At 43.0% G+C, this 144,179-nt stretch overlaps 1 protein-coding gene and 1 pseudogene across 1 annotated transcript; one reads left to right on the top strand and one right to left on the bottom strand.

The window, feature by feature from the left end:
* Positions 1-11,656: 11,656 nt before the first annotated feature.
* Positions 11,657-12,293, bottom strand: LOC102141046 (chromobox protein homolog 1 pseudogene; annotated as a pseudogene).
* A 26,167-nt stretch (positions 12,294-38,460) lies between these two features.
* AP1S3 (adaptor related protein complex 1 subunit sigma 3) lies at positions 38,461-116,939 on the top strand. Its single transcript, XM_005574437.5, has 5 exons — positions 38,461-39,028; positions 97,384-97,562; positions 99,201-99,309; positions 109,175-109,312; positions 115,753-116,939. Exons 1-5 carry the CDS (start codon positions 38,771-38,773, stop codon positions 115,786-115,788), a joined length of 720 nt encoding a protein of 239 aa, XP_005574494.2. The 5' UTR covers positions 38,461-38,770; the 3' UTR covers positions 115,789-116,939.
* The last annotated feature ends 27,240 nt before the right edge of the window (positions 116,940-144,179 follow it).

The following is a 144,179-nucleotide window of genomic DNA, read 5'->3' as shown; positions in this document are numbered from 1 at the left end:
ACTCCCACTTATGAGTAAGAACATGCGGTGTTTAGTTTTCTGTTCCTGTGTTAGTTTGCTGAGAATGATGGTTTCCAGCTTCATCCATGTCCCTGTAAAGGACATGAGCTCATCCTTTTTTATGGCTGCATAGTATTCCATTGTGTAAATGTCCCACATTTTCTTTATTCAGTCTACCATTGATGAGCATTTTGGTTGGTTCCAAGTCTTTGCTATTGTGCACAGTGCTGCGATAAACATATGTGTGCATGTGGCTTAATTCTTTCTAGAAAGTACATTTTATTTTTTAATTTTTGAGATGAAGTCTGGCTCTGTCACCCACGCTGGAGAGCAGTGGCATGATCTCGGCTCACTTCAACTTCCGCCTCCTGGATTTAAGCGATTCTCTTGCCTCAGCCTCCTGAGTAGCTGGGACTATAGGCACATGCCACCATGCCTGGCTAATTTTTATATTTTTAGTAGAGACAAAGTTTCACCATGTTGGCCAGGCTGGTCTTGAACTCCTAACCTCAAGTAATCTGCCCGTCTTGGCCTCCCAAAGTGCTGGGATTACAGGCATGAGCCACTACCCCTGGCCTAATTTTTATCAAAAATAGATTAACATTAATGCACAGCAAAGAATGGAGGGGTGCCCCAAAATCGAGCTAATAAATTTGAAAGAACCTGGGACTCAGTCTTCTAGAGTACAGCTGTTAAACCTATGATGCTCTTAAAGGACTTTTACTTAAATCCTCCTTTGTAACAGGGATTATTATCTCTTCCTATAATATTGAGAATAGCCAATAGCTTTGCAGACTCTACTGTGAAAATCCAACACAACTAATAAAAGTTACAAAACAATCACATGATTTTAGTATTTCAAATTTCCAAGTATCATTCCTTTGTTAAATAAATGTGATATTGAGTTTTGGCAAGATAATAGTAAACAACCAGATTTTTTAATAGCTGTAGATTTCTTTGGTTAATTCTGTGATATCAAGATTGTAGGCTTGCATAATTTGTTGAATTCAAAATACCTTAACTCAACCGGGCGCAGTGCTTCACTCCAGTAATCCCAGCACTTTTTAAGGCCGAGGCGGGCAGATCACCTGAGGTCAGGAGTTCAAGCCCAGCCTGGCCAACATGTTGAAACCTCGTCTCTACAAAAATACAAAAATCAGCTGGGCGTGATGACGGGTGCCTGTAATCCCAGCTACTCAGAATGCTGAGGCGGGAGAATCACTTGAACCCAGGAGGTGGAGGTTGCAGTGAGCTGAGATTGTGCTACTGCACTCCAGCCTGGGCAACAGTACGAGACTTTGTCTCAAAACAAACAAAAAAACCTTAATTCAGAGAAAGGAAAATTGTTTTTGAACAATTTCACATTTATTTAAATGATTCTTCTAGATCCACCACATGCTTAAACTCTTGTTGTGAGACTCGACCCATGCATGATAATAGCCTGTAACCTGCCTTTCTACGCTAGCTTGGAAGCCTCTGGAAGACAGGGGCTGGTCTTTTTATCCTCAGTGTCCATCACACAAGACCTGCTCAGTCCCTGATCTTTAGACCTTTGATTTAGATCTTGTTTTCATTTATTCCAGTTTGGAGAGCAAAACTGGATACGTTTCTTCCCATGCTTTGAAAATGCCACATTAGGCTGAATGTGTGGAAACTTCTGTTGTGCAATTTTCCTCAAGCTGTTGGGGTTAGAGGAACTCATTAAAGAGCAACTTTTGTAATTAGGAACATCTGGTTGAATGAACACACTGTGGTGTTAGGAAGAAAGGGAGGAAAAAAAGGAAAACATACAGTCAGGCAGAAATTTTTTCATTTCTGGACTTACCTGTATAAAAACAGTTCTTTGCTCAGGTGATTTGAGGACTTCATTTCTAAGTTATTCATGTACTTTTTTTTTTTTTCTCGAGACAGAGTCTCACTCTTTTGCTCAGGCTGGAATGCAGTGGCGCAATCTCAGCTCACTGCCAACTCTGCCTCCTGGGGTCAAACGATTCTCCAGCCTCGGCCTCCCAAGTAGCTGGGATTACAGACATGTGCCACCACGCCTGGCTAGTTTTTATATTTTTAGTAGAGATGGGGTTTCACCATACTGGACAAGCTGGTCTTGAAATCTTGACCTCAAGTGATCCATCCACCTCGGCCTCCCAAAGTGCTAGGATTACAGGTGTGAGCCACCACGCCCGGCCTATTCATGTACTTTCATATTTCTTGTATTGTCAGGTATATATTATCTATTATCTGAGGGAGTCATATCAGCTGTTATCTGTCAAACAAATCTCAAGTTGAAACTGTGTGCCAACAACATAGGTGAGTTTGCAGACATAAACCTTGGCACAGGCCTAATGGCACTACCTTCCAATAGACCCCCCGAAACAGCCACTTCTCACCATTCTGCTGCTACTCCCATGGGGCAGCCCACACTCATCTATTCCAGTAGCCCCCTGGATTAGTCAGGGTTCTCTAGAGGGACAGGACTAATAGGATCGATAAATCTATGAAGGAGAGTTGACTCACACGATCGCAAGGTGAAGTCCCATCATGGGCCGCAATAGGTCTGCAAGCTGAGGAGCCAGGAAACCAGTCCAAGTCCCAAAACCTCAAAAGTAGGGAAGCCGACAGAGCAGCCTTCAGTCTGTTGCTGCAGGCCCGAGAGCCCCTGGCAAATCACTGGTGTAAGTCCAAGAGTTCAAAAGCTGAAGAATTTGGAGTCTGATGTTCGAGGGCAGGAGGCATCTGACACGGGAGAAAGACAGAGGCCAGAAGATTCAGGCAGTCTAGGCCTTTCATGTTCCTCTGCACGCTTTTATTCTAGCCTTGCTGGCAGCTGATTAGATGGTGCCCACCCAGACTGAGGGTGGGTCTGCCTCTCCCAGTCCACCAACTCAAAGTTACTCTCGTTTGGCAACACCCTCACACACACACACCCAGGAACAGTACTTTGCATCTTTTAATCAAGTTGACACTCAGTATTAACCATCAGCCGGGCGCGGTGGCTTATGCCTGTAATCCCAGCACTTTGGGAGGCTGAGGTGGGTGGATCACGAGGTCAGGAGTTTGAGACCGGCCAGGCCAACATGGTGAAACCTCGTCTCTACTAAAAATACAAAAATTAGCTGGGTGTGGTGGTATACACCTGTAATCCCAGCTACTTGGGAGGCTGAGGCAGGAGAATCGCTTGAACCTAGGAGGTGGAGGTTGCAGTGAGCCGAGACCGTGCCATTGCACTCTAGCCTGAGTGACAGAGCAAGACTCTGTCTAAAACAAACAAACAAAAAAATTAACCATCACACCCCCTAAACACTCTCCTTGTTCCTGCCCCTGTCACTATTGGCTTGTTCTCAATGCCGCTATCAAAACATGATTCAAATCATGCCATTCTTGTACCAAAAAAAAAACTTCACAGCTCCCCTCCCATTCATAGTAGAAGTTCCAGTTCTAAAATGTCCATCATTCTCTCCCTGGCATCTCCCACTAGTCTCCCTGCTGACTCCTGTCAAGTCACACAGTTCTCTGTGTTATCCTCCCTCTAACTTCTATAAGAACAGGGAATTTGTGCATACAACAACATGAGCACAGTGTCAGGCACGTAGTAGGCACTTAATACATAATGATGCTTGTATATGTATAATTTAGGTGCTCTATGCACAAATGAAAAGGAAATTATGTGGATTTGCTTAGGGAGTGAGCCTGTAGTGAAAGTTTTGAATGGCTGTTCCCCTACCGTGATCATTCCTACCCATCCCATTACACCTGCCAAGCTATCGTCACAATCTCCAAAGGCTGAAAGGAGCATTTAAAGGGAGGTTTAGGAGAGATTATAAAGGATAAATTCATGAGGGATGTGATGAGATTTTTTTTGTCTTTCTAAAACATCAAACTCCAGTTCCGGGGGGTCTGATCATCATTAAGCCTTCTTTAAGACAGCTCCACTTGGCAGCTTATGTTTGTATGTGTGGTGTGCTGGTTTTAAAATATTTCTGCAAATGTCTATTTTTTATTTTTTGAGACAGGGTTTTGCTCTGTCACACAAGCTGGAATGCAGTGGCATGATTATAGCTCACTGCAGCCTCAAATTCCTGGACTCAAGTGATCCTCCTGCATCAGCCTCCTGTTTAGTTGGGACTAGAGGGATATACCACCACACTCAGCTTTAAAAAAAAAAAATTTGTGGAGACAGGGTCTCACTGTGTTGATCAGGCTGGTGTCAAATGCCTGGCCTCAGCTATTCTACTGCCTCAGCCTCTGAAAGTGTTGGGATTACAGGCATGAGCCACCACACCCAGCTCTGCACATTTTCCTATTTATTTATTTATTTATTTTGAGACGGAGTCTGGCTCTGTTGCCCAGGCTGGAGTACAGTGGCCTGATCTTAGCTCACTGCAAGCTCCGCCTCCCGGGTTCACGCCATTCTCCTGCCTCAACCTCCCAGGTAGCTGGGATTACAGGTGCCCGCCACCACGCCTGGCTACTTTTTATTTTTTGTATTTTTGGTAGAGATGAGGTTTCACCGTGTTAGCTAGGATGGTCTCGATCTCCTGACCTTGTGATCCGCCTGCCTCAGCCTCCCAAGGTGCTGGGATTACAGGTGTGAGCCACTGTGCCCGGCCTAGCTCTGCACATTTTCAGACCTTCCTTCCACTTATTGAGTGGTGGGGTCTGTGTGTCCCTCCCCTTGAACTGGGGCTAATCACTAATAGAATCACTAACAGAATATGACAAAACTGACACTGTGCCATGTCTGAGGCTAGATGAGAGTATGTCATGCAGTTTATATCTGGCTCTCTGTGGGAAGCCAGCTGCCTGAGACTGCCAGGTGTTCTGGTTGACAGCTGAGCTGAGTTCCCAGCCGACCACCAGCAGCATCAACTACCAGCCATGTGAGTGTGCCATCTGGACATCCAGCCCCACTGAGCTTGCGGTGCAGTTGCAGATCCAGCCGGCAATGGTTGCAGATTTCATACAACAGCGTGAAAGGCCCCAGGTGACGATAGTCCAGCTGAGCTCTTGAATTCCTGACCCGTAAAATAGTGATCAAAATAAAATGGCTGTTTTAAATCACTAAGTTTTGGAGTGATTTGTTACACAGCGATACTAACCTGAACAATAGGCCCCTGGTCTCTTCATTCCTCGTCTCGGGGGCAGAAGGCAGAGCAGTTTTCCAAGCAGAAAAGGTGATGTGGTTAAGAGACCTGCCCAACCTCGTCAGTGTAGAGCCAGGATTCAATTCCAGCCCTTGTTGGCTCCCATGGGTGCTTATTCTTTCTGCTAGAGCACTCTAGAAACATTCTTTCTCAACTGGAAGCTTATGTGCTGGCATTCTTAGTGTTTGCTGGTTTTGTGTTTGTTTGTTTGAGTTGGTGCTTCCACTCTGTCACCCAGGCTGCAGTGCAATGGTGCAATAATGGCTCACTGCAGCCTCCAACTCCTGGTCTCAAGTGATCCTCCTGCCTCAGCCTCCCAAGTAGCTGGGACTACAGGCGTGTACCACATGCCCAGCTAATTTTTGTATTTTTTGTAGAGACGTGGCCTCCCTATGTTGCCCAGGCTGGTCCTGAGCTTCTAACTTCAAGTAATCTTCACACCTGGCCTCCCAAAATGCTGGGATTACAGGTGTGAGCCATGGTGCCCAGCCTGCTTCTTTCTCACATTTACTGCTGTCTCTATATAAGTCAGAATTAATTGTTGCTTAATGGATGTCACTGCTTTCTGAATTTCCCCTCTCCCATATCAATAGATATTTCAATATCTTTATATCTACAGTCCACTTAATTCATTTACCCATTCAATTTATTCTTGTTGTTTACTGTCTGGCATAGCTTGAACACATTGCTACTTAAAACTGTTAAAGCCAGGTTGCTTTTTGTGCTAACTATAATTTTTAAATTGTAGATAAATAATTTCTAACTGTAAGTATTTAAGTATCTATGGTTTCTAAGTATTGGTATGTAAATGACCAACCTGTAGTTTATCGTATTTTTGCTGTGTTGACTTCTGAACCATTATATTTAGTTTTTATATTGTTTACATTTTTACATTTATTTTTACACTAATAGCACCAGATGTTCTGTTAATCAGGAATGCCAGATAAAATATGTTTTTACATCTTGCTAGACTTCTGTTAATATTACATGGACATATTTAATAGAACCAAAGATATTGATGAAATGTGGAAATGTGAGCAGCTTAGGCCACATGAATAAATGCCTTTGCCTGCTAACATCTTCAGCCTTTAGCATGTGGGGTGTGGGGTGGGGGAACTAGTCTGAAATACTTGGTTAGATGCCTTTATTGTCTATTGAGAAGAGGAGGCTACAGACATTTCATTATCCCATTGCGGAAAGCCATACCAAATATTTCATTTTAGAAGGGGGAGTGTGGGCTGAGTGCCGTGGCTTGTGCTTATATGAGGCTGGGGAGGGAGGATGGCATGATTCCTGGAGGTCAAGGCTGCGTTGAGCCTAGATCACACCACTGCAGTCCAGCATGGATGACAGAGACCCTGTCTCAAAGAGAGAGAGAGAGAGAAAAGAAAGAAAGAAGGAAAAGAAAGAAGGAAAAAATAAATAGAAGAGTGACATTGTCCACTGAGAGCTCTGTGATGAAGACAGCCGGTAACTATAGTACTTCCTTTGGCATGTGGGCTACGTGCAAATTACAGCGGCTTCAGAACACCTCAAGGCTTTTCAACCTTGACTTTTTAGTTTCAATTACAACTTAAATTCAGTGGAATCCTGTTCACCTTCAATCACTCTCTGGTGTCATCCATTGGTGCAAAATTTAAGGAGGTTCTGCCTCTTAGAATCTTGCAAGAGCAGGATTGATACCCCTCAGTCTTGACTCCTTAAATTCTCCACCCTAATGGCCAGGCTTTCCTCACCTTAATCCCAACCCTGAGTCACATTACCCTGATTTGCTTAGTATTTATCACAGTCTGAAACTACCCTGTTCATTTATTTACTAATGTCAGTAAATTATTTGAGATGGCGTCTCCCTATGTTGCCTAGGCTGGTCTCCAACTCCTGGGCTCAAGGGATCCTCCCACCTTGGTCTCTCAAAGTGCTGGGATAACAGATGTGAGCCACCATGTTCAGCCCATAGTCTTTTATTTTATTTCATTTTGGGATAGAGTCTTGCTCTGTCACCCAGGCTGCAGTGCATTGCACAATCATGGCTTACTGTAGCCTCGACCTCCAGGGCTCAAGGCATCTCCCGAGCTCAGCCTCCCAAGGAGTTGGGACTATAGGCATGTGCCACCATGCTTGGTGATTTTCTAATTCTGGCATCCTTCTACATACATTAGCTGCTTTCTGCTGTAAGAAGAACTTTTTCTTTACCTCGTCTGTTTGCTTGTTTATTTATAAATAAATAAATCCATATTGACCTATGAGTTTTAATTTTGCTCAAAAGATTATAATGCTTAATTATTACTATTTATTTTGTTGCTCAAATTGTTCTAAAATTTGCCAGTGGGAGCCCTTTCAGGCTGGCTCCCTTGTCCTCTTGACCTGTCACTTTCATTCTTTGTGTACTTCCTTGCTTTCTAGCACAAGGAGACATTTCAGATTCTTTTGGTACTCTCCTTGTGTCAGCTGTGGTATCTGCCATTTCTTCAAAAAACTGTGGTTCCTTTCATGGTCATTAGAAACCAGATCCAGGTGCTGCATATGTTCACTGCTTCTGTGGTGTGCCTACTTCTAGGCCTTCTCAATGGAGAGAGCTTAGGAACTATTAATAGGTGTATATATCTACACACACACAGATAGACTTACACACACGTGTACCTACATACCTGCACACACAGATTTATATTTCTGTACCTCTATTCTGCAGTCTTCATGATAGCTTCAATTCCAATCCAACACTACAGGGCTCATATATCATCCTCCCTTTCTAGATTGATAACTCCCTTCCACGACTGTGAGAAACCTGTCTCCCATTATTCATAATAAATCTGTTTGTTGAATCCTAGAACATACAGAAAATAGCTTCAGATCTCCTAATGCATACCTCCAAGAAGAAGAGGAGGAGGAAGAGGAAGGAAGAGGTAGAGGAAGAGGAGGGGGAAAGACAAGAAGTTGTTTCCTAATTCAAGTTCAATATTTAAGAGTTATTCATGTTGGCCGGGTGCAGTGACTCACACCTGTAATCTCAGCACTTTGGGAGGCTGAGGCAGGTGGATCACCTGAGGTCAGGAGTTTGAGACCAGCCTGGCCAACATGGTGAAAGAAAAGGTGGAGGTTCCAGTGAGCAGAGATCGTGCCACTGCACTCCAGCCTGGGCGACAGAGTGAGACTCTGTCTCAAGAAAAGAAAAAGAAAAAAAAAAGAAATGTACATTTTAACATAGGGTTATTTCAAATCTTTTTTTTTTTTTTTTTTTTTTTTTGAGGCAGGGTCTCGCTCTGTAGCCCAAGCTGGAGTGCAGTGGCATGATCTCTTGGCTCACTGCAACCTCCACCTCCCAGGCTCAAGTGATCCTCCCACCTAAGCCTCCCGAGTAGCTAGGATTATAGGCATGTGCCACCACACCCAACTAATTCTTTGTATTTTTTGTAGAGATGGGGTTTCGCCATGTTGCCCAGGCTGGTCTTGAACTTCTGAGCTCAAGCAATCCACCTGTCTCTGCCTCCCAAAGTGTGCCACTGTGCTTGGTCCTTCTTATTTAATTCTGATTAAAAAAAAAAAAAACTAAGTCCTAATTATGCAGTGATGTAAAATGTGTGCCTGGTATCTGAGAATGTAAGGTATATATCATTCACATGACTCCTTACAAATTTTTTAGAAAAATTTTAAACATTGTTTTACAAAGACTGAGATTATACTTGTGTGAATTTGAACCATTTAAAACTTTGGTAATGTAATGGATGAAGAGTAAGAAGGAACTTTTGTATATTTTTTTTAGATTTCAAATCTTCAAAGGTAGTTTTTTAAAAAAATCTATCTTTTTTAAAAAAACAAATTTTTTTTAATCTAGTGTTTTATATGTTAAAATGTATTAACTAAGGATAGTACACAATTAAGTACCTAATTGTGTTGAAAATACAATTGCACATTTAGGAAAATTCTCCCTGGTTTGTGAAGTTGTTTCTGTGCTCTTATAATCATTTCAATTGCTCTTTAATCTCTCTGTTTAAACTGTGTGTCTACATCTTAATGAATCCAGTGGAAGCTTCTAATTAAGTGCATAGTGCTGGATTTATTTACACCAATTGCCTAAGTCTCAAAACCAAGTCACAGCAGGATCCAGGAAAGCAGTTACATCTCAGAGAATAAAACACCGTTACAGGATTTATTCCAGTGTTTACACTAGTGTCTAGAAGCCAAATACTGAAAAGAACATAAAAGGAAGTAGGTGTGCTTTGAGTAAGTCTTGAAGCCTACTTAACTTTTTTTTCCCCCCATCAAGGGCCTTATTAGAGTTAATTTAATGAACAACAAAAAAACATGATTCGGCTCGCACCTGTAATCCCAGCACTTTGGGAGGCTGAGGTGGGCGGATCATGAGGTCAGGAGATCGAGACCATCCTGGCTAATATGATGAAACCCCGTCTCTACAAAAAAATAAAAAATTAGCCAGGCGTGGTGGCACGCACCTGTAGTCCCAGTTACTCGAGAGGCTGAAGCAGGAGAATCACTTAAACCCAGGAGGTGGAGGTTGCAGTGAGCCAAGATCGCACCACTGCACTCCAGCCTGGGTGACAGAGCAAGACTCTGTCTCAAACAAAACAAAACAAAACAACAAAAAAACATGATTCAATATATTCTTCGATGCATCTCTGATGAAGCGAAGGAAATTGGTTATTACCCAAAGCCAATTGGTGATTTTAACAGAGTCAAGTTAAAAGACAGGGCATTGAAGATACAGATGGATCCCTGCCTCCTGGACATTACATTGCAATATAAAGAAATGAAACAGGGAAATGTAGCTGAAATTCTGGTGTCAAGTGACAATTGATAATCTATTTAAATCTTTTTTATATATATGTATAGTTTTATTAAGACAAAAACTGACAGTGTAGTATGAAGTTTACATTTAAACAAAGTTTACACAGAAATCTAACACATGCCTAAAAGGATTTTACAATGTAGCTCTAGATGCAAGTCTAGATAATATCAAGAACTGATAGATCTGGCCGGGCGCGGTGGCTCAAGCCTGTAATCCCAGCACTTTGGGAGGCCGAGACGGGCGGATCACGAGGTCAGGAAATCGAGACCATCCTGGCTAACATGGTGAAACCCCGTCTCTAAAAAAAATACAAAAAAACTAGCCGGGCGAGGTGGCGGGCGCCTGTAGTCCCAGCTACTCGGGAGGCTGAGGCAGGAGAATGGCGTGAACCCGGGAGGCGGAGCTTGCAGTGAGCTGAGATCCGGCCACTGCACTCCAGCCTGGGCGACAGAGCAAGACTCCGTCTCCAAAAAAAGAACTGATGGATCTCAGGACTCAAGACAGAGCATTTTGGGTATCAGTTACTTCTTAGGATTTCTTAAAAAAATTTTGTGTGTGCGTGTGTGTGTGTGTGTGTTTTAAAGTGAACCACTGCCCAATATGAAAGTTTAATCTTCTTCTGAGACCAAGGCTTTTGAAATCACTAAACTCTTGGATCAATTCAGTGAAACTTGTGCTGTCAGTGACTGAACCCTGCCAACAATGATTTCAGAGTTCAACGCTCAAAAAAGGGAATGACTCCAAGAGTTCTCCCCACTAAGAGCATGGGTCCTTGTCTTCCCTACTGTCTTATCTCCTCTACCACCCTCTTCCTCTTCCCTAACACCTCAGCCAGTGGCTTGGATGAACAAGCTGATATTTATAACTTCATTACTGGAAAAGAAAGGGTCTTCTAATTTCAGGAATTAGCACCTCTGAGACAGAATAATCTGCTTGTATACTCTCCAATAAAAGACCTTCCCTCCTCATCAATTTCCATCTCCAAAATGGCAACTTTGTTAACTTATAAACTGACTTAGTCCTTCGCAGGAACAGCAATAAGTTTAGGCAGGGAACACCTTGACTTATAGGTTTCAGACACTCACAGCTTTTAAACAGTCTCACAGTCCTTATTTATGGTACCAATGACATTTTTTTTTTTTAAGGTAAAATATTCTGGACATAGAAGCAAATCATTAGTTGTCTGTTCTTTTCCATTGCTTCACCATTTCCCTATCAGGCCCCAAATGTTAATCAAAATGATGCTACCCATCCCCCCCCTCCCCATCCCTCCCTCCCCCAAATAATACACCAGTAATAGCCAAAGACTGCACACATGCTATGCTGTAAAAAATGCAGAGTTACCACTATTGGGAAGAAGGCTGTGGGTTGTGGAGATGCTCTTTGAAGATCTACAGTATTTTTTTGCTCTCCCACACCCCCAATTCTGCAAGTTTTGTCCTTCATAGAAGGCCCTTTGCTTTTCTCAGCAAAGTGCAGAAAAGGTTGCCTTGAAACACTTATCCCCTTTCCCCTCCACTGGGATGGGTGTGTCAACTATACAGCTTGAAACGGCTTTAAAGCACTTGGGCTGCTGCAGGGCCCAGAAACTATACTGGCTCTTCAAAGGACATCTTCTCAAGCCACCTCTATGGTGTTGAGACAAGTAGAACCCCTTCCCTTCCCACTTGAAACCCACAGTCAGAGGTGACAGGGGTGGTACTCAGGAGTGTTAATTCTTGTCATCTTTTTTGTCATCATCCTCCGAGGGGTAGGAATGCCACGTCAGCCTTTCCTCATAGAAGGATGTGACAACCTGTGGGCACTTGACATTGGCTGCCTTGGCAGGGACCAGGAAGCCTCATCAGAGTTTTTCCATTTCATCAGGAACATGAGCTCTCCACTGGAGTCTGTAGCTCCAATAATCCCCTCCGGCTCCTCGAGCAAAGCCTCGTGGCTTTTCTGACTCTTCTTTCTTCTTCTTTGGTTTGCTCTCCTCTCCCTTATCTTCAGAATCAGAATCAGCTCTGCGTTTGCCTGCCTCTGATTTCTCTATCTCATGTGCTGTTTTCTGTAACTGCAGAAACACAGCAAGGAGGTCGGGGCAATCCAGGTTCTCTTCTGGCTCCCATGTGTTGTCCTCATCTGAGAAGCCCTACCACTTTAGGAGGTATTCCACTTTGCCCTTGACCACTCGACGGTCGAGAACTTCTTCCACCACGTATTCCTCTTCCTTCCTCTTCTAGCACCTCCTCCACTTTCTTCTCGCTTTGTTTTTTCCCCATAGTGCCCGCCAGCTTTCTGGTGTAAAGGGTGACGCTGCTCAGAGCAGCGCCCAGGAGCCCGAGAGGAATCGGTGCTGCGCTACTGGTGCGTCGCGTGGGGTCGGCTGGGGGAGTGGCGCCCAGGAAGGCAGCAAGCCGGGTGGCCGCAGTGCAGCCCCCCACTGAAGCCCCGCAGGCCCGGGCAACGGCCCTCCCCTTGGCCGAACGAAAGAGCCTGGCACGCTGCGCTGCCCACCGCCGGCAGATAATCTATTTAAATCTTAATAAAAATTCCAAAGTCTTTGAGGAATATACAGGATTTCATAAGAAGGAAAAGTCCATCTTCCTGGGAAACTTCAGTTAATTAGAGATGACTCCTTACTGAGGTTGAGTGGGGATTGCCAGTTGGTTAAAGACCAGTTAGATCGATGGGTGAAGAGGCTCGGGGGGTTGTGTCAGTCATTCCAAGATGTATTCAACAGGAACAAAAACAAAAACAAAATGGTGGAACAAGTCAACTGCTGAGGTAGGGTCCACATGGTTAGTACAGGAGGATAAAACGTTTGGAGGGAAAAAGAGAAGCCTTTCCCTGCTTCATCCTATTGACCTTTTGGCTAAAGAGACGTGATTGAAAAGGAAGTGGCTGATGCCCTAGGTGGAGAGGACAGTGAAAGCAGCTGGCTATGGTCTCACTTGGGTTGCATTGTCTGTGTCCTGGGTCCTTCCGTTTCCTTTTCTCTTTCCTTTTCTTTCTCCTTACTTTCCTCTTTCCTTTCTCTTTCTTTCCTTTCCTCTTTCCCTTCCCTTTCCTTCCCTCTTCTTTTCTTCCCTTCCTCTCCTCCTCCCCCCCCCTTTCCTTTCCTTTCTGTTCACGTCCTCATTTTGGTAGAACACCTCCGATAAACTTCTCCTTTTTTTGAGATGGAGTCTCACTCTGTTGCCAGCCTGGAGTGCAATGGTGTAATCTCGGCTCACTGCATCCTCTGCCTCCCGGGTTCAAGAGATTCTCCTGCCTCAGTCTCCCGAGTAGCTGGGACTACAGGCGTCTGCCACCACGCCTGGCTATTGTATTTTTAGTCGAGATGGGGTTTCACCATGTTGCCCAGAATGGCCTTGATCTCTTTTTTTTCTTTTTTCTTTTTTTTGAGACGGAGTCTCGCTCTGTCGCCCGGGCTGGAGTGCAGAGGCCGGATCTCGGCTCACTGCGAGCTCCGCCTCCCGAGTTCACGCCATTCTTCTGCCTCAGCCTCCCGAGTAGCTGGGATTACAGGCGGCCGACACGTCGCCCGGCTACTTTTTGTATTTTTTAGTAAAGACGGTGTTTCACCGTGTTAGCCAGTATGGTCTCGATCTCCTGACCTCGTGATCCGCCCATCTCGGCCTCCCAAAGTGCTGGGATTACAGGCTTGAGCCAGGTCTTGATCTCTTAACCTCGCGATCAGCCTGCCTTGGCCTCCCAAAGTGCTGGGATTACAGGCGTGAGCCATAGCGCCTGGCCTCCATAAACTTCTTAAGGAAGAATGCCTGGGAGATGATTACGTTTTTAGTCTGTGATATGGTTAAGCATTTTGTCCTCACCCAAATCTCATCTTGAATTATAATCCCCGTAATTCCCACATATCGAGGAAGAGACCAAGTGGAGGGAGGTAATTGGATCATGAAGGTGGTTTCCCCCATGCTGTTTTTGTGATAGTGAGTGAGTTCTCACGAGATCTGATGGCTTTATAAGGGGCCCTTTCTCCTTTGCTTGACGTTTCTCCTTCCTGCCACCTTGTGGAGAGAACCAGCTACAGGCAGTTCTTTATAACAGTATGAAAATGGACTAATAGTGGCCGGGCGCCGTGGCTCACGCCTGTAATCCCAGCACTTTGGGAGGCCGAGGAGGGTGGATCACTTGAGGTCAGGAGTTCGAGACCAGCCTGGCCAACATGGAGAAACCCTGTCTCTACTAAAAATACTAAATTAGTCAGGCATAGTGACGTGTGCCTGTAATCCCAGCTACTCGGGAGACTGAGGCAGGAGAATCTCTTGAACCTGGGAGGCAGAGGTTGCAGTGAGCCAAGATTGCACCATTGGCACTCCAGCCTGGGCAACAAGAGTGAAACTCCGTATATATGTATACGTATGCTATACATACACATATATACGTATATATGTGTATATATACTATATACATATATACTCTATATATACATATGTGTGTGTGTATATATATATATATATTTGCTGTCAGCCTATGATTTTAGGTTGTGTTCCTTTGAGGCCAAGCCTGTATGGATGCAAAGTTGGTCACCTTTCTTTACAACTAGGCTGCTCTCTCCTTTTCCAAATGGCCTGGCGTTACTGCTTTTATTGTGTGAGCACCTGGTCCAGAGAGGGCAGAGAAGGTAAAGGTGAAGGAGGGGGAGAAGAATTCCCAGTATGCATTGTTATTCTTTTCCAATCAAAGTACTAAATTCTTTACCTGGATTATTTTATGTAATCCTTTAAATAACTCCTTGAGGTAGGAATTTATTTTTATTCCCATTTTATAGGTGAAAAAATGGTCCTCAAATTCTGCTTTTTCCCTTTCCCAAACACATCCTTTTATTGCCTGCCCAGGGATTCTGGGCTCCCAGAGGTGGCCAAAAGGAGGGGCTAAGGAACACGTTCATGCCAGCCTAGGGTAGAAAGAGCTTAGACTTTGGACTCAGACTTATCTTGGTTTGAATTCCAGTGCTGCTACTCACTGGCTATGTTAACACTTGCAAGTTATGCAAACATTGTGGACATTCACAGGTTTTATTTTCTGTAAAATCAAAACCAGTGTGCAATAATATAATGTATGCAAAGATTAAGACATGTAAAGTAGCTAGCCCGGTATCCTCGGTGGATAATAAATATTGGTTTCTTTCTGCTTCCTTCTTTCAACTGGAGATGATGGAGATGAACTGGAGCTTGAAGCTGCCTTGTGGAAGGAGATGGAGGAGAAGGAGCCTTTGTGGGAAGTGACCGGGAAGGCAAAGCTCACCCTGCAGTGGCGAGTTGCCATGTCTATAGACTGGTTGTTGCATCCTGAGTTCCTGGTTCACGGCCTAAAAAGAATGTAGGGTGAGGCTGGGCACAGGGGCTCACACCAGTACTCCCAAACTTTGGGAAGCTGAGGTGGGAGGATTGCTTGAGTACAGGAGTTTGAGACCAGCATGAGCAACACAATGAGATGTCATCTCTACAAAAAATACAAAAATTAGCCCGGTGTGATGGTGCATGCCTATAGCTCCACCTTCTCAGGAAGCTGAGGCAGGAGGATCGCTTGAGCCTGGGAGACTAAGGCTGCAGTGAGCAAGATCATGCCACTGCACTCCAGCCTGGGTGATGAAGTGAGACCCTGTCCCAAAAAAGAAAAGAAAAAAAGACTGTAAGGTGTTTTTCCAAAAGGCTAGTACTGGGCAGTGCCAGTCAGTTCTCTGACCCAGCCCTTAGAATACTTGTTACCCCTAGTTTCCTGGAAGAGGGAACTATAAAGACTGAATGAGCAGGGTGGGAGGTGTGGGTGAGGCCCCACTCTCCAGGGGTGGCCAGGATGCCTCAGCATGGTGGACACCCTCCAATGGAGCTGCGGGGCTGAGAATCAAGGTCCAGAAAGGAAGAGTATCTGGAACCCAGGAACATTCCTCAGGGGGATCTTTTTTTTTTTTTTCTCTTTTTTTGAGATGGAGTCTCACTCTGTCGCCCAGGCTGGAGTACAGTGGTGTGATCTTGCCTCGCTTCACCCTCTGCCTCCCAGGTTTGAGCGATTTTCCTGCCTCAGCCTCCCGAGTAGCTGGGACTACAGGTATTTTGTATTTTTAGTAGAGGCGGGGCAGAGTGAGACTCTGTCTCAAAAAAAAAAAAAAAGAAAAAGAAATGTTTGGAAAGACATCAACAAAATATACTTACAGAATTAATGAATGAAGTTTCTAAGAACTTCATTCCTAACCCTGGTGCATAAAGACCATTTTCCCACATAATGCCTTCAATTTTCTCTAGGTCAGAAGATGGGGAAAAGCTCTTACTGGTAGCTATTACTCAAAATGAACACAGGAGGTCTCCACTGCCATGCCTTGGCCTAAAATGATCTTAGTTTTCCTTGGAAGTCATCTGCATCTGCCTCTCATAAGACTGTTAACTTAGTCCTTAAGGTTCAGAACAAAAATAGAAAATGTTTATGTGGGCTGGGCGCAGTGGCTCACACCTGTAATCCCAGCACTTTGGGAGGCTGAGGCGGGCGAATCACGTGAGGTCAGGAGTTTGAGACCAGCCTGACCAACATGGTGAAACCCCGTCTCTACTAAAAATAGAAAATCAGCGTGGTGGTGCTTGCCTGTAATCCCAGCTACTTGGGAGGCTGAGGCAGAAGAATTGCTTGAACCCGGGAGGCGGAGGTTGCAGTGAGCCAAGATTGCGCCATTGCACTCCAGCCTGGGCAACAAGAGTGAAACTCTGTCTCGGTGGGGGAAGCGGGGGGCGGAAAAAGAAAACATTTATGTGCTGCTCTGGTAGATTCATTTTGACCAGATATCCAACTCTGAGCATTCAGGCTCTGATTTTGCCTGAAAGTGTAAGTTTTATGCCAGAGAACCATCTAGGCAAATGTTCAGTGATGACTAAATGGGAGAGATGGAAAATGTAAGACATTCCCAGTCACCTCCCAAGGAAAACGATTTCCTGTGTTGCACAGGGAGGCTCAGGTAAGCAAGCACCCCACTGCTATGGCCTGGGGGAAGGGGGACACCATTTGAAAAAGGATTCAAAGAGAAAAAAATGAGACTGGGCGTGGCGGCTCATGCCTGTAATCCCGGCACTTAGAGAGGCCGAGGCAGGAAGATCACTTGAGCCCAGGAATTTGAGACCAGCCTGGGCAACATGGTGAGGCTCTGTCTTCACAAAAAATAGAAAACTTAGCTGGGCGTTGTGGTGTACGCCTGTGGTTTCAGCTACTTGGGGGGCTGAGTTGGGAGGACCCTTTCAGTGCAGGAAGTTGAGGCTGTGGTGAGATATATAATTGCACCATTCACTCCAGCCTGGGTGACAGAGAACCTGTCTCAAAAGAGAGAGACAGACAGACAGAGAGAGGGAGGCACAGGGCTGTGTTCACGAGTTCTTTACCGATGAGGACTGATGAGGTTTGGGTGCTATTCTGCTCAATAAGCTAAAAGAAACAGGATGTTTTCTAATAAAATTCCATCTCTGTATCAGAGCCCAGCAGGCCTGCCTCACCTGGATCTCCTCTCACCTGCTGCTGCCTCGATTCAGTCTCAGGCACTCTCTGTCTCTCCCATGCCCTTCACCTGGTTGGTCTCCTTTCAGGCTTCAGGGTAAATGTTTCTTCCTCAAAGAATCTCTCCCAGAATCCCCCCATCTCAGTAGATTTCCCCATTATTCTCTATCACTGGCCCCTGGTTTTATCCATCAAAGAACTTTCATTATTTTTATTTTATTTTATTTTTTGAGACAGAGTCTTGCTGTTGTCGCCCAGCCTGGAATGTAATGGCACAATCTCGGCTCACTGCAACCTCTACCTCCTGGGTTCAAGCAATTCTCCTGCCTCAGGCTCCCGAATAGTTGGGATTACAGGTGTGTGCCACCACGCCTGGTTAAGTTTTGTATAAACTCACCTAGGGCAGGGGTACCATCTGTTTCAGATGCATCCTGTTGAAAGGAAAACTTCAGCTGAATTAAATTTAAAGGAGTTTAATTGAGCAATGAATGCTTCGTGAATCGGGCAGCCCCCAGAATCACAGCCGATTCACGGAGACTCCAGGGTTGCCTTATGGTCAGAACGAATTTAGAGACAAAAAAAGGAAGCGATGAACAGACATGGGCAGTGAGGCACAGAAACAGCTGGATTGGTTACAGGTTGGCATTTGCCTTATTTGAACACGGTTTGAATACTCAGCAGTCTGTGAGTGGGTTGAAGTATGGCCACTGGGATTGACTCAGGTGTTGTTACCGGTGCATGCTCCCAAATGAGGTTTTCAATCTTGCCCGCCTATTAAGCCAGGTTGCAGTTTATCTACAAGGATTTAAATATAGAAGTACGGAGTCCTTCTCAGGCCATATTTAGTTTGCTTTAACAATGTGTACCTGGCACATAGTAGGTACTTAATGTAGAATGGCTGAATCGAGCTTAATAAGGAAATAACTAATGGTGGGTGAATGAGGTGCTTGTGAATAAGGAAAGTGGCACTAGGAGCCTGTAATCATTTAACGATTATTAATAAATTAATAGAAAATTAATGCAAGTTCCCCAGTCATTTATGTCCAAAAGTGAGGTATATTATCTGCCTTAAATCTGGTATTCTTTACCTAGATCAGCCTTCAGGGCTTCACTTGTGATGAGAGAACTGGGTATGAAGCAAGTGGGCTGAAGCGAACAGAAAAAGAATTCACTCTGAAACCTGTGGAACGTGTGTGTCATAGGCAGAGAGAGAGTCGGAACTCTAAAGCCTCTCCTGGTCATGGGGTAGATGCGGTCCAAGTAAGTTCTTTGCGTTTGCCTAGGACAGTGGTTCACAGATTTTGGTATCAACGAGAACAGTTAACTTCTATTTATTTATTTATAATAGATGGGCTATGCACCCTGAAGGAGGAAAGAGGAGATTGAAAGTTCAGGAACACAACAAGATGAAAACAACATTTTTGTTTTGAGACAGGGTCTCACAGCTGGGTGTGGCGGCTCACACCTGTCATCCCAGCACCTTGGGAGGCCGACACAGGTGGATCACAAGATCAGGAGATCGAGACCATCCTGGCTAACATGGTGAAATCCCATCTCTACTAAAATACGAAAAATTAGCCAGGCGTTGTGACAGGCACCTGTAGTCCCAGCTACTCAGGAGGCTGAGGCAGGGGAATTGCTTGAACCCAGGAGGTAGAGATTGCAGTGAGCCGAGACCATGCCACTGCACTCCAGCCTGGTGACAGAGTGAGACTTTGTCTCAAAAAAAATAAAAAATAAAAAAATAATAAAAATAAAAAAGAGAGAGAGAGAGACAGGGTCTCACTCACTCTGTTGCCCAGGCTGGAACACACTGGCCTTATCTTGGCTCACTGCAGCCTCAACCTCCTGGGTTCAAGTGATCCTCTCACCTCAGCCTCCTGAGTAGCTGGGACTGCAGGCATGTGCCACCATGCCGAGCTAATTTTTTTAAAGTTTTATTTTTAGTAGAGATGGGGTTTTGCCAGGTTGCGCAGGCTGGTCTTGAACTCTTGAGCTCAAGCTATCCACCCACCTCAGCTGTCCAAAGGGCTGGGATTACAGGCATGAGCCACCGCGCCTGGCTAGAACAGTTAACTTTTATCAAGCACTTGCTAGGTACCAGGCATCACGCTAAACACTTTTCAGGTAATTATTGTGGTTAATTCTCACAAGAAAACTGTAAGTTGGGTACTAATATTATTTCCATTTACCGATGAGGAAACTGAAGCATGGAGAGGTGCTGTAATTAGTCCAAGCTTGCTGTGGTTTTAGTGTGTTGCCTCAGTGACTCTGTGCACACCAAGCCTGGGGCCACTTCTCTGGAGGAAGGGTTTCCATGGCTTCCCTGAGGCCTCAGCAGAACTTGGCCCCTGGGTGTGTGAGTTCTCTCTTCGAATCCTTGGAACCTTGGCCCACATCCAGGGTGGCAACTCCACACCTCAGGCTGGACGAAGAGATGTGAATGTGGTGTGCAGGACAGGGGGCCCTCTTCAGAATTTTGCCCATAAACATCCACGGTTTGGGTAGAATAAGTACAGCTAAATGAGTGGAGAATGAAGGACAGGCATAGAGGAAAGCTCTAAGTCCAGATACAAACTGGAGGCTGCAAGGATAAGGGCAGTGGAAAGACCACGGGCTTGAGAGCCAAGATAACCCAAATTAGAGTGCCAGTGCTTTGCTAGTGAGATGATCTTAACAAGTTACTTAATCATTCGGAGTCTGTGTTCTTGCTGATAAAAGAGAGATAATAACCTACAGAGAAGACCTGGAACTATCTCAGTGCTTTCTAAAATATGTTAGGAAAGAGGAAACAAGTGTCAAGGAAAAGAATGTGGTTTAAGAAAATAGAGAAAAGGAGGATGAGTTTGCAGAGAAAACCTCCATGCTGAATGAATTCCTGGAAATTGGTTGCTTCACCCATGCCTAACATCTCTAGGTCAAAGGGGCAGAATGTTTGACTTAAAGATAAGATGGACAGCCAGGACCTATTACCAATTTAACACTGTTTTTAGACCCACATCAGAAAAAGCCAACATGAAACTACATTCTTAAGGTGGCATAATATCATAAAGACAGAAATTAGAAAGTAAAGTACTTGATTGCCTTATTTTTTTACTATTATTTTTTAAACAGGGATGGGGTCTTGCTATATTGACCAGGCTGCTCTTGAACTCCTGGTCTCAAGCAACCCTCCTGACTTGGCCTCCCAAAGTGTTGGAATTACAGGCATGAGCCACTGCAGTAGCCCTGATTGTTTTAAATAGAAGAAGGTAAAGTATTTTCTCACAAAAATTTCTGAATGTGGGAGGCAGCCTACTGACATTTTTTCACGTAACAATCTCCACTTTACAGATCCACCAAATACCAGTATGCTTTTATATTCCTTACCCTGCAGAATCCTATGCATGTGACCAAGCAAACCCTGCTTCTGTGTGTGATGACTGTTCTGCTTGTTTGTTGAGTTTCATGTGAAATTCGAGTGGGGCTTGCACTGCTGGTGATATCCCAAGGCATCTCATTCAGCTCTCATCATTGCTTTTATTTATTTATTTATTTATTTTTGAGACAGAGTCTTGCTCTCTCACCCAGGCTGGACTGCAGTGGTGCAGTCTTGGCTCATTGCAACCTCTACCTCCTGGATTCAAATGATACTCAAGCCTCAGCCTCTTGAGTACTGGGATTACAGGTGCCCACCACCACACCCAGCTAATTTATTTTTGTATTTTTAGTAGAGACAGGGTTTCACCATGTTGGCTAGGCTGGTCTCAAACTCCTGGCCTCAAGTGATCCGCCCACCTCGGCCTCCCAAGGTATTGGAATTACAGGCATGAGCCACCGTCCTCAACCCACCATGGCTTTTAAACATGCTTGTAAGACTTCACCATCTTCACATGCTTTGGAAAAAGGTATTTTGAGCAGTGAGTGTGCAAGGCAGGTTTTCCATGCTGAATTTTATAATTTTAATTAACAATAGTTAATATTTTCCACTAGTGTTACCAGAAAGGGGTCCCTATCCGGACCCCAAGAGAGGATTCTTGAACCTTACGTAGGAAAGAATTCAGGGCAAGTCTGTAGAGTAAAAGTGAAAGCAAGTTAATTAGAGAAGTAGAGAAAAAAAAGAATGGCTACTTCATAGACAGAGCAGCAGGATGGGCTGCTCAACTTAGTTATAATTATTTCTTGATTATGTGCTAAACAAGGGGTAGATTATTCATGAGTTTTCTGGGAAAAGGACAGAGATTTCCCAGAACTGAGGGAACAGGCTATATAGGGTAACTTCTATATAGGGTCTTTTAGAGTATATCGACTATAGTCTTTTAGACTGTCTAGGATAACTTCTATATAGGGTAACTTTACAAATGCCATGGTACTTGTAAACTGTCATGGCACTGGTGGGAGTGTCTTTTAGCACATTAGTGTAGTTGTGATATAATGAGCAGTAAGGACGACAAGAAGTCACTTTCATCACCATCTTGGTTTGGGTTGGTTTTGGCCAGCTTCCTTACCGCATCCTGTTTAATCGGCAGGGTCTTTGTGACCTGTGTCGCATGCTGACCTCCTATCTTATCCTGAGATTAAGAATGTCTAACCTTCTGGGAATGTGACCCAGGAGGTCTCAGCCTTATTTTCCAAGCCCCTATTCAAGATGGAGTCATTTGGGTTCAGACACCTCTGATGGATGGGTACGGTGGCTCACACCTGTAATCCCAGCATTTTGGGAGGCTGAGGCGGGTGGATCACCTGAGGTCAGGAGTTCAAGACCAGACTGGCCAACATGGCGAAACCCCGTCTCTACTAAAAGTACAAAAATTAGCAGAGTATGGTGGCACGTGCCTGTAATCCCAGCTACTCAGGAGGCTGAGGCAGGAGAATCACTTGAACTCAGGAGGTGGAGGTTGCAGTGAGCCAAGATTGTGCCACTGCACTCCAGCCTGGGCAACAGAGTGAGACTCTGTCTTAAAAAACAAACAAACAACAAAAACAACAACAAAAAAACACCTCTGATACTAGTAGTAATAATAGCTATACTTATTGAGTACTGACTAATCCTACCAGCATCTTTAGGAGGTATAGGAATTATTATATTCATTTTATAGATTAGGAAACTGAGGCACAATGAAGTGAAGTATCTTGCCCAAAGTCATTTGGCTGGTAGGAGAAGAAGCTGGACCAGTGCTCAAGGCTTCTAGCTGCAGATGCTTCTCTTCTGCTGTAAGACAATCCAGGGCTCAGCACAGGACTACAAATCCACAATACCCTGGGTAAGGCTTAGCTCTCAAACATTTCGCTTTCCAATTCACTTGAGGGCTAGGTGACTGATTGTTCTCCATCCTCCCCAACCCTCCAAGCCCCAACCATGCTATGGATTTTGAATCACCATCCTTGAGGTTTGTTTGGTCCCTTGCCCAATATATACATTTATCTAGTGACTGCACTTATGCTGAACCTACACATGGTCATAGGATTACACAGGGAGTTCACCTAAAAGCAACAAAACCAAGGATTACTCATCAGAAGCACCAGGGCTAACGATTCTCTGGCTGATGTTGAAATTTAACACCAACTATGGAGTTCAGTGTGTTGGATAGGGGGTTGGCAATGTGTGATACTATCAAGCTTCAGACCAAACCAAAGACCTTTCATGTATGAAGCTCTGTCCTACACAGCTCTGAACATGGCCCCAAACACCACTTAGTTGTACTGAGCAATTACCTACACCTTCTCCTGGAGTTCTAGGCCAGTGGATATGTCAAATAGCCATATGCACCTTTTTTCTTTTTCTTTTCTTTCCTTTCCTTTCCTTTTCTTTTCTTTTTATGAGATAGAATCTCACTCTGTCGCCGAGGCTAGAGCACAGTGGCACGATCTCGGCTCACTGCAACTTCCATCTCCTGAGTTCAAGCAATTCTCATGCCCCAGCCTCCTGAGTAGCTGGAACTACAGGTGCATGCCAACACTCCTGGCTATTTTGTATTTTTTTGTGAGACGGGGTTTCACCTTGTTGGGCTGGGAAGGCTGGTCTCAAACTCCTGACCTCAAGTGATCCACCTGCCTTGGCCTCCCAAAGTGCTGGGATTTCAGGTGTGAGCTGCTGGGGTTGGCCTAAGCACTTTTTATAGTGTGGCAATTATTTGAGCATTCAGATTTCCAAAGTAGGATGCATGTGGATGGTGAGTAAATGGTAGCAGAACTCAGATAAGAGTGGGATGCAGCAGTCAGGAATGACGCCCGTTCTTTTAAACCAAGACCCTGAGTGGGGAAGGCAAGTCAACCAACATTGACTGTAGGATCAACTCAAAAGCTGGTCTTTACATGGGAACACATTCTGGTTGCTCTAATGGCTTTAAGTCTTAGCATCCATTACTCCAACATATACCGTGTTTTTGACTGTGACTATAACTGCCAGCCCATATCTAAGGTGCATTTGGATGCCATACTTTTTCCTTTTTGATATAGCCGTGATAACCATCAGCATGCTTTGTTCAAGTACTTCATATTCAGTAGAACTTACCAGATAAGAAACTCAGGAGCTGCTCCTCTCTGAGCCAATGAGAAACTCAGTTGCTGCTCCTCCCACGGGCACTTATCTTTAGTTGAGTTAGCCTTTAATCAGATTGTCATTATGATTGGGCTCTGTTCTGAAAGAAAGACCTCATAAATCTTGTTTGATGATGCCAAGTAAGTCATGTCTATTTGCAGATTTCAAAGATTATTTCTAAGAATTCAGGCTATGTGTGGTGGCTCATGCCGGTAATCCCAGCACTTTGGGAGTCCAAGATGGACAAATTACTTGAGCTCAGGAATTGAGACCAGCCTGAGCAACATGGGTGAAGCACCATCTCTACAAAAAAAAAAAAAAAAAAAAAATGATAGGCATGGTGGTGGGTGCCTGGGGTACCAGCTACTCAGGAGGCTGAGGTCAGAGGTTTACCTGAGCCCAGGAGGTCGAGGCTGCAGTGAACCAAAATTGCATCACTGTACCCCAGCCTGGATGACAGAGTAAGACACTGTCTCAAAAAAGAAAAGAAAATAATTCAATAGCCATTAGGGCAGGCTTTGCATAATCACGTAGACAAAAATGTCCTCTTTTGCTGGGCATGGGGATTCACACCTGTAATCTCAACAATTTGGGAGGCCGAGGTGGGTGAATCACCTGATGTCAGGAGTTTGAGACCAGCCTGAGCAATGTGGTAAAACCCCATCTCTACTAAAAATACAAAAAAACTAGCAGGATGTGGTGAATCATGTGGTGTGTTCCCTGCTACTTAGGAGGCTGAGGCATGAGAATCACTTGAACCTGAGAGGCAGAGGCTGCAGTCAGCTGAGACTGCACCATTGTACTCCAGCCTGGGCAACAGAGCCAGACTCCATTCCACCCCCCTACCCCCCAAAAAAGTCCTGTTTTTCCTTTGAATATATACTTTTTTTTTTTTTTTGTAAAGACAATCTAGCATTTTATATTAGTCTGTTCTCATGCTGCTAATAAACACATACACAAGACTGGGTATTTTATAAAGGAAAGAGGTTTAATTGACTCACAGCTCCACATGGCTGGGGAGGCCTCACATTCATAGCGGAAGGCAAAGGAGGAGCAAAGTCACATCTTGTATGGCAGCAGGCAAGAGAGAATGAGAGTCAACTGAAAGGGGGGACCCCTTATAAAAGCAACAGATCTTGAGAGAGTTATTCACTATCACGTGAACAGTATGGGGGAACCTCCCCCATGATTCAATTATCTCCCACTGGGTCCCTCCCACAACACATGGTTATTATGGGAGCCACAATTCAAGATGAGATTTGGGTGGGGACACAGCCAAACCATATCATTCCACCCCAGCCCCTGCCAAATCTCATGTCTTTACATTTCAAAACCAATCATGCCTTCCCAATAGTCCCCCAAAGTCTTAATTCATTTCAGCATTAACTCAAAAGTCCACAGTCCGAAGTCTCATCTGAGATAAGGGAAGTTCCTTCCACCTATGAGCCTGTAAAATCAAAAGCAAGTTAGTTACTCCTAGATATAATGGGTGAACAGGTATTGAGTAAATACACCCATTCCAAATGGGAGAAATTGGCCAAAATGAAGAGGCTAAAGGTCCCATGCAAATCCAAAATGCAGCAGGGCACTCAAATCTTAAAGCTCCAAAATGATCTCCTTTGACTCCATGTCTCACATCCAGGTCACACTGATGCAAGAGGTGGGTTCCCATGGTCTTGGGCAGCTCCACCCCTGTGGCTTTGCAGGGTACAGCCTCCCTTACAGCTGCTTTCACGGGCTGGCATTGAGTGTCTGTTGCTTTTCCAGGCACACGGTGAAAGTTGTCAGTGGATCTTTCATTCTGGGGTCTGGAGGCTGGTGGCCCTCTTCTCACAGCTCCACTAGGCAGTGCCCCAGTGGAGACTTTTTGTCGGGGCTTCTACCCCATATTTTCCTCCTCACTGCTCTAACAGAGGTTCTCCATGAGGTCCCCACCCCTGCAGCAAACTTTTGCCTGGACATCCAGACATTTCCATGCATCCTCTGAAATCTAGGTGGACGTTCCCAAACCTCAATTCTTGATTTCTGTGCACCCACAGGTTCAACACCATGTGGAAGCTGCCAAGGCTTGGGGCTTGCACCCTCTGAAGCCGTGGCCTAAGCTGTATCTTGGCTCCTTTTAGCCATGGCTGAAGTGGCTGGGACACAGGGCACAAAGACCCTAGGCTGCACATAGCACGGGGGCCCTGGGCATGGCCAGGAAACCATTTTTTCCTTCTAGGCCTGAGGGCCTATGATGGGAGGGGCTGCCTCAAAGGTCTATGATATGCTCTGGAGGTATTTTCCCTATTATCTTGACAATTAACATTAAGCTCCTCGTTACTTATGCAAATTTCTGCAGCTGGCTTGAATTTCTCCTTGGAAAATTGGATTTTCTTTTCTATCACATGGCATCATCAGGCTGCAATTGTTCCAAAATTTTATGCTGTTTCCCTTTTAAAACTGAATGCTTTTAATAGCACCTAAGTCACCTGTTGAATGCTTTGCTGCTTAGAAATTTTTTTTCCGCCAGTACTCTAAATCATCTTCCTTAAGTTCAAAGTTCCACAGACCTCTAGGGCAGGGGCAAAATGCCACCAGTCTCTTTGCTGAAACATAGCAAGAGTCACCTTTACTCCAGTTTCCAACAAGTTCCTCATCTCCATTTGAGACCACCTCAGCCTGGACTTCATTGTCCATATCACTCTCAGCATTTTTGTCAAAGCCATTCAACAGTTCTCTGGAGAGTTCTAAACTTTCCCACATTTTCCTGTTTTCTTCTGAGCCCTCCAAACTCTTCCAACCTCTGCCTGTTACCCAGTTCCAAAGTCGCTTCCACATTTTTGGGTATCTTTATAGCAGCGCCCCATTCTATCAGTACCAATTTACTGTATTAGTTTGTTCTCATATTGCTAATAAAGACATATCTGAGACTGCATAATTTATAAGGAAAGAGGTTTAATTGACTCACAATTCCACGTGGCTGGTGAGGCCTCACAATCACGGTGGAAGGCAAAGGAGGAGCAAAGTCAAGTCTTGCATGGCAGCAGGCAAGGGAGAATGAGAGCCGAGTGAAAGAGGAAACCCCTTATGAAAACATCAGATCTCATGGACTTACTCACCACAAGGAGAACAGTATGGGGAAACCACCCCCACCATTCAATTATTTCCCACTGGGTCCTTTCTATGACACATGGGAATTATGGGAGTTACAATTCAAGATGAGATTTGGGTGGGGACACAGGCAAACCATATGATATTTATAGTGTGATAACATTTGAATAGTATTAATTAGTAGATATAGGTGATATGGTTTGGCTGTGTCCCCACCCAAATCTCATCTTGAATTGTAATTCCCACAATTCCCACATGCTGTGGGAGGAACCCAATGGGAGGTGATTGAATTATGGGGGCAGGTCTTTCCTGCGGTGTTCTCATGATAGTGAATGAGTCTCACAAGATCTGATGGCTTTAAAAGGGGCGTTTCCCTGGATAAGCTCTCTTCTCTTGTCTGCCTCCATGTGAAACATGGCTTTCACCTTCCACCATGATCGTGAGGCCTTCCCAGCTACATGGAACTGTAAGTCCATTAAACCTCTTTCTTTTGTAAATTGCCCAGTCTCGGGTATGTCTTTATCGGCAATGTGAAAATGGACTAATATGATAGGTCATCTGGATTAAGATGCCATTAAACCCCTAGTGCAGAAGATGAAAGTGACTCTAGGTATATTTGCCTCATTCTTTAATAATTTTACATTCTCACAGTTTCACATTATGCTACGTCTACACAAATCCTAAGGATGTCATGAACAAACAACAAGGCAGACCAACCCTTGGTGATATGTATGTAGCTATGTTTTGTTTAATGAATTCGTGGTCTTTAGAGATAATGGGCAAAAGTAATTTACGGATGGACCTGGAGCCTGGCAGTCCAAGCCTTTTCCTGAAGAGGGAGGGACCTACTCAAGGCATCCACTGCAGAGCACATCCCTGGTGACTATAAACCTGTGGCAACTGGCTTGCTGGCTTTTGCACTTTCCTTAGGGATCTGTCTGGCATCCACCATGGCTCTGGCTCTGGATTCGAACCCCTCTTTTCGTAAATCCTGACTGCATGGAAAGCATGTTGTAAACATGCTCAGGTAGAAATGGAAACAACTCGAGAATTTGTATACGGGCCTTCCCTGGTGATTAATTTCAATAGGCAATAAGAGCCACAACCTAAAGGAACTGAATGAGGAATTCAAAGAGTTGCTTCTATGGGGGCATGTGTGTGTGTACGTGTGCACATGTTTATGAATTAAGTTATACACAGACTTTTAATTTCATGGCCAGATGACCAGCTTCTTCTCAGATCTGGAAAAAAAAAATGCATTTAAAGTCTCACCCAATTGGGCTCGCAGCTGTTTGAACAGTTTCTTCCAGCATTATGTCCCTATGCCCTGCAGCCTAATACCTTCTCAAGTTCATCTCCCCCCAGGCACAGCCTTGTTCCAGCCACACAGTAACCCCTTGCCCTGTACTCTGCCCCCATCATCCTCATCCTGACTGAGAACTAAGCTCTGATTTTTTTTATCTTGCCCAAATTCCTAAGGGGTCTGGAGAGTCATGCCCTACAAACCATAAATTCTCATCAGATGGGTTTTATTTAGCCCTATATATCATGAGTTACTTTCCAACATGACTCTGGCATAACATTACAAGATAAGGAAGAAAATAAAAATATTTTACCCCAAAACATATTTCTTTGCCATATCTTGAAAGGCCCTGCAAAGTTGTCCTTTGTGGGAGAAGATTTGCATCTGCGAAGAATCTCCATTAACATAGCTAGATCTTTTTCTTCCAGGTCCCCCTGACCCCCCACCCCACAATGGTAAAGATATTAACTAAAAGTCTAGCACCTTTTAAAGATCTGAATAGGAAATATTTGTCATCGGTTGTCTCTAAGGGCAGCCACTGCAAAAAGAACCTTGTCCTCCACAATTTTTTATCTTAACCTGAACATTTCCTTTCTATCAATCCCAGGTCTTTAGACAAACTCAACCAATTGTCAACCAGAAAATGTTGGAAGTTCCCTCCTACCCCGCCCGCCTTTGAGTTGTCCTGCCTTTTGGGACCAAACCAATGTGTTTCTTAAATGTATTTGATTGATGTCTCATGCCTCTCTAAATGTATAAAAGCAACCCACCCCAACCACCTTGGGCACACCTCCTGAGGACTGGGTCCACAGGCCATGGTCACTCATATTTGGCTCAGAATAAATCTTTTAAAATATTTTACAGAGTTCGACTCTTTTCATCGACATGATTCAAAACCCTGTGATAAATCTTCCTTGTCTAAATTATTTGACTGGCATAAGTTGTCTTCAAAGTATGGGTCTCAACCTATACTAGCAGGTTTAAAATACCCACTTTCCTAACTTTCTCCATGTTCCAGCTAAACTAGGGGGTGAGTGTGAAGATGAGAGCTGTCCAAAGACTGAACTTGGGTATGACAACATGTAGAAGTTTGGAAGATGAGAGGGATTCAATAACAAAGGGACATGGCCAATGAAGTAGAAGGAGAGCCCAGAGAGGGGTGCTGTAGAGGCCAAGAGAGCAGTGTTTCTTCCTGGAGAGGGTCAGGAGCAGTGTGGTCAAAGGCTGCTGATGTGTGAAATGAGATGAAGTCTGAGTGTTGCCCATTGGATCAGACAGTGCAAGCTCATGGTGATCTCATCGGTAATCTTATAAAAGTATCTTGGTGGAGTGCGAGAGCAGAAGCCTAATGAGAGTGGATTGAAAGAATGTGGGATGAGATCATACCACACCCAGCAGGAATTTATTCCTAACTCAAGAATCACATGAGTTGTCATTACTGATAGGAACTGGTGAAACGGAGACTCTCATATACCAGTGGAAACCCAGTACAATCTTTCTTGATGAATAGATAGATACTGATGCAATAAGCCCTGATTGTGCGACTGCACTTCATCCTGGGCAACAAAGCAAGACCCTGTTAAAACAAAACAAAACAAAAACCCTAAACAACAACAACAAAAACACACACACAAAACCCTTTATGAATTTATCCTGATATAACCAGAAGCTTGGACACAAATTTTATGCACAGGACTTCTGTTGTAGTATTTGTAAAATAACAACTGGAAACATTCTCTGTATTTCGTTTTAAGAACATAGACTCCAGGAATTATATTACTTATCCAATTATAAGGAAATAGAGAATGAACAACCCGAAATGGTCTATTAAATGTCCTTTAAGTATCATGGATTTTTTTTTTTTCTTTTTTAAGTTAGAAATTGGCCGGTGTGGTGGCTCACACCTGTAATCCCAGCACTTTAGGAAATTAGGAAACTGAGGTGGGCGGATCACTTCAGGTCAGGAGTTCGAGACCAGCCTAGCCAACATAGCAAAACCCCCCATCTCTACTAAAAATACAAAAAATTAGCTGGACGTGGTGGCACGTGCCTGTAATCCTAGTGACTCGAGAGTCTGAGGCAGGAGAATCGCTTGAACCTGGGGAGACGGAGGTTCAGAGAGCCAAGATCATGCCACTGCACTCCAGCGTGGGTGACAGAGTGCAACAGTGTCTGGAGAAAAAAAAAAAAGCTAGAAATTGATATTGGGAGATTCTCATGTATAATAAGTGAAAAGTCCACTATGACTATCCTGGTTGAAGCCACCATATCATCTCTCACTTGAAATGTTATGCCTATTAACAAGTCTTTTATCCTCTCTCGTCTGCCATGGTTCTATTCTTGACACTGTAGCAAATAGGATTATGGAATTATTTATTATTATTATTATTTAGACAAAATCTCACTCTGTTGCCCAGGCTGGAGTGCAATGGCATGATCTTAGCTCACTGCAACCTCTGCCTCCTGGGTTCAAGCGATTATCCTGCCTCAGCCTCCTGAGTAGCTGGGATTATAGGCATGCGCCACCATGCCTGGCTAATTTTTATATTTTTAGTAGAGATGGGGTTTCACCATGTTGGCCAGGCTGGTCTTGAACTCCTGACCTCAAGTGATCCACCCGCCTTGGCCTCCCAAAATGCTGGGATTATAGGCATGAGCCACTGCATCCGGCCAGATTATGGAATTATTAATAAACATCTCTAAAGCGTGATCTTGCCACTTCACTGCTTGTGTAAGCCTTAAATGGTCTCCATTTCTTGGTCTCCCATTCTGAATCATTAATGAGACCTCCAAGGACCTGCATGATCCAACCGCTTCCTGAACTCTGGCTTTCTTGCTGCAATATTCTGTGGCCACTTCCACTCCAGGTCTCTTGCTCATGACACAGGCTGTCTCCTCTGCTTCAATTGCTCTTTGTGTTTCATTTCTGCTCCAGACCAGCTTAACTCTCGCTCATTCTTCAAGCCTAAGTTTATACTTCTGTTCCCTGACTCTTTTATGTCCTGAATCAACTTGGCCACAAGTGACAACCCAAATTGGTTCAGTTAACTGCAAAGTCCAGGGTTAGCATCAGGTTTGATGCAGGCCTCAAAAAGTGTCACTAGGATCTGTGTATCTCTCCTCCTCTTAGTCCAATCCTTGATGTGGGCTCCATAGAGAAGCTCAGCCTTCATGGTGCTAAACTGGCTGCAGCAGCTCCAGCTTCTTCCTTCGCATTCAAGCCTAACAGGAAGAGTGGATGCACTCTGAGAGGGTTCCACAAAATGTCCCAGAATGTACTCTGTTTTTTTTTTTTTTTTTTTTTTTTTCTGAGACAGAGTCTCACTCTGTCACTTAGGCTGAAGTGCAATGGCGCAATCTCGGCTCACTGCAACCTCTGTCTCCAAGGTTCAAGTGATTCTCCTGCCTCAGCCTCATGAGTAGTTGGGATTACAGGTGCGCACCACCACGCCCAGCTAATTTTTGTATTTTTAGTAGAGATGGGGTTTTGCCATATTGGTCAAGCTGTTCTTAAACTCCTGACCTCAGGTAATCCATCTACCTCGGCCTCCCAAAGTGCTGGGATGATAGACATGAGCCACCGCGCCCAGCCCAGAATTTAGTCTTATTGGCTTGAATTATTTGACTCTGGGAATATGCTTATTTTAGAACCAATCATTATTGCTGTGGGAAAGCAATATTCTGATTGGCCAGGAGAGCATCATGTGCAACTCCTAAAGTTAAGAGTTTATGTGTGGGTTGGGTCCCCAAGCCCAAACTGAAAATTACAGGAAGCAGGGGAATGGACCTGGGGAGGCAAACAGGAAATGTCCACCAGCAAATTCTTTGTTGCATGTTTGCTAACATCTTATCCTTTCCTTTCAGAGCATTCATGATAATTAAACATTTATGTATGCTATTATTTATTTCATATTTGTCTTCCCCCATAACACTGTACATTCACCCTGAGAGGGACCATGACTCCTCTCTTCACTGTTCTATGCCCAGTGCCAAGCACAGTTCTTATCACGAGAGTAGATGTTCAAACAATATTTGTTCCATAACTGTGCTACTACAAGAAACTCAGTAGGATGCAAAAGAGTACATACGATAGGTGTCTCAGTCCGTTCGTGCTGCTATAACAAAATGCCTGAGTCTGGATAATTTATAAGGAATAGAAATTGATTTATCACTGGGCATGGTGGCTCATGCCTGTAATCTTAGCACTTTGGGAGGCTGAGGCTGGCAGATCACGCGGTCAGGAGATTGAGACCATCCTGGCCAATGTGGTGAAACCCCGTCTCTACTAAAAAAAAATACAAAAATTAGGGCATGGTGGCACTCATTTGTAATCCCAGCTACTTGGGAGGCTGAGGCAGGGGAATCGCTTGAACCCGGGAGGCAGAGGTTGCAGTAAGCCAAGATTGCACCACTGCTCACCAGCCTGGTGACAGAGCGAGTCTCTTGCTCAAAAAAAAAAAAAAAAATAATAATAATAATAATAATTTCTCACAGTTCTGGAGGAGGCTGGAAGTCCAAGATCAAGGCATCAGCAGGCTCAATGTCTGGTGAGGGCTCAGTCTCTATTCTAAGATGGTGCCTTGTTGCTGCATCCTCCAGGGGGGCGAAAGTTGAGTCTTCATGTGGTGGAAGGGATGGAAGGCTAAAAAGGGACTAAGCTAGTTTCCTCCAGCCCTTTGGTAAGGTACTAATCCATTAATCCACTAATCATCACTTCTCCAAAGGCCCCACCTCTTAAAACTACCACAGTGGGGATTAAGTTTCAACATGAAGTTTAGAGGGGACTCTCATTCAAACCACAGCAGTAGAATTTCAATTTTGGTTTTAAAAACATTTCAGCTGGGCACAGTGGCTCACGCCTATAATCCCAGCACTTTGGGAGGCTGAGGCAGGTGGATTACTTGAGCTCAGGAGTTCGGCACCAACCTGGGCAACATGGCAAAACCCTGTTTCTAAGAAAAATACAAAAATTAGCCGAGTGTGGTGGTGCATGCCTGTAGTCCCAGCTACATGGGGGGCTGAGGCAGGAGGATCACTTGAACCAAGGAAGTCGAGGCTGCAGTGAGGTGAGATCATGCTATTGCACTCCAGCCTGGGCAACAAAGTGAGACCCTGTCCAAAAAATAAAATAAAATAAAAAAATCTTTCTATCCTTTTCTATCTCTGTAGAATACAAATATGCAAGGAAATACGCCAAATATAACAATGGTTATTTCTTGTTGGTAGAATTATTATTATTATTTTTGAGACAGAGTCTTGCTGTGTCACCCAGGCTGGAGTGTAGTGATGCAGTCTCGGCTCACTGCAACCTCCGCCTCCTGGGTTCAAGCAATTCTCTTGCTTCAGCCTCCTAAGTAGCTAGGATTACGTGCATATGCCACCACACCCAGCTAATTTTTGTATTTTTAGTAGAGACAGGGTTTCACCATATTGACCAGGCTGGTCTCGAACTCCTGACCTCAGGCAATCCACCCGCCTCAGCCTCCCAAAGTGCTGGGATTACAGGTGGGAGCCAGCTCACCTGGCCTCTTGTTGGTAGAATTAGAGGGAGGTTTTTATTTTATGTTTATTTTTTATTTTTTGAGATGGAGCTTTGTTCCTGTTGCCCAGGCTGGAGTGCAATGACGTGGTCTCGGCTCACTGCAACCCCCGCTTCCTGGGTTCAAGAGATTCTCTTGCCTCAGCCTCCCAAGTATCTGTGATTACAGGCATCTGCCATCATGCCCAGCTAATTTTTGTATTTTTAGTAGAGACGGAGTTTCACTATGTTGACCAGGCTAATCTCGACCTCCGAACCTCAGGTGATCCACCAGCCTCAGCCTCCCAAAGTGCTGGGATTAGAGAGGTGAGCCATTGCACCCAGCCTAAAGTGAGGTTTTGAAATAACACCTTCCGATGTTTTCCAAATCTGCAATGAACCTATATTATTTTATAATTAAAAATTTTCTGAAAATACTCTTTAGAAATATATTAAGTAGAGTTTTTCCATTTGGAATAATAGGCCCTCTTTTGAAAAGTAAAGGGTGTTTCTAAAGAGCAAAAGGCCTCATACTAAAAGTTTCACCCTGACAAGATGAATTCCTGAACGCTGCAGAAGGGATTATTGGTGATGTTGATTACTTAAGACATTAATAAGAGGGCAGTAAAGAACAGCAGGACCAGGCTTCAATTAATGCCTGTGAAGGCACTGCGTAAGCTGACTTTGAAGTTGGCCTCTCCTTTGCTTCTTTCAGTTTCTTAAACTCACAGCTTGATCTTTCACAGTTTCTCTGAAGTTAGTATTTTGGTAGATTATCATTATTTTACTTTATTATCTTGTCCCTAACTTGCTCTTCTCCCTTGCTGTGGACTTGATGGTGGCTTTTACTGCACTCTCTCTGCATCTTCTGCTAATATTTAAATATAGAATGATCTGAGAAGTGAAACTCCTAAATCAAGTTGACCAAATGCCAGGGCATTGTTTTATGAGTAAATATACACACACAGAGTCACATGCACCAGCTCATAAACAACCTAACCGGAACCACGTAATACACTGTACTGGTCTTCTATGACATTAGATTTTGAATCTAAAACCCTCTTCAGGATCTGACTAGGGAACTCCTCTTTAGAGTGGTACATCTTGAGTGATAGGGCCTCTGGGTCCTCCCTGGGGTTTTGCTATTGGTGGGCCTGATGTGGAGTCAGGAGTTTGAACAGGAGCATGATGGGATACAGAAGTCGAGACTAAGGCTGGGTGTGGTGGCCCATGCTTATAATCCCAGCACTTTGGGAGGCCAAGACAGGAGGAGCCGTTGAGGCCAGGGATTCTCAAGATCAACCTGGGCAACATAGTAAGATCCTAGCTCTATAGAATTTTTTTTTTTTTAAAGGAGAAGTCAAAGCTTAAAAATGCATGTTATTCTTCTGAGACAAATGAGTGACGACATAAATGCTGCTTAACTCGCACTGTTGTGTTCTGAGTAGGTCTGTCAGGAGTAGGGCTTTAGGGGGAACCAACTTGAATCTTAGTGCCTTGATTCTAGGCTTATCCCTGCCTCTTATTAGCTTCTTTTTATACTTATTTTTGTTATTATTATCTTTAAAATAGAGATGGGGTCTTCCCATGTTGCCCAGACTGATCTCAAACTCCTGACCTTAAGCAATCCTCCTGCCTCGGCCTCCCAAAGCGCTGGGATTACAAGCCTGAGCCACTGTGCCCAGCATGCCTCTTATTATTCCTTTTGAGCCTCTGAGCCTCAGGCTCTCACCTGTACCATGTCCACGATGCTCCCTTTCTTACACATTATTTTAGGGGCAGCTAAGATAACCCTGTGAAGTGTGAGGCTCACTGCAGGCTTCCCTCTTTGGTGATTTGGGGTATGGTGTGAGAATCTGGAGGGAAACACACTGGGTGGCAGAGGCCCCAGAGAGCATCCACTGCCCATCTCAGCCAGGCCAGGAGGAAAGGCAAAGGACACTAATACTTTTTAAGTTACCTGCCCCCCTCAACCTCCACGTCTTTAATTACACCCTCTCCGACCATGAGCCACACGGTAAGGGAACCTTCTCCTGCTTTATTTTTTTAATTTTAATTTTTTGAGATGGAGTTTAGCTCTTGTTGGCCAGGCTGGAGTGCAGTGGCACAATCTAGGCTCACTGCAACCTCCATCTCCCAGGTTCAAGCCATTCTCTTGTCTCAGACTCCCAAGTAGCTGGGACTACAGGCACGTGCCACAACGCCTGGCTAATTTTTTTGTGTTTAGTAGAGACAGGGTTTCACCATGTTAGTCAGGCTGGTCTCAAACTCCTGACCTCAGGCGATCCACCCACCTCAGCCTCCCAAAGTGCCGGGATTACAGGCGTGAGCCATCACTCCTGGCCTCTCCTGTTTTAATATTTGACTTAACTGTCATGGCAAGAGCACTGAGAAGATTTCTTCAGCTTTTTAAAAATTTTTTATTTTTTTGAGATAATCTCATAGTGTTGCCCAGGCTGGAGTGCAGTGGGGATCTCGGCTCACTGCAAACTCCGCCTTCGGGGTTCAAGCGATTCTCCTGCCTCAGTCTCCTGAGTAGCTGGGATTACAGGCACCCGCCACCACACCCGGCTAATTTTTGTATTAGGGGTTTCACCATGTTGGCCAGGCTGGTCTTGAACTCCTGATGTCAGGTGATCCACCCACCTCCGTCTCCCAAAGTCTTGAGATTACAGGCATGAGCCATGGTGCCTGGCCTGAGATTTCTTTAGCTTTGAAATTCACCTTTAGTAATTCTGCTTCTTTCCCACTAGCAAAGAAACCCTTACAACAGAAGGCTCTGGATGGTGACACAGAGATGGGCCCTGTCCTGAAGTTACCTAGAAAGGAGGAGAAGCACAAACATTAGATTCTATCTAGTTAGATAAAGCATGATGTCCTGAGTTAGGGAAGGAACAGGCCCTGCGGGGAGAACACAGGAGTTAAAAAGTAGCTCTCCTAGATTCACTTTTCTTTCAGGAAGTGAAATCACCCCACTGCCTGGGGTTTAACTGTTGTCAGACAGTCCTCTTCCAATGCCCCCGGCAGAATGTCACAAGTCCAGGTTTCAGAGCTTTGAGGCTGGAGGCTCTGGCTCTCCTGGGGGCTTGCAGTGATGCCCTAATGTAGAGAACACTCATTGCCTCTGGCCCCTGCCCACCTCTGGGCCTCCTGGCACTTAACTCACATAGAGGCCTTTTTTTGAAGTCTTTCCAGAAGGACTTTTTTTTCTTCTTCTTCTTCAGAGCACTGGCTTCTCACATCCAAGTCTCCTGTCACCTCCCCAGAGGGCACTTACTTGACCACTCAGCTAAATCAATGTAGCTTCCCTGTGCCCATCCCAGGAGCTCAAATATCTCCTTCTTAGCACTCATTTGAATTTCTTATATTTTATATTTTATTTACTTGTTTATTATGTGTTGTCCCACAAGAGACTGTAAGCTCCAGGAGACAGACCACCTGTTTGTTCCCAGCTGGGTCCCCCAGGCTCCTGTTGCAGGGCCTGGCCTAGTGATGAATATTTGAGTGTGAATGCAGGGGTGGATGGAGTTCCCCTTACTTTCAGTCACCTGGGTGGGCCTACATCCATAGGAAGGTACACAACAGATCCTGGGAAGGACTTTCACTGATTTGGGGTTCCAGGGATCACCCAGGAAATGGTGTTTTGTTTTGTTTTTTTTTCCCAGACTGAGTCTCACTTTGTTACCTAGGCTGGATGATCTCAGCTCACTGCAACCTCTGCCTCCCTGTTCAAGCGATTCTCTCCTGCCTCAGCCTCCCTAGTAGCTGGGACTACAGACGTGTGCCACCACGCTTAGCTAATTTTTGTATTTTTAGTAGTGATGCGATTTCACCATGTTGGCTAGGCTTGTCTCGAACTTCTGGTTTCAAGCGATCCTCCCACCTCGGCCTCCCAAAATGTTGGGATTACAGGCGTGAGCTACCAGGCCTGGCCCAGGAAATGATTCTTAACTTTTGCAGGGTGTAGGATCTCTTTAGCTATTTGATAAAACCAGTGGACTCCCTTTCTCAAAAAAACAGAAATATGCATTCAAAACTTTGTTTACATCTAGTCTGTCTATCTGGTAAATATAATTAAAAGAAAAAAGAAAAAACTCTGCTTACAGGTTGGGGGTTTAGAGACTCTCAACGCCCCAGGTAAAATCTCTAGACTTAAGAAAAGTCAAGGGGAGGAGAGAAATTGGAGAACCTACTCTCTACACCACAACGTCTTAGGAGAGACTTCTTAAAAGGAGGGCGTGCTGCCGGGAGCAGTGGCTCACGCCTGTCATCCCAGCAGTTTGGGAGGCCGAGGTGGGTGGATCACCCTGAATGCAGGAGGCGGAGGTTGCAGGGAGCCGAGATTGCCCCACTGCACTCTAGAGTGGGCGACAGAGCGAGACTCCGTCTCTAAATAAACAAACAAATAAATAAATAAAGTCCTGCTTAAAATGATCTTTGCCCTTAAACTTCAGAGTTTACTTTTTAAAAAGTGAAATGGGGGCAGAAGGGGATAAGAAATCGCTTCTAGTTCCTTCTCTGCCAACTGCTCCCTCCCTAGGAGGCTCGGGTATAAGACAGCCTCCGGCACTTTTCTGCGAGTATATCGGAAGTATCTTTGTCAGGTCTGATGAACGTTTGTAGAAGGAATACAGGACACAATCGTGCGGCAGAATCGCGAAAGGTCCCCAGAGTTCTCCGCGCAGGGAGTTCCTAGCGGGCCACGAGCTCTCGCCTGCCCACCTGCTCCGAGCTGCGGGCTGTCGGGGTAGAGGCGCGCGCGCGCGCAGGTGCATTCTCCCCAGGTGCGGCCGCGCTGGGCGGGAGCAACTGCGGCCAAGGCGGGGGCGGGGAGGGGGTACAGAGGAGAGGCAGAAAGGAGGAAGGAGGAGGAGGAGAAGGGAGGAGGAAGGAGAAGGGAAGAAAGAAGATGAGGAGAAGGGAGAAGGGGGGGGGAGCGGGGAGGTGTGCGCAGGGAGGAGGCAGCGGGGAGGAGCGCGCGGGGAGGAGGCAGCCGCGCTGGGAGGAGTCTGAAAACTTTCAGCGCGAGGGCATTGTGGGAAGCAGCCATGGTCTAAGCGGGGCGCCTCACCTGTCAGCCGCACCGGCTCTTGCGCTCGCCTCTCGCCTTCTCTTCTCCAGCGCTCCTTGCTCGCAAGGCGGGGGCGGCGGCCGCCCAGCCACCATGGTGAGTGCGGGGGAACCGCCGGCCCGGGTAGGCGATGGGGGCGCTCGCGCTCCGGGGAGGCACCTGGAGCGTCCGGGCCGGACGCGCGGCCGGGTCGGGGTGCGGGCCGAGTCCTGCCCGGTCCCCCGAACCGTGCGCCCGGGTGGACCCGCCGCCCGGGACGGTGCGGGCGCGCCAGGATCGCTTGCCCGGGATTCCGGAGGCAACGCGGCGCGGCGGCTCCATTCATTCATTCGATCCCGGTTGGCCGAGTACTTAGTCTGTGCCGGGCTCGGAGCTGGGCGCGGGGATGTCGCGGGGGACTAGGCGGAGCCCCTGCTCTCCAGGAAGCTTACCTTCTAGGAGGGGTATGCGGAGGGAGGGAAGCATGTAATATACAAGTAAAATGAAGAGAACTTCTATAGTAAGAAGCGCTCTGAAGTCTCAAATACAACCGGGTGGAGTGGCAACTTTTGATTTGGCAAAGCCTCTTCAAGGACATGACATTCTAGCTGCTGGAGGTCCTGGAGGGGCGCTACAGGTGGATTAGAGAGAGCAAAGCGGGGGGTCGGGGGAGAGAAGGCCTTGTTTGTGGCAGGAGAGGTGGGCATGTGCCAGGTGAAGCGGGTTCTTATAGGCCAAAATAAGGAGTTTGGTTTTGGTTCCAACTGAGTAGGGGAAACCTTGGGAACGTGTTAGCAAGAAAACTGACCTTACCCGTTGTGCACTTTTTTTTTTTTTTTTTTTTTTTTTGAGACGGATCTCGCTCTGTCACCCAGGCTGAAGTGCGGTGGTGTGATCTCGGCTAACTGCAACCTCTGCCTCCTGGGTTCAAGTGATTCTCCTGCCTCAGCCTCCCGAGTAACTGGGATTACAGGTGCGCACCACCACACGCGGCTAATTTTTGTATTTTTAGTAGAGACAGGGGTTTCACCATGTTGGCCAGGCTGGTCTCGAACTCCTGACCTCAGGTGATCCGCCTGCCTCGGCCTCCCAAAGTGCTGGGATTACAGGCGTGAGCCACTGCACCCGGCCTTGTGTGCACTTTTAAGAGATCCCTTTGGCTGTGGTTGGAGAATGGACTGGGGTGTGTAAGGGCAGGGGATAGGGGGTCAGGATGGAAGCTGAGGCCGGCTGCAGCCCTGCTGGTGAGCGATCTGGTGAACTGCACTTGGGTGGAAGCGATAGCTCAGGCTCCTCTTGCTCTCTTGCCTGCTGTTTAGGGACAGCCTTTTGAGAGTGTGGTGGTCTGAAAGTCACTAGTCCCACTTCCCCAAGTGTGTGATCACTTCCCAAATCCACAGAAGGGAAGTGACTTGCACCCTGTGGGCCCACCGGAGGCAGGAGTGGGTGGGCCACGTGGGCTAAGAAAGTTGATTAACAAGGAGAGCTGAGCACCTGGCCAGCAAGACCACAGATGCTGGTTCCTGCTAAAGGTTTGGCTGCACACACTGGCGGCGTCATTTTTGTCTGTTGAGGGTTCCTTGTAAATACAGCGTGATGCAAAAACAATGCTGTAAATGATGGAGCAGCTTTCTTGGCTTGCTCAAGTTTCCCAAGGAACAAGGTGACAGATGCCCAGTCCACCAGGGTCATTTGCCTAACGGAGGCTGGAATAAGGCCCTGCCTTTCTGAGTCATCAAAGGCTGCTTTTGTGCTGAGGAATGGGCCAAGGTCTTGTCTCTGAGGAAAAGCTCCTCCTCTGGAAAATACCTATGGTGGAGTTTTATTTTTTCTTGCTGGTGTCATATGTATGATGAGTTGATCAGAAATGTGGGAAGTTTCTTCAGCTTTTCTACAAGATTTTGCCGAATGGGAAGCATTATTGTTATTATTGTTTTCTTCGAGATGGAGTCTTGGTCTGTCACCCAGGCTGGAGTGCAGTGGCGTGATCTTGGCTCCCTGCAACCTCCATCTCCCAAATTCAAGCATTTCTCCTGCCTCTGCCTCCTAAGTAGCTGGTATTACAGGCACCTGCCACCATGCCCGGCTAATTTTTGTATTTTTAGTAGAGACGGGGTTTTGCCATGTTGACCAGGCTGGTCTCAAACTCCTGACCTCGTGATCCACCTGCGTCGGCCTCCCAAAGTGCTGGCATTACAGGCGTGAGCCACCACACCTGGTGGGGAAACATTAATATTATTGGGCATTTGTGATAAGCCAAGCAGGATGTCCTGGTCTTTATATTCATGATCTCATTCAATCCTTGCAACAAACAAACAAGGTTAAGTCTGTTATGCTCGTTGCATTTTATCTGCTCTGAGCTATTCTAGCAGTATGGCTTTGGACAATTCCTTGACCTCTCTGTCTCAGTTTGCCCATTTGAAAAATGGAGATAATATCTCCTAACTCATAAGGCATAGGTTCTGAAAGTATGGCCTGGGTACCCCCAGGAGTCCCCAAGACTTTTACTGGAGGTCTGCAAGGTCAAAACTATTTTCATAACAATACTAAGATATTCATTTTCCCATTTCATTCTCATCCTCAGAAGACTACAGTGAAAGTTTCTTGCAGCTACATAAGCTGAGATAGTATAACAGATTGAACACAGATGCAGATAGGAAAGTCCAACTGTCTTTGATAAGCCCAGATATTAAGGAGATTTGCAAAATTGTAAAACAATGCCATGCTTTTCACTATTTTTTTTTTTGTTGTGGAAAATATTGTTATTGGTCATAAATATGTTATTTATGTTTAATGTGTAATAGGTTTACTCTCTTTTTTTATTTTTATTTATTTGTTTTTGAGACAGGGTCTTTGTGTCACTCAAGCTGAGTGCAGTGGTATGATCACGGCTCACAGCAGCCTCAACTTCCTGGGCTCCAGCAACCCTCCTACCTCAGCTTCCTGAGTAGCTGGGACTATAGGCACATGCCACCATGCCCAGCTAATTTTTTATTTTTGAGACAAGGCTTGTTCTGTCACACAGAGTAGGGTGTAGTGGCATGAACATGGCTCACTGCAGCCTCAACCCACTGGTCTCAAGGCATCCTCCTACCTCAGCCTTCCATGTAACTGGGACCACAGGTGTGTGCCATCACACCCAGGTAGTTTTTTGATTTTTATATAAATTAGATCTTACTTTGTTGCCCGGGCTGGTCTTGAACTCCTGAACTCATGCAATCTTCCCATCTTGTCCTCCCAAAGTGCTGAGATTATAGGCATGAACAATTGGGTCCAGTGGAATTTTTTACTTTTTACAGAGAATGGAGCCTACCTATGTTGCCCAAGCTGTATTGTTTAAAAATATATTAATATCTATTTTTTTCATTTTAATTTCAAATACAATAAATATCAGTGGATATAACCTACATAAACAAAAAGGTCTTTGGGATTGGCAGGCAGATCACCTGAGGTTGGGAGTTTGAGACCAGCCTGACCAACATGGAGAAACCCTGTCTCTACTAAAAATACAAAATTAGCTGGGTGTGGTGGCTCATGCCTGTAATCCCAGCTACTTGGGAGGCTGAGGCAGGAGAATCGCCTGAACCTGGGAGGTGGAGGTTGCAGTAAGCCAAGATTGCACCATCACACTCCAGCCTGGGCAACAAGAGCAAAACTCTCAAAAAAAAAAAAAAAAAAAAAAAAAAAAGAAAAGAAAAAAAAAGGAGTGTAAAGGCATCCAAAAAGTTTCATAATCACTGTCCCAAAGTTTAACAGGTACCATGAGTGAATGGGTGTGAAGGTGCTTCAAGCAGCTTTGCCGTTGTAAGTGCTCAGTAACCATCACCTCTTCTCTGTTATTACCTTCAAGTCATAAGAAAGAATTGGCAGCCCTCGCCCAGCAGCTCTGAGATCTTCGTTGAGGCTCACTGTGTAACTCACTGTCTTTCCTGGTGCTTCATTCCTGACTTTTGCTGACTCTTATGCTAGGAAACTGGTAGATGCTTACTGGCAGATCTAGGCACCTAGTACTTTACACACAGAAAATGGTTCTTGATTCCACGGTGCCAGTGACCCTGGTTTCTGGCACAGAGATTTCATATCTGGTGTATTTTGGGACTGTATTTGTATCTGGATCACACTGTTTGAAGCAATTGTTTATTTCTCCATCTCACCTTTTAGAAATCTCTACCTTGGAAAACAGTGTTAGGGCTACCATGTTTCAGGAATCCCACGGGCTGAGCCCAGGGTGCTTAAAAAGGCTTATGAGGTGGAATGTGTGTTGAATGGTTGGCAATGTTAACAGATGAAGGAGGATTATGTTGTTTATGTATGTATTTATGTATTTATTTTGCCTTTAACAAAATAGGGGTGTATAGGGTACACTTGAAATGCTTTGGGGTACTTTTAACAAAACCACAAGTGCTGATGTATGTAGTCCATGTACTTCTGAAAAGTTGAGGTGATTCAAAACCATACTGTGAACAAAACAGTAGAGCCACCCATTGAAAGAAACTCAAATGGTGATCGCTTTGGGAACATGAATAACCATCTTTTTGTGCTGCAAATTCTGTTCTCATAATGTGTGTTATTTATGTAACGTAGGATAGACTTATGCTAAAAAAAAAATCAAGGTTTTTTTTTTGGGTGCACGATTTAAAATCTGACTTGAGAGAACTTACCAAACAGAACTGGAAAGCCATTTTTTATTCAGAATATATTTAAGTTTGAAATAGTAGGAGTACACCCTTCTCCCCCCGCCAAAAAAAAAAAAAAAAAAAAATTCCCTGTTCATTGTAGTCTCATGGAGCTGTGGAGGGTGAGGGTGACTTTTGCTGACTCCCAACTATGAACCTGTAGGTCCTGCCACACCCCCTTCCCCTTCTATATCAATTTTATTGTCTGAGGCTTCAATGAATTGTAATAAGCATGTAATGATTTTGGCAGTTTAAGTTCCAGTTTGAGGGTGAAGTGATCTGTTACACTAATGAGTGCTTTCCTCCTTGGAAATTTGATCTAAGCTGCTGGCCAGTAGTTAGTGTAAGGTCGAGGGCTTTGGGATCCGGGGAGAAATGACCTTTGTGGTGTTCAGTTGTCCCAAGAGGGCTCACCTCCACTGGCCCTTCCCACAGGTCTCCTAAAAACATCAGTGAGACTTGTATTTACTCCTTACCAGGATTGTTACTTCTGAGTTTCTATCACTCGTTTTTTTTTTTTTTTTTTTTGTGGTGAGTATTGTCAACTGCTGATAACTTTTGTGTGGCATTTTGCCAACAACAGCTGTAAGGAAGCAGCACGCTGTGTATTTGCTGAACTGTGTTGCCAATATCTCTGTCCTTTTGGGTCCCGTGAATTATTTCATTTTAAGACATAATGATAAAACCCTTTCCAACACACACACACACACGCGCACACACATACGTGCACACACACACACACGCACAAAACTCCTTAAATAATCCCCAGAACAAGTACCCTTTTTTTTTTTTTGAGACAGAGTTTCACTCTGCTCACTCTGTTGCCCAGGCTGGAGTGCAGCGGTGCCATCTCTGCTCACTGCAAGCTCCGCCTCCCAGGTTCACACCATTCTTCTGCCTTAGCCTTCTGAGTAGCTGGGACTACAGGCTCCTGCCACCGCACGCCCGGCTAATTTTTTTGTATTTTTAATAGAGACAGGGTTTCACCGTGTTAGCGAGGATGGTCTCGATCTCCTGACATGGTGATCCACCCGCCTCGGCCTCCCAAAGTACTGGAATTACAGGCATGAGCCACCGTGCCCGGCTGACAGAATAAGTTCTTGATGTCTTCATGAATTGTTCTTTTGATATTGTTTTGTTGTTACAATAGCGAGTGGTTCTCCCAGAGACCTGAAACTTCACTGTGGTTCTGTGGTTCATTTCTTCCCTGGGGCCTGCCTTTGTCTCTCTCAGTCTCCCTTTCTGGTATACCTTGTTTTCCCCGATACTTTCCCTGTTCAACCTTTAGTGTCCAGGAAAACTCCCTTTAAACCTATGATACGAAAGCTCCCCCATAACCTGTGATACGAAAGAATGTACACAAATGTCAGAGGCAAATGCCCCTAAATTCTCTCAGTGGCATATGAAACTATCCAGCCAGCACCCTAACTAAGGAAATGTATTGGGCACGGTGGCTCACGCCTGTCATCTTAACATTTTGGGAGGCCAAGGTGTGTGGATTGCTTGACTCTGGAAGTTTGAGACCAGCCCGGGCAGCATGGCAAAACTCCATCCCTGTGAAAAATACAAAAAGTATTAGCTGGGCATGGTAGTGCACCCATGTAGTCCCAGGGAGCCGTGATTGTGCCACTGTACTCCAGCCTGGGTGACAGAGTGAGATTCCAGGGTTAGAGGCTCATGCCAGCACTTTGGGAGACCGAGGAGGGAGGATTGCTTGAGCCCAGGAGTTTGAGACCAGTGAGACTCTGTCTCTATTAAAGCGAAAAAAAAAAATGTATTTCTTGTATCACTGCTAGTAATAAGGCAAGTTAAAAATTTTAACAGTGAAAAAGGGATACTGAAAATCATTCAAGTTAGAAATAGAATGCTATTGACCATCATGAGGAAACTGGCCTCTGCCAACACCCACTTCTAAAAACTTTCCTACAGGCATCACTGGGCTCTGAAAATCCTGCCTCTCAGTAGCTTCTGAAACTGCCTGGGGAAGAATATGATCCCTCATTAGTCTTTCAGTGTGATGGGGCATGAACCTAGTACATTCAGTTAAGAATAAGTGCACAAGAGATTCTGTATTTAATGTCCTTGTTGGATCTTCCCTAACAGGATTTTCTGGGCTGGTAAGAAATGATTGGTGTGGGTCGACACTGAAATGCTGCGGGAGACTTCCTTCTACACTAGGTATATCAAAGATGACGAATGAAGGCATGGTTTGCAAACTGGGATACCCATACCTTCTGTGTACTCATCCTTGTAGACAGGGGTTGTCAAGGGATAAACACGACTCATCCCTGGAGCATAGTTCAGAATGAGAATTTTTTTTTTTTTTTGAGAGGGAGTCCCACTCTGTCACCCAGGCTGGAGTGCAGTGGCCGGATCTCGGCTCACTGCAAGCTCCGCCTCCCGGGTTCAAGCGATTCTCCTGCCTCAGTCTCCTGAGTAGCTGGGACTACAGGTGCATGCCTACACGCCCGGCTAATTTTTGTATTTTTGGTAGAGACAGGGCTTCATCATGTTGGCCATGCTGGTCTCGAACTCCTGACCTCAAGTGATCTGCCTGCCTTGGCCTCCCAAAGTGCTGTGATTATAGGTATGATCCACAGTGCCCAGTCAAGAAAATATTTTTCTATTAATATATTAATATATTTGGCTCCCAGATGCAAAATTCACACACACAAACCCTAAGACATATATTGTTTATGGCTTGCTGCTTAGGCTACCCTCCTCATCTCATGAGGCCACCTGCCTTTCCTGCTGTTACAGTTATTTGGATAGAAAATTTGGAGAGAAAATTTACTAAAGCAGGGGACAGTGAACTTTCTCTGTAAAAGGCCAGATGGTAAATATTTTAGACTTTGTGGACCCTACAGTCTTTCAGTATTCCTCAACTCTTCTGTTGTAAAGGGTAAGTGCCACAGACAAGACACAAATGGATGGAGCTGTGTTTTTTTTGTTTTGTTTTGTTTTTTTGTTTTTTTTTTTTGAGATGGAGTCTCACTCTGTCACCCAGGCTGGAGTACAGTGGTGTGATCTCAGCTCACTGCAACCTCTGCCTCCTAGGTTCAAGTGATACTCCTGCCTCAGTCTCCCAAGTAGCTGGGATTACAGGTGCCCACCACCTCACCCGGCTAATTTTTAAATTTTTTTTTGAGACAGAGTTTTGCTTTTGTTGCCCAGGCTGGAGTGCAATGGCATGATCTCGGCTCATTACAACCTCCGCCTCCTGGGTTCAAGCGATTCTCCTGCCTCAGCTTCCCGAGTAGCTGGGATTACAGGAGTGCACCACCACGCCAGGCTAATTTTGTATTTTTAGTAGAGACGAGGTTTCTCCATGTTGGTCAGGCTGGTCTTGAACTCCCGACCTCAGGTGATCCTCCCGCCTTGGCCTTCCAAGCTAATTTTTGTAGTTTTAGTAGAGACAGGGTTTTGCCATGTTGGCCAGGCTGGTCTTGAACTCCTGACCTCAGGTGATCCTCCCGCCTTGGCCTCCCAAAGTGTTGGGATTACAGACATGAGCCACTGTGCTTGGCTGGAGCTGTGTTTTAATAAAACTTTATTTACAACAACATGCGGAAGGCCAGATTTGGTCTGTAAGTCATGGCTTATTGACCTGTTTTCTAAGGCAGCTTCCACTAATTCATTCATGGGTTTTGGACAAATAATTTGGATGCCTGCCCCATGACAGGCAGGACTGGCTATGTAATTTGCGGTGCCCAGAGCAAAATGAAAATGCAGGGTCCTGGCTGGACGCGGTGGCTCATGACTGTAATCCCAGCACTTTGGGAGGCCAAGGTGGGTGGATCACCAGGTCAGGAGTTCAAGATCAGCTTTGCCAAGATGGTGAAGCCCTGTCTCTACTAAAAATAAAAAAATGTAGCTGGGTGTAGTGGCAAACACCTGTAATCTCAGTTACAGGCTGAGGCAGGAGAAGAGTTTGAACCTAGGAGGTAGAGGTTGCAGTGAGATGATCATGCCACTGCCCTCCAGCCTGGGTGACAAAGTGAGACTCTGTCTCAAAACAAAACAAAATTATGGACTGCAGATACTGGGGAGGTGGGGGAAGATAAGGGTTACAGTAATATCACATTTTTTTTAAAAAACATGATTCAGAAGTCTGTGTAGAACTTTTTTCTTTTGTTGTGTAAACAAGTACTTACCTTCAGTTTCATTACTAAGAAGTCATGTCTTCAATGCTAAGCCCACTACATAAGAGAGTCCTGCCTTTCAAAGGCCATTCTGTCTCTGATAATCTAGTCTACATCAACCATTTTTGCAAAAACTATGGGGAGAGGGCAAGACTTGAATATACAATAAGGCAGGTTTGTCTCAGACGGATGCTTAAAGTTTGTTAGTGGTCAACTTTGAAAGGGTATGATGGATATACCGTTGCTCGCCTCTTACAAAATTTTGCTTGTAACAGAAGTCATCTTTGTCAAGGTATAAAAGGCCCTGGGGATGGATTTTTAATGAGTGTTGAGTAGGAAGAAAATGAAAGTTCTTAATAAGCATTAAGTGGTCATTACCATGCAGGGTGTTGAGTTTACCTTAGTAAGCATAGCCTCTTGAACAACGTTCAAAAAAAGCATCTCAAAATTAGCTGGGCGTGGTGGTGCTTGCCTGTATTCCCAGCTACTTGGGAGGCTGAGGTGGGAAGATTGCTCGAATCCAGAAGGCAGAGGTTGCAGTGAGCCGAGATTGTGCCCCTGCACTCCAGCCTGGGCAACAGAGTGAGACCCTGTCTTAAAACAAAACAAAAACAAAAAACTCTTTGAAATATGAATAGAGTCCTAAGTTATTAATTTTGTTTTGTTTTGTTTTGAGACGGAGTCTCTCTCTCTGTCACCCAGGCTGAAGTGCAGTGCTGCAATCTCTGCTCACTGCAACCGCTGCCTCCCAGGTTCAAGCGATTCTCATGCCTCAGCTTCTCAGTTAGCTGGAATTACGGGCGCACACCACTATCCTTGGCTACTTTTTGTCTTTTTAGTAGAGACGGGGTTTCACCATGTTGGCCAGGCTGGTCTCGAACTCCTGACCTCAAGTGATACACCCCCGCTTGGCCTCCCAAAGTGTTGGGATTACAGGCATAAGCCACCATGCCTGGCCCCAAGTTATTAATGTCTTATTCAACTTCAGAGTTGTACTGAAAATTTCCTGGAATTTCTGCCCCCTATTTCCAGTCTCTTTTTTCTCCTTGGATGACTTGAAACACAACACAGGACTAGTCTGCTTCTCAAAAGACTCCAGGAGAAATTCAATCAGCATATTTACTATAGGAAAAAATTAAACAACTGACAGGTGTTGTGGATATATTCAAAGTTGATTACTCTGTCAGGGAAAAATGATGAATGGAAAAATAATACTGTTTCAGGGTATTTCCCACCTGTTCATCTGTGTGTTCTTTTTTTTTTTTTACGAGATGGAGTCTCACTCTGACATCCAAGCTGGAGTGCAGTGGCACAATCTCGGCTCACTGCAACCTCTGGTCCTGGGTTCAAATTATTCTTCCACCTCAGCCTCCCTAGTAGCTGGGATTACAGGTGCCCGCCACCACGCCTGGCTAATTTTTGTATTTTGAGTAGAAATGGGGTATCACCATGTTGGCCAGGCTGGTCTCAAACTCCTGACCTCAGGTGATCCACCTGCCTCGGCCTCCCAAAGTGCTGGGATGACAGGCCTGAGCCACCGTGGCCAGCAATCTTTGTGTTCTTAACTGCAGCGGTTATTACTAATAGGAAAAAACCCCACAAGTATAAGATCTATTTCTTGATTACAAGATACTTGTCGTGTTGTTGGGCAAAATTTTTTACATGCATAGCAAATCTAGAGTGGAAAATTAAGCTCTGAAGTATGTCGTTAAATTATATAATTACTGCAGGAATTCAGTGGGGAGGAGATGGGAGACAGGCCTGGGGCTGAGCCTGGAAGGGCGGGATGACCCCGCCTTCAGTTTTCAGAAAACAGTGTGTGTATGAGTGTCTGGATATATGTGTGAGAGGGAAGGGATCAGTGAGCAGAATAAAGAAAGGGAATAATTATTAAGGAAATAGAAATGCTGGAGGAGAACTGGGTGAAGGTCGCCCATGAGCAACTGTTTTCTTTCTTTCTTTTTTTTAATTATTATTATTATACTTTAAGTTCTAGGGTACATGTGCATAACGTGCAGGTTTGTTACATATGTATACTTGTGCTATGTTGGCGTGCTGCACCCATCAACTCGTCAGCACCCATCAACTCGTCATTTACATCAGGTATAACTCCCAATGCAATCCTTCCCCCCTCCCCCTCCCTTGACACTCCCATCTCCACCCTTTCTCCCCAACTCTTCCCCTCCAGTTAACCCCACTAATGACTTATTTATCCAGTATTATTGGAGTGACATTTCCCACGTGTAAATTTTTCACATAACTAAAAAACAAACCTAAAAAAAAATTAGAGTTAAAAAATTATTAATAACTTCCTTTTAGGCCAGTTGCGGTGGCTTATGCCTGCAATCGCAGCACTTTGGGAGGCCGAGACAGGTGGATGATTTGAGGTCGAGTCGAGACCAGCCTGGCCAAATGGTGAAACCCTGTCTCTACTGAAAATATAGAAATTAGCCGCGCATGTGGCAAGCACCTGTAATCCCAGCCACTCGGGAGGCTGAGGCAGGAGAATCACTTGGACCTGGGAGGAGGAGGTTACAGTGAGCCGAGATCACGCCACTGCACTTCAGCCTGGGTGACAGAGCAAGATTCTAAAAAACAACAACAACAACAACAACAACAACAACAAAAAACCCACCTGCCATTTGAATTTGGGGAAATGAATCAAAAGTAGCTTGTGGCTTATCCAAAGTCAGGAGGTGCCTCAGCCACTCAACTGCATGGCTTAGGGGATGACCTTACCTTACCTTCCGCACAAGGTGTGATGTTGTTGAAACTGCAGGTCTATTTAGGAGTCTCTATGTATATCTTTTGTCTCTGAGTGGATTATCTCATGTATCTTTTTTGGATATTTTTGTGTATCTTTAAAAAACCATCTATAGCTGGGCCCGGTGGCTCACATCTGTAATCCCTGCACTTTGGGAGTTTGAGGCAGGCTGATTGCATGAGCCCAAAAGTTTGAGACCAGCCTGGGCAATATGGCAAAACCCCATCTTTACTGAAATCATACAAAAGTTAGCTGGGTGTCTGGGTGTGGTGGTGCATGCCTATAGTCCCAACTACTCAGGAGGCTGAGGTGGGAAGATCAATTGAGCCCTGGAAATTGAGGCTGCAGTGAGCCATGATCACACCACTGCACTCTAGTGCAAGATCCCATTTCAAAAAACAAACACACAAAAACAACGATAAACCATCTACCATCTCCCTCTACGCGCCTATGTGTCTGCTCCCAGGCTCTCTTCCTCTGCCACTTTAATGTGTACTTTGAGAAGGGAAGCTTATTTTTTAAACCTGTTTTTAAAAATGGACAAAAATTGAATACATTTACACTGTACAACAGGCTGTTTTGATATGCATACACATTGCAAAACGGTTAAATCAAGCTAATTAGCATATGTATGACTTCACCTATTTATAATTGTGTGTGTGATGAGAACACAGAAAATATACTCTTAGTCATTTTCAAGTATACAATACATTGTTATTAACTATAGTCACCGTGTTGTACTATAGACCTCTTGAATTTACTCCTGTTGTCTAACTGAAAGTTTGTATCCTTCAACCAATATCTCCCCAATTTCCTCTGTCCCCCCAGCCCCTGGTAACCACCGTTCTACTCTCTGCTTCTATGACTTCATCTTTCATTGATTTCACATTTAAGTGTGATCGTATGGTACTTTTTCTGTGCTTGGCTTATCTCACTTAACATAATGTCCTCCAGGATCATCCATGTTCTCACAAATGACAGGGTTTTCTTCTTTCTAAAGGCCAAATACTATTCCATTGTGAATATATACCACCATTTCTTTATCCATCCATTGATGGACATTTAGGTTGATTCTACATCTTGGGCCATTGTGAAGAGTGAGGCAATGAACCTGGGATTGCAGATATCTCTTCCAAATGCTGATTTCGTATCCCTTGGGTATATACTCAGTAGTGCGATTGCTAGATCATATGTGAGTTCTATTTTTAATTTTTTGGGGGGCCTTGATACTGTTTTCTATAATAGCTGTACTAATTTACATTCCCACCAACAGTGTACCAAGGTCTCTTCTCTCCAACCTTGCTAACACTTATTATCTTTCATCTTTTGATAGTAGCTTTTCTAACAGGTGTGAGGTGGCTTTTCACTGTGGCTCTTAATTTGCATTTCCAGATGATTAGTGATGCTGAGCATTTTTTTTCCCATATACTGGTTGGCCATCTGTAAATCTTTTTTTCAAGAACTGTCTATGTAGGTTCTTTGCCCTTTTTTTTTTTTTTTTCAGTTGGGTTTTTTTTTTTGTTTTTTTTTTTGTTTTTTTTTTTGCTATGGAGTTGTTTGAGTTCCTTATGTATTTTGGACATTAACCCCTTACTGGATTTATGGATTGCAAATATTTTCTCCCATTCCATAGGTTGTGTCTTCACTCTGTTGGTTGTTTTCTCTGCTGTGCAGAAGCTTTTTAGTTTGATGTAATAGAGGAGTTTATTTTATTTTATTTTACTTTTATATTTATGTATGTATGTGTGTATGTATATATGTATGTATTCATTTATTTTTGAGACGGAGTTTCGCTCTTATTGCCCAGGCTAGACTGCAATGGCACGATCTTGGCTCACTGCAACCTCTGCCTCCCAGGTTCAAGTGATTCTCCTGCCTCAGCCTCCCGAGTAGCTGGGATTACAGGCATGCACCACCATGCCTGGCTAATTTTCTATTTTTAGTGAAGACAGGTTTCTCCATGTTGGTCAGGTTGGCCTCTAACTCCTGACCTCAGGTGATCCACCTGCCTCGGCCTCCCAAAGTGCTGGGATTATAGACATTAGCCACTGCGCCCGGCCTATTTTTATTTTTTTAAAGACAGGATCTTGTTATGTCACTCAGACTGAAGTGCAGTGGAGTGATCATGGCTCACCACACCCTGGGCTCAGCGATCCTCTTGCCTCAGTCTCCCGAGTAGCTGGGACTACGGGTCGTGATACCATGCCAAGCTCATTTTTTCTATTTTTTGTGGCGACAAGGTCTCACTATATTGCCCAGGCTGGTCTCGAACGCCTAGACTCAAGCAGTCCTCCAATCTCGGCCTCCTAAAGTGCTGGGATTACAGGCATGAGCCACTGTGCCTGGCCAGGAGTTGATTTTGATAGCAGCTTAAGACAAACACCATTAGAAAGGCAGAATTGCATATTGCTTGGAAGGATTGCTGGACTGGACGATGAGGGGCTTCGTTTCTGTACTCAGCTGTGCCGATAACTGCGACCTCCCCGCAATGTCTAGCTTCTCTGGGGCCTGTCCTCGGTTGTCAAATGAGAACTTGGGCCTGAGATACAATCTTAAAAACCCTTTCTGGCTCTCAGTCTGTTTTCAGCTACAAGAAAATATTAATATGCCTCTATGAACATAATGTACATTATTTTCCGAGTATGTCAGAATCCAAAGCAAGGCTGGCCTAACGCTCAGTTGTTAAGCATATGTCCTTGTGTTGCTGTTGCCCAGGAGCCAGGCTCATCCAAGTGTGGCTGGAAGATGGGGGTTTTCATGTCCACAGCTGGCTGGAGGGGCCAACAGCCACGCACACAGGAGGCACGTGGCTGCATTGCTCACGAATCTTGCCTTGCTCGTGAATCTCTGTGTGTGTAGCTGCTATGGTAAGCGCAGTTTTGCCTTCAATCAGATCAAGTGAGAAGCAGCACAGCACTACTATTTTGCTTTAGGCATGTATTTATTGAATACCTACCAGAATTGGGACATTATTAAGACATAAAAAGTTAACAAAACTGGCTCGCTGTAGTGGCTCACGCCTGTAATCCCAGCGCTTTGGGAGGCCGAGGCAGGTGGATCACGAAGTCAGGAGTTCAAGACCAGCCTGGTCAACATAGTGAAACCCTGTCTCTACTAAAAATATAAAACATTAGCTGGGTGTGGTGGCGGACGCCTGTAATCCCAGCTATTCGGAAGGCTAAGGCAAGAAAATCGCTTGAATCCGGGAGGTGGAGGTTGTAGTGAGCTGAGATGGTGCCACTGCACACTCCAGCCTGGGTGGCAGTGAGAGATTCTGCCTCAAATAAATAAATAAATAGATAGATAAATCAATAAATAAACAACGTTAACAAAACTGATTATGCTTCTGCTCCAGGGAGGGAAGGCATGCATACCTAGAGCAGCTTGGATGTCGTTCTAAATAGAGGGTTTCTCTCAAGAGCGTGGAAGGTGAAGGTATGGTCGGGAGGCTCATGGTGCGTGGGGAACTATGTGCTTTGAGAGGGCCCTGAAAGTATGTTAGAGACTTGGGTTAGTGAGAAGCGTATTTCAGGCACGATGGGGAAGGAGGAGCTGGGGCAGTGAGACTGGTTCCAGCAAGGTGTGTTTCGGGTTTGCAAAGCAGATTGGTTTGGCTGCGCATGGGACTGAGTTTGGGAAACACACACATACCCCCAAAACGTCAGTCGTCTAGTCCTGGAGAAAAAGTGGAATCATTTGGTGGAGGATGTTGATTTGCAAAGGAAATTTTCTCCTTGTCATTTGTCTGGAGGGCAGTCCAGGAAGGTATGGCTTTTTTTTTTTTTTTTTTTTTTTTTCCCCTAGTTTGGAATCACTGAATCATCATTTCCTGGGGATATAGAATACAAGTAAAGTAATCGGTGCTGTTGGGACAAACACTTAGACTGAAATTCTTGCCTTTCTGTGACTTTTTTTGGATGATAGGGATAGGATGTACCCCTATAGATGTTACTGATTTAAAGTATTAAAGTGAAGTTTAAAGTTTTATGTTAATTTTCTGATATATAAGATGAGTTAAACAAGCACACCCCGTATCTCAGAAAAACTTGAACTCATCTTTGCCTTGGACATTTTGAAAAAAATATATTCAGGCAATAAATATTTATTGAACAGCTATATGTCAGTCGATGCATATTAAGTTCCAAACCATTAAGTATATTTAAGAATAAAACATTTAAAAATGTAATGGACCTAAATGCGAAAACTTCAACTCTGGTCCCTTGTGTGAATCACTGGGAAAAAGACCTTTTTCTTACATCGGTTGCAAACTAAATGTCTTTCAGTCTGAGAAAAAAACCTTTTAAAAGTGAGCTTCCTTGAAATAATAGACTTGTCTGATTTATTAGCAAAATTGACATCAAAGTGCCTTTAAATCATGATAGAAACAAATTCTGGAGCTATTAGTTTAGGAAACATTATGCCAATAAAATTTGCATTGTTGCAATCTCTTTTACACATAAATCAGTTTCAGGGTCAAAACACTGATATTTTAAAGGCCACACTAAATCTTTCTAGCAAGTGTTACATTAAGATTTTTTTTAACATAACTATCTTTTAAATCCCATTTTTCCTGAACTCATTTTTTATAACCAGTGAATATAATAGTATTTTATCAGTAAAAGTTCCAAAAGCAGAAAATTTAAGGTAACTAACTTAGCAATAATCACTGTGTTTTAAAGCAAATGTTTGTAACATGAGTGCTTCTATAATATACTACTAATTTAGAATTATATTCTGTACTAGAGTCTTGACTATGGAAACTAAGAATTTAGGACCTTGAGCAAAAATGGCCAAAAATGATGCAAAATTCTTTTTTTGGTTAACTGTGAAATTAGATAATCACAAAGATAGTAGGACTTTAATTTTTTTTTTTTTTTTACACAAAGCATCTTGAAGCAGTATTTTTTTTAACACCCTTGAAAGATATATAATTAAATGTCAGTTTTATTGCCAACTGCCAGTTATTTATGGATGCCAATGACTTTATAGTTTATTTCTGTAGCTACACATTGCTAAAATCGGGTTAGATTTCTGCATTTTAAAAGAACGAATTAAAATATTTGGCAAGTGGAAGAAGTGAGCAAACCGTGTGCTTTTTCTCTGATGAGCGATGTAAAGAAAAATTATTTCCAGCAAAAGAGACCTGAAAATATCTGTTGCATTCTCCCTCCAAAAAGCTTTATGCAATTCAGCTACTTGGCAGGTAGATTAAAAATAAACAAAAAGCCAGTGTTTAAAATTGAAGATGTTAAATCTCTCTGCATGTAACTGATCGCTATGACACCAAAACAGTCCAGGGCTGGGTGTGGTTCTGGCTTTCACTGTACTACTTACTACTTTCATGTAGGGAGATGGAAGCCACCAAGTAGAGGAGAAATGCCATATTCATTTCACTACTCACCCTCAGTCACATCACATGATGAGTGTAGCAAAAGGCCCTGAAAAAGTACGTAGTGGGATTTGAGCATGAAGCCTGGTTCACTATCAGGTAATTAGCCCTGCAGTTACTTTAATGGCAATTAAAATAGTATTAAATTATTTCCGCATGCCTGAAGCTTAAATCTATAATCATTAAGTGATGTCATCTTTAAAGCAGCCAGTGGTCCTTAAGGATTTCTGGTATAAGAACAACTTTGAAAATTTGGCCTGCTGCAGTGGCTCATGCCTGTAATCCCAGCACTTTGGGAGGCCAAGGCGGGCAGATCACTTGAGGTCAGGAGTTTGAGACCAGACTGGCCAACACGGTGAGACCCCATCTCTACTAAAAACACAAAAATTATCTGGGTGGGGTGGTGCATGCCTGTAATCCCAGCTAGTCAGGAGGCTGAGGCAGGAGAATAACTTGAACCCCAGGAGGTGGGGGTAGCAGTGAGTTGAGATTGCACCACTGCACTCCTGCCTGGGTGACAGAGCAAGATACCATCTCAAAAAAAAAAAGAAAGAAAAAGAAAATTTGCTAACGTTTCTGGGTCTTTTCCCAAGAGCACTGCTTATAATTCCAAAATTTTTCATATGCTTCTAGGATGCCTACAGACACTCCTTTTCCTTCCAGATTATCTTGGAACCTAGGACTTTTTTTTTTGTTTTTTGTTTTTTGTTTTGAGATGGAGTCTCATTCTTGCTCTGTTGCCCAGGCTGGAGTGCAGTGGCTCGATCTCGGCTCACTGCAACCTCTGCCTCCTGGATTAAAGCGATTCTCCTGCCTCAGCCTCCCAAGCAGCTGGGACTACAGGTACACACCATGATGCCCAGCTTATTTTTGTATTTTTTGGTAGAGACTGGATTTTGCTATGTTGCCCAGGCTGGTCTCAAACTCATAAGCTCAAGGGATCCACCTACTTTGGCTTCCAAAAGTGCTGGGATTACAGGAGTGAATGAATTGCGCCTAGCTGGACATTTTTTATAGAGGTATAGAATCCAAGCTGCATTTGATACCTACCCTGCCACTTATATTTTGACAATTCTGGGAAAGTCTTTCAACTGTCAACAACTTAATCTTTTTTGTCTTCAATATGACGCATTGCCTAGATTTGGGGATTAAACAATATAATGTACATAAAAGTGCCCAGCATCATGCCTGCCATGCAGTGGGTCATTTGTACTGATGAATGTAATTGTCATGTAGAATACCATGTTCTTGTTATTTGGTCAGCATATTTGTCTCTTTTTGGAAAAAGGTCTCCTGGGAAGTTAGATGATGATCAGAAAATTTCTTGGGAGAGCTTAGAATCAGAATAGTAAGAGTTAGTGGGCCAAATAGTCTCTGATGTTCTTCAACTCATAGCTGTTGTATCTATCTCCATTCCAGTTCAATAAATCAACAGTGGATACACAGAGAAGCCAGACACGGCATCTTTTCCCAGAGATATGGTCCCAAACTCTTCCAAATTGTTTTTTTTTTTTTTTTTTTTTGAGACAGAGTGTTGCTCTGTCACCTAGGTTGGAGTGAAATGGCGCAATCTCTGCTCACTGCAACCTCCACCTCCCGGGTTCAAGCAATTCTCCTGCCTCAGCCTCCCGCGTAGTTGGGATTACAGGCATGCACCACCATGCCTGGCTAATTTTGTAATTTTAGTAGAGACGGGATTTCTCTATGTTGGTCAGGCTTGTCTCGAACTCCCGACCTCAGGTGATCCGCCTGCCTCAGCCTCCCAAAGTGCTGGGATTACAGGCGTGAACCACCATGCCTGACCCCCAAATTGTTTTCTTTTTCCGGAACTCTAAGCAGACCATTGCTGTTAACACATCTTTCTTCAGGCAGACCCTGGAGCCAGGTTGACTTTTGGTTGTCATCCAGCCATGTCTTACTAACATTATGCTGTGGTCATGTTGAGTGGACCACCTCTCATACAGAGGGCTAATTTTATTGCCTACAGGCTATTTTATTTTATTTTATTTTATTGAGATGGAGTTGTCTCACTCTGTTGTTGAGGCTGGAGTTGCAGTGACAGAGCTCAGCTCACTGCAACCTCCATCTCCCAGGTTCAAGCGATTCTCCTGCCTCAGCCTCTCGCATAGCTGGGATTACAGGCGTGCGCCACCACGCCCAGCTAATGTTTGTATTTTTAGTAAAGACAGGGTTTCAACGTGGTAGCTAGGCTGGTGTTGAACTCCTGACCTCAAATGATCCACCCGCCTTGGCCTCCCAAAGTGCTGGGACTACAGGCGTGAGCCACTGCACCTAGACTGGGCTATTTTATTTTAATTGCCAAGTTATGGGGGATTGTCTGTCATCTTTTATGAGCAGTCTGTAATATGTTGACTCTGGTGTCATGGATCTATTTAACATAGACTCAAAAACCTCATATTGGTAAACAGCAGTCCCACTGACACTGCACATATGTGAAAACGGCATTGATTGCAGGGAGGGTTGAGGCGTGGATGCCAGGAAGACCTCAGGCTTCGGTGTCAGACTGATCTCGTTAGAATCTCTCTCTCTGCCACTTACTAGCCTTTGAGCTCAGTCATTGACATAGGTATTATGGGACCCTATCCATGGTCTCCTGTGAATACTTTCTGTTCCTTGCTGTTGGTTCTCGTGATTGTTATGGTTTGTGGCTACTCACATTTCATGCTTCTCTTAGCAAAGCTACGTGTTCATGGCTTGGAAACCTGGCTTTGCTTAAAAAGACCATTTGATCTCTTCATTTGTTTTTGACAAGTGGCCAGTTGAAGTAGTTTTTTCAGAAGCATGGAAAAGGAAGGAAGGAATAATTGCCCACTATCTGTCAGAGAGGTTTATCATCAAATAAATTATATTGCATTCCTCATTTAAACAATCAACCCAACTGGTGATAAAGTAGTACAGTAAGTCTTCACTTAACGCTGTTGATAGGTTCTTAGAAACTGTGTCTTTAAGCAAAATGATATGCTGTATGCCATAGGAACTTGGAAAAAAGTAACTTGATTCTCTTTTTTAAAGAGGTCTTCCTTTATTGCCCAGGCTGGAGTGCAGTGGCATGATCACGGCTCACTGCAGCCTCAGCCTCCCAGGCTCAAGTGATCCTCCCACTTCAGCCTCCTGAGTAGCTGGGACCACAAGCATATGCCACCATACCCAGCTAATTTTTGTAATTTTTGTACAGATGCGGTTTCACTGTGTTGCCCAGGCTGGTCTCGAACTCCTGGGCTCCAGCTGACTTCCTGCCTTGGTCTCCCATAGTGCTAGTATCAGAGGCCTGTGCCACTGCCTGTCCCTGACTCTTGTTTCTGTCAGTTAGCCTGTGGTAAAACTAGTTTTGTTACATAGTATGTTGTTTTGCTTAAAGTTTCAGTTTTCAAGAACCTATTGCTGAAGTTAAGTGAGGACTTAAAAACTGTATTATATTCTGTGGAATACAGAGTACTGTATGCATAAGAACAGTTTATATGCTCGGATTATTTGCTGTAGAATTAAAACGCTTTTGTATTTATTAGGAAACTAGGACCGATTACCTTAGTTTTTCAGGGTTCACAAGTTTGGTTGGCTTTACAAATCTATGCATGCATTCATTTTACATTGGTTAGTATCACAGTCCTCAGGAATTTGAAGGTGGCTTGTAAACTTGGGAGGGAAAGTGATTTTTGTTTTGAGACTTGGGTCAGACCCTAAAGAATCATTACTTAGGGCTGACTGGAATTAATTAACCGGATCTTTCTGCTTTCCTTGGATTGCATCCAAAATCAACCCTGGTTGGTTTCTGCCAGCATTAGCTCCTTCATACTCTGCATCTCAAAGATGTGTTATAGACTGTAGCCCATGACTAAAATTTACCAAGCAAGGAGAACTGATGACTATGTTCTTAGTTTGATACCAAAAAGTACTCAAAGATTTTCCAACATGGTTTATGGCACATTGACATTTATTTTCAGAATCAGTGATATTGTTTTGCTAACTCTGTCACCCCATTGGTAAAATGAATTGAAAGTCTAAGTGAAATACTAAATCACATTTATTTAAAATAAAGATTGGGGCCAGGTGCACTGGCTCATGCCTATAATCCCAACACTGAGAGGCCAAGGCAGGAAAATCGCTTGAGCCCTGGAGTTCAAGACTAGCCTGGCAACATAGTGGGACACCCCTCTCTACAGATAAAAGAATTAGCCCGGAGTGGTAGTGTGTACCTGTGGTCACAGCTACTTGGGAGGCTAAGGCAGGAGGATCTCCTGAGCCCAGGAGGTTCAGGCTGCAGTGAGCTGTGATCGTGCCACTGTACAGCAGCCTGGGTGACAGAGTAAGACCCTGTATCAAATTTTTAAAAAAAGTAAATAAAAATTGAGTCTTAGTTCTTATTGTTAGCCTGAAATCTCCTGTGTAGTTTGAGAACACCTGTCATATTTTTTAGTTTAATGTACAAACCTCATTTTGATTGAAGTGTAACTAAGAGTTCTATATTTGAAATGAGAATGTTTTGCAAATAGTGGAGGGTCATGTGACCAGTGAGAATTTCGTTTGTGAAGTTTGTTAGGGTCTTTGGAAAACTAACCCCATGTTCAAGTCCCTGATTACTTTGTCCTGGAGGGTCAGGAATGGTCTAAATGTACATTCAAGTACATTTGATTTCAGAATTAGGTGATGCCTGAGGAGCAGAAAGGCCAACCCCTTGCCATTTTTGCCGCTTTATTAAACTTCTTATAGTGGACATGGTCTCTGCTGAGGCTGCCGGCTATGAACTAGATGGGGCAGAACAGAACGTGAAAGGCAGAGAATAGCCATGTCCCACTGTTAACACAGAAAACAAAGAACAGAGTGCGAGATATCCAGTGATGCCAGCCGTATCCACTGAGGCTCTCCCCACTGTTTTTTTCTCTTGCTTGCTTCACGAAGTCTTTTTCCCAGAGTCACAGAACGTCAGGACCTCTCAGGGTTGGAAAGCTCCTGCCACTTCCATTTTCTGAAGCCACTGGTATGTGAAAAAATGAGGGTAGTGTGGAAACAAGGTTATAAATATTGGGGCACATCTGATGCTAGCTGGTGGCACATTTTAAAGGCTTGCGCTTAACAAGGTAATGAATGTGTCATTTATAAAATACATTTCCTTCTGCCTTCTGCAGAATGTTTTAAGGATTTATAAAGATGCATGGGCCCACTCTCTGTGCATGCCAGGAGCTTGGGCTGGGAGTAGGACATGTGCTTATTGATGTATAAAGGATGTCTGTCTTTTGGCCTCATTGGGGTTTCTCTGGGACAGCCTAAATAAGGCCATGATTCCAAGTGTGGGACCCTTTGTGGATGTGAGGGCTGCCCCTCCCTTCTTACCCCTTTCACTCAAGGAACTACCTTCTATTCTGAGGATGATTTGTTTGTCTTTGCTATCCCATACATTGGTGTTCACCTTTTAGCAAATGTCTTATGAAGGGATAGAGGGGCTGTGTCAGAGTGTATTTAGCTTAGCTGTGTTCTCCAAACTGGGCTATAGTTGGTAAAAATATTCAGAGTTGGGGATCTGCTGCCAGCCTGCCTGGTTTCTAAGCGCAGTTGTACCGCTTATAGCTGTGTGACCTTGGACAAATTACTTAATCTCTCTAATCCTCAGTTACCACATTTTAAAAGATGGAAAATAATTGTTATCCTCATGTATTTGTTGTGGGGATTAAGTGAGGTAAAATACTTAGCACAAGATGTGACATGTAGTAAATGATATTCCAAATAATGTACAACAGTAGTAAATTAATATTATTTGGCACGGAGAAGCTGAACATCATCTCCAGGCGTAAACTTTCAAAGGCACACTTTGAAATTCATAGGAAAATTGCTCACTAAGGTTTCAAAATGGCATATGTGGGCCGGGCATGGGGGCTCACTCCTGTAATCCCAGCACTTTGGGAGGCTGAGTGGGGTAGATCACTTGAGGTCAGGAATTCAAGACCAGCCTGGCCAACATGACAAAAACTCTTCTCTACTGAAAATACAAAAATTTTTATTGTAAAATACAAAACCTGGGCGTGGTGGCACACGCCTGTAATCCTAGCTACTTGGGAGGCTGAGGCAGGAGAATCACTTGAGTCTGGGAGATGGAGGCTACAGTGAGCTGAGATCATGCCACCTCAGTCCAGCCTGGGCGACAGAACAGGACTCTATCTCAAATTTAGAAAAAAAACAAAAAACCCCACACAAAATGGCATACATGAACAGTAATAGAAGAAAAGTGATTTTTGATTGTTTTTATTGACAATTTTGAGTGCCTTACTCATTTTTGTAACTTTACTGCACATTCCTGATTTACTCCTTCTCTCTCTTTCTACTACTGAACAGGAAGATGTGGCACTCAAAGGCAGTGGTTTTTCAGGCCAGGCTTTATAATCCCCGAATACCTTCCAAACTCTCTTAAACCAGAGTAGCTCTAATTTTACATTTTATTCTTCATAATTAAGTTTTATTTTTCAGAACTAGAGTTTCCATGTTTAGAAAAAAATCCTCAAAATGTAAAAGCCACTTCTCTAAGAGCAAGGAATTGGAAAGGGAACCAAAATTTACTGCTCTGGTGTTTTATAAAGGCTCACATGCTGGCTGGGAGTGGTGGCTCACACCTGTAATCCCAGCACTTTGGGAGGCCGAGGGGGCTGATCATCTGAGGTCAGGAGTTCGAGACCAGCCTGGCCTGCACTTCTTAAAAGAATGTTACCCTAAATGAGTCTGTAAGAGAGGAATCTTTTAATACCATAATGATTTATTATAATATAAATAATAACTACCTACTTTATTAGGAGTTTTCTATTCATCATACAGTATTTGTTGAACATTTTCTGCATAGTATTTTTTGTTTTTTTAAGTGGGACAGCACATCTGTGCATTTAGGTATGTAGACCTTTGTGTGTTGTTTCTAGAAAGGAAATAGTACTGGCCAACATGGTGAAACCCCATCTCTACTAAAAATACAAAAATTAGCCAGGTGTGGTGGTGCGTGCCTATAATCCCAGCTACTCGGGAGGCTGAGACAGGAGAATCACTTGAACCCAGGAGGTGGAGGTTGCAGTGAGCTGAGATCGCGCCACTGCACTCCAGCTTGGGTGATGGAGTAAGACTCTGTCTCGAAAAGAAAAAAAAAAGGCTTACATGCCTGCATGTGTAAATGGAAGAAGACTTGGGTCAATAAATGTGATATTTGTGTTATTTTATAATATTTGGCTTCCGAGAAGTATGTAAAACAAATGCTTTGTGACTACTGACCTGAGAATCGCTCTCCGGATTCCAATATTTTGAAGAATATATAGTTATCATTGGCTTGTGGATAAAGGTCTAGTGTCAGATAGTTAAAATCGAACCTTGGAAATCATCTCACGTTCATCTCCCTGGAGATGCTGGTCAACTTACATGTAGAACTGGTTCTTGGCAAAATCTGGGCTTCTGACCACAGTTTATGCCACTGTGCCAGATTGTTTCCTATGGCCATTATTTTATCAGCTCAATAGTAAATAGGCAGAGAATAAGCAGGCCTTAAGACAATTATAGGACACCTAAAACCTTCAGCCTCCTGAATAGCTGGGATTACAGGTGCCCACCACCACGCCCAGATAATTTTTTTGTATTTTTAGTAGAGACAGGGGTTTTGCCATGTTGGCCAGGCTGGTTTCGAACTCCCAACCTCAGGTGATCCACCCACCTCGGCCTCCAAAAGTGTTGGGATTACAGGCATGAGCCACCATGCCCAGCCAAATATTTCACTAAAAATACAAAAAAATTAGCCGGGCGTGGTGGTGGGTGCCTGTAATCCCAGCTACTCGAGAGGCTGAGGCAGGAGAATGGCGTGAACCTGAGGGACAAAGGTTGCAGTGAGCCGAGATAATGCCACTGCACTCCAGCCTGGGCAACAGAGCAAGACTCTGTCTCAAAAAAAAAAAAAAAAAAAAAAAAAAAAAAAAAGGTTAAGATGATAAATTTCTCAGACTTCACCACTTTACAGTTCATTCATGTAACCCAAACCACTTGTAATTCAAAAGCTATTGAAATAAAAAAAAGATGGGAAATTTCATGTTATGTATATTTTATCACAAAAATTTTTTTTTAATTTGAAAATTAAAATAATGGAGCTAAAATTTAAACCATAATAAAAAGATGTTGCACTTCTTAAAAGAATGTTACACTAAATGAGTCTGTAAGAGAGGAATCTTTTAATACCATAATGATTTATTATAATATAAATGATAGCTACCTACTTTATTAGGAGTTTTCTACTCATCATACAGTATTTGTTGAACATTTTCTGCATAGTATTTTGTTTTTTTAAGTGGGACAGCACATCTTTGCATTTAGGTATGTAGACCTTTGTGTGTTGTTTCTAGAAAGGAAGTAGTACTGCTTCCCTGGGCCAGGTGCGAACTGAAGAGTAATATATTTAGAAAATTAGATTACAAGGCTGGGCACTGAGGCTCACGCCTGTAATCCCAGCACTTTGGGAGGTCAGGATGGGTGGATTGCTTGAGTTCAGGAGTTTGAGACCAGCCTGAGCAACATGGCAAAACCCTGTCTCTACAAAAACTACAAACATTAGTCTGGTGTGGTGGCGCATGCCTGTAGTCCCAGCTACTTGGGAGGCTGAGGTGGGAGGATTGTTCGAGCCCAGGAGGTTGAGGCTACACTGAGTGGTAATTGTGCCACTGCATTCCAGGCTGGGTGATAGACGGAGACCCTGTCTCAAAAAAAAAAAAAAAAAAAAAAAAGAAAAAGAAAAAGAAAATTACAAAAGAGAGAGTGATGGGCATGGGGTCAGGTGTCTTTATTTTCCCCTGTCATATATTAAGCCATTTAGTCTAAATTTTCACTGCCTCAGCCGTGTTTTGCTTTTGTCAAAAGACAACTGTGTTTGAGGTCAGGATCCCCAGATTCTTGTCCTCAACAGTTTAATAAGCCACATAACTTTGAGTAGAGGCTTCTCCCCAGAACTGTGAGGGACAAAAATCATTGCTCCATGGAGCTCTATTATAGAGTAGAATAATGGCAATACATAAAAAGTAAATAGGCCGGGCAAGGTGGCTCACACCTATAATCCCAGCACTTTGGGAGGCCGAGGTGGGTGGACCACGAGGTTAGGAGTTCGAGACCAGCCTGACCAATATGGTGAAACTCCGTCTCTGCTAAAAATACAAAAATTAGCTGGGCACGGTGGCGTGTGTCTGTATTCCCAGCTGCTTGGGAGGCTGAGGCAGGAGAATCACTTGAACCTGGGAGGCGGAGGTTGCAGTGAGCTGAGATCGCACCACTGCATTCTAGCCTGGGCAACAGAGCAAGACTCTGTTTCAAACAAAAAAAAAAGTGAAACAGTAGTGGTGATAGTGCATTTTATATAGAGTGGTCAAGGTAGGCCTTACTAAGTAAGAAGGTTTTTTTTTTTCTTTTCTTTTCTTCTTTTTTTTTGAGACAGAGTCTCTTTCTGTCCCCCAGGCTGGAGTGCAGTGGCGCGATCTGGACTCACTACAACTTCCACCTCCTGGGCTCAAGCAATTCTCTGCCTCAGTCTCCCGAGTAGCTGGGATTACAGGCACCTGCCACCATGCCTGGCTAATTTTTGTATTTTTAGTAGACACGGGGTTTCACCATATTGGTCAGGCTGGTCGTAAACTCCCGACCTCAAGTGATCTGTGTGCCTTGGCCTCCCAAAGTGCTGGGATTACAGACGTGAGCCACCATGCCCAGCCAGAAGCGGGGTTTTGAACAGATTCAATGGGGGTAAGGGAGGGACCCATGAGATATCTGGGGGAAGATATCTGAGCAGAAGGCATAGCTGGTGCAAAGGCCCTGTGGTCTGGTGAACGAAGGGAAGAGTAGAGGACTTCAGAGGTCGCGAGGGGGCATGTTGAGTATGGCCTTGCAGGCCATGGTGAGGATCTGGCTCTTTCCTGGAGAGAAGTTTTCAGCAGGGGAGTTACCTGCCCTGACCAAAGACAAATCTGGCTGTTATATTAATAACAGATTGTAAGGGAGCAATGGTTGAAATAAGTGTTATAATGTTCTTAATGCGATCTCCTCAAACTTCCCCAGTCAGTCCATTTTTATTTATGTTTTTTGGACGGGGTCTCCCTGTGTCATCCTGGCTGTAGTGGAGTGGCACAAACACAGCTCACTGCAGTCTCAACCTCCTGGGTTCAAGTGATCCTCCTGCCTCAGCCTCCCCAGTAGCTGGGACCACAGGCATGTTCCTCCACGCCCAGCTAATTCTGTAGTGATGTGGTTTCACCATGTTGCCCAGGCTGGTCTTGAACTCCTGGGCTCAAGCGATCCGCCTGCCTCGGCCTCTCAGAGTGCTGGAATTACAGGTGTGAGCTACTGTGCCCAGCCAAGCCTGTTAAATTTTATTGAAAAACAAAGTGTGGAGTACTCTGAAGGAAACTGAGTATTTATAAGGAAATAAGTATTTATAAGGAAATTTAGTTGTTAGATTGTTTTCTAGTGCATTAATCTAGTATGTTCTAGTCAATATGCTACAGAGTATCAAAAATGAGGGGTATGTTTAGGTCTGCCTAATGAAAAGATGGGTCATTTAAAATTAGGAAATATACATTCTGCAACTTTCTAACATAAAAGTGATTGGAAAGAGTCCTTTCTTCTGCAGTGCTTCAGGTACTTTATGGATTGACCAAAAAACCAGCATCCCCACCAAACATGTAGCATTGGATTCAATCCCCATTACTTAGCCTAGAGTTCTAAGCTTGTCAGAAGGGAGGGGCCCTCCCAGAGGAGCGGGGCAGCTCTCTGCAGCCCAGCTTCCCTGGGCCTGCCGGGTTAATGTTGCCTCATGTCTGCCAATGATGTTGAGCAAGATGGGGTTCTCCTTGAACCTTGATGCTCAGTGCTGACCATGTCACCTCCTTCTGCTCTGGGGCCTTACTTCACCGTTTAGGAAGAACTTATATCAGCTCTGTTCACTGTTTGTATAAATCCATTTTTGTACTGCTATAAAGAAATACCTAACAGCCTGGACAACACGGTGAAACCTTGTCTCTACAAAAAATACAAAAATTAGCTGGGTATGGTGGTCTGTGCCTGGAGTCCCAGCTACTGAGGAGGCTGAGGTGGGAGGATCACTTGAATTTGGGAGGTGGAGGTTGCAGTGAGCCAAGATCGCACCACTGCATGACCACACCTCTGTCACTGCCTGGGTGACAGAGTGAGACCTTGTCTCAAAAAAAAAAAAAAAAAAAAAAAAAATGCCTGAGACTAGGTAATAAAAAAAAAAAAAGAGGTTTAATTGACTCATGATTCCGCAGGCTGTACAGGAAGCATGCTCGACTTCTAGGGAGGTCTCAGGAAACTTAAAATCATGATAAGGAGAATGGAGAGCCAGACATCTTATATGGGGGAGCAGGAACAAGAAAGAGAGAGCGGGGAGGTTCCACACACTTTTAAAACAACCAGATCTCATGATAACTCCCTCACTCACTATCACAAGAACAGCACCAGGAGGATGATGCTAACTCATGTATGAGAACTCAGCCCCCATGATTCAATCACCTCCTACCAGGCCACCTCTAACATGGAATTTCAGTTGAACATGAGATTTGGGTGGGGACACAGATCCAAACCTTATCACTCTGATTAAAAGAATGCTTACAAATACTGGGCTCTTTCTTGACCCAAACCCAATATCGACAAAGCCATATTTTATTGAGTAGGGTGTGTTGAGGTGGTGTCCCTGAGTAATACCTATTTCTAACTGTCCAGAATTCCAGAAAGCCCAGTTCTTCCCTTCCTGTATTGGAGTAGCTACTATATTTTGTATTTTTCTCTCTGTCTCTCTTTTTTTAGACAGGGCCTTGCTCTGTCACCCAGGCTGGAGTGCAGTGGCATGATCATGGCTCACTGCAGCCTCTATCTCCCAAGCTCAAGTGATCTTCCTGCCTCAGCCTCCTGAGTAGCTGGAACTACAGGTGTGCACTACTACGCCTGTCTAAATTTTTGTATTTTCAGTAGAGATGGGGTTTCGCCATGTCGTCCAGGCTGATCTCAAACTCCTGGGCTCAAGCAATCCTCCTGCCTTGGCCTCCCAAAGGGTGGGATTACAGAGGTGAGCCATGTGCCCAGCCTATTTTGTATTTCTCTAGCAATCTTTACTTAAATTTTTAAAAATTATGACAGTAATGTGTAATTATTGTAGAAACTTTAGGAAAAAAACAGAAATGTAGAAAAAAGCCATCTGAAATTATGCTCTGGGAGAGCCATTGCAATGTTGTTTATTCTATTAATTTTCTTCTTAAGATGTTATAAAAATAAATATGAACAAAGCTGAAATAATTAGGACCCCAAAAAGAAAGTTTGTGATCTCAGTTTCTCACACACACACACACACACACACACACACACACACACACACACACACACATGTTTATATCTATAAGAATGTAAAGAATGTACACATATTCTAAATATTGAAAGTATAAAGGTAACTTCTGACTGGAAGAAAAGTAAAAGGACAATCGAATTTATATCATATACAGTTAAAATGACATAAAAAGAATCCTTTGTTTATATAAAAAAGTGAAATGCCACCATTACTTTCACACGGCATGCATTTTGCATTTCCTGACGTGATTACCAGGAGGTGTTATTTGGGTGTGGTGCTTTCAACAGTGAAAACATGGTCATCTACTGCACTGGAATTTGTCTTGTTTCTTTTTGACTTGACAAGGTGGCCTGCGAGAGAGGTATGCAGTTTTCCTAGTGTTTGACCCAAGTTTGGCTTTTTATTTATTTTTCTAGAAGTTGAGAGTCTGATGTTCTTTTAAGTTCTCTTTCCCTTTGTAATTTGGTAAAATGTTTTCTTAGTAGAGTGCCAACTCTGGTGACATTTTTGCTTCTGCACTTGGCTGATTAGTGTTAGGAATGGAGGTTTCTGGTATACTCAGCCTAGTGAAGGCACAGAACATATTCAAATTTAACCTCAGAATAATAATTATTTGTAAAAGTTCTGAGAAAGTTATAATTATATATAATACATGGGTAAAAAAGAATAAAGCAAAAGGAAAAAAATAACCGAACTCACTGAAACTTCAAAGCAAAGCAGTTTGAGGATCAGCCTTCAAGAAATGCCAGCTATTTCAAAACACATTGTTTAAGATTTATAAGAAGTTAGACATGGTTCTGAACTATAATAAGGCTTTAGCATATATTTGTTAAAGTAAATTAGAATGGTGTTGAATAGATATATCAAGTACCGCTGGATGACTTAGTAGAATAAATTTTGAGACTAAATTTTATCTTGACATCAGACGTGTAGCATTGTATGTTATATTGAAAGGCAGGAAACATAATCTTCAGAAGTATTTTGGGAAATTGTACATAACACTTTTTTTTTTTTTTTGAGATGGAGTTTTCTTCCTGTCCCCAGGCTGGAGTGTAATGGTGCGATCTTGGCTCACTGCAACCCCTGCCTCCCAGGCTCAAGCGATTCTCCTGTCTCTGCGTCCCAAGTAGCCAGGATTACAGGCGCCGGCCACCATGCCCAGCTAATTTTTGTTTCTTTTTTCAGTAGAGACGGGGTTTTATCACATTGGCCAGGCTGGTCTCAAACTCCTGACGTCAGGTGATCCACCCACCTCAGCCCCTCAAAGTGCTGGTATTAGAGGCGTGAGCCACAGCACGTGGTCCACAATATGTTAAAGCTGCAGTGGTCACTATTTCATTCTTCCTAAGCCCGCTGATGAGTTTTCAAGGCTTCTGCCTAATGCTCTCTTTTTCTTTGCTGTGCCATTCTGAGGCAACTTCATTTCTGCTGTTGTTTCTCTATAAATATTTTCTTACAGGTTGTTTTCTTTTGACTCATGGTTGTATGTGTGTAAGTTTTAAGCCTAAACCATTTCTATTGTTAGTTTAAGATATTTTTCAACTAACCAGATCTGCCAATTCCCTGTAACACTGCTGCAAAATTCAGTCTTTTCCTAAAGGTAGATATTTGAGCTGGATGCCCAAACATAATTCGCAGATTTTGCATTAATATCCTTTCTAAAAACACTCTCCTTCCTTTCATTTGATCTAGAAGAGTCTAGTAATTTCTAGAAACGTCTTTATTTTATTTCGTTTTTTTTGGAAACAGTCTCTGTCAATCAGGCTGGAGTGCAGTGGCATGAACATGGCTCACTGCAACCTCCACACCACCATAACCTCTGCCTCCTAAAATCAAGCCATCCTTCCACCTTAGACTCCTGAGTAGCTGAGACTATAGGCATGTGTCACCATGCCTGGCCTAATTTATTTTAAAAAGTTTTTTTGTGGATATAGAGTCTCACTATATTGCCAAGGTTGGTCTTGAACTCCTGGGTTCAAGTGATCCTCCCACCTCAGCTTCCCAAGGTGCTGGGAGTACAGGCATGAGCCACCATACTGGGCTGATCCTCATCTTTTCTATTCTCCTGTCATTAGAATCAATGACCTTGAAAACTAGAAGAAAGGAAATTCTGGCATTGGCAAAGCAAGTGTGCTAACTTGAGAGTGCATTGTGAAGTCAATTAGTGGGTACACTCCCAGGTTGGCAGCAAAGATCTGTAGCTGCCACTTTGGAGGTGTGGGATCTTTGTTCAGCCACTACTTGGCTGGTGGCTTCTGTCTCGCTGGAGCCAGGGGTAGGACCTAAATTTAAGAGCATGAAACTAGCCATCAATTGGGAGGTTCACATGTCTAGCTTTACCTGACTCTCATCACACTCATTTTTTTCTTTGGAAAAGGTGCATTGTTCAGCCTGTGAAATCAGAGATGCAGGGTAGGGTGGATTGTGTAATTCAACATTCCACCTAAGTTTGAATAAAGACATCCTTGCACTTTACATTTGTGCTGTCCACTTCACCTTTCAAAGGTCAGGAAAATTGCATTCATTATTAAGTATCTTTTGGAATTGATACTTCCATCTTTTTTTTTTTTTTTGAGACGGAGTCTTGCTCTGTTGCCCAGGCTGGAGTGCAGTGGCATGATCTCAGCTCACTGCAAGCTCTGCCTCCCGGGTTCATGCCATTCTCCTACCTCAGCCTCCTGAGTAGCTGGGACTACAGGTGCCCGCCACCACACCTGGCTAATTTTTTCTATTTTTTAGTAGAGACGGGGTTTCACCATGTTAGCCAGGATGGTCTAGATCTCCTGACATCGTGATCCACCCGCCTTGGCCTCCCAAGATACTTCCATCTTTATAGTTCCTCTCTCTTGTTTTAGTGACTTCAAATTTCCTACATTATTTTCTAAACTCAGGCATACAATTTTCATCACAAAGGCATTACGTGGCCAGTCATCCTGGGACTTACAAGAACAATTTTCATTGAGTATGTCGCCTTTACCACCGTCCTAAGTGCCATGCTGTTAGAAAAAAACTAATGAGTTGTTGCATGAAGCAAAAAGCAATTACATATGGAATTTTGAGCAGTAACATTTAGTAACACTAAAATTGCGCCATGAAATTGGGACATTAAAATCCTTACTGATAGCATTTTGCATACCATGTTAGCCCTTCTTGACTCATCTTGCATATACATTAAAAAATTAATTTGCTGTATTTGAGTTTGAATAAAGCTTTAACTTTCTGAAAGAGTGAATTTATCAGTAAATTTATGACCTGCTTGGATACGGAAGATCTTGAAGCTGGGGTGGATTGCCTTCATTAAGTGGCAGTAATTTACAAGAAGAAAAACAACACTTCTTACTCGGTTGTTGGTAGATATATTTATGTTTGTTTACATTTGATAACATCATAAAAATTTAAAATTGCTTTCAACAGGGTTCAAGCAGTCATAGGAAAAGTATGGTCTGTACTATCAACCATACTGAAATTTTCATTGCTAGAAATGTTCAGATTTTAACACAATTAAGTTAATTGTAGTAATGGAAAAACCATCTTACTTTGGTTCTACCATATATTGATTTAGGTAGCACAGGATATAGATCCATTGCAGTTTCATTACAAAAAATGGTTGGTTGTTCAAAAAATATTCCCAGTTATTTGGTTTCCAGAAAGTTACATTTTTTTGAGAACTGTGAATGAACCATGGGGTAGAATCAAAACTCCAAAGAAAATGCCTCTTCCTGAAACCAGTGATGAAACTGGTTAACAATTTATTTCACACTGAGATCCAATATGTTTCAGAGTAAATGAAAGTCAAGTAGGCTATTAAAACAGTTTGGCTTTGGCCAGGCGCAGTGGCTCACACCTGTAATCCCAGCACTTTGGGGGGCCGAGGCGGGCGGATCACGAGGTCAGGAGATCAAGACTATCCCGGCTAACACGCTGAAACCCCATCTCTACTAAAAATATAAAAAAATAAGCCAAGTGTGGTGGCGGGCACCCGTAGTTCCAGCTACTTGGAAGGCTGAGCCAGGAGAATGGCGTGAACTCGGGAGGTGGAGCTTGCAGTGAGCTGAGATCGCGCCACTGCACTCCAGCCTGGGCGACAGAGCAAGAGTCTGTCTCAATAAATAAATAAATAAATAAATAAATAAATAATAAAAATAAAAAAAAAAGATAAAATAAAACAGTTTGGCTTTGGTGCATTTGGGATTTGTGTGGTGATTTGTTAAAGTTGTTTAAGAGCTGTTGGCCAGGCGTGGTGGCTCACACCTGTAATCACAGCACTTTGGGAGGCCAAGGTGGGAGGATCACCTGAGATCAGGAGTTTGAGGCCAGCCTGGCCAACATGGTGAAACCCTGCCTCTACTAAAAATACAAAAAAATAGCCGGGCATGCTAGCAGGTGCCTGTAATCCCAGCTACTCGGGAGGCTAAGGCAGGAGAATTGCTTGAACCAGGGAGGCAGACGTTGCAGTAAGCCAAGATCGCACCACTGGACTCCAACCTGGGCAATGCAGTGAGACTCTGTCTCCAAAATAAATAAATGAAAATTAAAAAATTAAAAAAAAAGTAAAATTGGATGCTTTCTCAGTAGGGAAGAAAGCCCAGCAGACAGTGACTGTAGCTTCCTCCCCTCCTTCCTTACCATCCTCCCATCTGATTTCTCTTAGAAACAGGGGTTTGCCTGCCAATACAAGGTTTGTTTAGTTATCTTAAAACCTCAAAGGAAGTAATGACTCCTCCTCTCAACAACGTTCCAGACCCTCAGTAAAGATATCCAAGCAATCTTTTCTAAGTTAAGTTCCTCATTACTCTCTAGGAAGAGATAAGGGCCCAAGCCAAACTATTTTGATCAAGCTAAACTAGTTAGATGACCTCAGATTTTTGCAAAATGTTGGCAGTTCAAAAACTTTGCTTAGAGCTTTTTCTACCTATTTTATTGTCACTTCTTTGATAAATGTAATACTAGTGACGCAGAATGACTCAGTACTAATGTCGTTATTGTCTTCAGTTGAAATTTTTATTTCTTCTATCTTAACCTCTGTAAGCCTAGGCCTCTTGGCTTCTCTCCTTGTTTTTATGATTGGCACAGAAACTGTTAGTATTAGATGGGGCCGAGGGAGCTTTAAGTGTTACCCTCTCATGGGCCGGGTGTGGCGGCTCACGCCTGTAATCCCAGCACTTTGGGAGGCCAAGGTGGGCAGATCACTTGGGGTCAGCAGTTCGAGACCAGCCTGGCCAACGTGGTGAAACCCCATATCTACTAAAAGTACAAAAATTAGCCAGGCTTGGTGGTGGGTGCTTGTAATCCCAGCTACACGGGAGGCTGAGGCACAAGAATTGCTTGATCCCAGGAGGTGGAGATTGCAGTGCCGCTGCACTCCAGCCTGGACAACAGAGTGAGGCTCTGCCTCAAAAAAAAGAAAAAAAAGAGTTACCTTCTCATTATATGGATGGTTCAATATCATAGCGACTTTAAAAGTGGGCAAGGCCAGTCTAATTGGTGCCAGTGTGTATCTCTTTGCTTTCTACTCAAGGAGGCAATGTTGCATTACTGTTTAGAGAATGGGCTCTGGAATCAAAGCCCAGCTCTGAAACCTTCTAGCTCATTGATGTGGAACAGGGTACTTAACTTTTTTAAGCCCTAGAGTCCTTATCAAGTGGGAATAATAATAGTATCTACTTCTCATGGTTATGAGGACGATTAAATTAGGTACTGCATGTAATGTGCTTCTTCCATGGTGTCTGACACATGCTCTACACATGTCAACCATCAACTATTATAAATAGGTCTCTGGTATTAGCAAAAGACTTCTCTGGTTATAATTATTTGCATGACTGGAAAAAATGAACAGTAGGGGTTTTAGCTTTGGTGGATGAGAAAAAGTGTCAGATGCTAAGTGCAAATAGCCCTGGGCTGGGAATGTGGAGATCATCTTAATTCTGCCTCAAACTGTACCACTGAAGGTATAATCACCAGGTCTCTGGGCCTTGATTTCTTCAGTTTTCTTTCTTCCCTATTTGTATACTTTTATTTCCCTTTCTTGTCTTATTGCATTAGTTAGGATTTCTTGTATGATATTGAAAAGCAGTAATGCGAGAGTTCATCCCTGCCTTGTTCCTGATCTGAAAGGGAAAGCTTCTAGTATATCGCCATTAAGTATAATGTTAATTGTAGTTTTTTGTAAATGTTCTTTACCAAGTTGGAGGCATTCTCCTCTATTCCTTGTTTGCTAAGAAGTTTTATCATGAATTGATGTTCAGTTTTCTCAAATGCTTTTTCTGTATCTATTGATATAATCGTGTGATTTTTCTTTTTTAGACTGTTGGTGTGATAAATTATATTAATTGATTTTTTTTTTTTAAGAGACAGGGTCTTGCTCTGTCACCAGACTGAAGTGCAGTGGCATGATCATAGCTCACTGCAGCCTTGAACTCAGGCTTAAGTGATCCTCCCACCTCAGCCTCCTGAGTGTCTAGTATTACAAGTGTGTTTCACCATGCCTGGCTATTTATTTTCTGTAGGGATGGAGAATTGATATGTTGCTCAGGCTGGTCTCAAACTCCTGACCTCAAGTGATCCTCTTGCCTCAGCCTCCTGAAGCACTGGGATTACAGATATGAGCCACCATACTTGGACTACATTAATTTCATTTTTTATTTTTAAGACAGAATCTCACTCCGTTGCCCAGGCTGGAGTGCAGTGGTGCAATCTCAGCTCACTGCAACTTCTGCCTCCTGGGTTCAAGCAGTCCATCTGCCTCAGCATCCCGAGTAGCTGGGACTGGAGGCATGTGCCACCACGCCTGGCTAATTTTTGTATTTATAGTAGAGATGGGGTTTCACCATGTTGGTCAGGCTGGTCTCAACTCCTCACCTCAAGTAATCCGCCCTCCTTGCCCCACTTTGGGAAGTGCTGGGATTACAGGTGTAAACCACCACACCTGGCCATACATTAATTGATTTTTGATTGCTGATCTAACTTTGCATCCTGGAATAAAGCCCACTTGGTTGTAGTGTGCAATTCTATTTATATATGATTGGATTGGAATTGCTAATATTTTGTTGAAGATTTTTTTTCACCTACGTTCATGAGAAGATTTCTTCAGTTTTAGGACAAGAAGTTTTGTACCAAATCAGCTTTATTGTCCTTTCTAATGCTAGAATTTTGTGAGTCTAGGAATGAGTTATTATTTCATTTTAAATACCTCACTGTGGTAGATACTAAATAAATATTTGCTAAGTTGAATGGAATCTGCTGACTTTATCTTTGGAATGTAGATGATCTGGTTTTATAATATTGAACTGTAACAAGATAGAAAACAATAGTGATGTTTTTTTTTTTTTTTTTTTTTTTTTGAGACGGAGTCTCGCTCTGTCGCCCAGGCTGGAGTGCAGTGGCCGGATCTCAGCTCACTGCAAGCTCCGCCTCCCGGGTTCCCGCCATTCTCCTGCCTCAGCCTCCTGAGTAGCTGGGACTACAGGCGCCCGCCACCTCGCCCGGCTAGTTTTTTGTACTTTTTAGTAGAGACGGGGTTTCACCGGGTTAGCCAGGATGGTCTTGATCTCCTGACCTCGTGATCCGCCCGTCTCGGCCTCCCAAAGTGCTGGGATTACAGGCTTGAGCCACCGCGCCCGGCCGATGATTTTTGAGATTAAAAATAAAAAGGCATAAAATTCAAAGCCAGAGATATACGATGGATTAGTTTGCTAAGCTGCCATAACGAAGTACCATGAGCTGGGTGGCCTAAACAACTGACATTTATCATCTCATAGTTCTGGAGGGTAGAAGCCCGGCAAGAATGATTTCTTCTAGGAACTCTGAGGGAGAATGCATTGCTTGACTTTCTTCTGGCTTCCGGTAGTTTAAGGGCAGTCTTTGGTGCACCTTTGCTTCAGTTGCATTGCCCCAATCTCTGCCTTCACCTTCACATGGTGGTGTGTGTGTATGTGTGTGTGTATGTCTAGGCCCAAATTTCCTTTTTATGAGTCCACCAGTGACAATGAACTAGGGGCCCACCCTACGCTAGTATGACCTCATCTTAACTAGCTACATCTGCAATGTCTATTTCTTCTCTCTCTCTCTCTTTTTTTGAAATGGAGTTTCACTCTTGTTGCCCAGGCTGGAGTGCAGTGGCGCAATCTTGCTCCATGCAACCTCTGCCTCCTGGGTTCAAGTAATTCTCCTATCTCAGCCTCCCAAATAGCTGAGATTACAGGTGCTCGCCACCACACCCAGCTAATTTTTGTGTTTTTAGTAGAGATGGGGCTTCACCATGTTGGCCAGGCTGGTCTCGAACTCCTGACCTCAGGTGATCTGCCCACCTCAGCCTCCCAAAGTGCTGGGATTACAGGCATGAGCCGCTGCACCCAGCTGCAACATCTATGTCCAAATAAGGTTGACTTCTGAAGTATTGGGGGGTTAGGACTGTAACATATGAATTTGGGGGACACAATTCAATTCATAGCGGGTGGATTATTCTGTCCTTTCAGTGTAACTACCTGTCTATACTTTCTTTTCTTCCATTAAATGTTACTGTGCCATATGGGTGGATGGACAACAGACAGACAATGTTATGAGGAATTGTCTTTATAGAGAGAATGTTCACATTAAGTAACCTAAGCGGCTACTTAATAGTTCATAGCGGTTAACCTTTGATTCTGCAGGTTACTTGTAGCTGGCATTGACTTCATACATGTCAACAGTTTGTTTCTGTGTCTTGTTTCTATGTCTTTCCATTTTTTCCCCTTATTGTTCCTCTTATCTTGTTCTTCCTAGCTCTGTTCTATCCCCTCAGATCCACTTAATTTGCCTTTCCCTGAACATTTCACAGTAGCTAGTTCTGCCACCAGATGGTGTGCAAGGATTAGGAAAACAATTGAAATATGTTGGTCAAAGTCTTTTCAACATTTGATTTCAGGAAAAAGGCTGAAATGACAGGCCTACCTGAGATTCTGAGATTGACAGCAGGCCCCAAATGACATTCTGAGATTGTGTAGATATAATTTTTTATTTAAATTTTCCTCTCATTTATCACAGAAACCTGAGCCGGCAATCTTGAGGGAAAAAGAAACCTGTAACATTTGATGTATATATATAAATGAGAGACTTTGATCTCAGAACAGATTTGACAATAATATTAGGCTGAGATACAGAAGCAAGGTTCTTGGGTCAGAGGACCACTTCCTCAATAGGTAGTCTCAGAAGCCACAGAAAGGAGAAATCTCTTGAGCCAAGCAAAGCTGTAGAGTGTTAGTGTGATGAGGGACTCCAGCCATCATCTGATTCAGCGGCCTCAAATGCGGCCTGCAGCCAAAGGGAGCTTGCAGACCATATCCACACACAGTGTGCTTTGTTTAGCTTGAACAAGGTTTTATTTTATTTTTTATTTATTTATTTTTTTGAGACAGAGTTTCGCTCTTTTGCCCAGGCTGGAGTGTAGTGGTGCGATCTCGGCTCACTGCAACCTCCGCCCCCTGGGTTCACGTGATTCTTCTGCCTCAGCCTCCCGAGTAGTTGGGATTATAGGCACCTGCCTATAACCATAGCTGGATAGTTTTTGTATTTTTAGTAGAGACGAGGTTTCGCCATGTTGGCCAGGCTGGTCTCGAACTCTTGACCTCAGGTGATCCACCTGCCTCAGCCTCCTAAAGTGCTGGGATTACAGGCAAGAGCCATGTCCAGCCTGAACAAGGTTTTATTATTACTAATTGACAACGTTAAGACAACCCCAATATTTCACCTAATCATCCAGATTTCAGGCTTTTGGGAAAAGATTGTGAAGACTCAGCAACAGTGATTGACATGTTTTTCTTGGCCACACTTGACTATGGCAGAGTTGCGGCTGTGTCTTTCGTTGGAGCTTGTGATTCATAGTTGCTGCTCTCTCCTCCACCCCCTATTGTATGATGCTGAACCTTTACCCTTATTTAATATGTTACCTGCCTCTGCCCAGCCCGTGAAAGGCATCTGGGTATGTGACCTGTCTCTCCTATTTCTTGGATGAAGACATGAGGTCTGGAGAGAGAGACGAGGGGAGTTGGCTCAGGCCACACCTGCCTTCTGATCCACCCTAACTGGTGCTATGTATGCACCTAGAAACCGGTGGGAAAAGAGTGGAAGTGATTCACCTTAGAGGAGTGATGCAGCACAAGTAAGGAGTCAGCAGGGAAGGTGAAAACTCAAAATCCAAAATTCTGCTGCTGCCACTCAATTATAGAAAAAGAAGTTAGAGGACCAGGCGCCGTGGCTCATGCCTGTAATCCCAGGACTTTGGGAGGCCAAGGTGGGTGGATCACCTGAGGTCAGGAGTTCGAGATCAGCCTGGCCAATGTGGTGAAGCCCAGTCTCTACTAAAACTACAAAAATTAGCTGGGCGCAGTGGCGGGCACCTGTAATCCCAGCTACTCGGGGGGCTGAGGCAGGAGAATCGCTTGAACCCGGGACATTGGAGGATGCAGTGAGCTGAGATTGCACCACTGCACTCCAGCCTAGGTGACAAGAATGAAACTCCATCTCAAGAAAAAAAAAAAAAAAAAAAAAAGGATGCTAGAAGAATACACATCCATAAGTGAAAAAATGGGGAACCGTGAAGTAAACACCTTATAGGGAACTTGAATAAATACATAATCAGAAGACCATTGGTCAGCGTTCAAGCGAAAGAAAGGAACTCCAGATTACTCACCTCTAAGTATATCCCTGCTGTTTCTGGGATAAACTTATTATTTAAATAATAATAATGGAAAGGTGACTGATGAGACCAGGCGATTAAGGAGACAAGGCAAGTAAGTCAGCTAGACAGCAAATAGTTTGTTGTTTCCCAAGAATGTCCTTCTGGGTGCCTGTGAAATGGCTGTCAGAGGCTCTTTCCATCAGAATGTGGAAACTGTTAGAGAAATAAATAATGGGGTAGTAATGGGATGATTCTGAAAGGGGAAGCATAGGTTGTTTTTGCCTGCCTTGATGAAGATAAATGGGAGTATAAATGTGAGGTGCTGACCCCTGGATAATTTATTTTTTATTAATTAAAATTTTTTTTTTTTTTTTGAGACGGAGTCTCTCTGTGTTGCCCAGGCTGGAGTGCAGTGGTGCGATCTTGGCTCACTGCATCTTCCACCTCCCGGGTTCAAGTGATTCTCCTGCCTCAGCCTCCCAAGTAGCTGGGATTACAGACGCCTGCCACCACGTCCAGCTAATTTTTGTATTTTTGGTAGAGACGGGCTTTTGCCATATTGGCCAGGTTGGTCTCGAACTCCTGACCTCAGGTGATCTGCCCGCCTCAGCCACCCAAAGTGCTGGGATTACAGGCATGAGCCACCGTGACCCGCCTGGGTAATTTATTAACGATTACAGACATTTACTGAATACTCATTCTTTGCCAGACTCTACACTATAGAGGTTGACATGTGTAATATCGTTTCGTTCTCCCATCATCACTGAGGTCCTTACCGCTGTTTTTCCTATTTTGTTGATGAGGAGACTGGAAAGATCAGGTAACTCTTTCACATCGACTTAGCTCATAAATGACAGAGGCAGGATTTAAATACAAGCTCTCAAGCTACTGATTACCAAAGTTTTCCCACTTAACCAAGCTACTCCACTGCCTCCCAGCACCCTCTGCCTGGCCTAGTGATAAATGCCCAGTGAGCCCTGGACAAAATCCGAAAGCAGTGATTGAGCTATACCATTTTGGCCGGATGGCATGCAACAAGCTTGAAAAAGCTAACATTTAAATTTGTGGAATGTAACAAATTTGTTTCAAAAGGTCACTAAAATAGAAGACCGGCAGATGTCAGTGAATCTTCATCCTAAGAACATGTGTAAAAGGTATCTGGGAAACTTCCATCTGGCAAATCTTATTTCTACCCAGAGCATGCTGGTAAAATCTATACTAAGGGTACATCACGAAAGACTTCAGCAGATGGCCTTTTTAAATTAATTTTTTTTTTTTTTTAAATTTTTGAGACAGAGTCTCACTCTTGTTGCCCAGGCTGGAGTGCATTGCTGCAATCTTGGCTCTTCGCAACCTCTGCCTCCCAGGTTCAAGCGATTATCCTGCCTCAGCCTGAGTAGCTGGGATTACAGGCATGAGCCATCACACCCGGCTAATTTTATATTTTTAGTATAGATGGGGTTTCCACATGTTGGTCAGGCTGTTCTCAAACTCCTGACCTCAGGTGATCCGCCCACCTTGGAAGTGGTGGGATTACCGGGGTGAGCCACCGCGCCCTGCTTGCAGATGGCCTTTCTAGGGAGAAGGCAGCTTGGCTTGTGGAAGAGGGAACTGGATTTGGCTGGAGCCCTTTGAGAAGGTGAATATGCCATGCTGCTGAAGAAACAGTGAACATCCCTCCTTTCCACCTTCAGAAAGCCCCTCTGATGGGGGTTCAGACGCAAGGGAGAGGGTTGAGAGGGAGTAGCCTTGGAAAGATAGTCTTGTGGCTTTCAGAGTGCGCTTAGAGGAAGGACATCAGGATAATTGTTTTAAAGGCTCATCCCGACATGCAAAGGTAAACCGTGGAGCCCTGGAGGAATGAGTGTTCAGATGAGTCATGTGTAACATTTTTATAATTGATCTAGCAGAAAGAAGAGGGCAGCTGGGTCTCTTGGTTTGCAGATGCTATTAGGCGCTTCTGGCCAGAGAACTGTTAAACCTGTCAGGATAAAGCTGCCAGAAGATGTGGCAAATACAAGTGCTAATTGAGTTTATCGTATCTGGAGAAAAGTAATTCAAGTTGTAAGTTTCTGATACCCAATAAAACCCTGAGCTTTTTAAAGGAGGGCTTTCTCGAGAAAACCATAGGAGGGACTGACTCCTGGATAATTTATTTTATTTTATATTTTATTTGGTTTTATTGTTTTGAGACGGAGTCCCTCTGTGTCGCACAGACTGGAGTGCAGTGGTGCGATAGTCTTAGTGTTATAGGGTTTAGTTATAGGGGTTAGTGTTCTCTAACCCTTATAGAAAAGCCAAAGTACTTCTCCACCCAGAATATTAATAGAGGGCTAGTTGCTATTTCTCAAAATTTAAGAGTTCCACCAATATGTGAGTCCTCATTCCGAACAAGAAATGGAGTTAGGCATGATTCAGGAAGAAAAATGCAAAATGATAAGGGAATTAAGAAACCTATGGTAGGAAAAAAAGCTCAAGAGGTGAAACCTCTTTAATCCAAAGGTGATAGCTGAGGATCATATGTAGTAACTTACTAAAACACAAAGGATAAACACAGAATCAGTAAAAACTATCAATCCTTTCTACTTAAAACTTATAGACTGAACACAGTGGCTCACGTCTGTAATCCCAGCACTTTGGGAGGCCAAGGCGGGAGGATCACCTGAGGTCAGGAGTCGAGACGAGTCTGGCCAACATGGTGAAACACCATCTTAAAAACAAAACAAAACAAAAAAATGTATTAGGTAGTGGTGGGAAAAGGGGAGATGTTGGTCAAAGGGTACAAAGTTTTAGTTAGGTTGAATAGGTTCTGGGGATTTAATGTACATCTTGGTGACTGTAGTTAATAATAATGTATTATATACTTGAGCATGCTGTACAGATCATCCCATCACCTAGGTATTAAGCGCAGCATCCATTAGCTATTCTTCTGGATGCTCTCCCTCCTCCCACCCCACTCCCCATTGTTCCCCCCATGTGTCCATGTGTTCTCATCATTTAGGTCCCACTTCTAAGTGAGAACATGCAGTACGTGGTTTTTTTGTTTCTGCATTCGTTTGCTGAGGATAATGGCTTCCAGCTCCACTATGTCCCTGCAAAGGACATAATCTCATTCCTTTTTATGGCTGCATAGTATTCCATGCCTTGTATGTACCACATTTTCTTAGTCCAGTCTGTCATGGATGGGCATTTAGGTTGACTCCATGTCTTTGCTATCGTGAATGGTGCTGCAATGAATGTACACAGGCATGTATCTTTATAATATAATGATTTATATTCCTTTGGGTATATACCCAGTAATGGAGTTGCTCAATCAAATGGTTTTTCTGCCTGTAGGACTTTCAGGGATTGCAACACCGTCTTCCATAATGTTTGAACTAATTTACACCCCCACCAACAGTGTAAAAGTGTTCCTTTTTCTTCACAACCTCATCAGCATCTGTTGGTTTTTGACTTTTTAGTAATGACCATTCTGACTGGTGTGAGGTGGTATCTCGTGATTTTGATTTGCTTTTCTCGAATGATTAGTGATGTTGAGCTTTTTTTTTTTTCGTGTTTGTTGGCTGCATGTATGTCTTCTTTTGACAAATGTCTGTTCATGTCCTTTGCCCACTTTTTAGTGGTTTTTTTTTTCTTGTAAATTTGTTTAAGTTCCTTGTAGATGCTGGATATTAGACCTTTGTCAGATGAATAGATTGTAGAAATTTTCTCCCATTCTATAGGATGTCTGTCTACTCTGATGACAGTTTCTTTTGCTGTGCAGAAACTCTTTAAGTAGATCCCACTTGTCAATTTTTGCTTTTGTTGCAATTGCTTTTGGCATTTTCGTCATGAAATCTGCTCGTGACTATGTCCTGAATGGTATTGCCTAGCTTTTCTTCTATGGTTTCTGTAGTTTTGGTTTTACATTTAAGTATTTAATCCATCTTGAGTTGATTTTTTTATATGGTATAAGGAAGGAGCACAGTTTCAATCTTCTGCCTATGGCTAGTCAGTTCTCCCAGCACCATTTATTAAATAGGAAGTCCTTTCCTCATTGCTTATTTTTGTCAGGTTTGTCGAAGATCAGATGGTTGTAAGTGTGAGGTCTTACTTCTGAGTTTTCTATTCTGTTCCACGGTCAATGTGTCTGTTCTTGTACCAGTACCATGCTGTTTTGGTTACTGTAGAATTGTAACATAGTTTGAAGTAGTATAGTAGCCTCAAAGTAGTAGCCTTGTAGTATAGTTTGGGTAGCGTAATGCCTCCAGCTTTGTTCTTTTTACTTAGGATTGTCTTGGCTATTTGTGCTCTTTTCTGGTTCCATATGAATTTCAAAATTTTTTTTCTGATTCTGTGAATAATGTCAATGGTAGTTTAATGGGAATAGCATTGAATCTGTATATTGCTTTGTGCAATATGGTCATTTTCAGGATATTGATTCTTTCTGTCCATGAGCATGGAATGTTTTTCCATTTGTTTGTGTCATCTCTGATTTCTTTGAGCAGTGGTTTTTGTTAGCTATATTCTTAGGTATTTTATTCCTTTTGTGGCAATTGGGAATGGGAATCCATTCATGAGTTGGCCCTTGGCTTGCCTATTGTTGGTGTATAGGAATGCTAGTGATTTTTGCACATTCATTTTTGTATCCTGAGACTTTGCTAAAGTTGCTTATTAGCTTAAGATGCTTTCAGGCTGAGATGATAAGATTTTCTGAATATAGGATCATGTCATCTGCAAATAAAGATAGTTTGACTTCCTCTCTTCCTATCTGAATATGCTTTATTTCTTTCTCTTGCTTGATTGCCCTGACCAGAACTTCCAATACTATGTGGAATAAGAGTAGTGAGAGAGGGCATCCTTGTCTTGTGCTGGTTTTCAAGAAGAATGTTTCCAGCTTTTGCCCGTTCAGTATGATATTGGCTTTTGTCACAAATGGCTCTTATTATTTTGAGGTATGTTCCTTCAGTATCTAGTTTATTGAGAGTTTTTAACATGGAGGGATGTTGAATTTTATCAAAGGGCTTTTCTGCATCTATTGAGATAATCATGTGATTTTTGTCTTCATATCTGTTTATGTGATGAATCACATTTATTGATCTGTGTATGCTGAACGAACCTTGCATCCTGGGAATGAAGCCAACTTGATCATGGTGGATAAGCTTTTGGATGTGCTGCTGGATTTGGTTTGCCAGTATTTTGTTGAGGGTTTTTGCATTGATGTTCATCAAGGATATTGGCCTGAAGTGTTTTTTTTGTTGTTGTTGTTGTTGTTGTCTCTCTGCCAGATTTTGGTTTTAAGATGATGTTGGCCTCATGAATGAGTTAGGAGAAGTCCCTCCTTTTCAGTGTTGTGGAATATTTTCAGTAGGAACGATCCCAGTTCTTTGTACCTCTGGTAGAATTCAGCTGTGAATTCATCTGATCCTGGGCTTTTCTTGGTTGATAGGCTATTTGTTACTGTCTCAACTTCAGAACAAGTTACTGGTCTATTGGTCTATTCAGGGATCAAATTTCTTTCTTGTTCAGTCTTGGGAGGGTGTATGTGTCCAGGAATTTATCCATCTCTTCTAGATTTTCTAGTTTATGTGTATAGAGGTGTTTTTGTGTTCTATGATGGTTAGTTGTATTTCTGTGGGGTCAGTGATAATATCCCTCTTATCATATCTGATTGTGATTAACTGAATCTTGAAAGTAGATCTTAAATGTTGTCACAACACACACACACAGATTTTAACTATGTGAGGCGATGGATATGCTAATTAGCTTGATTGTGGTAATCACTTTATAATGTATATGTATAAAAATCACATTTTATACCATAAATATATACTATCTTTCAGGACATATATTAAAGTGTATTACTCCACGTACAGGCCAGTAGACTCATGACATCCTTATTCTATGAACCTGTACAGGCTGAAAAAAAACTGTATTAGGTAAAATCAAATGATTGCTGGGCGTGGAGGTCGTGCCTGTAATCTCAGCACTTTGGGAGACCAAGGCAGGTGAATCACTTGAGGTCAGGAGTTTGAGACCAGCCTGGCCAACATGGCAAAACCTCATCTCTACTGAAAATACAAAAAAAATTAGCCAGGCATGGTGGCAGGTGCCTGTAATCCCAGCTACTCAGGAGGCTGAGGTAGGAGAATTGCTTGAACCTGGAAGCGGAGGTTGCAGTGAGCTGAGATCATGCCACTGCACTCCAGCCTGGGCAACAGAGCAAGACTATGTCTCAAAAAAAAAAAAAAAAAAAGGAAAGACTGGAGGCAATTTCTTTTCTTTGTATTTTTAGTCTTTGCATGTGTCAAAATGTCATGTCTCTTGATTGATAATTTGGCTGGATGTAGACTTCTCATCTTTCAGCATCTATTATTGCAGGTTCTGGTTTCTGATCCATTGCATGTAAACTGTCTTCCTGGAATCTCAGGCTACTCTCTTTGTCATGGTTATTCTGAAGTTTCATGTTGATGTGTTTCTAAAATTCATTGTGCTGCACACTTGATGAGCTTTTTAAAATCTGAAGTCTCATCTACTTAGTTCTGGAAAAAATTTTGAATTATTTCTTTGGTATTTTCTTCTTCTCCATTATTTGTGCTCCATCTTTCTAGATATCATTACACCTTCTTGTTCGATTGCCTATAGTTTTTTTTATTTTTTAAAATTTTATTATTATTTTTTTAAGACAGAGTCTTGCACTATCACCTAGGCTGAAGTGGAGTGGCATGATCACGGCTCACTGCAACTGCTGCCTCCCAGGCTTAAGCAATCCTCCTACCTCAACCTGAGTAACTGGGACCATAGGCATGTGCCACCATGCCTGGCTTTTTTTTTTTTGAGACAGATTTTGTCATGTTGACCCAGGCTGGCCTTGAACTCCTGGTCCCAAGTGATCCACCCACCTTGGCCTCTCAAAGTGCCAGGATTGTAGGCATGAGTCACCACACCCAGTACCCCCTCTATAGTTTTATATATTCCATTAATTTCCCATCTATTAAAAATTATTTTTGAAGGATGGGATCTCACTATATTTTCCAGCCTGGCCTTGAATTCTTGGGCTCAAGTGATCCTCCTGCTTCAGCCTCTGGAGTAGCTGGGACTATAGGCATTCCACTGCGCCCAGCTTACATCTATTGTTTGAGGGGGTCCAGTTTATTGGAGATAACTTTGACTTTATTTTGGTTATCATAGTTTTTGACTTTTAAGAACTTTTTCTTATCTCTTTTTAAAAAAGGAAACTCTGTTTTATTAACATAGGAACATCATCTTTTAACCATCTCTGAGTATATTGTGTGTGTGTGTGTGTTTGTATATAGCAATTTGTTCAGCTCTGTGATTTGTTACTGTATCTGGTGGGTTTTTTTTGTTTGTTTGTTTTCTATTTGTTCTTTTCTGTCTCTTTCTTGTCACAGGCTGTTTTCAAATGCCTGGGACTCTTGTCATCTACTCATATTTAGAAGCAGGGTGCTTAAATGCTGACAGGCAGTTCTGAGGGCGTAGACAGGTTGACTGGAGTCTTCATTGTTAGAACCTAAGGTCTTTTCTCTGCCATTTAGTGGCTTCAGGGAAGAATCATTCAGTCTCTTGAATTAAGAGATGGATTTTTCTGTACAACAAAGCTAGAGATGGAGGTTCAGAAACCTTACATATATAGCTTTAGGTTTAGGATCCCGGAGGATTGCAGACATCTGTAAATCTCTCTCTCTCTCTCTTTTTTTTTTTTTTGAGACAGAGTCTTGCTCTGTCACCCAGGCTGGAGTGCAGTGGTGCAACCTTGGCTCACTGCAACCTCTGCCTTCCAGGTTCAAGCAATTCTCCTGCCTCAGCCTCCCAAGTAGCTGGGATTACAGGCATGTGCCACCATGCCCAGCTAATTTTTGTATTTTTAGTAGAGTTGAGGTGTCACCATGTTGGCCAGACTGGTCTTGAATTCCTTACCTCAGGGGATCTGCCTGCCTCGGTCTCTCAAAGTGCTGGGGTTATAGGTGTGAACCACTGCACCCAGCCAAGTATCTCTTCTTAAGGACGAAGATGATGTAAGTCCTTTGAGTGGGGATGTAAGCCTTAAGTATATAAGAACTGTGGCAATCCAGCCTGGTGCAGTGGCTCAGGCCTGTAATCCCAGCACTTTGAGAGGCCCAGGTGGGTGGATCACTTGAGGTTAGGAGTTCGAGACCAGCCTGGCCAATGTGGTGAAACCCTATCTCTACTAAAAATACAAAAATGAGCCAGGCATGGTGGCACATATCTATAATCCCAGCTACTCGGGAGGCTGAGGCACGGCACGAGGATCACTTGAACCTGGGAGGTGGAGGTTGCAGCGAGCCAAGAACACACAACTGTGCTCCAGCCTGGGCGACAGAGTGAGACTCCATCTCGAAAAAAAGAACTGTGGCATTTACATTGGAGCTTCTCAGATTAGGTAATGCCCTGCTTTGTGTGAACAGTGTCAGCAGCCCTGCTTGGGAGGCTACTGACTCTGGGGGCCGGAGCAAGCTGTGCTAAGAGGTTCTCCAACTGCATGGAGTTCCTAAATTTCTGTACCCTTGGATAAAGCAATTGGAAACTTATTGTGTGGTATAGTTTGTGTGTGTGTGTGTGTGTGTGTGTGTGTTGCATATGCATGTGCATTTTCACTTAGCTGTAGTCCCTAGAAATCTGCATGTGGCACATGTCAGTTACTCGACAGGGAGACTTTCAGCCATTCTCCCTTCTTTCAGAACTCTGCCTTATCCCTTGTATTCTAGGGACATGGTGCCCCCAAGTGTTGCTCGCAGGCATTCTCTGGGGAGACATATCTGGTTTGTCTTGGGAATTCACCCTTTCAGTGACAACTTCCCCTATTTTGCCAACTCTGTCATCTCATTTCTGTCTCTATCTTCCAAAGTTTGGTTGAAGATTTCTGTCAACCTTCTTAGCTCAGGAACACCTTTCTCCCTTAAATGAAGACATATGCCTTTGCACACTCTGAAGGGTTAAGACCCAGGAGTGTTACAGATGTCTACAAATATTTCTTCTTGTATTCATCCGTCCTTGCATTGCTGTAAAGAAATACCCGAGACTGGGTAATTTATAAAGAAAACAGGTTTAATTGGCCCACGGTTCTGAAGGCTGTATAGGAAGCATAGTAGCTTCTGCTTCTGGGGAGGCCTGAGGAAACTTACAATCATGGTTGAAGGCAAAGGGGCAGCAGCACCTCACATGGCTGGAGCAGGAAGGAGAGGGGGGAGTTGCCACACACTTTTAAACAACCAGATCTCACAATAACTCACTCACTGACTCTCATGAGAACAGCATCAAGGAGATGGTGCTAACCCATTCATGAGAACTCTAGATCCTCATGATCCAGTCACCTCCCACTAGGCCCCGTCTCCAACACTGGGGATTGCAATTCGACATGAGTTTAGTGGGGACACAGATCCAAACCATAACACTTTTTTTTTTTTTTTTCGAGACAGGGTCTCACTTTGTTACCCAGGCTGGAGGGCAGTGGCATGATCTCAGCTCACTGCAGCCTCCACCCCCAGGGTTCAAGTGATTCTCCTGCCGTAGTCCCTCAAGTAGTTGGGACTACAGTGGCACCACTATGCCTGGCTAATTTTTGTATCTTTGGTAGAGATTTTGGGGTTTCACCATGTTGCCCAGGCTGGTTTTGAACTCTTGAACTCAAATGATCTGCTCACCTTGGCCTTCCAAAGTGCTAGAATTATAGGCATGAGCCACCACACCTGGCCTTCTTCTTCTTCTTTTTTTTTTTTTTTAAATTTAAAACTTTTTTTTGTAGTGACACAGAGTCTCACTATGTTGCCCAGGCTAGTCTTGAACTCCTGACCTCAAGCAATCTTCCTGTCTCAGCTTCCCAAAGTGCTGGGGTTACATGCAGGAACCACCATAAAACAATCCAGGGATTGTTTTATTATGTTGATTACAATCTACTAAATTTGTTTTGTAACCCACTGGATTGCACCTGTTGTAAAAACAATGCTCTAGTTAATGTGAATGAAACCTAAACTGCAGGTTCACACTTTCCTGCCCTTTCACTTTCTTTAGTTTATTGCCAGAATTAAATGACATTGCTTTGAAATTAGAGAAAAACAGTTATTAGGGCTCCTCCATCTTAACAAGGCAACAATGATCATTTTTAAATGATCCTTACCTATTACTGTTTTCCCTATGCATATGTAATTGTCATCTTAGTTGTGTAGCTAGGAGATACTTTGGTTACACAGTACATACATTTCTTAAGACTTAATTTTTTTAGAGCAGTATTAAGTTCACGACAAAATTGAGTGGAAGGTACTAGATATCTCATATAGCTCCTGCCCCAACACATGTGGAGTCTCTCCCGTTATCAATGTCCCCCACCGGAGTGGTACACCTGTTGCAACTGATGAGCCTATACCGACTCCTCTCTGTAGTTAATTTATTTTTTGTTTTGTAATTTCAACTTTTATTTTAGATTCAGGGAGTACAGTGTGAGCTTGTTACATGTAGAGTTCATTGTTGGTGTTGGACATTCTATCAGTTTGGACAAATTTATAATGACATGGATCCTCCATTATAGTATCATACTGAGTATTTGCACTCCCATAAAATCCTCTGTCCTCCACCTGTTCATCCCTCCCCGACACACTGCCACAACCACTGGCAGCCACACAGTCTGCAATTCTTTTTGCCATTACTACAGGGTCACCTGAGTAGTGTACTATCTCTTTGAGCTAAAGTTTTATTTGTTGAAAGAACTTTGGCATTTACTTAGTATTAGACCTTCAGATAGAATGTTGACTGATTTTTATTGAACTCATGGATATTCTTTTTATTAAGCACTTTTTTTCTAACTACAGAATCATACATATGAATTTTGGAAAATACAGACAAGTACAAAGAAGAAAATAACATTTACAATTTCACTGTTGTAAGATAACCACTGTAACAATTTAGTGTATTTCTTTCATGTAATTTTTTTTGCAAGAATATTTTTACATTTTTACTCTACTACACACACAATATAATCTTTTTTATTTTTATTTTTTTGAGATGGAGTTTTGGTCTTATTGCCCAGCCTGGAGTGCAGTGGCGTGATCTCATCTCACTGCAGCCTCTGCCTCCCGGGTTCAAGCAATTCTCCTGCCTCAGCCTCCTGAGTAGCTGGGATTACAGGCACCCGCCACCACACCTGGCTAATTTTTTGTATTTTTAGTAGAGATAGAGTTTCGTCATGTTGGCCAGGCTGGTCTCGAACTCCTGACCTCAAGTGATCCGCCCACCTCGGCCTCCCAAAGTGCTGGCATTACAGGTATGAGCCATCGCGCCTCGCCATCTTTTTAAAACAACGTTGTATCATAAGCATTCTTACTTTGTTGAAATTATTTAGTAAATATCATTTAAACTCTATTATTGGATATTTAGGCATTTTTTAGTCTGTTTTTGTATGCTAATATAAAGAAGTGTAGTAAACATCTAATGCCTCAATATTTGTCTGCATTTTAGGGCACATTCTTAAGAAATATTTTATTAATTAATTATTATTATTATTATTATTATTTTGGTAGAGATACAGTCTCCGTATGTCACCCAAGCTGGTCTTGAACTCCTGGGCCCAAGTGATCTTCCCGCCTTGGCCTCCCAAAGTGTTGGGATTACAAGCATGAGCCACCACACCTGGCCAAAGACAGATTTTAAAAGCAGAATGACTGAGACCGAAGATACGGGCACTTCTCTTGACACTTACTGCTGAGTCACTTTTCAGGAGAGTTGGAGGTCTGGGCGGGGAGTGATTGTTTTTTAAAGATGAGAGAGACTTGGGTTATTCAGCATTTGCAGGTGAGGGGCACAGCCTGGCAGTGGGGGAGTGACGATGCCGTGCTCTCCAAGAGGTAGGTGAGGGTTGAAAGCCAGGATGTGAGAAGCGTTTTGCTCTCTGATGCAGGAAGAAAATACATCGTGTTGGGGAGTGGGTGTGACAAGTCTGTGCACACAGTGATACAAGTGTGGGAGGAGCCAAAGGAGTCCCCAGAATGACTTTTATCCTCTCAGAGTCAGGGAGTGAGGATGGAGACTGGGAATATGGGGGCATGGTGGTGATATGAAATGACCCACGTGGGGGATCAAAGGGGAAGATGCTTGGAAGTCCTTTGCATTGAGAGGTACGTGGAGGGTCTCCGAGTACCACAGGAGATTCAGCCGAGCTTGGTCATCAGACCTTAACAGTGGCACCAATTTGCAAAGCCCTGTTTGGTTTTTCTCAGGGGTGTCTAGTGACCTCCATGTAGAAGTAAAGGTGAGGGTGGATGGGCTGATTGGGTTTGGGAATTTGCAGAGTGGTTGTAGATGCAGGAAAAAGGACTGAGGAAGTGAAGATCAGAGCAGTGGCGTTAAGTGATGTGTCATTATCTGGGCCACCGGACGACGGCCTCTCAGGTTGATGGAACCTGTGTTAGAGCACAGATTGCTGTAAATAAGGTGGTAATAGCCCCTATATGTAGTGTAACGGCCTTCAGAACCATGGGCCAATCACAGCCTGAGTATTTGTCTGAGCAGCTCAGGTCCTGAGATAGGAGCTAGTCCTGAAAGGCTGGTGTTTGGAGTGTGACAATGCTGGGGACAGGGCAAGGTCTCTCTTCTTAGAAGCTGGCTGTGGGTCCATTTCATGGATCCAGGTCAAGAGCAGGGAGTTGTGAACCAAAGCTGCTACTGGAAGCCTTCAGGGTTCCTCTTCGCCTAGAAGGAAAATGCCGACACCGGCCAGAGCGCGGACTCAGCAGACTGGTGCTGCTCCACTCCATGCTTCCCTCAGAGGACTACCAGTGTCCCCCAGAACATGCTTCAGAAAGAGATTAGAAAACGCCCAGAGAAGTTTGCGTTCTGAGTCTAAATGAGAATTTGGGGCTGTGCCCAATTAGGTCAAGGATTGCTCTAGTAGACACTCTGAGGACAAAGAAAGCTGGAATCACCTGATGTCTTTGGGTTTGAAGGATAATCTGTTAACAAGTGAGACCTCTCAAGATGGCGGCTGACAGAAGTTGCCCCTTTGGAGGTGGGGATGGAGGTCTTGGTGGGACCAGCTGCCCACTTGGTGCCAAGCATGTGAGTCAAGTGTAAGAAGTCAGCACGCCTCATTGGATGTTACAGCTGTTGCTGAAGTTGGTGTCTCTTGGGAGAGTCCCTCCATTGTTCCTTTTGTCCCAACAATATTATTGAAAGAGAATGCTGGAGTGTTGTTTTCCGAAGTCAGATGCACTTGTTTATGACATCTACTTGCATTTAAGTTGGCTCTTGGCAAACACTGAAAAAGTCTTCCCACGCCTTTTTTTCTACTCTCAAGCGAATACCAATCAAAAATGGTATTTTTTTAAATTAACCTTTTGAAGAGTATTATTCAAATGCACCCTGAATGACTAAACTGATAAATTGGATAAAATTAATTGCTGGAGGTGATGAACTCTTGTGAATCATTACAATTCATTCTTCCAGTTTGTTCAAGCTACCTCATTAAATCTGGAGAGGTGACAGACGCGACAACACAAGCCCAGTTCTCAAGCAGAGCAGAACTTGAGAGGGCTAAATCTCCGAACACTGCCTCAGGCAATGCAATTATTGGATAAGTTTGAATCTATTGCTGTTTTTGAGTTTGGAATGCATATTTGCATTTTATATGGGCTTAATGGATGTATTATTTTCCTGATCATCCTTTCTCCTTGAATTTGTTGTTAGAATGAAACATTGCTCTTTGTTTGTTGTTCTACATTGTTGATTCTTGTTTAAGAAGGCAGGCATCTGATCCTGAGATAAGTTTGCACTACAGACCAACTAGAAAAGCATCCATTATTAAATCCAGCAATAGTTACACCTCTCAATAGAACTTCCAACGTTGATCTAGGTGCCCGGGATTAAAAGTAACATTTAGTCTATGGAGAATTCCCAGAGGATGCTCAACGATGATGATTATGAGATCTGAAAATACAACCAATAAAGAGAAGACATAAAACCTGGCTTATTTTGTCTGGAAGGAAAAGGCTAAAAGAAGACTTAATGGCGGCTGGGTGCAGTTGCTCACGCCTGTAATCCCAGCACTTTGGGAGGCCGAGGCAGGCCAATCACATGAGGTCAGGAGTTCAAGACCAGCCTGGCCAACATGGTGAAACCCCATCTCTACTAAAAATACAAAAATTAGCTGGGCGTGGTGATGGGTGCCTGTAATCCCAGCCACTCCGGGGGGCTAGGCAAGAGGATCACTTGAGCCTAGGAAGAGGAGGTTGCAGTGATCCAAGATTGTGCCACTGCCCTCCAGCCTGGGTGACAGAGTGAGACTCTGTCTCCAAAAAAAAAAAAAAAAAAAAAAAAAAAAGACTTAAATCCGTGAAGTCAGTTACTCTTCCAAAGATACTTGATACATTCTCCTTTTATATAATCTATGGATAAAATCAGGGAAAACTGGTTTAAATTATAACAAGAGATTTAGGTTAGATGGCAGAAGAAAAATTTCAAGGAGGAAATGCAAGAGAACACCAGGCAAATGTGTGGACTTCATTTTCCCAGTAAAAACGGAACTGTTCACTAGGCATTGGATTGAATAATCTTACTCACCGTGATGATGCAATGCTGAGCCTTATTCTCTTGTGATCATATAACCATTCTATTTTATGCCCTTAGAATGTCAGTCACTTTTATGATCTCTTCTTGGAAGCAAAAATACCCTTCTCAATACAATTCTCAGAAGGTAGTGTTTGATTATTGAATTTGATGATTATTATTATTTTAGATAGATATGGAGTCTTACTATGTTTCCCAGGCTACTCTCAAACTCCTGGGCTCAAGCAATCCTCCTTCCTCAGCCTTCCAAAGTGCCAGGATTACAGGTGTGAGGCACCACACCTGGCCAAGATTGTTGAATTGTTTATACCTGTGTTGTAGTGAAACAGATACTAAAAAAAAAAAAAAAAAAAAAAAAAAAAAAATGCTGTGTTAAAATTCCAGACTGAAGGTGATTTTTCTTAAAGCCGCTGATGAGGAGGGTTTTTAAATTGGTTTCTCATAACCTGTGATGTCTTGGGCCTCATATCATTATTATGATGGATGTTTCTTTTCTAAGAAGATTACCTATTCACTATTCACAATAGAAAGTGAATAGAAAGATACGTACTCACTTCCATGCCCATCAATGGTGGAATGGATAAAGAAAACATGGTAATATACATATATATCATGGAATACTACACAGTCTAAAAAAGAACAAAATCACTGTCCTTTGCAGCAACATGGATGTAGCTGGAGGCCGTTATCTTAAGGGAATTAACACAGGAACAGAAAATCAAATATTGCATGTTATCACAAGCAGGAGCTAAACACTGGATACTTATGAACATAAAGATGGCAGCAATACACACTGGGGACTACTAGAGGGGGAAGAAAGCGGGCAGGGCAAGGGCTAAGAAACTAACTTAAGGACTATACTCAGTGCCTGGTTGACAGGTTCAGTTGTACCCGAAACTTCAGCATCACACAATATACCCATGTAACAAATGCACACATGTACTCCCTGAATCTAACACAGAAATTGAAATTATTTAAAAATTAATTTGTAGTTACCAGAAAAAAAAGAGATGAATTATTAAGAACCTCAAGCTGGGCATGGTGGTTCATGCCTGTAATCACAACACTCTGGGAGACGGAGGCGGGGGGATTGCTTGAGCCTAGGAGTTTGAGACCAGTCTGGGCAACATAGGGAGACCTCGTTTCTACAACAAAATTTAAAAAGTGTTAGCTGGGCATGGTGGCACATGCCTGTAATTCCAGAACTTTGGCAGGCCAAGGTAGGGGGAATCACTTGAACTTGGGAGGCTGAGGCTGCAGTGAGCTATGATCATGCCACTGCACTCCAAAAGAAGACCTCATATTCTGTAGGCTTGAGTTTGAGACCAGTCTGGACAACATAGGGAGACCTCGTCTCTACAAAAAAAAAAAATATATCTATCTATCTATCTATCTATCTATCTATCTATCTATCTATCTATCTATCTATCTATATGTGTGTGTGTGTGTATGTGTGTGTATGTATGTGTGTGTGTGTATGATGTGTGTGTGTGTGTGTATTAGCCAGGCATGGTGGTGCATGCCTGTGGTCCCAGCTACTGGGGAGGCTGAGGTGGGAGAATCGCCTGAGCCTGGGAGGTTGAGGCTGCAGTGAGCTATGCTCATGCCACTACACTTCAAAAGAAGAAGACCTCAAATTCTGTAGACTGAGGGAGTGGGGGCAGTTAGGGGAAGATCTGAGTAAAAAGCATGGTTTCATTTGACCCTCAGATATCACCACCTAGTGAATTGTAATGGTTTATGTCACAACATTTAGGCCTCAGCCTTTTCAATAGAGTTGAATCTTTTTTTTTTTTTTTCGAGACAGAGTTTCGCTCTTGTTGCCTAGGCTGGAGTGCAGTAGTGTGATCTTAGCTCATTGTAACCTCTACCTCCCAGATTCAAGCAATTCTCCTGCCTCAGCCTCCGAGTAGCTGGGACTACAGGCATGTGCCACCACATCCAGCTAATTTTGTATTTTTAGTAGAGACGGGGTTTCTCCATGTTGGCCAGGCTGGTCTCGAACTCCTGACCTCAGGTGATCCACCCACCTCGGCCTCCCAAAGTGCTGGGATTATAGTCGTGAGCCACCGCGCCCAGCCTGAAGTTTAAGCTTTTATCTGTAAAATGTTTTCTTAAAATCTAATAATTTTTTGTTCCCAGTATATATAATTTCCTTCATTATATAATTAACTGAAACAATGCACTTTATTTTTTAAAAACAAAACAACTGAACAAAATAAATTATGATTCTAAACCTGATCTTCTGATACCGTGGATTGAGAACGCTTAATTTTCATAAAATAAAGATTAGGCCATCTGACAATTTCCAAAAATTAAATATACCATACCTGCAAGGGTTTTTTAAAATTTCTTTTTAAGAAAACATTCTACCAGAGCCTTAAAAAATTTAGTGATGGTGTCTCACTGTGTTGCTCAGGCTTGTCGCAAACTCTTGGGCTCAAGTGATTATCCCGCCTTGGCCTCCCAAAGTGCTGGGATTACAGGTGTGAGCCACCAAGTGCTGTACCTTCCAAGGTTTTGAAGTAAATTTCCAGATGTTCTAATGTCTTCTGCTTATTTAAACCTTTTAAAATTCATCACCATCATTTCAAATACACATTTTGAAACTTATTTGAAAATAAAATCAGGTTGTTTCCTGGTGTAGCCAATACACTGTCTAAATTGTTAGGAGTCTATGGTGATGCCAAAGACAATTGCAACTTGAGATGGTTGATTCTGAAGCTCTCAGCCAAGTAACATGCAAAGTGGAGAAAAGAGCTTACATTTAAGGCTGGATGCAGTGGCTCATGCCTGCGATTCCAGCATTTTGGGAGGCTGAGATGGGCGGATCACCTGACACCAGAAGTTCGAGACCAGCCTGTCCAACATGGTGAAACCCCGACTTTACTAAAAACACAAAAAATTTAGCTGAGCATGGTGGTATGCACATGTAATCTCAGTTACTTGGGAGACTGAGGCATGAAAATCGTTTGAACCTGGGAGGTGGAAATTGCAGTGAGTCGAGATCATGCCACTGCACTCCAGCCTGAGTGACAAAGCAAGACTCTGTCTCAAAAAAAAAAAAAAAAAAAAAAAAAGCTTACATTTAAGACAGCGTCTCACTTTCTCTTGCCCCTTGCTTCAGCCTCACTTCCTTTTCTTCTCCCCTTTATTTCTATGTTATCATTATGTTTCCATAGTTAAATATGGTGCTGGAATGTAATTTGTAAAGTAAACCCTTCTATTGCCTTAACATTTTTTTTCGTCTTGTAAAGGAAGAAATTAATGTTTTAAAAACAGAAGTACTACTACTTTCTTGATGTATTTTTCCCTATATGTGTTTATAACACTTAAAAAGAATTAAAATAAGGCCAGGTGCGGTGGCTCATGCCTGTAATCCCAGCATTTTGGGAGGCTGAGGCAGGGTGATCACCTGAGGTCAGGAGTTCGAGACCAGCCTGGCCAACATGGTGAAACCCCGTCTCTACTAAAAATACAAAAATTAGCTGGGCATGGAGGTGGGGGCGCCTGTAATTCCAGCTACTCAGGAGGCTTTGCAGGAGCATTGCTTGAACCCAGGAGGTGGAGGTTGCAGTGAGCCGAGATTGCACCACTGCACTCCAGCCTGGGCAGCAGAGCGAGACTCTATCTCCATCTTAAAAAAGAAAAAAAAAAAAATTAAAATAAAAAATTTAGTTTTCTCCTTTAATAAAAGTAAGCTACGTCTGTGATATACACATTTCTTTTTTCTCTGGTGGGTTAAATATAATTTGCCAGATGAGATAGCTTCCATGCTGATAAGTGTTTTTTCGTCTGTTCAGAATTATCTTTCTATGTAAATCCATCACTGAATTTCAGTGTCTTTGCAGAACGGCAGAATGACTTGGTTGATCAGGTTCTGTTTTTTGTGTGCTTTGTTTGTTCTAGATACATTTCATATTGCTCTTCAGTCGACAAGGGAAATTACGGCTACAGAAATGGTACATCACTCTGCCTGACAAAGAGAGGAAGAAGATCACCCGGGAAATTGTTCAGATTATTCTCTCCCGTGGTCACAGGACAAGCAGTTTTGTTGACTGGAAGGAACTAAAACTTGTTTATAAAAGGTGTGAGTAACTTTTTGGGAGCTCAGTTTCTCAGTCTTGCTTTGGTTTGTTCTAATCCTGAACATTTTAGATTGCTATATAGCAATTCCATCACTTACTGAAATCTTTGAAGGCTGGAGCCCAGATATTTGTACCAATAGACTAACTAGAAAATAACTCTCATTTTATTGAAAGAAATTCTAGGTGCCAGGATTCAGGATTCTAGGTAAATAAACTACACCTTGATAGTGCATGCATGCATTTAAGAAAAGTGGTATGAAAACCTGTTACATTCCCGGCATTGTTCTTTTTGAATTTTTTGGAGATGGAATCTCACTCTGTCACCCAGGCTGGAGTGCAATGGCATGATCTCGGCTCACTGCAACTTCTACCTCCTGGGTTCAAGCGATTCTCTTGCCTCAGCCTCCCAAGTAGCTGGGATTGCAGGCATCTGCCACTATGCCTGACTAATTTTTGTATTTTAAGAGAGATGGGGTTTCACCATGTTGGCCAGGCTGGTCTGGAACTCCTGTGCTCAGGTGATCCACCTGCCTCGGCCTCCCAAAGCACTGGGATTACAAGTGTTAGCTATCATGCCCGGCCATTCCTGGCATTGTTCTAATGGCTGTAAATACATCAGTGAACAAGACAGATGACATTCCTGCTGTCATGTAGTATACATATTTATTAAGTAACCAAATAAAATATTTTCAGAAATGGGGTTGTGTTTGGTGGGACAGCTCTTATTATGCCTATTACTTGAATTTGTAATGAGTACATTGAGGACACAGAGTTTAAGTAGTCAGTTCCCAGTCACAGTAATTGAGTGTTAATTGCTAGAGCCAGGCTTCAAATCCAGATCTTTTTGGCTTTAAAGCCTGCGTATTCTTTTTACCATACCTGCTTGCCACGGCAAGACCATTACTAGAAAGGACCCACCATAGGTGAGAGAACTAAGCCTGAGAGGTAACATGATTTTGCCCTTGGAGACCCAGGTAATTGATGCCTAAGCCAGGAACAGAACACAGCTAACTTGACCTTGTATGCAACACCCCACTGCAACTCCTGGAAGGAGTTATGCTCCTTAGATATGCTCTTGCAAAGGGTGTCTATAAAACTCATTGGGAAAAACAGAGGTAACCTTCACAGACTGATATTCAATGGACTAAATTACCAGCAAGTGCCTGCAAAGCTCCATCTGCTGGGCCCAAGGTTGGAGTCTGACAAGTTGAGGAGGGAGGCCCACACAGAATGACTGAAGTCCATTGTGAAGCGGGAGAGTGGGGAGCGTGGGCTCCTGACAGCACTGGTCAGGGCTTTCTATTTTACAAAAAACAATTGACAAGCTGGAGAGGGGTGTGACGACACCCTGATTACCAGGGGTGAAAGGATACTGTCCTCCTGATAATAGCTCTTCAAGGTACAATTTTGTTGAGAGCCTTTCATGCATAATTAACGGAAGTAATCCAACCCCCACAGCATTTTCATATTTTCTGATTTATATTTCAGGAGGCTATTGGGGGTGATGAATAATGATTTCATTCTTGGATGAGGAGAGGCTCGGGGGGGAGGAGGTGACTTTACATATTCACGGGAAAAACTGTCTCCAGGTTGCTTAATGTATCGTCATATTTTCCTTTTGTTATTTTTCATTTCAAGGTATGCTAGTTTATATTTTTGCTGTGCAATAGAAAATCAGGACAATGAGCTCTTGACGCTAGAGATTGTGCATCGTTACGTGGAGCTGCTGGACAAATATTTTGGAAATGTAAGTGTTGTCCTTGTCGGTTAGGATTAGCTACAGTCCCCATCTCAGCTCTTACTTCAGTTTTGTCTCTCATCGCATCCCTTTTCTCTCTCACATCTAAAATATGAATTGAACTTGAACCAAAGATCACCTTAGTCCCCTAAGATTAGCATACAAGACTTTTCTCCCTACCTGTAATTCTCAGTAAATGAAAGACCCAAAGCTTTCCTTTTTCCTTTTTAAATAGAGACAGGGTCCTGCTATGTTGCCCAGGTTGGTCTTGAACTCTTGGCCTCAAGCAATTCTCCCACCTCAGCTTCCCAAAGAGCTAGGATTATAGGCATGAGCTACCACGCCCGGCCACCCAAAGCTTTCGAGAGGTGGATATATCTTTATCTTCAAACTACAAATGCACCAGAGACCTTATTTCAGTGAACCAGAATTTAACTCTGAAGGATTTCTTGATATTCTGTTCTTTATACTTCATTGACATTGTCATCTCTTTTCTGTTTTGACTTTTTATCCTTTCTCTGGCTTTTTTTCTAAGCTATAAGTATTCTTAGTTATTTATGCATAAGAAAAATAGCAACAAACAACAAAACCAGATCCTTTTCTTTCACATTGTTATTCAATAATCTTTTTGCACTTTCTGCCAAGCGATATGCTATACTAGGTGCTCCTGTCCTCAGAACTCATTCACTTGGCCGTGCTTACAGCATGGGTCCATCTTGACTCTCCAAGGAAATCAGCAAGTTACCACTGAACCCTCCTGTGGGTTGACACCAGCGATTCCTCTTGAGTCTTCACCTGCCTTCACCTGCTTCTCGCTGCAGCACCGTACCCTTGTTCACCATGACGCTTTCTTTAAATTCTTGATTTTGCCATGACATTGATTTCTGCTGACACTTGTCCTGTTATTTCTGAAGGCCCCTCCTTGGTTTCTTCCACTCAGCCATCCCTAAATGCCCTCATTTCTTCCTAACTCTGTGTGTACTGACTCTCTGCCCTGGAAATCCCTTACTATGTGACTCTTCTTCCCCTGGTTGGTGACAGTCTTCACTGGGCTTCTCATGGTCCAGAACCAAACTCATCTACTGAAAATCTGTTCTGTCTTGTGATTGGAATTTGTTATGTTCCAGGATCCTTCCGTGCAAAAGGATGCTGTTTCTTTTGTCTTTTTCTACACTTTACCGGAATCTGCCTCTATCTATTCAAATTGGGCTGACATTCATTTCCTTCTTTCCACTCTCACTGGTATAGGTTCACTTGGAATTTCAATTTTGCTTTTCTCTTAAACATCCTACCTGGCTTTTTATGCCTCTGAGCTTTTCTCTGTTCGCCCTCTTGCCTTATGAGTTACCATCTTCCTTAAAAAACCCAGATATAGGTGTGGCATTCCTTCACAGCCACTTTCCATCATGTACAATAAATAAAGTCAATCTCCTTAGCCTGTCGTTTAACCTTTCAAAGCATGGATCCCTGACCACTCCTCCAGCCTTATTGCACTTCCCTTTTTTATTGATTGATTTATTTATTGAGACAGAGTTTTGCTCTTGTTGCCCAGGCTGGAGTACAATGGCATGATCTCTGCTCACTGCAACCTCTGCCTCCCGAGTTCAAGTGATTCTCCTGCCTCAGCCTCCAGAGTAGCTGGGATTACAGTCCTCCGCCACCATGCCTGGCTCATTTTTATATTTTTATTAGAGATGGAGTTTCACCATGTTGGCCAGGCTAGTCTTGAACTCTTGACCTCGGGTGATCCGCCTGCCTTGGCCTCCCAACGTCAGGCGTGAGCCACCGCCTCCAGGCTACATTTCCCTTTTTATATACCTGAGAGTTCTCCAGCAACAAGGAATGACCTTGGAGTGTCCCTCATTGGCACCCAATTTGCTCGACCACCAAATTGCAATTCTGTTGAGACCATGCTTTGTGACTCACTTTATACCCCCACCGCTTAACTTGTAACAGCTGTGGGCCAGATCTGATAGCAAATGTTCCAAAACATTTAATCCAGTTAACAGTCTCAAGAAATAAATCACTGGATTTAGAAAGCATTTTCTTCTCTTAATACCCTCTTCCCTTACTCACTGAAGATTTTTGTTAAGTGTTATGATAATCTGCTTCCAGAAGAGTTTTTGGTTATTCTCGTTAACAGAATGAGCAGTATTTGCAATATTGAACAAATTTTATCAAATTTGTTGCAACACTTTTCATAAGGATGAACACTGGATAGATTTCTAAAACAATTTTTCCTCCCTCCCTTTTCTTCCCCCTTGCAAATGATATTGTAAGACCTAAAATGTTGCTTCAGGGATTTCAGGTTGTTGGTCAGTATATAACAGCAATAAGACAACTAGACCATCTTTTCTTTCTCCTCTTGGTGTACTAAGTTTATTTTCATTTTTTTAAAGGAAAAATTTGCAAATGTATAATAGCACGTTTTCAAACATATTATTTAATTTAATACTTTCTACTATTCAAATGAATTCTCACATTTTTGTACTTTTCTTTGAAATAAACTACAGACTTTGCCTTTTGCAAGAGCCTGAAGAAGTTTCCCTGAGGTCTGAGCATTCCCATAACCTGCCTTCTCTTTCTCCTTTCTGAACTCTGGCCTGACCTGTCGCATTTTCATAGATTAAACCAACTGTGATAATGTGAATTGTGGCTGAATTTTGATCTCAATCTATCTGATCAAATTTCAACCAGACATCTCAGGGCATTCTGCTTCTCAAGAGAACTTGAGTGACCTTCGCCCATGCTAAACCCAGTTAAAGTACAAAGAGAGTCAGAATGAATTCCCATTTCTCTAACATTAATTTTCCGTTCTATTTTGGTATACCTTTGGAAGCTCTGTCTTTGTCATGTACCAAAATTTAATTTATTAAAAAATTCAATGAATCTTTCATTAAGCTAAGAGCAGCTAAGAGCAATTCAAGGCTGTGTGCCCAGTAGAAGTTCAGTTCTTATTAATTAACAGTAATGAGCAAAGACTTCCAGTACTGATTCTCATTGACATAATCTCAGCAATAAAATATTTCTCTTTGGTTTTCTTTTCCTCCCATATTAATACTAAAGCTTTCCTTGAATTCTGCCCTTATATAATGTTATCTAGGGGAAAACTTGGTACTGAGCTTCTCTTATAACACTGGAAAATATTATCTGCTGAAGACAGATGGATGAAAATCTCTGGCTACTAATTTAAAATATATAATTTTTTTTAGCACTTTTCAATTCCAAGGAGATTTACAAGGATTAACTAGTTAATCTTCCAATCTTCAGTAAGTAGCATTAACCCCAAATTATAGAGGCTCAGGGGAAATGCCTCAAAGTCTCATGCCAGATAAGAGTCTGAGGATTTAGATACCTGCCATATTTCTGCATTACAGACTATAGTGTGCATTTTTACTGGTGCCTCCATGTGTGAGGGTGTTGATGTCCCAGAGAGCTTTTGAACTTGATGTAGGGAGTTTTTTGTGTGTTTGTTTTTTGCTGTTGGGGAAGAGTGCTATGAGTCCCCCAGATGCCGGTGTAGGCTCACTGACTCACCAGTTCAAGGATTTGGGGCCTATCATGTATCTCTGTTTTACAGATGAGAAAAATGGCCCTCAAAAAGGTTAAGAGAAGTGTTTACTTTGCTAACCTTGTAGGGCTGCTGGGAGGGGCAAAGAGATGGCGTGATAGCAATACTCAACAAACTCTTCATTGCTATATAGTTGTACATTGCATTATAATTATTCTTGTTTTATTTTATTTTATTTTTTTTTTGAGATGGAGTCTCGCTGTTGTCGCCCAGGCTGGAGTGCAATGGCGCGATCTCGGCTCACTGCAACTTCTGCCGCCTGGGTTCAAGCAATTCTCCTGCCTCAGCCTCCCTAGTAACTGGGATTACAGGCGTGCACTACCACGCCTGGCTAACTTTTGTATTTTTAGTAGAGATGGGGTTTCGTTAGGTTGACCAGGCTGGTCTGGAACTCCTGGCCTCAGGTGATACACCCACCTCGGCCTCCCAAAGTGTTGGGATTACAGGTGTGAGCCACTGTGCCCGGCCTGTTCTTATTTTATATATAGCTTTATGGTACTTATATAGTTTACTGTTATTTGAAGCATTTGCTGCATGTAACTTGAAACATTTTGTATTTACTTTAGAGCATAATTTAATAAGGACATGTGCTTCTTAGATTCTGTCCAAAAGGATTCAGTTGGTGAAATGCCAGAAATAATCTCACTGCATCATGAATTCTGCTGTAAGAAAAGAACCTGAAGCCAAAGTACAGTAGAGCACAAGGCTAGGACATTGAAGATAAAGTTAAATGATAGTTTCTATCTTTGCCCATGTTGCCCAGTCTGGTCTTGAGCTTTTGACCTCAAGTGATCAGCCCGCCTCTGTCCCTGAAAAGTGCTGGGATTACAGGTGTGAGTAATTAAGCAGTACTTCAGAAACGTGAATTGGGACTGGGAACGGAGGCTCATGCCTGTAATCCCAGGACTTTGGGAGGCCAAGGTGGGGGTGATCACTTAAGGTCAGGAGTTCAAGACCAGCCTGGCCGACATGGTGAAACCCTGTCTCTACTAAAAATAAAAATAAAAAAATTAGCCAGGCCTGGCGGCATATGCCTGTAATCCCAGCTACTCAGGAGGCCGAGGCAGAAGAATTGTTTGAACCCAAGAAGTGGAGGTTGCAGTGAGCCGAGATGACTCCACTGTACTCCAGCCTGGGTGATGGAGTAAGACTGTCTCAAAAAAAAAAAAAAAAAAAAAAAAAAGAGAAAAAGAAAAAAAATTGAATATGAACTGGTCTAAGGGTCTTCCTGGATGTTTTCTCTCATTCTCAGATGGCAGCAGACTCAAAGAATAACCATAGGGTAGCACTTTCCAGTTGCTGTATGTGAAATAGTTGCTCAGTTGTAACATTCTTTATAATGCCTATGGAACTTGCATATTCATTTCTCTTCAGATCTAAAGATAGTAACTGTATATCAAGGGGTGTGTGTGTGTGTGTGTGTGTGTGTGTGTGTGTGTGTGTGTATCGTGTCTCTAACTCTGCATACCACCTTACCTTACCCTTATCCCTTGAAACTAGTACAGTAAATTAATTGCCCCATGGCTGCTGGAGGACCCAGACCTGGAGATACGTCAAAGTGGGGTATAAGAAGTTCCTAGAGAATTTTCATTAGTATCTGTCAGGTTCACTTTGCAGGATTTTAATTGTTTGTTTCTCCTAATGAGGCTCCTGTCTGTCTTGGATTCCTGGTCTATGCCTGCCATGAACTCTGAGGTTCCTCAGCTTGCTACTGTAACTCCTGACTTCTGCCTTTTCTGACCTCGGGTAACTGCTTACTTCTCGTACCTTCTTTCATGTACATGGATGTCTGATCTATTGTGATTTCTCTTTGTTTCTTTCTATTGTTTAAAACTGCAAAAATGATGCATATTTTTACATACCCCTCTAAACATATAGTTTTTAAAAATGGGATTTCATTCTGCATATTATTCTGCAACTTTCTTTTTTTCCCCCTTACTAGTCTATCTTAGAGCTCTTGCCATATTTGTGCATGTAAATCTACCTCATTCTTTTCAGCTTCTACATAGAAAATGCTTGCAACATATACAACAGCAGGGAAAGGAGACAGTATCTGTGATACCGAAAGAATCATTCAAATTTCTAAGATAAATATTACAATAGAAAAAAACAAAGTCTTTAAGAAGCAATTTGTAGACAAGGCAAGAAATGGAAAAGGCCAGTGCACATCTAATAAGATGTACAGTCTCACTAATAAGCAGGGAAGTACGAATTGAATTAATGTTCATCTGAAAATTTAGAGACTATCCACTGCTGGAGATGGCATAAACAGGTAATCACTCCTACTGTTAGTGAAACTTTTAAGTTTTATAGACTACTTTGGAGGACCACATTTTAGTATTTATCAGTTTTAAAGATATAAATCCTTTGACCCAACAATTCCCTGAGGAATTTATTCCTACGCTATACTCAAATTAGTGTACAATACACAACAAAAATTATGGCAGCATCATTTAGAATAAAAAGTGGAAACAGCCCAAAGTCTGCCCATATCCATAAAGGAACTGCTTAAATGAACAATGGTATACCCCCAGTATGCCATGGTAATTCTGTGCAGAAGTTGGATTCATTTGGATCTGTCAACTTAAACCATGTTCCTTGTGGAGTTTGCTAGTTTATTGACCTAACTTGTAAATTATGGAGGAATTTGCTAAAATATTGACATCTATTTCATGCAAAGTTATAGCATTCAGTACAACCATAGAATTGTATCTGGGATGCCATTAATCTCTAGCATATTAGAAACAAGGCCTATATCTATTTATTTTAATTTTTTGAGAGGGAGTCTTGCTCTGTCACCCAGGCTGGAGTGCAGTGGCATGATCTTGGCTCACTACAACCTCTGCCTCCCGGGTTCAAGTGATTCTTCTGCCTCAGCCTCCTGAGTAGCTGGAATTACAGTTGTGCACCACCATGCCTGGCTAATTTTTATATTTTTAGTAGAGACGGGGTTTTACCTTGTTGGCCAGGCTGGTCTTGAACTCTTGACCTCAAGTGATCCACCTGCCTCAGCCTCCCAAAGTGCTGGGATTACAGGCATGAGCCACCGTGCCTGGACAAGACCTCTATTTAAACTTGCTCCTTCATTTATCTTACAAGCATTTTTTTGTGTCTTACAATGTGCCAGAAACCAGGGATATAAAGATGATGAAGACAAAGTTTCTGTCCTGAACTCACAGTATGGGGGGAGTGATTAGTAATCAATAAGCATAAACTAGTGCACAGAAGATGTAGGTGAGAACCCACAGGAAGTGATGTGAAATTTGAATGGGGAAAAGGGGATTTGGGGAATCGCCATGTGCCTGACTTTTGAATTTGGCCTTGAAAAAATGAGCTTGTTTTGCCAGCAGGAGAATAAAGAAAAGGACATTTGAGGACACGATCCAAGAATTCTTGGAATGTGCAGAGGGCAAAGGCACAAAAAAGCACCGTGACATTTTGAGTTTGTGGCATGTGTGTCAGATGCACGGATGAGCACTGGCACAGGAAACCAGACAGCAGGGCCTAGGCTGGTAAAGATTCCTATATGCCTTTGTCCTGAAGACCTTACACAAGAGAGGCACAAGATCAGCATTTTAGCAAAGCATTAGTGGTCAGTGGTCTTGAGCAGGCACAGCCGCCACCTGGAAGGTCATTGCAGTGGCCTGATTGAGAAGTGTTGCAGGCCTGAGCAGCAGCTGTGAAAGCAGAGAAGGGAGGAAGGGTAGGGACTTATTTAGACAATAGAATCAGTAGGAACTGATGACCAAATCCAGAGGGATGAGATCAAGGGAGGGAGAGGAGTGAGTGGGGAAGGGGAAGTATGTTGGTTGAACTCTAGAATGAATTAGATGGCGCAGTTAGAAAGAGGTTGCAACTCCTAAGCAAAATAGGGATTAAAGGAAAAAGAATAATCTTGATGTCAGTTTGGAACATGGGGACATGGATTGAGGAATAGGCAAGTAAATATGTCTAGTTAGTGGGTGAAAATATTGGACTAGTGGCCCAGAGGGAGATCAGGGCTAGTCATCTAGGTTTGTTGAGCTCCCCGCATGCTAGACATAGCTGTAGAGAGCCAGCAAGATGATCCAGGAGAATGCATTTTGCAAAGAGAAGAGGCTCCCTTGAGGAACATGAATATTCAAGAAGAAGATGGATGGCTAGAATATAAGTAACATGAAGCAGAGATGTTTGTCTATTCTGTTGATTGATATGTGCTAGGCACACCTTAAATACTTCTTAAGCAAATGCAGGGTAGGAGGGAGATAAATTATCCAAGGAATCTGAGTAGGAATTATCAGAGATAGACGAGAAAAACAGGCATTAAGCAGTATTGCCAAAATTAGGAGAGCAAAGGAGAAGAGATTTTCAAGGAACAGAGATTGGTGAAGAGGACCACATGCAGGTGAGAGGTAAACGTTGCGGAGGTCTGGAGACTTTCTTCTTTTTTTTTTTTTCTCCTCCCTTTTTTTAAAAATTATACTTTAAGTTCTGGGATACATGTGCAGAACATGCAGGTTTGTTACATAGGTATATATGTGCCATGGTGGTTTGCTGTACCCATCAGCCTGTCATCTACATTAGGTATTTCTCCTAATGCTATCTCTCCCCTGGCCTCCCACCCCATGACAGGCTCTGGTGTGTGATGTTCCCCTCCCTGTGTCCCTGTGATCTCATCGTTCACCTCCCACTTATGAGTGAGAACATGCGGTGTTTGGTTTTCTGTTCTTGTGTTAGTTTGCTGAGAATGATGGTTTCCAGCTTCATGTCCCTGCAAAGGACAGAAACTCATCCTTTGTTATGGCTGCATAATATTCTATGGTGTATATGTGCCACATTTTTTTAATCCAGTCTGTCATTGATGGGCATTTGGGTTGGTTTCAAGTCTTTGCTACTGTGAATAGTGCTGCAATAAACATACATGTGCATGTGTCTTTATAGCAGAATGATTTATAATCCTTTGGGTATATACCCAGTAATGGGATGGCTGGGTCAAATGGTATTTCTGGTTCTAGATCCTTGAGGAATCGCTACACTGTCTTCCACAATGGCTGGACTAATTTACACTCCCACCAACAGTGTAAAATTGTTCCTATTTCTCCACATCCTCTCCAGCACCTGTTGTTTCCTAACTTTTTAATGATCGCCATTCTAACTGGCGTGAGATGGTATCTCATTGTAGTTTTGATTTGTATTTTTCTAATGACTAGTGACAACAGCTAGAATAGACAATTGGGATCTAATTAAACTAAATAGCTTCTGCACAGCAAAAGAAACTATCATCAGAGTGAACAGGCAACCTATAGAATGGGAGAAAACTTGCAATCTGTCCATCTGACAAAGGGCTAATATCCAGAATCTACAAAGAACTTAAACAAACATACAGAAAAAAGAACAACCCCATCAAAAAGTGGGTGAAGGATATGAACAGACACTTCTCAAAAGAAGACATTTATGCAGTCTGGAAACTCACTGAGCAGAGTTTCAAGAGAACAGCTTCAGTTGGGTGGGTGGGGTATGGTATGGAAAGAGAAGGTGTCAGTGAGTAGAGGAATAAGTAGGGAGTAAGACAGCAAGGATAGTGTGTGAACATGGGAAATGACCCTTATTTGGATGATGGGATCGATCTTGCCATACTTGCTACACTGAAATAAACACCAAAATCTATCAGACTCTGCTTTGCTGTGTGTCAGGGGTTCTTGCTGTGAAATCCCACAGTCCAGCAGCCTCAGCATCACCTGGGAACCTGTTAAAAGTGCAGATTCTCAGTTCTTATCTAGACCTCCTGAGTCATAAACTCTGGGGGTGGGCCGCAGCACCGTGTGTTTCAATGAGCCTTTGGAATGAGTTTGAGAACCACTGGCGCTGTGACATAATTTTGAGAAAAATTAGCACAGTTGAGTTAATTTTCCTCTGAAGAGTTAGTTTCTGAGAGAGTTCTAAAGCTAGAAGCCAAGATTTATAGAGCAGAGAGCAGGAGCAATGAAGCTGTGCCCTCCTGCCTGGAATGCAGCTGTGGCTCAGTTTTCTTGGTGCAGATAGAAAGAGGAGCCGAGTGACCTCATTCCCTTACTGAGCCTCAAATTTCCTGTTGCAACACAAAATATTATTATCTAAGGACATGCTTTGCTTTAATAGAATGTGGCATTCCATTTATTAAAGGCCTGGCATTCCCTGTTCTTTTTTTCTGTCCTTAAAATGCCATCTGATATTTTAATTTTTGGTATGCCACATGAGTACAAACCGAAACAGCTCGAGATTCGGGCAGATGTTTCCCCTGATACAACTGCAAGTTTATCAAAACATTTGTTTTTGTTCTACCAGGTCTGCGAGCTGGATATTATCTTTAATTTTGAAAAGGCTTATTTCATCCTGGACGAGTTTATAATAGGTGGAGAAATTCAGGAAACATCCAAGAAAATTGCTGTCAAAGCCATTGAAGACTCTGATATGTTACAGGAGGTCAGTACAGTTTCCCAAACCATGAGAGAAAGATGATGATGATGATGATGATGGTGTTAATAATTATAATATTAACCAAGACTTATTGAGTACCTACTCTGTGCTGGGTACAGTTTCTGAACTATTTATATGTATTAGCTTATTTAATTCTCACAACAACTCGAAAAGGTAGGTGGTGGTATTACTCCCACTTTACAGATGAGTAAACCGAGACCCCAAGAGGTTGAATGACCTGCTCAATTTCACACAGCTAGGAAGTGTGGAATAGAGATTTGAACCCAGGTAATTGGGCTTTAGAGTCTTTGCTCTTCACGTTTGGCTGAGCTTTGGAGTGCAAGAGTCCTTCACTGCCAAAAAGGTATCAAATACTTAGTGCTATTCTTTTCAAGAATAATTTTATGAGATGTATAAAAAGACTTTCATTAAAATACCTGTGCTGCCCTGGGAAAGGAGAATAGCAGTACGTTGTTATTTTGTTTGCCAGGGATATTAAAGCTTTATTATTGAACATGGCATTTATCATTTTAATTAAAATTTCTTACACCTTTTGGGAGGGCTGTGTGTGTGCTCCTGTTTGCATAAAGAAATTGGGAACACCAAGGCTTGCTTGCCAAGGTGTAAATGGGCCCAGAAGCATCCATTTGGTACTGCCCTGGACTCTGGGATTTCTATATAAAATAAAGTGGGAATGTTCTTTTAGAAGCAGCACAGATTTACATCATAATTCCTCAAGGAACTTACCTACATTAGCCCCTTCATTCCTCCCAGGACACTGTGAGAAAGAGCACTTCACTGACCTCTGCCGTCCCAGATGAGATGCTCTGAGGGCCTGGTTTCCATCCCAGCCCGGCCACCTCTAGATTCTTCTTCCCACAGCCTCAGTGGGTCTTCTCATCTTCCTATTTTCAAATAAGTAGGTCAAGAGGATCCACAGCATTGTAAAGTACCTTTTTAAAATTGGCATTTGGCTGGACGCAGTGGCTCACTCCTGTAATCCCAGCACTTTGGGAGGCCGAGGCAGGCAGATCACTTGAAGCTAGGAGTTCGAGACCAGCCTGGTCAACATGGTGAAACCCCATCTCTACTAACAACACAAAAATTAGCCGGGCATGGTGATGGGCGCCTGTAATCCCAGCTACTCGGGAGGCCGAGGCCGTAGAACCACTTGAACCCGGGAGGCAGAGGTTGCAGTGAGCTGAGATAGCGCCACTGCACCACCTGGGTGACAGAGCGAGACTCCGTCTAAATAAATAAATAAGTAAGTAAAACTGGCATTAAAGCTCCTTTTTTTCTGCTATTTGGAATAGGGTGATTAAATTAACAAAACACCATTAGGTGTGAACTCCCAGCAACTGTTTTGGTGCATCTTTAGGCTGATTACTTGCTCCCGCCCAGCCAGAGGATCAGTCCTCTGGTGAATGGATGTGGAGGGAAACATCTATTTGAGTGGGTGCCGTAAGCAGCTGCGTGTGCCTATTAGAAGGCCAATGCATTCATTACCAGAGGTGTCTCACCTCAAAAAATGCATTTAAACTCTGATGTTGATTTGGCCGTCTCCAAATGCCACAGGGAGGAAAACTTTACAAGGTATTTGGGAAATCGGTGGTTTGGAAATTTCACAAAACCGTGTTTCATAAAATATACTGGGAGTTGGTGGCAGGTGGAGGGGGCGGAGGTTTTTTAACTTCAGGACCTCAGGGTCCTGACTGTGGAATCTCCTCACAGGAGAAACAGACTTTTTAACGGGGTCTGTGGCACTTCAGTAATTAAAACTGAATTGGGGGCCAAGGCACACCTGGGTTAATTGGAAATCCTCTCAAATTAGGAAACAGGTTGTCATAAATTCGGTGTTGCTAGTTCCATTTAAGTCTAGGAGTTAGGTATTCCAAGAACGAGCTCATTTACAATTAAATGCTAATTGGTAGTTCATGTTCCTGGTGATTGAGTGGAGGGGCTTGATGGGTAGGTCTCAGGGGACCTTGCATTTAGCCCTGGTGTCCCTATTGTGAGCAGGCAATGTCATGGCCGCCCTCTCAGTCTCTTCTGTTGCATTAACAACACTTGCCAAATACAGAGCGTGTTATTAGCCTTCTCTTGGGCTCTGGTATTCAGTGAAGTCAATGAATATTTTGGGGAACTTGTTGAAAAATTGACTTTGTATATCTTGCCTGCTTAAGAAGTTTAAACTGGATAGGAGCCAGTAATATACTTGCATAAAGGAAAACAATTACTGCTTTTTTTTTTTTCCCTGTGTTTTGGACCCAATCATATATTTGTAGTAACTGAAGGTTAAGGGTTAAGGGAGACCTTTGTGACATTGCTTTAGCTGTGAGAACAGCTGTCTATCTTCAGTAGCCCCTAAGACTTTCTTCTAACTCCTACTTAATAACAGTTTCTTAGAATAATAATAACTTTTAAAAAGCTACACCTGCCTGCATATTTAGTAAGACGACACATAGTCTCAAATCTCCAAATGCTCAAAGTTTATTCTGAGTGTGTGGTGGCTAGATGTTGATAAGAGGAAAAGAGAGGAACTGTTTACTTGGTTGTGAATACTTATTTGGGGGTAACAACAATGTGGGTAATGGCACAAAGTTATTAGAAGGAAAATTAAACCCTCTGGCCGGGTGTGGTGGCTCATGTCTGTAAGCCCAGCACTTTGGGAGGCCAAGGTGGGCGGATCACTTGAGGTCAGGGGTTCGAGACCAGCCTAGTGAACATGGCAAAACCCTGTCCCTACTAAAAATACAAAAATTAGCCGGTCGTGATGCTGCACATCTGTAACTCCAGCTACTTGGGAGGCTGAGGCAGGAGAATCACTTGAACCCAGAAGGCAGAGGTTGCAGTGAGCCAAGATTCTGCCACTGCACTCCGGCGTGGGTGACAGAGCAAGACTCCATTTCAAAAAAAAAAAAAAAAGAAAAAGAAAAAATGCTGGGCACAGTGGCTCATGCCTATAATCGCAGCACTTTGGGCCGAGGCGGGGGGATCACGAGATCAGGCGTTCAAGACCAACCTGGCCAAGATGGTGAAACCCTGTCTCTACTAAAAATACTAAAAATACAAAAATTAGCGGGACATGGTGCTGGGCGCCTGTAATCCCAGCTACTCAGGAGGCTGAGGCAGGAGAATCGCTTGAACCCGGGGGGCGGAGGTTGCAGTGAGCCGAGATCATGCTACTGCACTCCAGACTGGGCAACAGAGTGAGACTCTGTCTTAAAAAAAAAGAAAAAAAAAAGAAAATGAAACTCTCAAAGGTGATAGTGGTCATTAACCACAGGACTTGCAATATGTGGGAGCAACAAACAGTAGATGTTTTACCCCGACTAACAGCCTGTCAAGAAGAGGGGCTCAAGGCCAGGTGCAATGGCTCATGCCTGTATTCCCAGCACCTTGGGAGTCCCAGGCAGGAAGATCGCTTAAATCAAGAGTTTGAGATCAGCCTAGGCAACATAGTGAGAACCTTGTTTCTACAAAAAAAATGATAAAATTAGCCAGGTATGGTGGTGTGCACCTGTAATTCCAGCTACCCAGAAGGCTGACGTAGAAGGGCCGCTTGAGCCCAGGAGTTTTGAGACCAGCCCAGGCAACATAGTGAGAACCTTGTCTCTACAAAAAGTAATAAAATTAGCCAGGTGTAGTGGTGTGCATCTGTAATTCCAGCTACTTGGAAGGCTAAGGTGAAAGGATCATTTGAGCCTGAAAGGTCGAGGCTGCAGTGAGCAGTAATCACACCACTGCACTCCAGCCTGGGTGAGTCTTGGAAAAAAGAAGGGAAGGGCCAGATTGTATCTCATGAGCAATAGGATACCGTGTGCCCTCGTGTGGATGCATGCGAAACTGGTAGGTGCACCCCAACACTGTCACCCTTAAAAGCGTAAACCATGTTAACAGCTAAGCCAAACCACAGTGCAGTAGGAAGTCGTAACATGCAGTGTACTATACGCATGAGAAACACCACAGAGCTAGATGTATCCAGAAGAGGCCCCAAGATACAGACTCCAGCTCCTGTCTTGCAAAGGTAAGGGCAACTAAGGTTCTCCCAGCTCTAAAAGTCTGCCCCAAACCTTTAAAGTGGCAAGCTCAAGAAAATACCAACTTTTACCTTATTTGTTTACATAGCTTGAGTAACAGCCTGGCTTGGCTCAGACAGGGCAGCCAGCGTGGTGTTTAGCAGACTGAGTCATCTGGTGATGTGAGCAGTGCCAATGACTAGAGGCCACTGAACCACCAAGACAGGGAAGTGTCACCTCCAGGCCCCTCTCAAGGCTGCAGGCAGGGCCTAGCAATGCCCCCATCTGGTCATGGGTTTTTGTCAACTTTGCAAAAGTAAGATATTTTAACTGCAAAAAGTACATAGCCATACAATATAATATATGATAAAGGAGTGTCAAACAATTAATTAATGAAAATAGCATGCAACTGTTTTTTATTTGGTGATATTTGTCATCTTCAAAATTCATAATCTGTGCTCATTTCTTTTCTCATTCTAAATACACTTTGTACCTCATTTTGTACCTGTAACTTTATATTCCCATGTAAATGGTGTAAACTCTGGATTCCACAAAACCAGCATGGCCCAATGGCCCATAGGATCCCTCTGCTAAGTTAAAAGATCCCACGGGCAGCAGCTGTAGAGGGGTACGGGACTGTCTCGGCCAATGCCCACTTAGGAGGTGAGAGCTTTGTTGAGCAAATGTGGATGACTGAACACAAGTATTTTTCGGCAGAGGAACTCTGGGATTCTAGATAGAGCTGGTGAAAACCAGTTAGAAAACCTCCTTTGAAGGTAAGGGCAGATTTCTAGCCCTGGTATCTCCTGAGCAATCTTGCTCAGCCAGTAGCCTTGGTCTCTTCAGCCCATGTCAGTCCGCGTATTTCCCGGCAGGTTCATATGATTCATATACCCTGGGGTTTAAACTTAAGAGTGATTTGAACTTGGATTGCTAAATGAGCAGATGGTGACTCAAACGAAAGAGGCAGATTGACTTTTTGTCCTCTTGAGCTTTCCTATTGATTCCACCTGGGGCCCTGGTGTGACACAAATATATATGTTTGAAGTAGGAGAGCGTGCAAGAGAAAGCCCATCTGTCTGGCATGGTATAGGACCGGCAACACCACTGTTAACTTTGAACTCTACCTGTAATTGTGAGTCTGTTCAAACATTTTTTTTTAAATACTGGAAAAAAAAATTATGGCTTTGGGGTATGTTAGCAAACTTAGTAACTAACTGATGGGCAGTATGAAAAGAATGAGATCACATCCTTTGCAGGGACGTGGAGGGAGCTGAAGGCCATTATTCTGAGCAAACTAGTGCAGGGACAGAAAAACAAATGCTTCATGTTCTCACTTAAAAGTGGGAGCTAAACGATGAGAACACATGGACACATAGAAGGGAACAACACATACTGGAGCCTTTCAGAGGGTGGAGGCTGGGAGGAAGGAGAGGATCAGAAAAATAACTAATGGGTACTACGCTTAATACCTGGATGACGAAATCATCTGTATAGCAAATCCCCATGACACACATTTACCTGTATAACAAACCTGCACATGTACCTCTAACCTTAAAAGTTAAAAAGAAACATAATTGGTATACTTTGGGAGGAAGCCTTTGAAAACGTATGGCAGAAATTATATATTTTTTTTCCTGTGAACTTGGTAGAGAAGTAAAGAAATGAATTTTGGTCTGTTTATCTTTTTTGTCTTGACAATATGCATAATAAAGATGCTCTGCACAATATTGGTAATGATACATATGTTATACAGATATAATTCAGAATTCTCTAATACAGGTACCTGGATGTGGTCCTCCTGATCATTTTAGCAAGCATGTTTATCTTAAGTCAACAGTGATATCTTGGCAACTTTGCTTTGGCATTTCCCTCTCTCTCTTTTTTTGTTCTGTTTTTGAGACAGAGTCTCATTGTCACCCAGGCTGGAGTGCAGTGGCCAGCAATTGTGGCTCACTTCAACCTCCGCCTCCTGGTTCAAGCAATTCGCCTGCCTTGGCTTCCCGAGTAGCTGGGAATATAGGTGCATGCCACCACACTCGGCTAATTTTTATATTTTTCATAGAGATGGGGTTTTGTCATGTTGGCCAGGCTGACCTCAGGTGATCTGCTCACATCAGCCTCCCAAAGTGCTGGTATTACAGGCATGAACACTGCGCTGGCCAAGTATTTCTCTTATCAGACATTCCCTTTATGATCAAGCTTAACTTTTTCTCAGTTGAAAGTTACTTAATTCCAGCTCCATATGGATGTGTATACAAATTATACTCAAACTTTGATTAGAATGCAAAGATTTTATATCCATGTATCCTTTTGACAACTTGTTTTCGACAATGGCAAATAAATAAAAGAATGCAGAAGATTTCACAGTCTGAGGAAGGATGTGACTTAAAGGGAAAATTGTTCTAATTTATTGTTCGCTTTCAGACAATGGAAGAATACATGAATAAGCCTACATTTTAACTGGAAATCTACTTGAAGACTCCAGCACTACGTGTTATGAAGCTGTAAATAAGCAACGCCTCGCATCCGGTTTTTTGATGGAGCCTCAGGCACCATGCCAAAAATAATTTAAAGGGATTCTTTGTTAACTAACAAAGTTAAAGTTGTTTAACATATTTATAATTACTGTGTGTCTGTATTATTAAAAAAAAAACAAAGAAAAAAAAGTATGTGTCTGTATTATACTGTATAGGGTACTTGTAGCTCTAAATGTTTCAAGTAACTACCACCTAACCCAACAGACAATATTTGTAATGTTTTAACTCCATGTTATATTTTTAAGCTAGTTTAGATAAATTAGATGCAATTTTTTGTTTTGCATTTGATCTTCTACTGACAGGTTAACAACGATATTGGAATAATCCATGATTTTGAATGTGAAGTATATATGATGTCATTAATACATTTTCTAAATGTTTAGTTTTTTAACTTGTATAATAATTCAAAATTATGTTAATAGTACAGAGTTTATATGTAATGCTAGACATTTTTCATATACTTAATAGTACTGTAACTGCAATTCACATACAAAGTGTCTGATTTTAATGTGCTGAATTCATTTTTTGTTTCAGAATGGGATTAAGAAAATAACCAAAGAGTATAGAACTTAGTAAGTGTTTTCGATGCCTTAGAAGCTGCTATCTTGACTGAGGTTTTAATTTATCTTTTAACTGAATATAAGGGACATTCCAATAAGGTTTTCTACAAACTATATATTTATTAAGGTTTATAGAGACCTAGAGATACAGTGTCTTTGACTTCCTTTATTATTCTAAAATAGTATAAGAATTAATAACAACAGCAATAATAATTATTGCTACTATTTTTTAAAATTCATGTTCCAAGCACTCTTAGATGCTGGAAATGTCATTTCAAATATGTTTTAATGTATCTCTAATGCATTTGAAGGCCTATTACATGGCTTGCTTAGAGCATTTAAGATTCTCATGGCCTATATGGTAGATTCTTTTCCTCCTTTTTTCTTTTCTCACCCTTTCCTCCCCAAGGAAAAGATTTGCTGCTGACCATTATTACTGTAAATATATCACATTTGTGCTTCCTGGAATGAAAATTCTGTATAACCAGCTACTAACAGTGATCCAACATATTATAGGGAAATAGCTTGTATGCTGGGTGTAGTGGCTCACACCTGTAATCCCAGCACTTTGGGAGGCTGAGACAGGTGGATCACTTGAGGTCAGGAGTTCAAGAGCAGCCTGGCCAATATGATGAAACCCCATCTCTACAAAAAATACAAGAATTAGGCCGGGCGTGGTGGCTCACGCCTGTAATCCCAGCACTTTGGGAGGCAGAGGTAGGAGGATCATGAGATCAAGAGATCGAGACCATCCTGGCCAACAGGGTGAAACCCCATCTCTAGTAAAAATATAAAAATTAGCCGGGTGTGATGGTGCATGCCTGTAGTCCCAGCTACTCGGGAGGCTGAGGCAGGAGAATCACTTGAACCTGGGAGGCAAAGGTTGCAATGAGCTGAGATTGCGCCACTGCACTCTAGCCTGGGCGACAGAGCAAGACTTTGTCTCAAACAAACAAAATAATTAGCTGGGTGTGGTGGCAGGTGCCTGTAATCCCAGATACTCGGGGTGCTGAGGCAGGAGAATGGCTTGAACCCAGGAGGCAGAGGTTGCAGTGAGCCAAGATCACACCAATGCACTCCAGGGCGGGCAACAGAGCAAGACTGGAAAAAGGAAAAAAAAAGAAAAAGTAAAAGCTTGTAGTATTCTGTCTTGCTGCCTGCTATTTGATGTTTTACCTATGCATTTTCAATGTTAGCTTTGAGGTCTGGTATCATTCATATTAGAGTGGTTTGGGACCTCCAGTGATTTCCTAGAAGAGTATGTTTCCTATTGGATTCTTTGGGAGATCCCATCTGGTAGATTTTTAGAGAACCTGATGGAAAAATATTCTCTTTAGTTCATCTCAGCAGACATATTTAGGGAAAACAGCAAAGCAAGCAGGAGAACAAAGGGAAAAATTCACCAATTCCTCAATATAACCATTATTCAAAGCGAATAACTCAGATTAGCATGTTATATAATCATTAGGCTTTTACTATCCGATATTTCTTCAAGTTACCATGTAATTACAATTATGGCATCAGCTTGAAGTTTATCATGCATGATTGATCACTCTGTTTACTTTAGCTTACCTTCAGTTTTGTGGTTTAACTTTTTAATGTGGTAGAATTCTTTCTTTTCTTTTCTTTTTTTTCAGACAGAGTTTCGCTTCTTGTTGCCCAGGCCGGAGTGCAATGGTGTGATCTCAGGTCACTGCAGCCTCCGTCTCCTGGGTTCAAACGATTCTCCTGCCTCAGCCTCCCGAGTACCTGGTATTATAGGCATGCACCACCACGCCCAGCTAATTTTGTATTTTTAGTAGAGTTGGGATTTCTCCATGCTGGTCAGGCTGGTCTTGAATCGTGACCTTAGGTGATTCGCTCCACCTTGGCCTTCCAAGGTGCTGGGATTACAGGCATGAGCCACTGCCCCTGGCCGAATTCTTTATTTTTCAATACAATTTTGTAAAGATGGACCTCATGTAAATCTATCACAGTTTTTCCAGTTCTTTTGAGATTGTCACCATATTTGGATAAAGGTATATCTTGAACCTCACTCAAATATACCACACATGTTCTAGATAATTCCATATTAGACACTCTAGCTATGGACAGGGCTTCTCAGACTTCATATCAGTGTCACACATAGAAAGTAAATGTGTCTCGTCCGGGCGAGGTGGCTCATGCCTGTAATCCCAGCACTTTGGGAGGTCAAGGCAGCAGATCACCTGAGGTCAGGAGTTCGTGACCAGCCTGGCCAACAAGGTGAAATCCTGTCTCTACTAAAAATTCAAAAATTAGCCAAGTGTGGTGACGCACGCTTGTAGTGCCAGCTACTCAGGAGGCTGAGGCAGGAGAATTGCTTGAACCCGGGAGGCAGAGGTTGCAGTGAGCTGAGATCGCGCCACTGTACTCCAGCCCAGGTGACAGAGTGAGACTGTCTCAAAAAAAAAAAAAAAAAAAAAGAAAAAAGAACGAAAGAAAGTAAACATATTTATATGGCGCAGTGGGGTAAATTTGAGGGATTTTAGGGACATCTTACATGGGCCAAGGCTAAAATAGTCATTGTGTTTTCTCTATATTATATAATTACCATGAAACTCCCAAGGGAAAGGAAAGCCGATAAATGTTAAATTTCTATAAAACTTTCAAAATAAAATGTTTTAACATTTTTTACTGAGGAACTTGGTGTGTTTTCATGAATATACTTTTCTAAAGTCAGATTTATGTTTGACATTGCTACTCATAATTCCTGGTGGTGTCTCTTTAATGTGACCTTTATTTTCTTGGTACCTACCAACAAGAAGCAACTTCAAAAGTAAGTGGTAACAAATGGGAGAAGAGTGTTTCCTGCTTTTGCTCCTACTGACTTTTCTCATCATTCACCTACACTTTGGTAATCTGATTTCTTTACAGGTAATTAATGATGGGATCATTTTTTAAATCTAGTGACAGCTCCTTTTCTTTCATTAACAAATGTAAAGTTGACAGTTCTTGTGATAAAGCAAATGGATTTTTGATTCAAACTGTTTTTTCCGTATCAAACCTCCTAAAATAATGATAAAGCTTTGGTCAAATGTATTGTTCTAATCTTTTTTGAGACAGAGTCTCACTCTGTTGCCCAGGCTGAGGTACAGTGGCGTGATCTCGGCTCACTGCAACCTCCACCGCTGGGTTCAAGTGATTCTTGTGTCTCAGCCTGCCGAGTAGCTGGGATTACAGGTGTGTGCCACATGCCTGGCTAATTTTTGTATTTTTAGTAGAGATGGGGTTTCACCATGTTGGCCATACTGGTCTTGAACTCCTGGCCTCAAATGATCTGCCCACATCAGCCTCCCAAAATGCTGGGATTACAAGCATGATCCACTGTACCCAGCCAGTGTCTTCTTTAGAATTCATATTTAATACATATTATAATATATTTACATTTACATATAACATTTATAATTCATATTATAATGATAAACACAGTTCATCATTGGTGAACTGTGTTTAATTTCACCTAAGTTATAGTCAATACATTTTACTGGTAAATTTTACCTGATAATGTACTTATTCACAATGGTCCCTGAAAATTTTTGATTAAGTTCATTCAGATGGTGGGGAATATGAGTAAAGCAAGCCAATAAATGTTCTCCAATAATCTGCAAAGGAAGACAATTAATTTTTTTTTCAATTCTTACTTTAACTCTTGACAAAAGTTTACTGGTAGACTGTGTACTTTGGTATTAAGCAGCAATAATCTATTTTGTCACATATTGCTAAAAACAGAAAGGTCTGTCACATCTAGGGCTGCCTTTTTTTTTTTTTTTTTTTTTTTTCAGTCAGGGTCTGGCTCTGTTGACCAGGCTGGCGAGCAGTGGCATGATCATGGCTCACTGCATCCTTGAACTCCTGGGTTTATGGGATCCTCTCACCACAGTCTCCCAAACAGCTGGGACTAAAGGCATGCGCTGCCATGCCTGGCTAATTTTTAAACTTTTTTTAGAGAAGCTGGGGGTGGGGGATGTTCTCTCTGAGTTCCCAGGCTGATCTCGAACTCCTGGGCTCAAGCGATCCTCCTGCCTTGGCCTGCCAAAGTATTGGGATTACAGGCATGAGCCACCATACCTGACCTTCTCAGGCTTTATTAGACTCACCTTCTGATAGAACCATTTAATGTGGAATTCAGTCCTACACAAGAACTTTCGATAAGTTCTTCATTAATAAGCTCACACATTAACTGAATCTCAGCATCTTTTCCTTGCATCTGTGCTATCACATAATTTATGCAGTGTTTCCATTACATTTAACCTATTTAAAGTGTTCATTTACTATTTTGCTTACTAGTTTGTTTTGCAGCTTTACAGAATAAATAATGTTTTAAGCATTTCTCTTCAGGGTTTCACAGTTATTAACTAAAAAGGGTCGATTAACCTGAGATGATTTATTTACAACTTAGCCATTCTGGAGTAGAATTATTTTAATGTCTTTGGCATGTTCTCTATCCAGTGATAATATTATTCAAAAGTGGCACTTTTTCTCTTTCCTTTGGAAAATGTTGAGAACTTCCACACAGATTGGTAAAATGAGCAGTTCTGCAATTGTGTGAGTTACATGGGCTTTTGCTTTGTTAGCTGACTTCATAACCATTTTTATGAGGTATACTTGATATTGTTATAACATTTTTTAAAAAATTAAAAAATAGAGATGAGTTATTATTATGTTGCCCAGGCTGGTCTTGAACTCCTGGGCTCAAGTAATCCTCCTACCTGAGCCTCCCAAAGTGCTGGGATACAGGTGTCAGTCACCATACCCAGCCTGCTATGACTTCTAGGAAACTTTGTTTCTTATATTATACTTGCCCTTGTTTAAACTTTTATTTAATCTTGTGTGTAAAATGATTGCTTAGTAGAAAGATGCCAGTATAATTTACTTGATACTATTACTTTACTTGATAACATTTTGAAGAGAAGAAGACATTTAGGCTGAAGAAAAGGAATAATTATGGGCCAGGCGTGGTGGCTCACGCCTGTAATCCCAACACTTCGGGAGGCTGAGGCAGGTGGATCACAAGGTCAGGAGTTCGAGACCAGCCTGGCCAACGTGGTGAAACCCTGTCTCTACTAAAAAAAAAAAACAAACCACAAAAATTAGCCAGATGTGGTGGTGGGCACCTGTAATCCCAGCTACTTGGGAGGCGGAGGCAGGAGAATTGCTTAAGCCTGGAGGCAGAGGTTGCAGTGAGCCAAGATCACGCCATTGTACTACAGCCTGGGCAACAAGAGCAAAACTCCATCTCAATAAATAAATAAATAAATAAATAAATAAATAAATAAATAAAAAGGAGAATTATGAAGAACTTGGTTCCACATGTGAGATAGTCCTCATACTGCATCAGTAGTGACTTAAACTTTTTTAAACTATTATTTTTTTAGTGGGGAGATTTGTTGAATTTGGGAAGCCTCCGGTTTTAATAAAATTTATTTATTTATTTATTTATTATTTATTTATTTTTTTGTTGAGACGGAGTCTTGCTCTGTCGCCCAGGCTGGAGTGCTGTGGCTGGATCTCAGCTCACTGCAAGCTCCGCCTCCCGGGTTTACGCCATTCTCCTGCCTCAGCCTCCCAACTAGCCGGGACTACAGGCACCTGCCACCTCGCCCGGCTAGTTTTTTGTATTTTTTTAGTAGAGACAGGGTTTCACTGTGTTCGCCAGGATGGTCTCGATCTCCTGACCTTGTGATCCGCCTGTCTCGGCCTCCCAAAGTGCTGGGATTACAGGCTTGAGCCACCGCACCCGGCCAAACATATCTGTATAACTTAGGACTATAGAAATGCTAAGAATAAAGAACTAAGGGAGTTACACACGTTTGTAGTCAGAAATTAAGTTCAAAAAATAATTTAGGTCATTTGCATTTTTTAGTATGCAAAATAAATGGAAAAATTAAAGTGCAATAAAAATATAATTTCGAAAATGAAGGCAGTTAAAATTGAAAACATCGAAATATTTATTATCATTTAATAAAATAAACTTCAAAAAAAGTATGAAAATATAAGTATCTTCACTTATGTAGGATTAAATATATTTCAGATAATCTGTCCTCTATAATGAATTGATTTAATTATGTTTTTCTGGTTTTAGAAATGAGCATCTTTTTATTTCTGGAAACAACTTTTTAATGAGATTATATTAAGCATTAGACTATGACTAATTATAATATTCAAAGCCAAAACCAAAACGGTGGGTAAATAAATGAATAAAACAAGGCACATTAATAGAAAAAAAATGAATAAAATCAATTACGGGTTCCACTTGAAACACCTAATCTCATGATAATAGCAATAATAAAACAATTTGTACATACTTTATTAGTTGAACATTTATTAAAAATATAAGAGCACAGAGCAAATTAATTTGGAAGAAAATTTAAATCTTTTACATACAAATACCCTCAAGAATAATAAATCATGTATTAATAAAATTAAACCAGCTGATAATTTTAGAAAGTGCTTCACGTGCAGAGAATTTTATTCAAGTCCTCTCTGCTCTCTGCCAGTGCTTGCTTTTTTTAAAAAAATTTTTTGAAATGGGGTCTCACTGTGTTACTCAGGCTGGAGTGCAGCAGCACGATAGCAGTGCAGTGCAACCTGGACCTCCTGGGCTCAGGCAATCCTCTCACCTCAGCTTCCTGAGTAGCTGGGGCTGCAGGCGTGTGCCACCACACTCAGCTAATTTACAAAAAACGATTGCAGAGAAAGGGTCTCACTATGTTGCCCAGGCTGGTCTCAAACTTCTGGGCTTAAGTGAGCCTCCTGTTTCAGCCTCCCAAAAAGTTCTGGGATTACAGGCATGAGCCACCTTGCCCAGCTATTAAAGCCTTTTATATTCAAAATATTTTGAGCCAAAATACATAATTACTGAATTTAGGAATTTTTCTGAGACAGCCATCCAAATACTATTTAAATATTATTTCAACTCCGGTGAACTTTTGGATCAATAAAAATAATGATTTGATTTTTTTATCTCTGTACATAATTTTCAACTATCAGTCTCTCAGAGCAAACAAGTGGGCCATAGTGCACCGGTTGTGATGTTCTGAACCATCTGACCGAGTATCGTATTTGTGTTTAGAGAGTGAAAGTGGAGCAGGAACTGAGGACCTTCATGCCGGTCCTGGCTGTGCCACTGGCAAGGCTCTTGGACTTGCTCTTTGGAATGGATGGAATGTTACAATCAGATGAGATCATAGAGTGGTCTAATTCACTCAATAGATAGAAGAGGGAAGAATAATCATTGCTGTGACATTTATGTTTTGATCAAGTCCCAGTGCTAGTCATTCGTTTCATTAAACTTTGTCTTCGTCAAAGGTGTTACCCCATGAGAATATTTGATGAGTCTGGTATGAAATACAGTCCTAATGACATTCAATCATGCTTTTCAGCCTTTTAAATGATACAAGTGAAGAATATTGAGTGCTCTCTAAATGAAAGATGTCATTGTAAGAGTAGAAAGAACCACTCCTGGAATAAAAGGGGAATTGCAAGTTTGTATTGGTTGGGAGTGGTGGTTCATGCCTGTAATCCCGGCACTTTGGGAGGCTGAGGTGGGCGGAAATCACAAAGGTCAGGAGTTTGAGACCAGCCTGGCCAAAACCCCATCTCTACTAGCCGAGTGTGGTGGCTCACACCTGTAGTCCCAGCCACTTGGGAGGCTGAGGCAGGAGAATTGCTTGAACTGGAGAGGTGGAGGTTGCAGTGAGCCAAGATGGTGCCACTGCACACCAGCCTGGGTGACAGAGTGACTCCATCTCAAAAATAAATAAATAAATAAATAAATAAAAGTAAATAAATAAAAAGTTTGCATTGTCAAATTTTGGAGGAGGGATTTCTCATATGTTTCAGAAGGAAAGGAGAGAACAGAGGAAGAATACATTTTTTACTGGCATTGAATTTGCAGCCTCTCTTGAAGATTGGTTTATTCATGCTGGAATTATGGCCAGTGGAATGTGGGTTGAAGTAACCCATACCCACTGCAGGTCTGGCTTATAAAAATCTCCCCTATGAGACCTCCATTCTTTGTTTACAGCTAAACAAAAAGACTCCAGGACCCAGAGAAGGCAGAGCCATGAGATGGGAGGAATCTGTCAAAAGGCTGTCAGGAAAGACAACCAACTAGGACAGCCAAACTGAACTAATATATGCACAGAAGTCAACCTTTATTATGTTATCCCCTGCACTGGGGGTGTTACAGCATTGAGCCTGCCCCAATGCACAAAAAAACTGTGCGCTACCATCAGCAGGATCAGGATATGTGAAATCAGGTTTATTTACAGGAAGTACACAAATAAAGCACCCTTTAGAGCTAACACAAGCGACTACCTGGAAAAAGGTAGATAATAAGCATGATTGGGAAAGCAGGCTTCTAAAAAATAGACACCAAAATGTAGAAGTAGAAAGATTGTGATGCTGCCATTCACACATCGTGTCAGTTTTGTAGAGGCACAAATTGGGTCCCACAGGTTACCCTGCACCTGCATACAAATTTCGTTTGCCTGTCACTGTATAAAAAATTGAATCAATCATATTATTTCACACACAAATAGTCTTTTGTTTTTCTTGGAAAATTGTAAGAGCTAGCCATATTTAGCCTGCACTTCTTTGTGGCAAGAATCAGCTGGAGCTGGAGGCTTGCACTGCTGTTTCCCACAGCCCCCACCACTGCACCTACCCACTTCTCTGATTTCTATACTAGCTTAGTTCTGGGCATTTTTTCTTTTCTTTTCTTTTTCTCTCTCTCTGTCTCTGTCTCTCTCTCTGTCTCTCTCTCTCTCTCTCTCTCTCTCCTTCCTTCCTTCCTTCCTTCCTTCCTTCCTTCCTTCCTTCCTTCCTTCCTTCCTTCCTTCCTTCCTTTCTTCTGTTTTTGACCGAATCTTACTCTGTTGCCCAGGCTGGAGTGCAGTGGCGTCATCTTGGCTCACTGCAATCTCTGCCTCCCAGGTTCAAATGTTTCTTGTGTCTCAGCCTCCCAAGTAGCTGGGATTACAGGTACGTGCCACCGCTCTCGGCTACTTTTTGTATTTTTAGTAGAGATGGGATTTCTTCTTGGTTGTTGCTTGTTCTGTTCATTCCTTTTACCTAAATGTTGTTCACTCCATCTCCCTATATCCAGATTCTTTAACACCCAACTCAAGTACTGCTGCCTTCCTGAATCCTCTCTCATTCCATTCTTTCTCCCTTCTCTGAAATCCCTTTGAATTAAATCTATGCCTCACAAGGTACTTAATTTATCACTTTTAATGTTATATTGCAGATATTTAAATATAAATTACCTGGACATAAAAAGTCCAGGATGAGTGGGAGGGCTGTGTGTGTGTGTGTCTGTGTGTGTGTGTGTGTGTATGTGTGTGTTAGAGAGAGGGAGAAATAACTTTTTCTGAGTCTCCTAATGGTCTATTGATATCTTACATACATTGACACAATTTCTCATAGCTACTAGATTAGAATCTAAAACCTCTCCTTTAAAAAGCTGTATTTTTCTTTTTTATCCTTTTTGAGACAGGGTCTCACTCTGTCATCAAGGGGGCAGTGGTATGATCTTGGCTCACTGCAACCTCTGCCTCCCAGGCTCAAGTGATCCTCCCACCTTTGCCTCTGGAGCTGGGACTACAAGTGCATGCCACCAGGCCCAGCTAATTTTTGTATTTTTTGTAAAGAAGGGTTTGTTTTTTTTGTTTGTTTGTTTTCCAGCTGGGCGCAGTGGTTCACGCCTATAATCCCAGCACTTTGGGAGGCCGAGGTGGGTGGATCACCTGAGGTCAGGAGTTTGAGAGCAGCCTCGCCAATGTGGTGCATGGTCTTTACTAAAAATACAAAAAAGTTAGGCATAGTGGCAGAGGCCTGTAATCCTAGCTACTTGGGAGGCTGAGGCAGGAGAATCGCTCGAACCCAGGAGTTGGAGGTTGGAGTGATCAGAGATCTCACCATTGCACAGCCTGGGCAAAAAGAGCGAAACTCTATCTCAAAAAAAAAAAAAAAAAAAAAAAAGGTTTATTTTTTCATGTTGCCAAGACTGGTCTCGAACTCCTGAACTCAAGTCGTCCTCCCACGTCAGCCTCCCAAAGTGCTGGGATTACAGGCATGAGTCACCATGCCCAGCCAAAAGGTATATTTCTCTTAATACTGCCAAAGATTTTTGAATAATCACAAGAAGTTCTTGAATCCAGCAAGTTGTATGATCATTTCTACAGTATATCATCAAATAGTTTGTTTTTGATCAAGAGAGTTTGTACTGTCTTTTATGTTGTCTTGAATCCAGAAATAACATTAAAATATTGTACTTCCGAAGCATGATAGGATTCCAAAACTTTAGGTGACAGGTGACACTCTACTGTCCAAGACCTTTTCTGTTCTGTCTACTACTGGGTCCCTACCACCCATACCAGTGCCTGGCACGCAGTAAGATATCAGTGACTGCTGAAAGTTGATGAACATGGTGATTACTTGGTTGCTGCTGTTCTTGTGATAAAATGATCAAAATTAAAACTGAGCACTTAGCAGTGGCACCATGAGGATATGTTTTCTTCCTTGTGAAATAAAAATAAGAGGTTTGGAAGCAGAAGTTAAACTGCCACATTTCCAAGCCAGCCTTCATTCAATACCGTTTACGTGCGTGACACACCAAGCTTTTATGTTGAAGCTATTCATCTGGGTGGGGAGCCCATTGCCAAGTCTTGCCAGCACGATGAAAAAGAACCCGATAGCTTGTTGATGTGATTGTACAAGGAGGAATCGACTTTTCAAAAATATGACTCAAGTATACCCAAATATGTGCACTTTTTGTATTTTTAAATGTGTCATGTGGATTATGATTTTAGTGCAAGATGATGATAGGGGATCCCTTTTTAAGATGATCAACTTTTGGATTATTATTATTTCCAAGTCATGAAGTAGAAAGCAGTGGCACGCTGATTGCTCTCTGTCTCTTTAGTCTTCCTTTTGCCCTTTACTACAGAATGTATTGACTTTCTCTTTATGTGAAATCTCACCATGTGAGATCTATGCAAATGCAAGTGATGTGAAGATAAGGCCTAGGAAGGCATATCTGTAAAGAAAAATGGAAAAACACCTTTGAAGAAGCTTAGCTGTAGCTGAAAGTGATAGTTACCAGGAGAATGACTGACTACCAAGCACATTGTATACTAGACCCAGCTAATACATTATTCATAAGGGACAGGAAAAGCAGTTTCCCTCCTTTCCTCCCTCCCTTCCTTTTCCTTCCTTCCTTCCTCCCTTTTCCTTATTTCCTTCCTTCCTTCCTTCCTTCCTTCCTTCCTTCCTTCCTTCCTTCCTTCCTTCCTCCCTTCCTTCTTCCCTCCCTTCCTTCCTTCTTCCCTCTCTCCCTTCCTTCTTCCCTCTCTCCCTTGCTCCCTTCCTCCCTTCCTTCCATCCCTCCTTCCTTTTTCCCTTCCTTCCTTCTTTCCCTCCCTCCCTCCTTTCTTTCCTTCCTTCCTTCCTTCCTTCCTTCCTTCCTTCCTTCCTTCCTTCCTTCCTTCCTTCTTTCTTTCCCTCCCTCCCTCCCTCCCTCCCTCCCTCCCTCCCTCCCTCCCTCCCTCCCTCCCTTCCTCCCTTCCTTCCTTCCTTCCTTCCTTCCTTCCTTCCTTCCTTCCTTCCTTCCTTCCTATTTAGAACAGATGAGCAAGTGAGGAAGAACAGATAATAGTAAAAGACAGTTGTATTTCATGTTGATAAATGTAAAGATTCCCCATATGTTTGATTCACACATTGTGCGCTCTTGTTTATATATGGAGATGTAATGAAACAAGAATTTAGAGTGAACAATTGTAAAAAAGGGCTGAGAGCCAAGTTAAGGCCCTTTATACAGTATTGACTTCTCTCAACTCTTCTTGATTTTTCTTTTGAGATGGAGTCTTGCTCTGTTGCTCAGATTGGAGTGTGGAGTACAGTGGCATGATCTTGGCTCACTGCACCCTCTGCCTCCGGGTTCAAGTGATTCTCTTGCCTCAGCCTATTGAGTAGCTGAGACTATAGGCATGCACAACCACACCCGACTAATTTTTGTATTTTTAGTTAGTAGAGACGAGGTTTCACCCTGTGGGCCAGGCTGGTCTCACACTCCTGACCTCAAGTGATCTGCCTGCCTCGGCCTCCCAAAGTGCTGGGATTACAGGTGTGAGCCACTGCACCCAGCCATCAGTTGTTCTTAATAATTGCCTTTTAGTGACAAAGGCAAATTATAGGCTGTAGAAAATTAGGCTTAGTGATAAAGGGTCCATGTTATAACCAAGTGTTTCCTTTGGAAGTGTATACAATGGGAGTGGCTCCTTCACTTGCTCCCAATAAAAATCACACTGCAAAAACTAACACTTAGAAAAATAAAACTCAACAGAAAATTGATTGAGAAATCACACTAAACAGAAAATTGATTGTATATTTAGTAAAAATTGCAAATATTAATATTTAGAAAAACAAAACTCAACAGAAAATTGATTGGGAAATGATACTGGTGTCTCTCTCACTCTCTCTTACTTTCTCTTTCTCTCTCCTCCTCATCCTTAGAGAAAACAGAATATTCAAATCAGGGCTGCTACCTGTGGGCAGTCTGCCGTATACCAGGGCTTCCCAACCCATTTGCTATGCTCTGTGGGGGTGACATAAATGCCGTACAGGTGACCTGAAAGTATTGATCCTTTGGCCCCAGAGGAGCCTTTTTTCTTTACCAAAGGAAATATACCAAAAATAGGATTATTTTCTATGAGTAGCATGACATAAAAAGGTTGGGATGCTGTGCCACAAACTACTTTATAACAACTAGCCTTACAAATTTGACCCTATAGAGAAGATTTAGAGAAGTAATCGGATTAATATGACAGTCGAAATGCACTAAGCTATTGTGCATGGGCTGAGCCCTCCACCTGGAATATCCTACCTTTTGGTCTCCTGCCTTGGGAATGCCCCACTCACTGTTGACCTGGTAACTTTTGGTCACCATCCAGGGCTCAGCTCATTGTCAGCTCCAGTGAAACTATCCCCATGACTCCCTTCCCCAGCATGAATGGATTTTATTGGGTACCACAGGAGCAGAGAACACTGTGACTCCTATAGATGTAAACCTACATGGACAACAGGCCATTTCTCCCTCAAAACTGAGCTTCTGCAAGGCACGGGCTGTGAGCTTATATTGCTATCCAGATGGATTACTTAATGTTTATTACATCATTGCCTATGGCACACTTTCAAATTCACATGGAAGGAAGTGCATTCAAACCATAGCCATGGGTTTCCTACCCACCACATCCCCACATCCTCCTGGACACACTTAGCTGTAGAGTCAGGGGTCAGGGTCCTGCTGTTTCTTTTTGGTCCTTGATATTTTTTTTTTTTTTTTTTTTTTGAGATGGAGTCTTGCTCTGTAGCCCAGGCTAGAGTGCAGTGGCGCCATCTCAGCTCACTGCAACCTCAGCCTCCCGGGTTCAAGCGATTCTCCTGCCTTAGCTTCCTGAGTAGCTGGGATTACAGGGATGCACCACCACATCCAGCTAATTTTTTATATTTTTAGTAGAGACAGGGTTTCACCGTGTTGACCAGGCTGGTCTCAAACTCCTGACCTCAAGTGATCTGCTCACCTAGGCCTCCCAAAGTGCTGGGATTACAGGTGTGAGCCACTATGCCCAGCCTTCCTTGATATTGTTGATGGAGCCATTTGAGGAGATTTGCTTTTCTTTGCTGACAACCTGTACTGGAAACGGTTAACTCTGCGTGTCTAGGTTGCTCAAGCTCTGCACATTTAAAAACCTGCCTCCAGAACTGGCTGGCTCTTGAGATATAGCGTCTGAGCCCCTGGAATGTTTTGCCTGATAAGAATGTTCTGCATACCCCAGCCTTGGGCCATGCTGCACCAGTGTGACCAGATAGGTTGATCTTAGTTTTGTGATTTATACCAAACACTGTTTTTGCTCCGGGTGAGGGGGCTGGAGTCTGGGTGGCTGAGGTCAGTCACATGGGTGCTGCATGCCTAGGTAACTGGTGTCTAGGTAAAACCAAAAGACACGGAGGCTTGGTGAGCTTCCCTGGTTGGCAGAACTTTGCATAGGTTGCCACGTGTTGCTGGGAGAATTAAATGCGTCCTCCTGTGACACCACTGAAAGGAAGCTAGAAGCTTATGCCTGGCTTCTCCTGGACTTCCCCCCCATGTGCCTTTTCCCTTTTCCTCATTCTAATTTATATGCTTTCACTGCAATAAACTGTAACTGTGATTAAAACAGCTTCAGAATCCTGTAAGTCCTTCTAGGGAATCATCGAGCCTCAGGTGGTACTGGGGACCCCCGACACAACACAGTTCAGATGCTATTGTTCAGTAGTTTGGTATGCGAAAACAGTCATAGAGGCTGGCTGCGGTGGCTCACGCCTGTTATCTCAGCACTTTGGGAGGCCGAGGTGGGCAGATTACCTGAGGTCAGGAGTTGGAGACCAGTCTGGCCAACATGGTGAAACCCCGTCTCCACTAAAAATACAAAAAATTAACCAGGTGTGGTGGTGCACACCTGTAATCCCAGCTAACTCGGGAGGCTGAGGCAGGAGAATTGCTTGAACCTGGGAGGCGGAGGTTGCAGTGAGCGGAGATTGTGTCATTGCACACCAGCCTGGGCGACAAGAGCGAAACTCCATCTTGATCAATTAAAAAAAAAAAAAAAAGGAAAGAAAAAGAAAAAAAGAAAAGAAAACAATTGTGGGCACCAGGAAGGGGACAGTTGGAGGGAAAGTCTGGGAAGGTGTTTTGGGGGCAGAATGCAGTGGGGTCTGTGAGAAGGTCAGGGCTTCTCAATTTCCTGGGATTATGTGGTGAGAGCCAGAATTGACACGGCTGAGTAAAAGCTCTCAGCCAATATTTGAAATTAGTACACTTCAGGCTTTGTTTCTTCTGACTCAAAACGTATCTCCATGTTCTCAGGGGAAGGGGACAGTAAGCAAAGGGTAAGTATGTATGACTGGCAATTTTGCCGATTCGAAGGTTCTAACTGCCCAAGGCAGCTTGTCCATCAGCCTTGCTAGGACTGCCCTGCAGGGAGCAGGGACCGTAGACCTGCATGGGACTGGTGAGAGGCAGGCTTGCCCAGCCTTGTTGGCTGCTTAGCCTTTCGAGGCCGCGGGAATTGCTTTACAGAAGCCATTTAACAACATCTCAAAATTAGCACCTAGAATCCCTGAGTTAATCGATAAGGTGGGTTTTGGACCTGAAGTGCTGGGGTTCATGACTTGACTCTGTCCCCTGCCAGCTGTGTGGCTTCTGGCAGGTAACTACTCCCTGCCTCGGTTTCCTCATCAGTGCTCAGGACAGGGTCTGGCACCTGGTAAGTGCTCCAGAAATGCTAGCTGCTGTTCTTGGTTTCTCTTCTGCAGCTCTCTGATAAGCAGCAAAAGCGCTATCCTAACCCTATTGTAGGGAAGAAGTTTTATGTTGCCTAAAATAGCTTCATTGAAGAAAAAGGCCCAGAACTGGGGCAGCATTTTGTAAGCTGGTTATAGAAATTGCACTTCAAGGCCAGCCACGGTGGTTCATGCCTGTAATCTCAGCACTTTGAGAGGCCATGACAGACTGATCATTTGAGGCCAGGAGTTCAAGGCCAGCCTGGTCAACGTGGTGAAACCCTGTCTCTACTAAAAATATGTATTTAGCCGGGGTGGGGGATGGGGATAATGGAGACCGTGGGGAGGATAGGGGGATAGAGAGGTTGGTGCGTGTCTGTAATCCCAGTTGTTCAGGAGGCTGAGGCATGAGAATCGCTTGAAACCAGGAGGCAGAGGTTGCAGTGAGCACAGATCTCACCACTGCACTCCAGCCTGGGAGACAGAGTGAGACTGTCTCACAAAAAATAAAAATAAAAAAATAAAGAAATTGCAAGTCAATACCATTTATTACATAGTATATTCAAAAGAGAGGGTTTCTTTCTGTGAATAAGTTGAGGTGTGTCCCCCTGGTGGTCTTCCTCCCCCACTTCCCCGTAGGCTCTCTCTTGACTTCTTTCCACTGCTTACAACTGGGAAGGACAAATTCTTGCTTCACCAAACAAAGCAAGTATAAGGCTAATATCATCCCTGATGCCAAATGGACAAATCTCACAAAATGGGAACTTAATCATAGACAAATTCTTAGGCTTAAGACAATCTCTTCTTTTGACATATTCAGAATAACCCCAAAATAAGCCTAATTTTTGCCCAGGTTCAGAAGGCCATAGACCGACTGTGATCCCTGGAACACAGGAGTCCGAGTGTTCTGAGAGTCTGATCTGACCTGGCTACCTTATATGATACAGCCAGCCTGTCCCTCCACAAGACAGTAAATAAGGCATAATATGATATTTTACTTCTCTGGGGCCATGGACTCCATTTTCAAACTCTTAAAAGATTGAACAGTATTGGAATGTTTAAAGAAATAAATAAAAATCCCTAGTAAAATTTCTTTGTTTTTTACAAAAATTCAAATGGTATTCAGAAAAAATGAAAAGTAAACATAATATCCAATATGGGATGACACAGGTAAACAGCATATATCGTGGAAGAATTTGTGTGTGTGAAAAGCGTTATAATGATCATATCTGTTCCACCAGGAATTATGAGACCGTAACTCAGGGATCTGCAAATTATGGTCCTTGGGCCAAATCCAACCTGTGGACTATTTTTGTGTGGTCAGCCAGGAAGGTAGGAATGTTCTTTACATTTTCAGAAGGTTATTAAAAGAGGAAAGAGAGGAGAAGGAAGAGGAGGAGGGAGGGAGAAGAGTAAGAGAAACTCCTGTGTGCTCAATGCAGATGTTGAATCAACTGCACATTTGAAACTTGTTGATATTCTGCCTTAAATGGAAAGAACATCTCTTAAAGGAACAGGCCCTTAAAGCTCCTGATACCTGTGCTCTTGCTTTTAGGACACTTATAGCAGGGAAGTGACACCAGGGTCACACTGTCTAGCCCAGGGCACTATTTTCTCCCCTCTTGAGGAAGCTTCTCCACTTCCTGGAAGCCTGCAGCACCCCTTCTTCCACATTCTGCAGAGTGTGGTGTGGATAGGAGGCATTATTATGCTCTTTAATTTATTTGTATGTCTTTCTGAAACCAAATACTATAAGGTATTGATACGGTGGGAGGGGGTGTCAGGGAAGTGCTGGGTAGAAAAGGGCGGGGTTCCTGGCGAGGGCTCCACCCTCAGGCCTGTGACCGTGGACCTAAGTGAGAACAGGCACTCCCGTGTTTGTGCCCAAATGTTGCATTTTCCAAGACCACGCTGGCCTGCCATGCCCCATTCCTGTGTCCATATAAACTTGCAAACTTAGTGGGCACATACACAAGTGGTTGAATGTTCAGAGGAGCAGAGGAACACACCAGCAGACACCAGCAGACCAGCAATGTAGGAACACGTGGCAGAGAAACAGAGAAGGGGAGTGGGCCAGGGCAGTCAGAGGGAAGTACAGCTGCTGGGCGGCCTGACTTCAGAGGAAGACCACCTTCCCACTCCATCTCCACTTCCCACTCCCCACCCATCTCACTGAGAGCCACCTCCACCACTGAATAAAATCTTGCACTCATCCTTCAAGCCCACATGTGATCTGATTTTTCCAGTACACTGGGCAAGAACTTGGGATACAGAAAGCTGTCACACTGGCCGTCTGCCCTCTTGATAGTGTCTAATTGAGCTGATTAACACAAGCTGTTTGCAGACAGCAAAGCTGAAAGAGCACACTGTAACACACACCTACTTGGGCTTTGGGAGTTGAAGACACGCACTCCTAGACACTGCTGTGGAGCCAGAGCCCAAAAGTGCTCCCCATGGCCTCTGTACCTGCCCATCTGCATGCTCCCTCTAAGGGTTTTAGCAGTAGGGTGGCTAAAGGAGCGAGCTACACCCCTGTCAAACATCCTCTGAGTGTGATAAGGGGAACTCTCGTTTCAGGATGTTCCATAGATCTCATCGCATGCGACTTTTGTGGTTATTTCTGTATAAGTCTGGCTTCAGAGTCTTGGGCAGGAATATAATCAGGGATATATTATGTTGCATTGAAAAGCATCAGACATAGCTTTCATTGTTTGCCCACTGCTTATTGTTTTAGTGTTTCCAATGTAGAAGAACTTGAGAGGAATTTCCAAACCCAGGCCCAAGGCCTAGCGATTTCTTTGGGATGAAGCACAGTACAGCTAAGATACAAATCAGATCTATCCCCTCTATTGCTGTAAACCCCACAATGGTCCTGTTACCCATGGGATAATGTCCACATTCCTTGCTGTGGAACCAGGTATATATATCTGGTTATATATATATATTTATATATATGTGTGTGTGTGTATATATATATATATCTCCCAGGATACATGTGCAAGACACACAGGTTTGTTACATAGGTAAACATGTGCCACGGTGGTTTACTGCACCTGTCAACCCATCACCTAGGTATTAAGCCCCACATCATTAGCTATCTATCCTGATGCTCTCCCTCCCCACCCCCGTCGCCACCCACAGGCCCCAGTGGGTGTTGTTCTCCTGCCTGTGTCCATGTGTTCTCATTAAGAACCAGGTCTTTTCATGTTTTCTCCTTCCTTCCTGATCCCAGTACCCCACATCCAGCTGTGTTCCTAACATGTGATGTGTTTTCTTCCTTCTGCATTTTTGTACGTTTGAGCTTGTACCTCACCTCCTCAGAGAGCTGTTCCTTGATCACCCCAGTTCAGTAGCAAACTGTCTCCCCACTGTCACTGTCTTGCCCATAACCCTGTTTTATTTTCTTTATAACACTTACTTTATTTGAAATTATTCTATTGGTTGGTTTGGTTGCTTACCTATTTGTTCATGTATTCATGCATTTATTGCATCTGTCTTCTCCGTCTTCTCCCTCACTATAATGTGTACTTTTTGAGGGCAGAAATTCCATATTTGCAGTAGCTAGAACGCTGCTTAGTAAAGAGCCTGGCATGCAGTAGGGTCCCAAAAGGTCCTGATATGGTTTGGCTGTGTCCCCACCCAAATTTCAACTTAAATTGTATCTCCCAGAATTCCCACATGTTGTGGGAGGGTCCAGGGGGAGGTAATTGAATCATGGGGCTGGTCTTTCCTGTGCTATTCTCATGATAGTGAATAAGTCTCATGAGATCTGATGGGTTTATCAGAGGTTTCTGCTTTTGCTTCTTCCTCATTTTTCTCTTGCCGCCACCATGTAAGAAGTGCCTTTCACCTCCCGCCATGATTCTGAGGCCTCTCCAGCCATGTGGAACTATAAGTCCAATTAAACCTTTTTTTCTTTCCACTCTTAGGCATGTCTTTATCAGCAGCATGAAAATGGACTAATACAGGCCCCTTTTCTACCTGCCTGAGGATATCTTCTCATCTTTAGTACCCAGCATCACTTTCTCAACCTTCCCAGGTAAAGCAGGGTGCTTCTTCTTTTTTGTTCTGCTAACTTAGTTCTTAAGTAGCTGTTGTGTCAGCATATGTATCAAATCTCCCACTAAACTCTGAGGCACCCCAGAAGGCAGGAACTGGTCTCTCGGTACCCACAGCTCACAGTAGGATATGTCCTAGGGGCAGATTTTTATTGCATGAAAGAACAAATGAATAAATCCATAGTAGTTTTCCGATTAATACTTGTTGTATTAATATGTTGAGTTGAATTGACTCTACAATTTCTAGATTCTTTTTTCTCAAAAACAAAAAAAACCTATTAAGTATATTTCTATAGCTATATCTATTATCCTAATATAATTTTTTTCTGAAGTTAAAAAATATGTCACTTTATGGAGAAGGCTAGCTTGGTTTATATTTGGTTTTTCTTTTTCTCCCCTTTCTCTCTTTTTCTCAATTTGGTAGACAAAAATATTTAGAAATTGGCTGGGCGTGGTGGCTCATGCCTGTAATCTCAGCACTTTGGGAGGCCGAGATGGGTGGATCACAAGGTCAGGAGTTCAAGACCAGCCTAGTCAACAGGGTGGAACCCCGTCTCTACTAAAAATACAAAAATTAGCCAGACGTGGTGGCATGCACCTGTAATCCGAGCTACTAGGAGGCTGAGGCAGGAGAATTGCTTGAACCCAGGAGGTAGAGGTTGCAATGAGCTGAGATCATGCCACTGCACTCCAGCCTGGGCAACAGAGCAAGACTCTGTCTTGGAAAAAATATAAAAAAATTAAAAAATCTAGAAATAATGTGGGGGCCTCATACTTCTAGCCATTATACCACTGTGTCCACTTCTTTCCCTCATGTTAGAGATATTTACAGGGCCACAGCAAAATGGAGTTCTTGAAACAGCTTCCAAGGATCCCTTTCACAATTCCAGTGGATGACATTGTATTTAGGCCAGACACCTCATACACGAAGAAATAAGAGTTAATTAAACCAAGGCTGGATCATGGTTGACATTGTTCAAATATTTGAATTTAAGATCCAGGAAAGCTGGAAAAATTGTTCTTTTATTCACTCCTTCATCCATTTTTCTGTTCATACATCCCTTATTTAGTAATACCTTAAGTACAAAAAGGACTTGGGTGAATTATGCTAATGGCAGAAATGAATGAGTTTGTAACAGAGCAGCAACCTTGGGATGGGAGAGGTCCGCAGGGGTCTCAATTTCAAGCCAAAACTGGCCCTAGGAAACGAGCACCACAGCAGTGTTTTCTCACTTGCCTGCCAGCTGCTGAAGCAGCCAAATCACTGGTCGGCACCTTGGTATTTGGAAATCTCTTAAAGTGACACCTGGAGAATATGGTGGATGATTGACTTAGGTGAAAACCTTTTAGGTAAAAATAAGGCATGTCAGTTTAATGAGACCAGCTTTGTGTGTATGATTTATAAAGTGAATTTGAAGGTAATTTTTTTTTTTTTTTTTTTTTTGAGATGGAGTGGAGTGCAGTGGCGTGATCTCGGCTCACTGCAAGCTCCGCCTCCCGAGTTCACGCCATTCTCCTGCCTCAGCCTCCCAAGTAGCTGGTACTACAGGCGCCTGCCACCAGAGCCGGCTAATTTTTTGTATTTTTAGTAGAGACGGGGTTTCACCGTGTTAGCCTGGATGGTCTCGATCTCCTGACCTCATGATCCGCCCACCTCGGGCTCCCAAAGTGCTGGGATTACAAGTGTGAGCCACCGCGCCCGGCCTGAAGGCAATTTTAAAAGATTAGTTTCAGAAGAATCGGTGGAAAAAGTATCTCAAACACCAGAATATACTTGGCATGTAAACTCAAACCTAAATAGTAGTATTACCCAGGGTTCTTGATAGCAAGCAATGGCTCTAATATAAACAGGAAAGAAAGAGAGAAAAGAAGGGAGAAAGAGAAAGGGAGGGAAGAAGAACTGAAAAGACACAAGCAAGCACATCACATTGATGAGGAGTCAAGAAAACCAGACTGGGAAAAGCGCAGGGCCCAGGGCAGCTCTAAGGAGCTCAGCTGCAGGACAGCAGCCAAAGTCACTCTACAGAAGCAGTATGGCTAGGAAGCTGCAGCCAGCACAGATGCCATACCACGTAACGTAGCTCCTGCTACCCCTGAACTGTAGCTCCCAAAGCATCACAAGATTTGATCTGAGATCATCCGTGGTGTCTAGTGTCCTGAGGTCAGTAAGCTTAAATCGGAATGACTCTGGAATGGTGTCATGCCCAGTCCTGGCTGTTCAGGGTAGATGAAGGCACCCTTCCATGTCTGTGGAAGGAGGCAGGCGCCCAGAAGTACCCCACTGCCAAGAGCCTGCCCCACACCTCAGAGGGCAGAGTAGGTGTCACCCTCAAAGAAATGAAAGTGTTTTGGGGAAGGGAGATGGATCCTGGGAATGAAAACACAGAATGAAGAGAATCCAGGGAAATGCCCCAGACTGCTTCAAAAAACTGAATAGAAGGAAAAAATCCTAAACCTTTATGCATTAGTCCATTTTCATGCTGCTGATAAAGATGTACCCAAGACTGGGTAATTTACACAGAAAAAGAGGTTTAATGGACTCACAGTTCCATGTGGCTGGGAGTCCTCACAATCATGGTAGAAGGTGAAGGGCACGTCTCACCTGGTGGCAGACAAGACAGAATGAGAGCCAAGTGAAAGGGGAAACCTCTTATAAAACCATCAAATCTCATGAGACTTACTCACTACTATGAGAACAGTATGGGAGAAACTGCCCCCATGATTCAATCACCTCCCACCGGGTCACTCCCACAACACATGGGAATTATGGGAGCTACAATTCAAGATGAGATTGGGGTGGGTGCATTAAATTTAGAAACATAAGCACAGGGACCAACGACTGTTATGATCTACAGATACAGACTAGTCTGTCACTGAAAGGGCTTTCAGTATGTATGTCATAATCCCATGCCTCTGTTTTAAGGGAGAAAGGGGCCCAGTGAGTGACTTTGCAACTGGAAAGCAAATTGTAGAGTTGGAACTGGAACCCACACCTCCAGATTCCCAGTTCAGCATTGGAATTGGACTACGATTTCTTATTTAACATCCTGTGTAAGGTTGTGCACTCGGATCTGGGTTAGAATCCCAGCTCAGGCACTTACTTTCTGTGGGAACTTGGGTTTTGCCCAACTTCACAGTTTTCTCATCAGTGAAACTGGAAAAGAAAATTATCTCCTTCCCTTTTAAGTTTGTTGTGGGGATGTGGGAATTAAATAAATTAAGTAAAGCATGTCAGAGCTTAGTTCAATGCCTGACAAGGCCTGCTCAACACATGTCAGCCAAATCCAGTGATGAGGACTTGACTGAGTGGAATTGAGCTGATGCAGTGATAGCAGACAGTCTTCTGAAGCATACACACTGCAGTCAGAGAAAAAACTGGTTCGGGAGAGTGGTGAGTTGGTTGATGACAAATGCGTTGAGGAACTTTGCCAAAGAAACAGCTGAGTAAAGGCCAAATTCCTGGCTCATGATGTTTTTAAAAATTGATTTTTGTATATTCTTAGATTGGCCAAGAATATGCTCAAAATGGAGGAATGGAAGTTTGAACATGAGGAGGAGGTCAAGACAGAGATGTGGGTGTGTCTTTTGGGAACTTCAAAGTCCTGGGTGTCCTTAGAGGTATGGAGGGTCCCGCACAGGGCTCCTTTATGAACACGTGAGCTACAGTAAGAGGTTAGAGCTTTGGGCCAAATGGGGCTAACCTCACGCAACAGTGAGAAACAAGTTATTAATCTTTGGGGTCCTTCAATGGCCTCCTCTGAGCATTCCTGCTTGGATCCCACCTCCCCTAACCTCTCCTTGGGGCCTCTACATGTTTGGTGCTCCAAAAGAGATACCCCTGGCACCAACCCATTTCTGTCCAGTTGGCAAGTCCATGCGAACATCCCAATTATCTAATCACAACTTGCCTCTTTAGGTCCTGCCCATAGCCCAGATAGAACACGCCAAGGATAGGAAGAAGAGGGCCACGTTCCCACAGTCACAATATTTGCTTTGAACTAAGATTGAACTTCTTTCCTTTTTTATTGGCCTCTATTCAACTATCCTCTCCATTCTCCCTCTTCTCTTTTGTTGTCCTGTTTCTACCTTTGGGATTCTGGTTTTTCACCTCTGCTCTCGGACCTCTAATGCCAGACTCCCTGCTTGCCTTCTTTTCTCAGTTCCATGTTGCTCAAGCATTTTTGCCTGAAATTGGACCTCTTAGACTTGGCCTTAGATTCTACTTTTCTGAACTGCCACTCCTGGCAGCTCTGAAGCCTGGGACTAGATCCTGTTACATTCACTTCTCTTCAGAGAGGGCAAGTGGGCTACTGGCTATTTCTGCTAAACACTTGGGGCTTGAAATACACAGCTTTTGTACTGGCTGGGCATGGTGGCTGACACCTATAATCCTAGCACTGTGGGAGGCTGAGGCAGGCGCATCACTTGAGGTCAAGAGTTCAAGACTAGCTTGGCCAACATGGTGAAACCCCGCCTCTACTAAAATTACAAAAAATTAGCTGAACGTGGTGATGGGTGCCTGTAATCACACCTATTTGGGAGGCTGAGGCAGGAGAATCACTTGAACCCAGGAGGTGGAGATTGCAGTGAGCCGGGATCATGCTACCGCACTCCAGCCTGGGTGACAAAGTGAGACCCAGTCTCAAAAAAAAAAAAAAAAAAAAAAGGCCCACAAAGCTTTTATACCACTATTTCCCCAGATGTGAAATGTCCAAGTCATCTCAGGAGATATTTAAGAAAATAAGGGTCCTATGAAAATAGTTGAGAAGCATTTAGAAAATTTGCATACTCTCTTCTTTCTCATGGAGAATCACATCACATCTTTAGCCCATTGCAGGTTTTGGAAACTCCTATTGTAAAGAGACCTTTGAACTTGGTATTTCATAATTGTATTTGAGTGCCAGAAATAATTTTCCAGCAAGTACTTATTAAACAACTCACAGAACCACTGATTCCTGGAGATGGCTGCCTTCATTCGCTTAATGGTGGTATCCAATGTGGGAGAGTATAGGCATCCTGGTAGGTGCTTGTCTATAGAGTTTTCCAACTTAGTCCTCACAATGGACCTGAAAAGTAGATTGTATTACCCCTACTTTACTGTATTGTAGATTGTATTACCCCTACTTTAAGAGGAGGTTGGGACTCAGTGAGGCGAAGCTTTGCAAAGCCCACACTGCTGGTAGCTTGCAGGGACTGGATTCAAGTCCGAGACTGCCAACCCTTGAGCCTGCTCACGTCTTTTTTGGGTCCCACTGGCAGCCAGGGGTGAAGAATAGGCCTCTTATATTGAATCTGCTGGTGACAGCTGTCAGTGTGGCAGAACAGGGCAATGTCACTTCTCTGGACAACTCTCTGGGGCAACCAAGGAAATCTACTGTATGTTGTTGCAGGGGTGCCTGACAAGTCCAGCCTACAGAATCCACTTCTAGGGCTGGATTATCCTCTCCCTTACTGACCCACCTGCAGTCCACCTCTAAGATCTGCTGGATGTATCTTCAAAATGTTTTTTAAAAATCTGACTATTTCTGGCAGGGCCCAGTGGCTCAAGCCTATAATCCCAGCACTTTGGGAAACTGAAGCAGGTGGATCACCTGAGGTCAGGAGTTCGAGACCAGCCTGACCAATTTGGCAAAACTCTTCCTCTAGTAAAAATATAAAAATTAGCCAGACATAGTGGTGGGCACCTGTAGTCCCAGCTACTCGGGATGCTGAGACAGGAGAGTTGCTTGAACCCGGGAGGCAGAGGTTGCAGTGAGCCAAGATCATGCATTGCACTCTTGCCTGAGTGACAGAGCAAGACTGCATCTCAAAAAAAAAAAAAAAAAGAAAAAAAAAAGAAAATCTGACTATGTCCATCACCTCTGCCTTCACTACTCTAATCTAAGCCACCAACATTTATTGCCAAGATATTGCCTTTATAACAATAAATAAAATTAGCTCATCACTTCCACTCTTGACTCACTGTGACCTATCCTCTAGTTAAAAAGTGATCTTTTTCAAACAATAATCACATCATGCCTCTTCCTTTCTCAAAAATCTCCAAAGGCTTCCCATCATACCTTAACTCACATTCCAATTCTTTACCATTCCCTGTGTTAATCTAGCTCCTGCCAACATCTCTAGCCTCAAGTTGTTCTCCCCTGTGTCTGTTTTGCTCTGGTTGCATTGGTTTCCATCACTAATTTGTGAGTGAGCCCAGCCAAGATCAGCAAAGCTACCCAGCCAAGATCCCTAAACGTGTGGGCAGTACAAGCTCAGTGTTGTACCTCACAGAGGCTTCCCGATGGTTTGTTACAAACACCATTTGGCAATAAAGAGCTAATAATTGGCCAGGCACAGTGGTTCACGCCTATAATCCTAGCACTTTGGGAGGCTGAGATGGACAGATTGCTTGAGCCCAGGAGTTTGAGACCAGGCTGGGCAACATAGCAAGATCCTATTTCTAAAAATTAAAATAAAAAGAGCCAATGGTTGACTTCCTTATCTGACTCCATTTGATGCTTGAATGCCTCCCACTGAAAGTGACTGTTCCTGTTTCATCATTTTCTATTTCTTTAGTTTTAAACTTTTAAATAAAATGCACTGTATTTTATTTTATGTTCTTTATCTTTTTTTACTTTCTTTGCTTTGCTTTAGTTGCTTTTAGCAGTTATTACTACCTAAAGCTATATCATATAATTATTGTTCCTTTTTTGTCAATCTCTTTCAATAAGCTCTCCTAGGTCGGGGATTTTGTGTTATTTATTACTGTCTCCTTAAGGTCTGTCACAGTGCTTACGCAGAGTAGGTACTCAGGAAATATTTGTTGAATAAAAGCCTGACATTAAATTCTTTTCAGCTTCAGGAGGCCTTCCCTGATTCCTGCTGATATGGCTTGACTGTGTCCCCATCCAAGTCTCATCTTGAATTGTAGCTCCCCTGATCTCCACATGTCATGGGAGGGACCCGGTGGGAGGTAATTGAATCATGGGGGCGGGTCTTTCCTGTGCTGTTCTCATGATAGTGAATAAGTCTCATGAGATCTGATGATTTTATAAAGGGCAGTTCCCCTGCACAGGCTCTCTTGTTCTGCTGCCGTGACGTGATTGAGGATGTGATTTTGCTCCTCATTTGCCTTCTGCCATGATTGTGAGGCCTCCCCAGCCATGGGGAACTGTGAGTCCCTTAAACCTCTTTCCCTTATAAATTATCCAGTCTTTGATATGCCTTAATTAGCAGCATGAGAACAGACTAATACACCTCCTACCAGCACTTAATGGTTAGGTGCTTCCCTACTATTCTAGTGCTTTCCTATCTCAGCTCTTTAATATTGACTGTTTATTTATCTGTATTCTCCTCTAGACTATGATTTTCTTGAGATCAGGAGCTCTATGTTGATCATCATTGTATCCCTAGAGCTTAGCAAAAAGCCCTGGTGCATGGCAATGGTCACTAAACATTTTCTGAAGGTATGAGTACCTAATCAGGATCTGGTGAGCCCATTTTGGGATGAATGACTATTACTATGTGCTAAAGGAGGAAGCAAATAGAGAGAAAGAGGTACAAAAAGGATAATAAGATGTCCTTATGGGCATTGGTTTTATTTGTACAGGAGTTATTTTATGAGCATTTTAAATTTTCGTTGGCTGAACTATCTACCCACAGATGATTTAAAATTGTCCCTGGAGAGTGAGTGACGCAGAAAAATGGGAATGACTGGTATTGATGTGTGTGAATTACACCCTTCAGAGATACTCAGCCGCCTGTATGTCAGTTACATCAGGCTCCTCCTCTTAGTTACTATATTTGGGGCATAGACTTGAATTCAGGAGGCTAAATATAGTGTCGAGAGCCCCAGGCAATTTATAGAAGATGTGGCCAAAAATTTATGTCGTATTTTCTATCAAGCTTTCATTTCAGCCTGTCCCTCATGTACTGGCTTTTTTGATCTGCTTTTATCTGGGTGAACCAGGAACACGGAACCTGCTATTAAAGATATCTTTACCTAAGGTTAAAAAACACCCTCACTTGCGACTTCCGGTGCAGAGCACATTTAAAGCAGGTTTTTTTGTTGTTGTTTTCAGCCTTCTCTTTATTTTCTTTCTTTTTCTTTTCTTTCCTCTTCCTCTCTTCCTTCTCTTTCTTCTTGTTTAAATGGGAGACTGAAGCCTCATTAGAAGAGTGGAAACAGCATCTGTGACAGTAATGAGATCACCAGACAGTGAGCTTCTCGTCTGAGGTTGGTGCTGAAGTCAGTCCCTATTCCAAAGGGCAAAGTAGTAAAACCAAGACTGGGCTGCCTTTGAGGAGTTTAAAGTGTTTATCCAGTTCTGGCAAAAGGCCCAAACTCATGGTGTTAAGATGCAATCTGT

The sequence above is a fragment of the Macaca fascicularis genome, chromosome 12, assembly GCF_037993035.2.
Source record: "Macaca fascicularis isolate 582-1 chromosome 12, T2T-MFA8v1.1".
NCBI classification, from domain to species: Eukaryota; Metazoa; Chordata; class Mammalia; order Primates; family Cercopithecidae; genus Macaca; species Macaca fascicularis.
The sequence above is the reverse complement of the archived record's forward strand: the minus strand, read 5'-3'. Positions and strand labels throughout refer to the sequence as shown.

Bases quoted from the DNA above. Each gene is read 5' to 3' on its own strand.
- AP1S3 (XM_005574437.5), top strand. From the start codon at position 38,771: ATGAGGAGAAGGGAGAAGGGGGGGGGAGCGGGGAGGTGTGCGCAGGGA. The intron at 97,563-99,200 runs GTGTGAGTAACT...TTTCATTTCAAG, and splicing joins CTAAAACTTGTTTATAAAAG to GTATGCTAGTTTATATTTTT. The intron at 99,310-109,174 runs GTAAGTGTTGTC...TTGTTCTACCAG, and splicing joins TGGACAAATATTTTGGAAAT to GTCTGCGAGCTGGATATTAT.